We start from the raw sequence: 108,639 nt of genomic DNA, 5'->3' as shown, positions 1-108,639 counted from the left end.
AGTCACCACGGGCTTATCATTCTTTTGCTTTAAAAATTAACACACTCACTCTTTATACCGGTAACTTCCTTCCTAATTAGCAGAAGCCAGCCATTCCCTGGAGAATAGCACAGCCTTCTGCAAAATAAACCTTTGTGGGAGGCTCCTGGAAGCAGAGCACCAGATGAGTAGCTGATAAATCCTAGAGGGAAAAGTGTGCTAACCTGCTTGCAGGGGGGAAAATAACATAGAGTCCCGTGCCACCCTAAGGACTGGCAAGTTTGTGGCACCAGTTTGGAGGGGATCCAAAATTTCAGGGTTTCTGGTTAGTGAAGCTAAATTAGCTGGCGGGAGGAGGAGGTGGGGGATGTTATTGCAAAATGAAGGGTGGAGACCAAACAATGCAAGAGATAAGAGCATCCCATTATAATGCAGAGCCAACTGCAAGCAGGCAAAAAGGGTCAAGTGATTCAGAGAGAGAATTACTCTATGTAGTGCTAGTTACAGGTAGGTAGCCGTGTTAGTCTGCCATAGTCAAAACAAAATAAAATTTTTGTTTTGTCTATGTAGTGCTGTGATTGTGTCATATCTGTATACTGATAGCAGCTCAGCAGCATTTTAAAAAAATGAAATCTGGGGTTCAAAGTGTTGTTTCTAGGTGGGTGGAAGCATGGGAACAGCTAATAGGATCCCTGCTCCTTTGCCATGCCATTAAAACCTGAGTACTATTTCTTTATTTAAATATTTATGTAATTTGGTAACTGCACTCTCATGAAAAGGTAGCATCGTTCAACATCTGTAACTGAAATGTTCCCTTGCCAGTATTTAAGTGTTACCATCTTCAACACCTGGCTTGTGTCCATTTATTATTTTTGCACAGAAACTGTGTGGTTTGGCTGATGTAAATAATTGAATGGCACTGCTGGGGCATTATGGCCTGTGTATATGCATCATAGGTTAGGGCATTTGCTGGTGAATACACCCTTGATGGTATGGCTGAAGATGCGAGGTCCTGCAGTAGTATTACCTGAACAGATATCGGGACAGATTTAGCACCAAGTCCTGCTATATTGCTACTTCCTGGATTTGTATAGCCATTGTTGTTGGTGAGTTGCTGCTTCAGGTTGTGTGTATGGGGGGGGGGGGCGAACTCTCCCTATGTAAGCCACCTCTTCCTATATAAACCAACTTGGACTCTGTGATCAGCATCTGAGGCCCTTGTTTGTGTGCCTCCTCCACAAGAGGTCCAGAGGGTGGCATCACAAATTAGCTGGCAGCAGCAGGAGGGCCTTCTCTGTTGTGGCTCCTTGTTTGTGGAATGCTCTCCCCAGGGAGATGTGCCTGGTGCCTTCATTATACACCTTTAGGAGCCAGGCCAAAACGTTCATCTTCAACCAGGCCTTGGGATGATTCATTTTATTGGGCCTTTTAAATGTGTTTATGGGAGGGGGGGTTATTGTTTTGTTTTGTTGTGTTCTAACTATTGAATTGTGTTTTTATCCTGTATTTTTATCTTGTGAACAGCCCTGAGATCTTCAGCTGTAGGGCAGTATATAAGTCAAACAAACAAACAAACAAACAAACAAAATAAAAAATGGAAAGCCAGGCATTTCCCTGCAAGGCCTGTGAGAAATAGTGAGTATTTTCCTCAATATGCTATTGAATAGGTGGAGATGCTTTTAGCTAGGAGCTGTAGATGATGACTATTTAAACAACAACAACATTTCTTTAATTATCATTTTCATTATTACTGCTGCCTGTCCTTCACCCTAGAGTCCCAGGGTGGGTCACAACAATTTAAAATGCTACATTAAAAATGGGTTAAAAACAACTTACAATTACTGTACAACAGTAGGATGAGTCCTAAAAATACACATCTCGGGTGCCAAAGAAGTGCAAGTTCAACATACAGTATTCCCAAAACTATAGTGGATATGCCAGAAGGAGTGCCACAGTTTAGGGGCTGCGACAGAGAGTCCTCTACTCCCAGGCCGCCGCCACCGCCCAAAGCATCCGAGGGCAGTGGAGCAACCAAGAGGGCCCTCTCAGCTGAATACTGAGGGTGTCTGAAGGGAAGGAAGCGATCTTCCAGATATTTGGGGCCTAAGTGAGTTAGGCCTTTAGACACTAACATGCATAGGCACCATTGGGACCCGCCCCCCCCCCAATGTTTTTTTTTTTAGGTGTTCAGAGGGCATTTGACTTTGCTCCCTGGCTCCTTGTGATGTCACAAACGCGAGTTATCTGGAGAAGATGGAGCGCCTACTAATGTGAGTCCCTTGAATTGGGGCCAGAAACAAACTGTTAGCCAATGCAGCTGTTTTAAGCAGGGTTTGTGTGAGTTATTTCCTAGGAAGTGGGTGGTAGATCAAAATTGTACATCTCCAAACTGGGACGTCTTCTCTGATTGATCTGTTGCTTCTGCAACACATATTGTAACAGGACTCCAGCAGAGGGAGCTAAAGAGGACTTTCTTCCAGGAACTGGAGATTGAAACACAAACTGCCTGGAGTCCACCAGCTCCCAGCCAGCTTGAGCTTCCTGTCGTTTCTTTTAGTGCTACCTATCCGTAGACAAATCAAAACTCAGAGAGGTTTTTCTTGGCTCCAGCTATGCACTTTGGAGCCGCTTCAAAAGTTTCTCCTTCCTAAGTGATTGTATTTTAAAATGTGCAAGTCTAACCTACACAGTTTGTGCAGGATGTGCAGAACCACTGATGTGTGCTTATTTATTATTTCATAGGCTACCACAAAGTTCGCTGCAGCATTTACAGTACTTTCTAGTGTCTGCAACCCTCCGTCCATTTTAGCTTGGGCTAAGGAGAGGTTGTTTACATTGCAACATTATGCTTGACATATTTCACTGTATTTGCAAGTGAGCTACCCACACAATAGAATCATAGAATCATAGAGTTGGAAGAGACCACAAGGGCCATCCAGTCCAACCCCCTGCCAACCAGGAAACACCATCAAAGCATTCCTGACAGATGGCTGTCAAGCCTCTGCTTAAAGACCTCCAAAGAAGGAGACTCCACCACATTCCTTGGTAGCAAATTCCACTGCCGAACAGCTCTCACTGTCAGGAAGTTCTTCCTAATGTTTAGGTGGAATCTTCTTTCTTGTAGTTTGAATCCATTGCCCCGTGTCCACTTCTCTGGAGCAGCAGAAAACAACCTTTCACCCTCCTCTATATGACATCCTTTTATATATTTGAACATGGCTATCATATCATCCCTTAACCTTCTCTTCTCCAGGCTAAACATACCCAGCTCCCTAAGCTGTTCCTCATAAGGCATCGTTTCCAGGCCTTTGACCATTTTGGTTGCCCTCTTCTGGACACGTTCCAGCTTGTCAGTATCCTTCTTGAACTGTGGTGCCCAGAACTGGACACAGTATTCCAGGTGAGGTCTGACCAGAGCAGAATATAGTGGTACTATTACCTCCCTTGATCTAGACACTATACTCCTATTGATTCAGCCCAGAATTGCATTGGCTTTTTTAGCTGCTGCATCACACTGTTGACGTGACCAGAGGTGGATTTAGGGGAGTGTGACTGGCACTGGGTGCAGAGACTTGGGGGTGCCACCGGAGACATCAAAATTATGATTCAGAATGGAGCACAAGAGGGCGTGCCAAATTTTGGCGTCACACAGGGCACCGCTGAAATTTGAGACCCCAAGGTCTGCCACTGACCTGACGAGTGTCAAATTAAGCAGGGGCCAAATACAGTAGTTTTAAATGGGACATTTAGAGCTGATGGCGTAACCACAGGCACGTATAGAGCAGGTTTTCCTCATCGACACATCAGATAGTCAGAACACCATATTGGATCTGGTTGCTGAGATAGTAAGTGCGTGAGTAATCTCAAAGCAAATAAAGACAAAATGTAATAAGTGGTGCAGGAATTAACTGGAATGTTGTCTGTAGCATTTTAACTGAAACAGAAAATTCAAATCAATTAGATGGTGGCCTGATTGGTGGGGTCAATGTGTGTGCATCTCTGTGCGCACACATAAAAGGATACTGGAGCTTAGGATGTCAGTGACTGCCTATTGGCTGGGACTGCCTAGTGGGCCCCATTGGCAGAACTTGGGGTCTCAAATTTCAGCAGAACCGCTGAAATTTGGTGCCCCCTGCCTCTCGCCTTCCATTCAACAACATAGTTACTGTGGCGTCTCCAAGGCTCTGTGCCCAGTGTGACCAAACTGGTTGCACTCCCCAAAACCTGCCTCTGGTGGAGAAGGGAGGAAGAGATGGCAATGCAGCCATATATTTCTCCCCCCCCCCCATAAGTTTGCACAAACTTTCATCATGTGGTAGATGAATTTACCAAGAGTACAGCTAGGAACTGCTTTCCACAATCCATTTCCTAATCAAATTTTGAGTCCTTGTAAGGAGTCATCCACAAATGACTTTGGAACCGAACAATTAAATATATTGTAAGATGTTATTCCAAGTGTTTACTTTCAACTGCTGAGGTGATTCCTGCTCCAAAGAATATCACAAGGAGTGGGATGAAATATTTTGAGTACCCTGTATTAAAATAGGAATGTGTTATTCCCTGCCCCGGCTCTGTTTTCAAGTTTGGTTTCAGATTTAACGTGCTTAAATGGTTGTTTGTTTCATAAAAAACCTCATAACAAGAGTTCACTTCCTGGAAAGCTTGCAAAGAAAGGAAACAAATCTTAAAATACAATATAAAAGCTGCCATCAACTGATTAAAACAAAGCACTTAGTCGTAATACATTTGCTGGACATTTTTTATTTGCTGTAGTCATTTTGATTTAATCAGTATGACGTGTTTTTGCAGCAGATGTCATCAAGCTGGTGCCACCGAAGGGCATATCTAGGCAATGAGTGTAAACTACTTTCACGGTCACGTCTTTCTCATCAAGGAATCCTGGGAGTTGTAGTCCCTGGTAAATGCTGAAAATCTGGGCGCTGCTGTTTAAGTGCTGCATACATGCACATCCTTCTTAAACCAGCTTCTTAAACCAGCCAACCAACCTCCTAACTGTGAGTCTTAAAACCTTTACCTGGTTGAGGCCACGTTGAAACTAGCCAGATGGCACCCTATTTGGGCTTTTGCCTATGTAGGGGTGGCAGGAAGGAAGCCCAGCTGTGAGCAGGAGAGCAATTAATAATTGATGGAGACGCAGGGCATCCTTTCCTGCATCTCTCTGAGGATCAGTGTTTACGTGAGCAAGAGATGATTGGATTAAAACTGGCAGCCTTATTGTGTTAAGTGAGATGACGTTAGCAGCTGCTCAACCAAAAATGAAAAAAAAGAATGAAAATGAAATCAGCTCTTTATGAGAGGGGCAGAACCATGGATCACTGTTCTATCCCCTGTAAAATAATCCTTCAGAAGTGTGCATGCAAACGAAAGCTCATACCAAGAACAAACATAGTTGGTCTCTAAGGTGCTACTGGAAGGATTTTTTTATTTTTTATCTTGCAGACAAGAACTGCTGTAATTGCAGCACCTCCATGAGGGAGGCAGGAGGATTCTAGCCAAGGCAAGAGAGCACAGCTATAGTGCCCCTTTGCTGGAAGTCGTCTGCCGCTCTTTTGTGCTGGTTTATTCGCTTCTACTGCTGTACAGCTGTGCAATTTCTCCCAGCTTTTTTTTAAAAAAGAGTCCAATCCTACGTTTCCCTGTTTGAGGAACTGGCATGGTTACGACCAAGCTACATGACTATGTTTTTTAAATCGCTTTTCAGTTGTAAACCAAACAAATGCTTAACATACAAATGCAACAAAATGTAGCTTGGCAAATTAATGGAGAACAAAGCCAAGACCCTTTAGCAATTGATACATGGAGATACAAGTGAAGAGCAGAACAACGTTACACAAACGGCTTAATCCAAGGAGTCTCTCCATAGTCCCCTGTGGGCTTGGGTGGGTCGCCTTGTTTGATCGTCCCTGTGTTTACAGGAGATGAATGGTTGTCCGAGAGACTAAAAGTAGAATGGATTTATTTGTCTTTCCTTTGGTTAGCCAGGTTTTCTACCAGTGTGACATTCCAAATACATGGCGGCGATGACATTTTGGACAAACCAATAATGCAAGGTCAAGAATGATCCGGGCCAATGTTAATATACTGTCAATGGTTCATAAGCAAAGCCTTAAAAGAATGAAAATACCAACATCCCTTCCATTCCATGCATTCCTTCCTCCTGCCGTTATCTTTATCCTTTGTTGTTGTTCAGTCGTTTCCGACTCTTCATGACCCCATGGACCAGAGCATGCCAGGCACGCCTATCTTTCACTGCCTCCTGGCCAATCTTTATCCTCAGAGAAATGTTATCAGTAGTATTTGGAATGTTATCAGTAGTTTTTGGTATCAAATTTGTGGCAAGGGTGTCTCTTGGGATGGGCACCATTGTTTTGGAGATTTCATACATCACTCTGAATGAATGCTGCAAGTACCAGTTGAATAAATCAATCTGGTAAGAACCTGAGGTTCCAAAGGGGTGTGTCAAAGGTAAAGAAAATGTGACAGTGAAAGTACTTCAAACATGAGCTGGTAACACCCTTGAAAAGGACATTGTGAGCTGATTATTTGATAGCATTAGCTATATTGAGCCTCAGGACAAGGAGGCTTTAGCTAGTATTAGCCTACTATCTTGTATATGTATCACACTAAACAATATTTTACTTTTCCCACATGCAGACCTCAAGAAGGACTCTGTAGTGGCACATGGAGAGAATGATGTTTTGAAATACCTACCGGTATTTTTTTTCTGATGTCTGAAACCAAATCAGAGTGAAAACATTCCTTTCTGACCTCCCTTGCCCAGGAGCCTTATGTTGAGAGAAAATATTTTTTGGGGGCGGAGGTATCTTGTAACTTGCTTTCACTAAGAGAACCACAATACAGGATGCAATGGTTTAAAAAGGCAATCTGTTGAGGGGGTTGGTCTCCTTAAAGCTTTTGCCCCCCTGAGATGCTGTTTTTGAGCTGAAGAGTTCTTTTTTAAAAAAGAACTTTTTATTTGTCTATAGGCACAGCACACACAAGACTTTAGGCGTATGCATGTTATCTGCCTTTAGAATCCTGTATGTCTTTTCAGTAGTATGCATTGAAACAGGAATGCTAAACAGATAAACTGTTTAAAATATTATCTTTTTCTTAATCCACTAGTTTTGTTATTGTAATGAAAGTGAGATTTTGTTAGGGTGCTTAATTGAATTGTAAAGGCTAATGGCTGAATTACTTAAGAAGTTAAGTAGTTAAAAGAAGTTTAAAGCTTTTAATCCTAATAAGCATGCTAAGAAGATGCTGCTCTTTCACCTCAGGTGTGATGCTTTTTAAGGGGGAAAGAGGACAGAAGGTGGCTGGGAAGACCAAGTGAAAGAAAGGTCTCTTTAACCTTCACTTTAACCCTCTGATTCAGCTCAACTTTACCTAAATTCTCAAGGAATGATTTTTTAAATCCTGCAGAAGAAATCAGAAAGGCATGCTAACCACACAGAGAGACTTTTAGATAATAATTAAAGTAATGCAAGGCACATGACCTGCTCTGTAGCATACTAAACTTGCTGGTTAATCAAGCCCTGCTTCTTAACACCATCATAAAATTTGTCATGGAAGTCCAATAAGATGAGGTTAGCATGCTCCTTCATCTCTCTTTATCGCTTCTGACAGATTCATGATATTGTGTTAATGTGTTATGGTTTATTTATATACTGTACCTTAAAACCCCCAAAGCAGCGAAGAACATATCTAATTCAAAAGATATATACAATAAATGTACTACAAATTCATTCAATATAATATTATAATATAATGTCATGTACTGGCTAGACACAAAGGAGTGGTGAGAGGCACCATCTGGGGAACCCCCAAGGAAACCCCCAGTGGAAGAGGGCTCAGAGCCAGGGGATGATGGTGGGATGACAATGAGTGGTCAGAGGAAGAAGAGGGAGCAGATGGGGAGGAGGGAGGAGCAGTCGGAAGTTGAAGAGGCAACAAGGTTTAGTGAGCAGGAAGAGGCTGTGGTAGAGAGATCAGACTCAAGACGCAGGAGAGGAGATTGTAAAGGGTTCCCCATCCCTGCTGATACTGAGCTAGATGGACCAATGGTCTGACTTGGTATAGGACAACTTCCTATGTTCCTATACTATCAGATCCTTGTAAATGAGTCTAGCAAAGCTGTAGAATTACTGATCAACCCCTTTCTACAAAACTGTTGCTGAAAAGCTGCAAAATGGTCTCTGTTACAGCAAGAATACAAATTCTACTTACTGTTGCTATCTTGGTGGCTTTAACCGATTTACTTTTATGTAGTGAAGAAGGAACATTTTTCAAGAAGATTTTCTAATCACATCACCAAATAACAGATTGCCTGCAGGCAAAAATGCCACATTTTCAAACGCCCATGATCTTAACTTCAAGCGGTGACAATTTCTGCAGCAAGTGTGATATTGAATAAACACATCATTTCCTTCTTCTTGATAACTGGCTGTGAATAAACTTTTATTTCAAACCCACATATATTTTAAATTAAACATGAATTAAAAGATAAAAAAATTATTCTGTGAATCGGCTTGAAATCTTGTGATGAAGGGTGGAAGGAGGAGGAGGAGGAGGAGGAGGAGGAGGAGGAGGGGAAGAAGAAGAAGAAGAAGAACAACAACAACAACAACATAAGCTAGGCAAAACTCAGCTGATCACATACAGAATAATCCAAATTGTTTACAGTAAAGGTGTGGAATGATGTATGTTGTAGTAAATAAAACAAGTGAGCAAATACAAAGCCAGCAGAATCTTCAGAGGAAAGGATGGTGGATGTACATTAATACAACTCACCGCCCACAAACATTCTAAGTGCCCGGCCTCCTCCAGATGACACGACAACACGTGTGTGATGTCACATGCCTGTGACATCGCACACTGGGCCCCCTGAATCATGGGGGGCAACCTGGCATCTCTGGCTGGTAGCCTAACTATGCCTCTATCTCTACAAGGATAACGTGGCTACAGTAATATATGCTCTGCTCACCTCAAAATTAGATTATTGCAATGCATGTTATATAGGACTTCCTCAGAAAATGGTTTGGAAGCTTCAATTAGTGCAGAAGGTGGCTGTTGACAGGTTTGAAATGAACAGATAACACCAATTCTGCACCAGTTACACTGGCTGCCTTTGTGCCGATTTTGACCTTTAAAACTTCTTATGGTTCAGGACCCCAATTTCTTCTGGAATGCCTCCCCCAATATGAACCTACCTGGAACCTTAGATGTTCATCTGAGTCCCTTCTTCAGGTCCCCTCCTTTTTGGTTGTTGTTCCCCATCTGTGGCACCTTCATGGGCATATTTTCAGCACCAGATAGCGACTCCCTGCCCCCGGCTTTTGATAAAGACAATATTGTAGGAGTGCCAGCTTGGCCTCATGACTGTGGGAGCCTGGGGTCATGGATGCCATGGAGCATGCATGGCCCTGGCACTGAAATTGGTGGATGCCTGGCACATTCATGTGCTTTGGCACCTATGCAATATTGTCATTATTAGTATGCTGCCAAAGCTTCCTGTGGCTGTTACTTCTTTTTCTGTTTATTTGTAGGAGCAGTGGTTATTGTTTTGGTATTGTTCTACTTATTGGTGCTTTTATCTTGTATTTTTATCTTGTGATTTGCCCTGAGATCTTTGGATGAAGGGCGGTATATAAATTTAATAAATAATATTACTAATAATAACAGTGTTGTAAGTCACTTGGACTCCTTCTGGTAACAAGCAGCTAACAAATCTAATAAATAATCATCATACAGAGACATGTCCTGAACAAGCATGATAACACAGATGTGTGCCTAATGAACAAAAATGTGAGCTTTAAAATTAGTGTCCTCTTACATATGTGCTAATTACTTGTAGACAGATAAAATCAGGAAAGGCGTTTCTTCCTTGTTGTGCCCGGACACTGAGGTCCAGCGCCAAGGGCGTTCTGGCGGTTCCCTTACTGCGAGAAGCCAAGTTACAGGGAACCAGTCAGAGGGCCTTCTCGGTAGTGGCACCTGCCCTGTGGAATGCCCTCCCACCAGATGTCAAAGAGAAAAATGACTACCAGACTTTTAGAAGACATCTGAAGGCAGCCCTGTTTAGGGAAGCTTTTAATGTATGACGGCCTATTGTATTTTAATATTTTGTTGGAAGCCGCCCAGAGTGGCTGGGGAAACCCAGCCAGATGGGCGGGGTATAAATAAATTGTTGTTGTTGTTGTTGTTGTTGTTGTTGTTGTTGTTGTTGTTGTTGTTGTTGTTGTTATTATTATCCCACAGTGTTGTTGTGAATAAGGATGGAAGGAATGTATTTATGCTGCCGTGAGCACCTTGGTGGAAGCGTCACATTTAAATGTAATACATTGCCACTGCTCATATTAAAATCTATCCAAAAGAATATATCACATCACTCCAAAAAGAAAGAAATACATAAGAACAGTATTGAGAGCAGGTAAATTGAAATGAGGGAAGTTATATTACTATCAAAGAGGTTTGATTCTGCTGTGTTGTTATATCATGGAGGTACCAATCCCTATCGCATGGCACTTCACTTTCCAAAGATTACATTATTACCCATCAATGTCTAGCTGATTTTTTTTCTTTCTCTTAGCCACAGTTGAAACAAATTCTAGTTTATTCAAGTTTTAAGACATACTGGAATTTTCAAAATGAAAAGTGTCTTTGAATTGTATATGCTTTCAGAAGTGTATTTCTGCAAATTTTTGTAGGTTTCTAAAAAGAAAAGAAAAAGAACTCTTATACAACCTGTTTACTTGAAGTAAACGCTGGGGTGAGTCTTCATGTGATGAGCAATAATTCCTCTTCAAGATTCTTGGGGGGGAAATGCCATCTGCCCCCAGTGCCAGGTAAGCCTTGGGGACCTTACTCACTTGTAGATTCTTAAGGTGAGAGAAGCACTACAGGTGCCTTTAGGATAAAAATTGTGGCTGCATTGCTCTCCAGAAAATAGGATTCTCCCTAAAGTTTTGTGGCATACACCCACAATTCTTATCAAACAGTTTTCATATAAATTCTGTCAGATTATTTCCACTGCCACAAAGAGCTGCAGCATATGATATCTCCTGCCCTGACCCATATCACACAATTGTACGAAAGTCAACAGGACTAAGGTTGCAGTACTGGACACAGTTACTTGGGAGTAAGTCCCGTTGCGCTCAATGGGGCTTACTTCAAAATAGACAGGTGCACGACTGCACTGTACGTCTCCGTATGTTTCTTTACAAAGTGCCCTTTCACTTAAAGACGCAGACCTCACAGTATGATGTGGCAGTAGCTATGGCAACAACTCTCTGGAACAGCCAATCAGATTAGGCACACCGGAATATGAATATGGGCCATGCGTATAATTTTTTTTATGCACACCCTTTTAAAGAATTTAATTTCTAATGAGTAGTTCAAGTGTGTAATTGAGCATAGGAAGCACTGAAACCTGACGTTCCTGTTTCATATCAAAATGCTTCCGATAAAACACACATGCACACCCCTAGTTACAGGGATGGATGTAGAGAAAAAAGACCATCACTCCCTGCCCTTATTTATTATTTATCTCTTACAGTTAGCTTCCGGCCTCAGGGGCACATCCAGTACAATCTCTACTTTGCCAAAGCTGAGCTGCAGGGAATATGAAAATGTCTCCTAAACTGTAGATCATTCAGAGGCTGGTTTGTACAAATGTAGCATAACAACAATTACTGATATAAACATGATTGCACAGCAGTTTCAGAAGTGCACTGTTCATATCCATGCCTGAAACAATTAGCTGCTCTTCTATTAAACAGAACGCCTTAAACCCCTTCTTCCTCTAAATTCAGATAATTTTTCTGGCACTCGAGGAACATAAAGTATTATGTACCTGAGCATCTTGTGCTATACTAACACAAGGGAATTGGTACCTATATAATTCTATGCTCACTAGTAATTGTGTCTAACGCAAGAGGTTGCGGATTCCGTTTTATTTCTGTTCTGCAGGTCATCACCCCTGAGTCATATATATTGATCTGTGGTATTGCATTTCAGAAGCCCGAAGTCACAAAAGTAATTTGAGGTTGCTGCTTTATTTGCGTAAAACTGATGCTTTTCAAACCTAGAGCAGCGGGAAAGCTACATTGCAGAATCTCAAATGAAGCTGAAATGTGGACAGAAGCATTTCTCACGTTGCTAATTCTTGGCCAAAGGGGGAAATCCATGTGACAGGTTGAAGAAATCCATTATTTTGTCATGTTGAGGAGTAGGACAGGAATTCCTCTTCAAAGTTAAATATGACACGGTGAAAATGCCCCAAAGGAAAAAAAAGTAGCTTTGGAAAATACGATTAAGAATTAAAGTGATACGCTCAGTTTTATACTGCTGTGCCTGGTGGAATTGCTGAGGTTCCAGGCCTAAGCATGAGAGAAGAGAAATGGCTTGGAGGTCTGTTTCCAGGAGCCCCCAACACAGGCAAAGTTGAAGCTAAATGGCAGGTCATGCTTGAGGATTATTTATTATTATTTATTAAATTTGTATACTGCACTGTACCCAGTAGATCTCTGAGGATGTTTATGCAAACTTTCCCCCTTATTTCTATATGCGAGAATATATTGTTAAGATTTGCTGGAGCCAACATGCCTCCCCCACAAGGCAGTTGGAAGGTGGCAACATGAGAATGTGTCCTTTCTGCAGTGCCTCCCTGTTTGTAGAAGGGAGGTTGTCAGCGCCTTCAATATACATCTTTAGGTGCCAGAATCATCCCTGACCATTGGACATGCTGAGTGGGGCTGATGGGAATTGGATTCCAAAATCTGGAGGGCTTAGGGTACACCTACTGTACACTAGGGGTTCTAATGTGGAATTTCTACTGTCTTCTATGTAAAAGGGGAATAGGAATTCACATGATGAAAGACAAGGGAATGTACCTGCTTAAGAGTGAAATGTGGCCTACAATAAATGGGCAGTGCTATATACCCTTTGGATGCACCCTTAGACACATAACTATGGATATATGTTTGCAAGGTCTATAGTTGGGGTTTTTTTGGGGGGGTATGCATGGTATTCCTCACTATGCAATCAAATGCATATACTGTACAAAATGTGCTTTTTTCATTGTGTGCTAAACTGCTTAGTTTTATCTTTGTGTTAGCAGAAGGACACACACACACACACACACACACACGAAAAGCATTTGTATGGGCAGCAGGTAGAATTATGATAAAATGTGCTTGTAATATTTGACTCTGACATGAAAAACGCAACTTGAAGCTCTCCTAAGCAAATGGCTGGAGGGCATAAGGTGAGTGCGATGGGAATTGCAGTGAGGTGACAAGAATCTCACAAGATAGCTGGGAAGATGAATAGCATAAAAGTTGCAAAACTAAACAGAAAGGGTTAAATGCATGCCAAATAGTAGTGTGGCTGCATTATGTAAAAAAAAAAAAAGTGCAATAAACAAAACTATTGTGCAATAACGAAGCATGCAGCAGATGTAACTTCTTTCCTGGCAGTTCTCCCCAACAGTGTTTTCCAGATAACAGCATCTTATTTATTTATTCATGCAACAATACATACATAGCATGCCAGTGGGATTGTTAAACTAAAGTCCAGCAGCAAATTTCTAAGCAAAGAAAATCTGGATTCAGTCCTAGCAGAAAATATAAAAGGCCGCCCTGCGCCCAATCCCAGTTGGTAGCAGATTCTGCCTATCAGTCAGTACTGAAAGCACTCTGTGCATGCCCGGGGTGCTGTCACCTCCATTGTCGTATCTCAGCAAATGGGTTTTCTGGGCTGAACCCCGTTAATAGGGAGAAACTCCACTTGGCACAGGAGTATGTCTGTCAATATACATACACACGTGTGTGCTCTCTCACACACACAGAGAGAGCCCCCGCACCGTCACTCTTGCGCACCCCTTAAAGAGGAGAGACACCCCCTGAAAGGAAACGCAGCCAGCTCCCTCCCGCACCTCCCACACACCTGCCGCGCACACCTTTCCGCCGCGCGGGCCAGGCGGGGCGAGAGCCGCTGGTCAGGTGGCTCCGGCTGCCTGCCTGGCTGACGTGGACGCCAACAGGAACCCGCCCTATATGAGGCGCGGGCGGGCGCGCCGAGTGCGTCGGAGCGAGGAGAGAAGCGCCTGCAAGGGTGGAGGAGGTCGGACGGGGCGGGCGGCGACGAGCCGGCTGCTGCTGCTGCGCGTCCCCTCGACGTTTCCCCTCCTCCTCCTCCTCTCCGCTTGCTCCCTCTTGGCACGCCCCGAAGAGGAAAAAGCGCCCGCGAGAGAGAGCGTCCTGAGGGCGATGGCTGCCGAAATGGACCCCAACAGCGAGCAAGGTAAAGGGAGCGAGAAAGCGAGGGGGGGCGCTTTCTCCTTCGCGGGGGGCAGGGCGGGCATTGTTCGGGCCTCGCTCCGGCCGGCTTTCTTTCCGCCCCCCCCATTCCTGTTCTACCGCCCCCACCACCCTTGCTAGCAGTTTTTGCGCTTTTCGCGTGCGGGCTCCCCTTCTCCGGTGGGGAGGCGCGGCGCCTAACTCCGGGTGGGCGTGGGAGAGAGACGAGCAACCAACTGCTCTTAGCCCTCGCCGTGGGTGCAAAAAAGAAAGTAGGGGGTGTAAAAGTGCACGTTTGCGGGGGGGGAGGGTGGGTGTGTCGGTCGGGTTGGGGTTCCCCCGCCAAGCCGCCCCCCTCGCAGCTCCGCTGGAGGCCTCTTTCTCTCCCCGCGGGTCGGCTCCGCCCTTCGCTCTCCTGTCTCGCCGCACGAGCCCGAAGAGTCTCTCGTGGAAAAGAGGAGCGAAGGAGGCGGCACCTCGCCTCGCGCCACGCAGCCCCTCTGGACCTTTCCGCGGGGGTTGTGGGTGGGTGGGTGCTGTGCGGCCACCCCGTGCTTATCTGGCTCGCTTCCTTCGGAGGCTGCTGCTTCTTCTTCTTCCCCCTCCTCCTGCTTGTTGCATCCGGAGGCGGGAACTGGCTGGCTTGAAGATTTCCATGGCTCCGTGTGAATACAGCTGTCGAGCAGAGTCTCCCTGTCGGTGCAAGATGGGCTAGGATCTCGGGGGTGGCTAGGGGCGTCGTCGTCGTCAGTGTGGCTCTTGGCTATAGAAGCGCGTCTGAAGGGCGCAGGAAGAGGCCAGAAAGGGGGGGGGGGACGACGACCTGTGGCTTTCCATATGTTGTTGGGTCACCAGCACTCTAGCACCCCTTGATGTTGGCCTTGTTGGCTGGGGCTGATGGGAGTTGTGGGGCACCCCAGATGTTGTTGACCTGCCTATCTGGACAGCTTGGTTAGAGTGTGGCCTGATAACACCCAAGGTTGCAGGTTTTATGCCTATAAGGGACAGCTGCATATTACAGTGGTACCTCGGGTTACATACGCTTCAGGTTACAGACTCCGTTAACCCAGAAATAATGCTTCAGGTTAAGAACTTTGCTTCAGGATAAGAACAGAAATCGTGCTCTGGCGGCACAGCAGCAGCAGTAGGAGGCCCCATTAGCTAAAGTGGTGCTTCAGGTTAAGAACAGTTTCAGGTTAAGAACGGACCTCCGGAACGAATTAAGTACATAACCAGAGGTACCACTGTATTGCATTGCAAGGGGTTGGAGTAGATGGTCCTTAGGGTCCCTTCTGTCTCTTATGATTCTATGAAATCCCATGAGCCCCAATGGTCAGGCGTAGTGTAGCCTCATCTGAAGGGCCACAGGCCCACTGCCACTGATCTAGGAACAGAGGTGCGTTCCTTCCAGGAGGCTGCTAGATACTGAAATGTCATCTTGCAAGACTTGTACGGTACCTAACCCTGTGTGGGCTGGAAGGGGGGTCCAGGCTTGAGTTGGGTGGTTTGAAAGGGTCTGAGGCAAATGGTGTGGGGACAAAGCAAAATGTTTAAGAGGAGACACTAGATTCTTTGCCTCTCCCACCTGTCATTTGTCTGCTTAGGCATCTGCAAGCCTCCAACACACCCTTTCTGTTCTGCATCCTACTTTAGGGTGTGTGTATGTGCAAGTGAAAAAGAAAAGCAGAGAGATATTTTAGAGTATGCCCCATTATTCATGTTCGGGTGTTGCATTTATTGCACTTTTACATTTATTGCTGTTTGAGAACAGAAAGCACCACCACCCTGACTTTCCATTTGTCTTTTTGTTCGCTTGTGGTCTGCCTGCTTTTCAGACACCCAAGGCTGAGCTCCTTGGATCTGCTGTAAAATGGTAGCCTAGGGTGTGTGACAGAGGAAGAGACAAAAGCCTGGGAAAGCCTTTTTGAAGTTTTCCACTTGCTTCAGCTGACTTGAGCCAGGTGTCTGTGGGCTGTGCTGAATCATGCAAAATACTCCTAGCACAGCAGGTGCCAAATGCCTCTGTGTGGCCAACAGCAGCCACAGATCTTGTGACTTGACTTGCCCAGGATAAAGCAAGAGATCGCTGATTTCTTAGGGCCTCATTTTGTGTTTGTGCAGGAGAGACAGCCTGCCCCACCAAGTTTTCTGGTTGGTTTCAGGTATTGGGCTCTTCTGAAAGGAAGTAGTAGTCTGTCACTTTATGGCAGGCATTAGAGAGTCCCAGAGAGCAAGAAATTATCACTGCTTCAGAGTGTCTTCAAAGTTCAGCAGGTCCTTGGCACAGGAAACCAAATAATGGCTAACCACCAAGGTCACTCAAATAATATCATGCAGTGAGACTGCAAAACAACTCTAGTTCAAGGTGTTACAGGCCTCTTTCATGCTTTATATAACTTTATATAACACTTGCAATTTCCTTTTAGATTGTCTTACATTTGTGTTTTCTTTTTATTTCATTTTTTTCAAATGTAAGCTGCTTTATTTTTATAGGAGGATTGGTAGAAATGAATAATGCATTAAAATGGATCAGGGTGCAGACCTCCTAATGAAGTTGGTGGCAAAGTGCCCATTTCTTTTTCGTTTTCTTTGAAAATTATTCCGTGTTATGAAGGATTCATTTTATTTTTTTATTTTTCAAGGTCCAGCACATGAAATTTGGTAGTCTCCTTTGGTCGTGTGAAAAAGTTGCACAATGCATTAAAAACAGAATGCATATGTGCTTTAAGGTTATCTTCTCTAGTTTCACACAACCGGCAGCATCCCCTCGGAGGCGGAAAAGTCCAAAGTGCCCATTTCTAAGGAGCAGGATTGTGATACTTGGTATTTCAGTGGGGCTGTTTTATAGCCTGTATGTGAAAGATACTTAATGAGCAAAGTTGAGCAGTTGAACACCAAGGGCCACATTAAAAGCATCTAATAAGCTGGACTGGTGCAGCTGAGTAGGATGTTTATGCTCGATCCACATTAGAATGAACTAGGAGGGTGCATGGCCTGCGTAGCTGCTACAGCAGTTGAACATCACAGATGAAGCTTATGAGGTTATTATAGGTCCAAAATGACAGCTGTTGAAAGTTATTTTGGGTGCTATAGCAAATTCCCAGAATGATGTATTTCAAATGGAACTATAATTTTTTTTCATTTGCAGTTCCTCGTGATAATAGCCAATGTTGCTACGTGTTTAAAATTTAGTAGGTCTTGGAGCTAGAAAGCTAAAGTTGCAAAACCAGTGAGATGAGAAACTGCCTACTTGTCTCCTCCATTGTTTTCTCAGCCATTACCTAACCTTAAGAAAGAAAAGAAGAAAGTCAATGTTGTTGTTGTTTAGTCATTTAGTCGTGTCCGACACTTCGTGACCCCATGGACCAGAGCATGCCAGGCACTCCTGTCTTCCACTGCCTCTTGCAGTTTGGTCAGACTCATGTTGGTAGCTTCGAGAACACTGTCCAACCATCTTGTCCTCTGTCGTCCCCTTCTCCTTGTGCCCTCAATCCTTCCCAACATCAGGGTCTTTTCCAGCGAGTCTTCTCTTCTCATGAGGCGGCCAAAGTACTGGAGCCTCAGCTTCAGGATCTGTCCTTACAGTGAGCACTCAGGGCTGATTTCCTTAAGGAAGTCAATACATGATTATAATCTGCATAAAGCAGGCCTCCCCATTTGTCCTGCCAGACCATTTTGGGCAAGCCGCCTGCCAATACAATGGACCTCACATTTATGATGTCAGATGTAAAGCAAGTAAAAATCTGGCCTTGCTGAAATGGAGTTTGCAGTCACCACTGATCAGCTGATTGTTGGGTTTTACTAGGCCCCTTGCTGGCCAGATCTGATCCTCTGCCTTAGCCTAAAGTGTCATATATGTAAGCTCATAAGCTTTCTACATTGCCTGTTTTAGCTGTGGCGCATGACTAGGCCAAAACCTAAGACGGTTGTGGTCTTTTCCACACATTGTATAGAGATAACAGCTATGTATGATGTGGCCCTGTGTCATTAGACTATTTGGTTGTCCAAGAACAGTGCCATTTGCTTGACCTGCAAATACTTTGAGCTGTAAGGCTGAGCAATTTTTGTGTAGCAAACGTAAAATGTCAGGGAACCGTCAGAGACCAGCGGGGCGGTGCAGGGGCTGTCAAAGGACACAGAGCCCCAGCGCCAAGAGGAGAGCGGGACAGCAGGAGGGAAGCCTGGAGGGGAGAGGCCTGGAGGATGTTCCAGAGCCCAGACACTCACCCAGCCAGACTAGCAAGGAGGGAGCACTGACGTTTCCATCGCCCCAATTGCATCAATAGGAGTATAGCGTCTAGATCAAGGGAAGTAATAGTACCACTATATTCTGCTCTGGTCAGACCTCACCTGGAATACTGTGTCTAGTTCTGGGCACCACAGTTCAAGAAGGATACTGACAAGCTGGAACGTGTCCAGAAGAGGGCAACCAAAATGGTCAAAGGCCTGTAAACAATGCCTTATGAGGAACGGCTTAGGGAGCTGGGTATGTTTAGCCTGGAGAAGAGAAGGTTAAGGGGTGATATGATAGCCATGTTCAAATATATAAAAGGATGTCATATAGAGGAGGGTGAAAGGTTGTTTTCTGCTGCTCCAGAGAAGCGGACACGGAGCAATGGATTCAAACTACAAGAAAGAAGATTCCACTTAAACATTAGGAAGAACCTCCTGACAGTGAGAGCTGTTCGGCAGTGGAATTTGCTACCAAGGAGTGTGTTGGAGTCTCCTTCTTTGGAGGTCTTTAAGCAGAGGCTTGACAGCCATCTGTCAGGAATGCTTTGATGGTGTTTCCTGCTTGGCAGGGGGTTGGACTGGATGGCCCTTGTGGTCTCTTCCAACTCTATGATTCTAATTATGTAGAGGGGTGAAACGCAAGGAGGGGAGGAGGAGACTGGGTACCGAAGTTCTTTTGCTGGGGGCTCTCCAGGAAAGCACCACTTCCAGGATCTGAGAGTGACTGAGGTGGACGTGAACTCTTGAGCTCTGCGCAAATAAAACCTGTAAATAGACGAACCAGAATCCAGCCTCCTTACTCGTGAGAAACCACTACAGAAACCTCACACAAAATCTCGCCAGTGTACTATAGTCCTTTGTACTTCAAAGTGAACATGCTTAGGATTGCTCTGTATTTCTTTTGTCATATGAAATGACCACTATTCGCATAATTTCAAAAGTGGCTGATCTAACAATACATGGAAGTTAACTGTTGTCAAAAGACAGTTCCACATTTAGAGTTTCCCGTTCTTTTACTAAAAGGTCAATAACCGTGGGGAGGTGTAGTTGAGAATTTAGATAGTGACCATGGCACTGGGGAAGGACTGCCAGATGATGTTTACCATTTTCCAGGTGAAAATTGAGCTCCCTTCCCCCCACAGGCTATGTGCTCAGTAAGCAAAGTAGACTGTTCTCCTGCAGATGACTGTTTTCACCCTGTGGGCAAATAGCTCTGAGGGACCACATTTAATTGGGGGAAATGGTATGTAGGAAGAAAGAGTTTAACCCCCTTCCCCAGTGCCAAGAATTCTTCTGCGCTATTGTTAGTGCTTTAAAGCATGCGTGTACACACAGAAAATCCTATTTGTGTATTTCTTGTTTGGCCCTCATGCGTTCAGTCACATCTGAGTTGCCAATATTATGCTTCACTTTTACTAGAAACTCTTGAATTTTCATAACGTGGAATGTGGCTACTAATAGTTCTAATGGTCAGGTCTAAAGTGAGCATTACTGCAGCTGCTTATCTTCAATTTGCATTGCTGTTTCTGCCAGTTCTGGTATCAAGGGTAGGTGATCAAGTGTCAATCCGATCCGTGGATATCAGCAGTGCTCCCTCATCCCTTTGATGCCGTTTTAGTATTTCTGAAGAGTTTATGCCTGCTGAGCTATTTCTGCTGACTTCTGCAGAGCAGCTGAATTGAGTACAGTTTTCTGTCTGTGGCTGGGATTCAGACAGAACTGACGGCAAGGAAAATAACTTGCAAAATGGCCATGTTCAAGTTATTGGGAAGATTGCACTTAGAAGGCACAAATGTTGACCAGTGATGTATGGCAGAAAAGTTTCCATGGAAGAATATAGCAGTGGAAAAGTTTGCACTTCTAGGAGTTTTCCACTACTATATATTTCTGTGGAAAATATTTCATTTTTAAGAAATGCATTTTGTGATAAGCTAGTTAGTACAATGTGTGGCTGGTATTTTGTTGAATCTAAAATTGTTTAAATGTCCTGGGATTCTTTCAAATGAAAGGTGGTTTAGAAGTGAAATAAACAAATGAACTCAAAGTTATAAGTAACTTTACTTCAGATAACTAGCACTAGGAAGCACAAATATTTATGGGCCCCGGTTCTTGAGGAATTAATATGTTAACAGCTCTCAATTCCTCTTTAAATATAAGCAATGCAAGGGAAACAACAAGCTGTTGAATTGTATCTTAAAATATCTACAAGTGTTTCCAATAAAAATGTCTAAATAAATATTTGAATTTCTTTGAATATAATATTTAAACCATACTAAGTGTGCTTCATTTACAGCCCCCCCCTCCAATAGCATGTCAGTTCCCTCTTACTTGCCTTTTCTCTCTACAGTACACTAAAAAGCCTGAAATGTTGTAGTCTTTCCTCATATGGAGGTTCTAGCTCCATAAACACTTGGCTTGCATTTTTGGAACTTTTTCCAGCTCTGCAATAACCTTTCTGAGGTACCATATATTTCTAAAATGACTTTCATTATGATATTGGCAGTTTTATTTTCAATCCCTTTCCCAATGATCCCTGACCCGGAATTTACCTTTTTCACAGCTGCTGCAAGCTAGTTTGCCATGACTCCCAAGAACTGTTCCGGATACTAGCAGTTCAAACCTCATAAATATAAAGTTAGGAGATTTTGTCCAATTGTGCTGACATTTGCTGACATTGGGTCATGTTTGCCATTTTAATGTCAGAGCCCCATTTGAAGAGAGTCTTTGGAGCTTCGTGCAATCCTTTGTTTTAACCGCCCTGAACAATTTGGCATTGGGAAACTTGCCCACTTCACTGATCACCTATAGCTCTAGATAACTTATGGACAAGTTTTAAAAGCTCAGGTTCACTGAACCATTGACCACCTCACCTCTTACATCCCTGCACAGTCAGATGGGTGACATATAAATAATAAATTGTTGTGAGAATTGTCCATTTGAGAGCCAGTGTGGTGTAGTGGTTAACAGCGGTAGACTCGTAATCTGGGGAACCGGGTTCGCGTCTCCGCTCCTCCACATGCAGCTGCTGGGTGACCTTGGGCTAGTCACACTTCTTTGAAGTCTCTCAGCCCCACTCACCTCAGAGTGTTTGTTGTGGGGGAGGAAGGGAAAGGAGAATGTTAGCCGCTTTGGGACTCCTTTGGGTAGTGATAAAGCGGGACATCAAATCCAAACCCTCCTCCTCCTCCTCCTTCTACAATATTATTGCCATTTGGATGGCCACCTGTCATGGCTACTTTAGCTGAGATTCTGCATTGCAGGGGGTTGGACTAGATGACCCTTGGGATCCCTTCCAACTCTACAATTCTATTATTCTATCTCAGGGAATCTGTGACCTTCCAATATGTATTGGGCTTCAGCTCCCATCAGCTTTAGCTGGCATGGCCAATATTCAGCATAATTTCTGCCATGCTTTAGAGACATTCTGGACCTATTCAGCATGCATAAGTAATGACTCTGTGGGTGTACATGGTCATTCCTGGTGCATCCCCTCTGCTGATGAAAATTATGTAAAAGTGACAATTTTATTGTACTCTTGGCAAATGTGCTGAATCAGCTTCAGTTAGAATGAAGTGTTAAACGTTTCAGACAATGTTCCAAAAATATGTTTGAAGTGGGCAGACCAGTATTGGGGGAGGCTTGCCTGCCAGCAAAGCCTCTTCAGTATTTTTGGCATAGTGGAAGATAAGATAAACTTTATGCAGGACAAATGAGTGTTTAGACTCCATTTGACACTTTTAATGGTTTGGAAATACTTTCCCTAACTTTGCCAATATGCATTGAGCAAGTCATCTTTTGTTAGCTTGTGCAACAGCCTGGTCTAAAACTTGCCATTTTGTCTGCATAATTAGGACTTGCTATCCTCTTGCACACCAACACCCACTTGCACTGGTAATGTATTTCCCCTTAATTATGCACCATCATTTGAGGAATAAGGTACCTCCGTCTACAATACCCTGCACAAGAGACAGCAGTCCATGAAAATCAGCAGGAACAAGGAAGAGTAAGGAAAAGGTGTAGATGCAGATCAGTGCATCGGATTGTTGGACCAAAGTCTCCCTACAAATTCACGGTACCAGCCTTTTGACCTGGTACAGTTAATGCAAACTTGGGTTTGTCAAGACTGTTCTTGTGACAGCTTTCTTTAAGCACACTTTTTTTTAAAAGCAGTGTTTACTGACGTAGAAATCAACCTCATGTCTTGTTCTAATGTCTTTGCAAAAACTGAGGACATTGTGGGCTCTTTCACAACTCTTGACAAAAGGCAGCCAATACCAATAATGCTATGTGTAAACTTCCTCTTGTGGGACCTGTTGCTTAATGTCTGACATTAAGTGCAGGTGAAAACCAGGTTTCAACTAAATGGATTGAATTGCAACTACTTGGAGATTTCTGGGTGGTAGGTTGGCGATGGACATCTCCATCGAGCCAGGTGACTCACTCTCAACAAAAGATGCACATCTTGTGCTTCTGCATCGCCCCATGAATCATGGACTGGGCATCTTAGTCCTCCATCATCACATCAAGGAAAGTAAGTGCTGGGCTGAGTACAGGTACATTTTACTGTGTTGCCGCCTTTCCATGGGCTACCCAGATGGAATTCACAGGGCAATTTAAAAACATCTGCCTTGGTCCATCATTAATACCTTTTCCATTTCTCCTTGCCTACTGAAACAAGTGAATTGTTGTAAGATCAAGCAAGGTAGTTGAGATCATAGTTCACAGAATTGTAGCGTTGGAAGGGATCCTGAGGGTCATTTTTAGTCCAATCCCCTGGCGAATAGACATTCTGTTGTGGTGACAGTAACCTAGGTTTCAGATGCCATTTCATGCCTAGCTTATATATCTATGCGTTTCTAACACTGTTTATACAGTATTCTGAAATGAATCGCTTCATAAAAGTACAGTTCAGAGGAAGTTACTAACTTCAGACTCATGACAGCTGGAGAAACAAAACTAGCTTTTAGTAGTTGTGATTAGTATCTTATGACTGTCTTGCTCGATTTCATGCAACAGCCTTAGTGTGGGTAAAAATCTGTTCCGTTTCAAAATATAAATGGGGCAATCTAGAAAACAAGGTTTCTTGTCAGAAGGATATATTTCTAGTGGTCTGGGCCAGAGTGTATCTCTTGGATCGAGAAATGACATAGTTCATGTGGAAGTGCTTTATCTGAAACATGAGTGCATGTGGTTAATTTGTGACACCCTGGTATTTCCATGGTGCAGCGGAGAGCCAGATGGACAGGGTTCGAATCCACACTTGGCCATGGAGCTCACTGAGTGACCTTGGGTCAGTTACTATCTCTCAGCCTTAACCTACCTCCCATGGTGGTTGTAAGTATAAAATGGGCAGTGGGAGAACCTTGAGCTCCTTGGAGAAAAAGGCACTCTGTACATATAATAAATAAACAAAATACCGACAGTTGAATGGACTCTGACATTGTAGTAATTGACAGTCTTATTGAGCTTGGGTTGTTAAAAGCCATACTGAGTCTAGAGAATGAAGAATAACATTAAAGAGCATTATTTCACCTAGAGCAGAAGGTAGCCTCCCTGCCCTCCAAAGAAATCCAGGGCCACATTTTCACAAAGGAATCCATTTGTTTGCTTTGGGAGCAGGGCAAGAGCCACCCCTTTCTGTTTCTCATCTGTCACTAGGGCTGTCAGAAGGCCTTGCTTCCCATTCTGCCCTGCATTCATTGCATGCAGCGATGTTTCCATTCTGCTGCAGTTTGTCTCCCACCAGAAACTCAAGTTGTCTCACTGTCTGTTGTGGCTAAATCATTGTCTTTATGTTATCCCATCTTACTCATTTCTGTGCAAAGAAAACACAAGTATCATTTGCAGACTGGAGGCAGCTGTTGGCTGCTGGGGGAAGTAGAATCCCCCCAAAAAGCTTGTATAAATAATGCTGCATTGAGTTAAAATTCGTTTTGCCATATCCATGTCCTTGTAATCTAGCAAACAAAACTAGTGTGGAAAACAAGGGTCGAATAGACACAAGTCTTAGAAATCTGAGTAGCTTTGTATATATGTTTGTTTTGGTGCACAATTTCCTGTATGCAGTTTTCCATGTAAATATTCATCCAGACACCCCCCCCCCCCCAAAGCATACAGACACAACAGAATGTCAGTAGGGGGAGCTCTCTTACTTTATTTATATGGCTATATGGTATTCTGTGTAAAAATGCAGAATGTGTGGAATGCTTACACTCAAGTGTTTTAAGTTTGTAGAAAATTATGTTTGCGTAATTTCTGTGTAAGTGGATGTTTGCTAAAGACATCTTAATAAATATTGGTGATTGTTTATGTGGTCTTGAATAAACAATAGAAACTTCAATATAGGAAGTCATTTGCTGGGTAAAATTGCGTAAAAAGCTTGCATATTTTAGAGAAAGGCACTAGATTCTTAAGACTAGTTCTAGAATTCCTCTGGTAGAGGTGAGATGGAAAAATTGGCGGCTGTGTGCTTTATTGAGGGGGAAACAGTGAACTTTTGTGATATCTACAGATAAGCCACCTTGCAATTCTGTCTTCCTGAAAAACTAGCTCTCTGGGCAACATGTGGATACTTTTCAGCGTCTGAAATGAAATATCAGCCAAGAAAGCTATGAGGTGTGGTTGTGCAACCTTTGTTTGCAATTTTAAAAAACTCTCTGATAGCCCCACTCCATGGAACTGGCTTTTGCGTTCAGTTGGACAAATATTTGCACAATTGCGCATAACTTGTGCAAGAGTGTGGGTGGAAGTGGCATCTGCACAGCATGCCATGTTTAGGAGATGGTAGAAGATTTCTCTTTGATTATTGACATATGGGGTAATTACATGGTCCGCATGCACACACATTTAACTGCACCCTGGTAGGGCATTTCCTCCCTGATTTTGGCTACCAGTGAGATTGTACATATTGAGTTATCCTTATGTTAACCTTCCACCCCTCAGATAACAGGGCAGTATAAATAACTACCATTGCATACATTTAATGTATGAATAGATAAACATACATTTAATGTATGAATAGATACATTAAAAATAAAACATAGATGACTGAGAGTAAATCACCGAAACAGCTGCAGGCATTCATAAGTTGCACAGGAAAAATCTTCAAAACTTTGAAACATTTCTCACAACCTTCTATCACTATTTGAAAACAGTGTTGGAAAACATATTAAACTAGTAGACCCGGCCACGAGTTGCTGTGGCTCATTTTGTGGAAACAGCCCTGAGACTTCCCCGTCACCTGTTGTTTTTTCCTCTCCTGTTGCCCCCTCCCTGTCCTCTCTCTCTTTAGTTTGTGCGCGGTTTCCCTCTGACGACCCCCCTGCCTCCCTCTCCTCTTTCCTCCTGGGCTGCCTGACCCCCCCCCACTGGAAGGAGACCCCGTTTTCGCTTCCCTCCCCAAAGTTTCTCCATTTGAAATGCTGCCTGCCTCGCGTAAAAATGCTAGCTCCGTCCCCCGCGCACACGACCCCGCTTTCGCCTACCAAACTTGGGTTGGTTCTCCAGAACCAGCAATGGTGTCCAGCATGCTTTCAGCTTTGCTACGTTCCATTACCCGTTTCTGGGCTGTTAGCAGAGCAATTTTAGCTATTTCAGAGTCAATCACGTAGCAGGAAGATGGAGCTGCAGCAATAAATCTCTCAGGAGCCGGCTTCTTTCTTATGTAGACGTTTTATTATTTACAGCACAAACGACCTGGCATGGCTAACTCCCGGCACAGCAGAACAGAAAGAGAAACCGTCCCAAACACTGACTCACAGAAAAACAGCACGTCATGTGATCAGAGCAGTTTTAACCCTGTAAGCTCTGAAATATATCACAGCCTGTGGTCTTTGACATCCACTGGAGGGCGCTTTTTTGCACAAATTCATTAATTTACCTGGGAAAGGTATGATATTTTTGCAATCTAGGTACCTAAGAACCTTCCCATATGGCCAAGGAATGTTGTGTCCAAATTTGAAGGCAATCGGTCAAGCCGTTACGGAGCATTGCGGCTACATCAAACGACCCATCTTGAACGTTTTTTTATATATAGATTGATTTTGATATTAGATCTGTGGACTTTTTTCCTGGTCTTGAAAGGCTCGTTGTAGATGATGATGATGGTGATGATGATTATGATAATGATAATAATAATAATGATTAATATTGTCGATGTACAACCTGTGTACAATGAAATTAGCTGAGCGTCCCCCCCCCAACACTCAATCTCATTGGACTCTGTGTGCTTGTCGCACAACACACCAACCCCAAAAGTCAGTAGCACTATATTATTTTCTGTTCAGCAGCCTAATGGCCCATGGATAGAAACTTTTTTTAGCCTGTTGGTACGACTGATTATACTTCTATATCTCCTGCCCAAGGGTGGAAGATTAAAGAGGTGCTGGCCAGGTTGTGAATCCCTAAGCAGGTTTTCATACTTCGTCTTGTTGGATTCTCCATGGTAGGATATGCTGCAGCCTTCTGCACATCCTTGGAACTGAAGTAGACAGAGATTGCCGTGGCAGTTGTGGAATTCCGAAATTTAGAGGGAAGGATAGGTGATTGTTTATTTGCTGTATTGCTTGTTAGTGCCTCAGCTGTGCCATGACCCAGTGTTGCAAGACTACGATTCTACGCACAGAGGCACAGCATAAGGCTGGGGATGTGGAAAGGGGTTTGGGTGACTGATATTTTTGACTTGGTTGTCAAAATACACCTTTTTTTCCTAAAAGGAGTCCTTGCAAATGATGATGACCATCACAGCTGGAGCTTTATTTATTCCTCAGTTGCTATATTCAAAACTTCTGTGCTGTTGCTTCACTCTAACTATAGGCCTGGTCCAGTTCCATAATAATGTTTCATTTTGGACCTGATGTTAACAGACTCCTCCTGGTTTTTACAGGTTCCTCGGAATGAAATCCGTGGTGAAATAAATGGGTTTTGATTCCATTCCTACGGCTGTAGTTAAGTGCACGAAATAGGAAATGTTCCTTCAAATCTTTAATGAAAGCAAGGAATGCCAAGATCATGTCAATCGTAATCTAGTTTTATTTCTTGACTTGACACACTTAAAACGTTAAAACATCAATTCCTTTTCTCAAATAATACAGTCTCCAAGCTACTTGAAAATGACCATTTCAGAATCAAACTTTATAGCCCTTTGTAGAAGATAATCCTCTACTAGATTAAATCCTCTTAAATATATATATTTTTATCTGAACACTCCTCCCCCCCCATAGTATGGAGTGTCCCAGCTTCCCTGTTTTCTATTCCCATTTCAGCCTCTAAAACAAATTGGAACAGAGACGTCAGAGCTATAAGATGCAGTTTATGTAAGAATGATGCTTCTAGTTTCGTGGCTGGCTGCCAGATGGACACAGAGGCTAGCTTTGTGATGTATAAGCTAAAAGAAGTTTATAATGTTACCTGCTTTTAAAAATAGCAGTCACTTCAAAGGCAGGAATCTGCTTTTAAACACATTAACAGTTCTCGTAGCACAACCTCCACAGTCGCTGGCTGTTCCTGTTCATATACACCTTGACTTGATCCAGGATGTTGACTTATTCTAGTTATCCTTTTGTCCGTCCTGTCTCCCCCACAAGACATAGAGGACTTTTGGAAGAAGGAAGATCTCACATTCCACTGAGTGTGGAGTCACTGTGCTTCTGCTGCTCTCTCAGATGTTTGTATGCTCTAGTGTGGAGAGTATAATCTGAGCAAGCCCCTAGGTATAACTGTCTGGCAACAGCAGAATATCAGGAAAAGCTAGTCTTTTGAGCATTTAGAGGAAGACGATGCAAACCTGCATTTCTAGTGCTGTAAAATGAGCACCCTCCCCTTCTTGCTCTTGAGAAACAGTTGAATTCTGAGCTGAATTGGGCTGCTTTAGAAAGATTCAGGGCTCTTTTGATGGGAAGCAGTTGTCCTCTGAGTTGTCCTGAGGGAGACACTGTTGCCCCAGAAGCCTTTGGCCTGCTTCGCAACTGTCACTGTTTAAAATTGCTGCATTTCTCAAATTTTGCATCTGGGCATGGGCGTTATAGTTTTTGTGACCAATGGGTCTAGCTTTCTGCCAAGAAATACCTTTACCAGGTCTCTGCTTTTTACTACTACTCCCAATTCTTTTGGAAGGGATGTAGGTGTCACCTGAGCATAAAATAAAAACTTCAATCTGTTTTTAAAACTCTCTGCTGGAATTTTGCAGATGATGTACTCGGGACCCTTGATGTTTCCATCTGCATATAAACTGCCCAAAGACTAATCCAGACAAAGCCTGGATTTACTGAGATGAACTTTGGTTTTGAAGATGAAGTGGGTTGTGTATGAGTTGACATTCTCAAGCGCCAAAGTGGGATCCATACTGAAACTTGTACAGTATTTGGTACATGGTAGTTGCTAGTATGCCCTAAAGCAGGAGTGAAGGCTTTCTTTAGTTTGGAATATAATTCTGAAAATGTTGCTACTTGCGATTGCAGACCTCCTTTGCATTAATTTTTCTGCAGATCTTCCCAGGTTATGACAATAATATTGAATGATCATACTGAAAGCTACACTGTAGTACAGGGGTAGGCAACCTAAGGCCCATGGGCCGGATGCAGCCCAATCGCCTTCTCAATCTGGCCCACGGATGGTCCGGGAATCAGCGTGTTTTTACATGGGTAGAATGTGTCCTTTTATTTAAAATGCATCTCTGGGTTATTTGTGGGGCCTGCCTGGTGTTTTTACATGGGTAGAATGTATGCTTTTATTTAAAATGCATCTCTGGGTTATTTGTGGGGCATAGGAATTTGTTCACCCCCCCCCCAAAAAATAGTCCAGCCCACCACATGGTTTAAGGGATGGTGGACCGGCCCATTGCTGAAAAAGGTTGCTGACCCCTGCTGTAGTAGGCTACATTGAGATGTTTCCACACTTGTGGGGTTGCTCTCATTCATCATTTATCTACACACCTGGTGGGAAATTGGGGATACTACCCCCTGATGTTGGGAAAGATTGAGGGCACAAGGAGAAGGGGACGACAGAGGACGAGATGGTTAGAAAGTGTTCTTGAAGCTACCAACATGAGTGACCAGACTGCGGGAGGCAGTGGAAGACAGGTGCGCCTGGCATGCTCTGGTTCATGGGGTCATGAAGAGTCGGACACGACTAAACAACAACAACAACCACAACAAAAGATGGACCAGGAAGTTGTAACTTGCTATATTAAGGAGTGTTCTAACCTGTCCTGTTTTGATATGGAGGTGTGTACAGGGTGAATCTGTACTAAAGCTAGAAGAAGGAAGAAGAAGAAAGAAGACTCTGATGGAATGGTACCAATCGATCAACCTTGCCACATGGACGCACAAGCTGAGTACCTGCTCTCTTTCAGCAGCCCAGTTAACCGTTGACTGTTGCTAATTCAAGCGATGCTTTAGCAACTTAGTAGAAGGAAGACTAGGCTCTTCAGAAGGAAGGAGCATGGCAGTGTGTTTCAATGCCACTCAAGAAGAGGTGCTATGCTGCGTCCCCTAAATTAATCCATTTTAGTAGCATTCTGCTGTAGCCATGTCCTTGGAAGGGGTGTATGAATTTTACCCACATAGCTGTGACAGACTGCCTCTGCAGTGCAATATGTTTTTGTGTCTGTGTGTATCTATTTAGGTGGCTGCTTGCAGGTTTCCCCAGGACTGCTCCTGAGGGATGATTGGAAAGAAACTGTGCCTCAGCAGATAAAATTGCAATCCAATTACTACAACCAGCGTTGAAGACACTTGATAATGCTTGGCTGAGCCTGAACAAGCCAATTTACATTGCAGTGCATTCAGGTTAATTCCATTATAATTGGCTCAAGTGCCTTGGCCACAGGCAATATACTCTGTTGTCTCATCAACACCTCTGTAATAAAATTAAAGCTTCTGGCCCACAGTTAACAAGGAATTGTGTTAAGATTCAACTGCAGTAGGTACTTACAGGCTTGTGAACAAGTGCAATGTAGGGTTGTGCTCCAGAACTTCTCTGCACCTCCTCAACAGACGTATACTGGCTCCAAACTCTCTGGAGAAGGAAAGCACAGTTGAATGCTGAAGGTGGAGCTGAACATGAAGTGCCTTCTGTGTTGCCTTTATATATCCACCCCAGCCTTGAAGGAAGGGTGGTAGTTGCACAAGAGAATAAGCATTTGTAGAGGAATTGTACCTACTGTCAATCCTCCCCAGCTCCTTTATGCTCACTATTTTAGAAAATGATGGGTTGGGAGTACAAATCTTTCAACAAAGCATCCAGAAATGTGGTGCGGTGGTGCCCCTTGTAAGCACCGGGGAAAAAAACCCAAACCCAATTAATGAGCAACATGGTACATCCAATTTGTGTTGTGCATGTGGCATATTAATAAATATTGGCTCTGTTCAATGACCACTGAAGGTGCTATTCTAGATTGAAAGGAACACAAATAACTCATGCTATTTTTTTATTATGTTTCTTAAAAGGTATTAATACTTAGGCATTTTAAGTCAGTCCTATTCGCTCCCTCACTTCTACAAATTGTCCTTTCTCTGTAACTTTATTACTCTTGAAATAAGACTTTTTAGAGGCTTCTGTGGGCTTTAATTGACCTGCGTAACTATCAGGGATCAGTGTGGTAATCCATCTAAAAAGAAACTTGAACTTTTCCATGATGGCACCCAGCGTATGAAATTGTCTCCAGTTTGGAAAATATAGCAAGCACAAACTTTGATGTGCCTGCAGTGCTTATTATAGCTGCATCTGTCCACCTAGGCATTTGCAGGTTACTATTGACCTTGGGGGGTATGTCCTGCGGATTGTGATGTACCTTATATATTAATGTGTTGGTTTACTTGAAAATGTATTGTTGTGAACCACCTCAGTATTGCTGATGAAGGGTGAGATAGAAATACGTTCCATAAAAAAATTAAATCATGGACAGTAATATTTTACAAATAAAGCATGGTGGTTTTCTTTAAGCGTTTGAGTTCTTAAAACCATGCTTCTACAACACAGCACTAGCAAGATGGTGAGTTTGTGTTGAAATGTGGCTCAAGTATAGAGGAGCTCTTGCATAATTCTTACGCTGTGAGCCGTCCTAAGATCTTCAGATGAAGGATGGTATGCACCTCTTTAACAAATAAATAAAATATAAAAAATAAGCCAGCTTTTTGTGCAAGGGCTCTAGTGGGGGGTGGGGAGGCTTGTAGTGCAATTGTAGAGTCTTGCATGCAGAAGGTCCCAGATTTAATCCCCAGCAACCTCAGGTGCGACTGACAGAGACTCTCTACCTGAAACTGGGGAGAGCTGTTACCAGTCAGTGTAGACATTATTGACCTAGATGGACCAATGGTCTGATTTGGTATAAGGCAGCTTCCTATGTTCCCCTCCAAAATAATCGCCACCACTTAAGTTTTAGACCATGCCCTGAAAATTGTGTGTTGCTTCCGTGTCAATTTAGTTCGGCATCCAGTTAGTGCACCTGCTATCTGCTTGCAATTCTATGCCTATATTCATTGCTCATTTTCTCCCCCATTTTCTTAAATGGATCCTTTCTAAGGATGACAGTTAGCTTCTTGTTTCTTCCTTTGTAACCTATTATGCTTGCTGTTGCACTTTTCCTGAACGATGGAGAGCCACATACCCCGTACCACTTCTGAGTTCAGCAGAGCTTGACAAAGGCTACATTTCATGCCAGGACCTTCATCTGAGGTGAAGTCAGGCGGCTGACATATCTCTGCAGTTGATAGTGTAGAATGCACAGCAGCAACGTGATGAAGCTGGAAGTAAGAAAAGGGATTGTTGCAGCCTGACAAAGAGGCACTTCACTCATAGAAACCTGCTGTGTGCAGGCAACAAACAGATTTTTCCCCCCACTAGGAAATTTGACTAGAGCTGTCTACTATATATACAGAGGCAAACAGGGCTGGCAAGCTACACACTGGAGAAGAAAAATCTATTCCATTAATCAGGCATAAAGTCCTACACAGATGGCTTATAGGATAGATTATGGCTGGTAATCCTTTTGTGCCCTAGAAGATTAAGAATATCCTGGTGCAACAGCAGTCAGCTGACGCTTTTTTTAAAAAAAAGTCTGAAAACTCTGGTGTAATCCTGCACAGGACTGAGACTTCCCAGAGCCCATGGCAATTCAGTTTACTGAAAATGCCTCCTTGTGTTGAGTGGATTTTGGCATACTGAAAAGTTGTAGCCTTAACCATCAACTGCACAAACTACTGCAGTTAAGGAGTACCCGAGCCATTGCTTTTTAAGTCGGTATCCTGAACCTCGCAATTATATCAGTTGCATATGATTCTCCAATGGAAACCTGGTACACAGTGTGAGTGCCTAGCATCTTTAAATCGGTGCCTTGGATTTTAACAGGTCAAATGACTTGTGCAAAGAGAAGGAGAGGAGAAGACTGGATGCAGGAACAACATGAATGGCCCCCATGCATGCTGAGATCCCTGTGATGGACTGGCTGGATATGGATTTATATGAGGATTACAAATCTCCTTTTGATTTTGATACTGGAGTTAATAGAAATTATCTCTACCTATCGCCCAGCATGGCTTTTTCCCCTCCTGGATCTCCTGTGTTGAAGGACTCCGGTAACTGTTTTTATATCTACAGCCTTCTTAAGAGAATCCATACTGTAAGAGCAGATCATAGCTCAGTATGCTTTCTGAAAGCTATAGCCTAAGATGTTTGTTGTAATGTGCTCTGTACTGTTCTGCTGGAATGGAAGTGATCATAACAGGGTTCCCAGAAGGGAACAAAAGATAGCATGTTAGATTTAATGAATGAAGAAATAGGGATGCACTCAATAATGTGCAAGCAACTTAAAGCCTGATTTGAATAATAGGTAATTAAATGTTAGTGGAACTTTGCCTCAGAGCAGCCTTAAACACTATCAGGCATAGAGAAAGATTTGAGAGAATGGGGAATGTTGTGTTAGCATCCAGTACCAAAACAAGCTTTCACATGCATCTGATAACAAGGATTTAGCAGAAGCTGTAAGCTTTCTGTGTTTCTCTGGTCCAGGGTCACCCAATGAGCTTCATGGCTGGGTGAGAATTCGAACCCTGGTCTCCCAGGTCCAACACTCTAACCATTAATGATGATGCCACACTGGTTCTTAGAGACATGCACAGCCAGTTAAATGTTCTTCTGGTTCTTGGGCCAGAGCTCACTTGAACTTTGTGCTTGATCTTGGGGGAAAATGTGTGTTTTTCTCAAGTGTTCATAGAATACTGATTTAGGTAACTATAGCCCAGGCTTCCTTACCCTGATGTCCTCCAGATGATATTGGAATCCAACTGCCATCGGTCCCAGCCACTTTTTTCCAAAACATCTGGGAGGGCACTAGGTTGGGGAAGATTTTGTGAGTGGAACCTTTGTGAATTTGAAAGTGCTTACATATATATATTCAACATAACTGCTAGAAACTATTCCAAACAACTTAGAATAAAATTAGTTCCTTCAAATTTGAACATAGTTTGGCATATTTTCACCCTACCACCTTTTATTATGCTCAGAAAAAACGAATAATGCTAAGATTTCAGCAAATCCTTTTGCAAAAATTTAAAAGGGTGTGTGTGTGTGTGTGTGTGTGTGTGTGTGTGTGTAGAAATGAATTTACAAACATGAAATACTTCCTTAGACATCACAAGCTAGGTTTTGACAGACTCGAATTTCTGGTTCTGTCGAGATGGTTTGATGCCTAAGGCACCAAACTTTTAATACTATTTCATGCTTGCAGGCCATAACTAACTTACTAAGTTATTTGGTAAAGCTAGATACTTGCCACTACAACAGTTTTCTTAAAATTGGACCTTGGCTTACTTTTAAAACTGATTACAGCATTTAAATAAGATTGCAACTTAGTTAGATAAAACTGAATTTGGAATCTGCACTTAGACGCGTTCTGCACAACAATCTTCCTGCAGAGTGATTACCCCATAACTACTATACACAGGCTCTTGCTGTGAATATTGGTGCTTTCTACTGTGAGTAGACATGATGGAAATGACCTCTGTGCAGTTTCCTCTATGGCAATGAGATCTATGTAAGAATATATCTGAAATGCTTCTTGGCCTGGTAGGATCCTAAATGGCATTAGTAGCAATGCATGTTTAACTAAGTGGGTAGGATTCCACGTAAGCTTGTTTACTGATGACCAATGTCCTTCCAGTACTTCTAGCAATACTCTTGATTGTGGAAGAAGAAGCAAATCTTTCCCACTCCATTCTCTGTGAAAGGAAGTGACTGGCCCAGGGTTACCCATTGAACTTCATGGCTGGCTTGGGATTTAAGCCCTAGTATTCCCAGATCCCAATCTTAATGCTCCAACTGCAGCACCACGCTGACTCTCTTCTGCTGATGTACTCTGCTGTCATTCTGTGCATCCTGAGACAACTTCCCTGCAGCGTGACTGGGAGGCAGCCAGGAGAGCTGTGCGGCACAAGAACCAAAAAGCATTTTGCCCACCATCCTTCTGGGGAATGCAAGATGGCACATTCCTAGATGGATATCCCCAATAAAATCACAGCACAGCTAAAAATATAACTAGAATAATCTACTTGTATAAAAAATTAAACCAGAATGCACTTAATACAGAGAACTAGAGGCGTTTGACGGAATGTTTTAATGCAGTTGCTTGTGGTCTCATGAAAACTTAAAACACTATTTACCATCCTTTGAGGATAGGCAGCGTCTGTTTTGCATAAATGATTTTTATGTTCCTGTAATGCAGAATAATTCTCAATTGGTTTACTGCCTTCTGCTTAAGACTCTTGATAGTAATCTGAAGAAAGCTTTGCAGGAAATACCGGTACTTCCATTTGCTATTGGAAGAAGAACATTCTTTGGTATGTGGAATGACAAGAATGTATTGGTGTTATTTACTACATCGGTCTTAAGCAACAACCTCTGATTTTATGACTGTTCCAAGGAACCATACTGGGGGCGGTTTTGTCCTCCTTGAGAAGACTGGTAATGCAAAATAGCTTTCCCACCATTACTGAACTTAATGTGCAGCTGCATAGAAGTGTTGGTTGTGCTCTGGGATACATTCTGGGCATTGGGAACAACTTAGGACTTCCAGAACAGGCCAGCATTGAACGGTATACTCTCTACAGTATTTGAGTTGTTTGGCACACAGATTTGCAAGTTTCAGATTTCCAAGCTTCAGGAATCAGATTCATGTAAACCAGCATCTTTGGTTGTCATTTCTGCATTGTCCATATGATCTGTAAAACCCTCACCCAGTTCTGCAGAAGATGAAGATACCATGAGGGCATGAATATGATGTGAAAGGGAAGGTGTGAAATGGGGAAATCTTGGATCTCACACAAGTGGTAAGGATAGAAGGTTTTAAGAGGTTGGATGAGGCCATGCCACTGAAATCTGAGTAGCAGTTAATTCTGATCTTAAAAAAACAAAACCCTAGATTAAGCAGCTCAGTGTTGTAAATGCAGCTTTTGCTTTTGCCTCTATTGAACTCTGTATTCGCTGTCAAATATCGTCTTGTCATGCATCCATTCATTGAAACGCTCCTTACAGCAAGATAATTCAGACAGTCCTCTTATCAGGGGCATGGGAAACCTGTGGCCCTTCAGCACAGCCAAAAGGTTGGGGATGATGCAGTCCAGTGTGTGAGGAGCCGCAAGTTCACCATCCCTGCACCATTGCAGTGGTGGGAAACCTCCACTCTTGCTTTTCACACACACCACCAGCCTTGAGGACGAATGTTTCACAACAAAGCAATCTTAAAGTAGTGATCCCAAATGACAAATCTGAAGGGTTTTTCTTTTCTTTTTTAAAGGTCTGCTGAAAAATGAAGTAATTCCTGAAATTGGAGAAGATGCTGCTGCTTCAGTTAATGTTGCAGAAGCTTTGTCAGAAGAAGAACAGGAAGAACTCAGAAGAGAGCTTGCTAAGGTAAACCTGTTAAATGTGGCCCTCAAAATTGATCTGATTCACATGTGTGAGCCACAGTTGCATTTAATATGGAGTTATGAGGCTGTCTTTCTGATAGTGCTATTGGAAAATAATTTGTAATAAGCAGAGTTCTTAAAATGAACACAGTGAATGGCCTAAGGTCGCGTGGTGCTGTTCTGTAGTTAATTGTGTCTTGATCTCAGTGGAAGGTCCATGTACAGCAGCTCTGTGTTTGCTAGAAGAAAAGTACAATATGTATAACCTTGATTTATGGCTTAAGCTACCTCTGTATGCATGAAAGGTTCAACTGATTTGTGTGCTTCATATATTTTGGGGGTTTTAACAATTGAAAATTCATTAAAGGGAAAACAAAACAGAAAAACATGACTAGGACCTCCAACTGGCTTACACCAACAATACATTTAGATACCAATGCATCCATTTTAATTTACACATATTGATCAGTATATTATTTTGCAAGCAAAAGTAGTTCCTGGTTACCTGTTTGCCAAAGTTGCTTTGATCAGCTCTGCCTCCTTACAGAATTAAAAAAAAGAAATGAAGCAGAAGTTGACATTTGGAATTGCAAAAGCAGAAGGCTTTGGTTTAGAATAAGAACACTTGAAATACATTGCAGATGTAGCACTCACTTTGCTCTGATTGTGCCTTCAAAGCTTTTCATGTTTCTTGCTCTTAGTTCTGTGACAGTGGGACCTGAAACAAAACGTTGTACTGTGGAGCGATGCTGTTCAGGAACTCAACCACTCTTTTCCATTACCCTGCCCCAAACCAACATGGCCACTGAGCATTCTGTCATCACCAAACTGTTTGTGGGGTTCACCATAGCTTAGGGTTTGTTTATTTTTTTGTCTGAGGGGTTTCTGTAGTTCAGTTTAAAAAACCAACAACTCTGATTATCTGTGCAAAGGCACTTGCAGCCTGAACATTGGGAACAGAGGGAGTTATATTGCCTTAAATCCGTTACAAGTTTTAGATTTTTCTGTTTTGGGTTATGCTGTTTTTAATGTGAATGTTAATTTGATTGTAAGTTGCTTTGAGTTGCTTTTGTGGGGGGAAAAGCAACCAATAGCCAAAAGCAACCAATAATTTCATTAATAAGTAGATGTGGAAATTACCCACGCAATTGAATTGGGGCGCTATTAGTTGATTACTGAATCAGAATCAGTTCTTTTGTCTCAAACTGAAACCTATAATTAACATATATTTAAACCTTTAAAGGATGCAAGTGTGATTTGTTCCAAACAAGGAAATGTTGGTAGGAAATGTCAAAACATCTGCTCTAAAATAATTCCTCAGTAGCTTATGGTTCCCTAGTTGATTTTCTTCATGGGCTCTATCTTGTAGGTGGAAGAAGAAATCCAGACTTTGTCACAGGTACTAGCTGCTAAAGAGAAGCATCTAGCAGAAATAAAGAGAAAGCTGGGGATCAGTTCACTGCAGGAGCTGAGGCAGAACCTTTCCAAAGGGTGGCAAGATGTCACAGCAACAAATGCGTATGTTTCTTCACTTAAACTATCTTGCCTGAATGCAAGGGATGGGCTTGAGTTTCCGCATCAGCTGAATTTGGTGGGCTTTCTCAGAGGAAGCCATCTAGCGATGGCAGGTTATATGTTTGTAGCGAGGGTTTTGCAGGACCATTAAGAGGAGGACCATTCTTTCTGAAACGTTAGTTTTCAATACGCCTGGATTCTCTTCGGTGATGGGAGAGCATTCAGACACTTTGCATGAAGCTTGAACTAGGAAAACTCTGTAAATTGGTCCTGAATGTCTTGGCAAGGTTTAGTCAAGGCAGAAGGTAGCTTCTTTCCAGGGTTGGTTAAAATGGTCATGCCATTAAGCATTTGGCTCTTCTGATGTTGTTTAACGACAAACTCTCATCAATCCCTGGCAGTATGACCATTGGTCAGGGTTAAGTTGTAGTTTGGCACATATATTGGAGGCAGTGTTTCTTTGGATGTCTGGGAGATCGTGGGTGTGAGAATGCCATTGCATTTGTTTTCGAACATTGATGTGCTTATTGTGATAACACTTCCAATGTATTTTATGGGAAGCAATTAACGGAATCAAATACATTCTTCATTTCTATACCACAAACACACACACATCTTAACATTACATCAATTTATCATTCTTGTTGTCCACTGTGGGAGCAGAATGCTGGGCTAGACACAGTCGGTCTAGCAGGGCTGCACTTAAGTAACATCTGCAGGACCACAGCTTCCTCTCCCTGATCTTAAGCACGTGTGTTGAATGTGTGGTCAGATGGTTCATTCTTCCTGGTCATCTACAGTTGCTGAAAACACCCTAATGCAACTGTGTGTAAAAGAACCAATATGGCGTTTTGGCACCATCATCTAAGACAAAAGAACCTGGATGTCTTGCAGTTTTCTAGAACTTTTCCTGGTTAAGTTTGATAGGAAGATGAGGAAGAAATTTGTGTTTTCTTAGCACACAAATTGTATCGCGGAGCAAATATTTTGCCATGTATGTTACGAAAGAGATGTGTTATTGGCAAACCTTTTCCATTTTAAACCAAATCAGTTATTCCGCGTGCTCTCCTATAGATGCCTTGTTGTGACTTGTTAGTTATGCCACTTTTACAAAAAAAAAAGAGAGTTCTAAACCCAGTTTCTCTCTTTTTGATAGAGGAAAGGGACGCAGGATACAAAAGCTAACTTTTCAGATAAATTTGATATACCCAAGCTAGTGTTCACTGGAAATGCTAAGGGTTGAAGAAGCTTATATAATCTGCCTTACTAGCAGTGCATGACTTCTTAATTTCAAGTGCACTAGGAGTGAAGTAATACGTATGCCTGTTCCAACACTTGTGGTGCAGGTGTTTGAGAATTGTGATAATAGGTTGACTTTTTTCTTAATTTAGGTATAAGAAGACATCAGAAACACTGTCTCAAGCTGGGCAGAAAGCTTCTGCTGCATTCTCAACAGTTGGCTCTGCAATAACGAAGAAGTTGGAAGATGTGAAGTATGACTTTAATTTTCCCCTCGCCTATAGTAGTATCTGTTTACACTGCATAGGGTTTCAACAGTGCCAAACACAAAATCGCAAACCCTTCCAGGAGTGCAGAGTTTGTGGATTGCAGCTGGGAACTGACAGCTTGATTCTGGTACTAAGCTATTTATTTTGACATGAACAAGCAGGGAACTACCACCTCTGGCCTTGTGCTAATGGCATTCTATTTTTTTTAATGGCTGGGTGGGGACTGTGCCACTTACATGTTACAAGTCTATTGAATGGGCTAGTAGTGATCCACATTGAGTGTGCCTTGATTAGGTTCCTCCTATTCAGTGTACTTCCCAAGATATTTAGGTGCCTGAGACTGCAAATTGCTTTTCCTTCTGGAGTGTTAACAAAGCTAAAGCTGCACTGTGCTTCTCTCTAACGAAACCCCACAATCTGCCATCTGAAGCAGGCCGCCTCTGCCTACCTAATAGTTGGGCTGGTACTGCACTGAAATGATAAGGCTAATCCTGGAGAACTCCTGCATCTAGATGTTCCTTTAATGATGTAATCATGTTGGAGGGTAGGCAGTAGAGAATAAAACATCAGTTGGAATGGGGTTAAACAAGTTGCATGTTCTCTCTTCTTTGGTTACTTGTACACCGGGAAAGAGAGAAGCCATCAAGCTACCGAAAGCAAGCATGTGAGAGCTGCATGAATCCCAGGCATATAGAAATAAATCAAGAATGTTCTGAGTACCTGCATTTTTGTGAAAACTTAACTCCCCTCCTAGAATTGTGGCTTACAAAACTTCTCATCTTTTATTCTGTTTATATGTTTTGTATGGTTGGTGAGGTTTTCTGGGGGTGAGGGATGGAACGTGCTTGTGTTGGGTTGTAACATCTCTAGGTACCCTTAGCAGAGCATGCGTGAACTGTAGCTTTGAATTCTATATCCTGGAAGCTTTTTTTGTGTTAAGATTTAAAATATTTGCATTGTTTCTGAGGTTGAAGGGCCCGAATGTTTTTCTTCATTAAAGCAGGGGTTGTGGGAACTTGTGATGAAACCTCATGGTATAACAGCAGGCACACAGTGACCTGGTTTGTATGTCAGGTTAAGCCAAACTTTGACTGAACATGAATGTTTGAAGGTGTGGACCCTTGAAGAAGAGCTTAGAGTCGCGTTGCTCCTCCCTGGCCCTTTAGTAGCTGCTGCACTGCACTAAGGTTTGGCTTTAGCATGTCACCCGAACCTGGACATATCATTAAACAAGCTATAACCAGCTTGCTTTTGGCTACATCCCATGGCTAATATGCAGGGAGCTTAGCATGGTGTCCCAATCTGGGTTTGTGTTTAAGCTTGGCTTAGTTCTGTGCAGCTCAACAAAAGGACTAGGCTAGGGAGTGGCAAAGTGGCTGCAATTTCCTCTTTGGGATCCTGCACTAAGCCAAGTTTGGGCTCTGCGTTACACTCTGGGAAGCTTTTCGTGTACACGACACAAAAATTTGCATCTTTCTTATTTCAGTTTGTGGGTGCTTGCACCCAGATTTCTTCACTCAGAAGCAAAATCACTAGCATTTAATTGCACAACATTTCATTGGAACTGCTGAATCTCAGAGCTAGATTTCATTGCTGAAAACCAAGCCTTCACTTCTGCTGCTGCTGCTGTTTTCTTCTGGAGTGTACTCAGTTAACATATAAGTGCGCTACTTCAAGCTCACTGCTTTTACTGTGAAAATCCCTGTGTGTTTATACTGGAACTTTCTCTTTATTTTTAAATGTTTGCTTGGTGTCCTACAGAGTGCACGCATTTGCACATTCCTTTAGGTAAGATTGTGAAAAGTTGCTGTAGAGCATGCAAGTAGTCTTTCTGTTGTCTAGTGGGTAGCTCCTGACTGACCATAATACTGGGTAACTTGAAGAGGGCTAAAGTAGTTTTTAGGGTATTCCTTCCCCACCACAAAAAAATAATTAATTGTTTAATAGATTATTAGAAATACTGGGTTGTATCCAATAAAGTCGTCTGCAGAGAAGACCCATTTGCGGAAGGGATGTGGGAGGTAGCACATGGCAACTCTGAAGAGCACTTCAATGTTGTTAGCCATATATAATATGTGAAATTCAGGGGGGGGGGGGGGAGCCCTGTGAAGTTGATTGCAATAGCAATGCAATTAAATAAGGAGTGGAAGAGGTGAAGGGAGCCAGGGAAAGAGCAGAGGGTTTCCATGGTGAATGGAAGGATGCTGTCTGGATACCACATCCATCCATCCATCCATGGACAGGTGCCTTATCTGTTGAGAGCCAAACAGATGGATAGACCTTGAATACAGGTTTCTCAGAGGTCAGGTCTACCCCAGGTTTTGCCACCTCTCAATCACAACATGTTCCAGAAATGTTAGACCTGTTACTTGATAGTTATATATGTTGGTTTGATATTTTTTTTACTATGAGTAATTTCTGCAGGTTCCTATGAACCAAGCTTCCCCTAGATTGAGCACTTAAACATATTGAATAGCCTGTTTCAAGGGAATGTTACCAATGATCAAATAAAAACAGATTGACTTTGTAGTTAGTGTTAAGGAAGAGAGTCTTACCGAGAACAGTCTCGTTGCCCCCTTGCACAAACCACACTGGTGGGTGGGATTCAGCCAATGAGTCCCCTTAGTGGAAGCCCTGTGCAAGGACTTCCACTTGTGCAGTGAAGCTTCTCTCCTCTCCTCCCAAATGACTTTTTTGTGGGGGGGGGGGAGGGTATTGGGAGAATCACCGAAACAGCACACAGGGGGATGGTTCTGTCTGGCAAGCTTGAAATGTTTGCCACAATGGAACGATTTTCTTAGCATGGCGTTGAATTTCTCCCTTTAAGATAATACTCTTCTACTTTATTGGAGCAGAATTTCAGCACAGAAATGAGCAATAGCTTTTCTTATTTATCTAAAACTCAGATATTTTTCCTGCCCCCTCTCTAGTTACTTCTACTATATGACTGAATGTTTCAGACCTGCTGGGGAAAGTAGAAGGGGATAGTAATGTGCACATAACACATTCTTCCAGTGGAACATCTTAAGAGGGAGATTTCTATTGCCTCCACAGTGAGATACCTGGGCACCAAACAAGAATAGAGGCAAGATAATCCTCCTTTGGGTGGCGGCACTGGAAGAATGAAAAGCAAACGATGTGTCTGCTGAACTTCCCTGTACAGGATCACAATAGCCAAAAAACATTTTACCTTTTAATTCTTAGCAGTTTTGACTATTGCTCACTTGCAACACCGGGCACTATATTCTTTTAGAAACATTGGAAGTTTCTTTATACTGAATCATACCAGTTGGTCCATCAAGTTCAGTGTTGTCGACACTGACTGGCAGTGGATTTCAGGCAGGGTTTCTCACATACTTACTTTGAAGGTGCCATGGATTGATGGCGGGACATTCTGCATGCAAAGCAAATGCTCTGCCGCTGAGCTATGGCCCCCGAGTAAGCATTTCGAGGAGGATAGCTTGTCTTTAATGCCTGGTACAAACCCCAGCCCTAAGCAAGTGGAAAGTTTGCTGCATTCTTTCCAGTTCTGTTGTCAATGATTGTGCAGCACTTTTGAGAGAAATTGGATCTGTGGCAATATAGGTCAAGGGGATGCAGGGATAGCAGCAGAACTGAGGCTGCTACCTGACAACCTTGAGGCTGCTTCATCACCAAAGAGCTGGAAAATCAGGAAGAGGAAAACAGAAAAAAGCTTATGTGTGAGAGAAAGTAGCAACCAAGATGAGAGGGCAAGAAAGCGAATGGATGTTAAAAGGTGAAAATGAGAGGATAAGCACTGATGCGCCTGGGGGAATGATGTGGTGAGTGAGAGGTGCATGTATGAACATGCACCTTGACTCACTTTTGTGGTATATGTGGTGGTATGAATGCCAACTTCCTAGTCTGTAGATGGTGGGGTTTCGGTTGTCTATGCCTAGCATTCAGAGGAGCTGTTAGCAGTCTTCACAAGGCTACAAAATAATAATCAAATGTTAAAATATGATCCAGTTACTTAAACTCCAAGCTAGGAGGCAGCCTACAGTGTGAACCATGGTTTGTATCCTGCTAAATCAGCTTTTCTCAACCTTGGGTCCCCAGATGTTTTTGGCCTTCAACTCCCATCATCCCTGACCACTGGTCCTGCTACCTAGGGATGATGGAAGTTGTAGGCCAAAAACATCTGGGGACCCGAGGTTGAGAAAGGCTGCGCTAAATCATACTCTTTGAGTAGACCCATTGAAATCAATTCAGAAGTTACAGTAATCGTGACTTAGTTGGACTCAACCCTATGTGGCTAGCATCAGTTGTGTAGTTGGCAAACTAATTGGTGCTGCCCAAACTGTATATAGAAATAGTTTATATAGGAACATAATTGAAACATTCGGACCAGCTTAAGTGAGAACCATTTTTGCGTTTTCTCAAGATGGAAAGCGTTTCTGTAGAACAACCTGTCCCTTGTTATGAACTGATAACTTTCAATAGCTTTGTTTTAGCTTCCTGTTCATCTGGAATATGTCATAAAACTGGCTTGTTTAACAACCACATCACTAAATCCGGATAGGGTTGGCAGCATCTAACGGCCTATAAAGTAACAGCTCACCATAACAGTGTAGTGACTGCTCCAAGGCATTATCTACTCCTGTGTTGCTGAAGGAACAAGCATTAGTAGTATACTGAAAGCTATTGTGACCCACTGTATAGTTATTGATAGTCCAGATCCAATTCTTCCTTGCACTTTTCCAGGCTGGGTGAACAGATAAAATAATAGGTGCCTGGTGTATCCTGCAGGATGGTTGTGAGGATGAACATAAAGATAATATAAAGAACATGAACATAAAGTGCTAATATAAAACACATTGATATTGACTAACATGCTGAATCATGTTTATATCCCTAGGTTAAGTTTTTAAAATTCTGGGTGTACTTACTCCTGAAGTTTACACTCAGGCCTAATCTGATTAATCTATAATGTTTGGCATTCTTGACTAAATCTGATCAGTTACTTTAAGAACCACCCTGTGGAGTTTGTATACTAACCTAGCATGATGTGCTTATATGTTGCTACTGCTTGCCTCTTAGTGGTGCATGGTGACAAATTTGCATGCCTGTTTTGAGTGCGTTGGATAAATATTCTGATAATGTGTTGCTACATGAAGTGGCAGGGACATGGCACACCTCTCCACATAATCTGACTGATTCTCCTTTCTTTTAACGCTGCCGTGTAGTATACGTTGTCTACAACATTCAATTAGCATGCCTGCTATGAGGTAATGTATGTAATTGCATTAAGTTTTAGTTCCTATTCTAATATAAGCAGGGACAAATAATCTTGATTGCTGCAAATGCATATTTAAAACAGGTAAAGGTGTATTTGACTTGCCGCATATAGAGTGCTAAATACCAGTTGTGGGAACACCATACGGCATTGTATGTGACGCATAGCATTGCGTATGATGTCTGTTGCAGGGGGTGGAGAAACAAACACAAATAAAACAAAAGAAGCTTTAAAGTGTGCTGCGTATGGCTTCTTGGCAAATGGGGGGTTTCATTTCGTGTATTATATATTTAGTGGCAAATGCAAGGTGGGATAGGCTACACTTCAGAGTTCAGCTGATTGGTGCTGGCTGAAAATCAGCTGCACAGAACTTTCTTTGCAACCCAGTTTGAGGTTAAGCTGGTGTGTAAAGGGAAATGTTTAATCTGACAACAGATGATTGAGGTGGGTGGCCCAACTTGTCTGGCAAGTGCCCCTAGGGAGTGTGTGTGTGTCAGAATCTGGTCCACTGACCGGATCTAGTTCCCCCTCCCCTGGCATATAGGAATGGGCTGGAAAATAATTAAATATAAAAAAGGGAATTGTATAGTTGGAATCTTGCAGGCTACTGACTGGCACTATAGCTGCATCTTAAAAGTGCTGTTCTGCTCTTCATGTTTTTCTTTATGTGGTTGGCCATTGCATATACATTTTCTAAGGCCAAACAAGAAATGTAACTCTTGTCTTCTTTCCTAAATAGAAATTCCCCAACATTCAAGTCCTTTGAAGAAAAAGTGGAAAACTTAAAGGTAAATCTCCTATCGACAAATTTCATTCCTAAAATAAATTTTTAAAATTAGCCGAGATTTCTAAGAATACTTGGTCTGTAGGTATTTTGCTTCCTTGGAACAGTGGAGAACATTTAACTACTATGGTGTCTACCAGCAGTACCACACCGTTGGGAACTAAATAAAGCTTTAGTTCTGCATTGTTGGAAGAGAAAACAGAGGGCAAGTTATTGGTTCTTAAGGGGACCAGAATGAAGTGTGCTCAGTAAGAAATCCATTAGCAGGACAGTGTTAGTTTTCCCCTTTCTCTTCCCATATACCAATTAGAAGCACAGTTGAAACTTTCAGGAAGTCAAACTTGCATTGAATTAGGACATTAGCTTAAACAATGCCTTGTATGCACCTACACCCTGAGATTATGCTTAAGGTAGGCTACTAAAATTATAACTGATTTAGATAAATTTTGTACACCTGTAATATCTTTATTATTATGTGCCTTTTAAAAGAAGTCATGACAGCATAGAAAATAAATCTTACTGGGCAGCATTTTTGCTACTGACCTTACCTGATTTTTTTTTAAGTATGTCTGTCCAGGTGTGGCATTTCTGCAACCAGAATTATGGAAATTGACATAACCATATTTCTACCTTATCTATAAGGCACAGAGATGATTGTTTTAACACGTTGCTTGCATGTCAAATTGGGGGTTACATCATTTATCTACCTCTGGTATTTTACTACAAAGTTTCCTCTACTATTGCTGGGGCTAAACTTAATCTGTATGCTAAGATGCTCACATGTACACACTTTATTCAGTTGTATCAACCTGTTTTCCAAAAGCTCAGAACTGAAACTGTTCCCAGTAGAAATACATAATGGATTTTAAATTGCCCCACTAATTACTGCATGAACAAAAATATTCTGTATTCAGGCTTTTGCTTTGGACATTGGGAGAAGGAAGTTTCATAATTGTGGGACAGCTATGGGAAGCACCTGTGTTCCCTTGCTTATCTAAACTTGGATTACACAAAGAGACAGAGAGAAATAATACTTGAGTATATAGCCATAGACCGTTAACCATAATTGCAGTTTAACTTCTAAAGAGTGTAATCTGAAGTCTCTAAATCTTTCTTCAGTATAAGGTTGGGGGAACCAAGCCTCCTGGGGGTGACTTTGGAGAGGTCTTGAACTCTGCTGCCAATGCCAGTGCCACAGAAGCTACTACAAAGCAGACAGAAGAGGAGACTCAATGATTGCCCTGCCTTCCTTGTGCTACCCACTGCCAGATGCTACAAGCAAATGCTGAAGCACAACACCTCTGCTGTAGACTCTTCCAGGGTGTCCTTCTGTTTAGCACTTAGCTTTATAGCTGTTCAATGTAAATCGTTTCTTTAGGTTCAGAGTATTTTTGAAATCGTAAAATACACTCTTGCCTATGTTATCTGTGGGATGGGGAATTTTTATGCATTTTGAGTATTTAAAAAGATTTATTTCTGGTCCAAAGAAATCATAAAGGTTTTACAAAAGGTTTAGAAATGGGAGACTCAACACTGTATATGATGGATGCTGGGACGAATAGCAGTTGCTTCATGCCATGTCTCTTCATACTTAATTCACTGCCAAAACCTTTGAAAACTTCATTGTTGTTTTAAGTGTGTGACTTTAATTGGTTCTGTTGCAAGAGGTTCCACAAGCAGAATAAGTTTGCTTTGATATTGCAATGTTAAGTTATCAGTGTATGTGTTGTGGTCTTGGTAAGAGGACACTGAAAGTAGGGTGATTCCAACAAACATTCACTATTTTTATGGTTTCCCTAAAAAAATAAAAATCCTGATAGTAAACTTCTCTGAACAGTTCAAACTAGCAGAGATGACGCTTTCTCCTGGGCATTAGAAGTTGACTTCCAGAAGTAAAATGAGGCAGGCTATTAACATAAATTATATAGGCTGAAAGCCTACTGCAAATGGAGTGGTTTAGAAGCACCATACTTATAAAAAATAAAATGGTTGCTCCCTTCCGCTTGCTAATTGATGAAAAGGAACATTCAACTAAAAGTCCATGTTGTTTCTGCTGCTTATAGCACTCCCCCCTCTCATCAATCAATAAATTAAGTGTATGGTACCAACAGTGCAGAGCCGGCTATGCATTTACATTTGGGGAAATGCACATTGGAATGTAGGCAATATAGACCCAAGCTCTGAATTGACTGCAGTGGAAGATTGGAATAAGATAAAGTGGGCAATCTCACTGCCTGGAAATACAAAAATGAGCACGGTCAACTCTTTCTATGCTTAAAAATGTTTTCTTAACTAAAACCTGTTGCTGATCTTGTAAAAAGACTTGGCTTCCTAGAAGCTAAATGCACTCCCACATTGTATGTATACTATGTGCCTGCATTAGACAAATTTCTGGCACACTGTAAGGTTATATTTAGGAAAAGTGTTTTGCCACATTAATCACAAAGCTTGAAATGAACTAGAACACATTCTTAAAGGGTGCATTGCAACTTAGGCTTCATCTTTATAGCTGTACCAGAGCTGCCACAAATAATACCTATTAAGCAATTTTGCTGTATTTGACAGCGTTCTGTAGCATTTCAGATTTAGCCTCAATACTTGATTACTTGTTAAAATAAAAGCATTGTCTTCTCAAATGTAAAATGCTACTTTGAGTTGGGTTGTGTCTTTTAAACAAGGTTATCCTTTTTCAAATGGAGGTCTCAATTAGAGCGTCTAAATATGCATTTGAGAGAGCACTTCCTTTCTAGATGGGGTTGGAGGAGGAGCGAGCATTTTGCTCACTGGTGCAACATGGGCACCCAGATATTGTGATGCAATGCAGCAGTACCCCAAGGTGCTTGAGAACTAGGAAAATCGTATTTGTTTTAGGTCATATTCTCAAAAGTCATGTCTGGACATAAGTTTCCATTTGGATCCATTTTCACTTTCAAAGAATGGTCGTATACCAAGTAAGTACTGGAATTCCAGGATTTGATTTGGAGAAAAGTCCAGAGAATTGGGTGTCAAGCTTTGGGTCTTGATTGTTGTTGAGTGTTGTTATACTTACCTCTCTCCCACCCACAAGGCTTACTCTGTCTCAAAAAATATTTATGTCTTACACACTGTTTTAAATATAAGGAACTTAATCATACGCAGGTGACGCTGTGGTCTAAACCACAGAGCCTAGTGCTTGCCGATCAGAAGGTTGGCGGTTTGAATCCCCGTGACGGGGTGAGCTCCCGTTGTTTGGTTCCAGCTCCTGCCAACCTAGCAGTTTGAAAACACGTCACAGTGGGAAGGTCAAAGGCATTTCTGTGCCTTTGGTTTGCCAGAAGCTGCTTAGTCATGCTGGCTACATGACCTGGAAGCTGTCTGCGGACAAACGCCGGCTCCCTCGGCCTATAGAGCAAGATGAGTGTACCACCTCAGAGTCGTCCGTGACTGGACCTAACGGTCTGGGGTACCTTTACCTTTTAATCATACCTAAAATAGGCTAGTCTCACAGTAGCCACAAGGTGGAAGCACTTGAACAAACTATTTTAAATGAAGATATTGATAAACCATTATATTTACAACAGCAAGAGGGCGTTTTGTTTTCTAAACTTTTGAAAAAGTAATGTGTCAGGCAGGTTTATGTCTTGTGCTGAAACCAACCAAGCATCTACTTCTGTTACTTTAATATCCCAATTTTTCGGTAACAGAAGGGTCACAAGTACAATACATAACTATAGTCCTCTGCAGTCTTGCTCTGCTAGTGCCATAGGGTTAGATACCTGTGCTCAAATTCTTGGGAATCAACAATTTCTATTTTCCCTATTTTTGCCTTTAAGTTAGTCCTGTTTAATAAAACAGTATCAGAGCAATGGAAAATAGCAAACATGATACAATTTAAGGTGGTGCGATTCATAATACACTATGGTAACATTCAGTACAGTGCACCAACCTATACCATCTGCTTATATAAAGTATTTGACACTGTTCTTCAAAAGTTGACTTGGAACTTACCTAGATTTCAAATTCATATGGTAAACCCTTGTAATTCATTGTTGTTGGACTACAACTCCCATTACCCCAGACCATTGTCCATGTTGGGTAGGGTTGATGTGAGATGTAGTCCACATGCAGGACCATAGGTTAACCACCCCTGCATTATAGTAACTAACAGATCCATACTTGGGGCCATTTGTGCTGTTACCCACCCTTCCCCTCCTTCCACTTCCTCTGGCACATGCACCCCTCTAGCCTTAGAGAGGAGTGGTGATGTGTCTCAAGTAACACTGGGTTTTGGAGCACAAGGGTATATGCACAACAAATCTAACGAGCTCTGATTTAGTCTTCTCCAAAATGCAGCACAATATTAGAGAACCTGGGGTATATGCTCATGGCAACCTGATCTATAGAGGCTGGTCAAAAGCTGTATACAAAACTGAGCATACCATTGGGCAGATTGAAGCAGGCATATTGTTTGTAAGGAGATTTCTTCTTCGTATGCTACTGCTGGTTTAACAGTGACAAGACTCCACATCTTGCCTGCCTTGCTGTAGCAAAGGCCAATGCCCAAGAGGGTCATAAAAAGGAGCAAGCTGGGTTAGGCCAATGGCCCATCTAGTCCAGCAATTCTTTCTCACAATGGCCAGCCAGGTGCCTATGAGAAGCTTCCAAACAGGACTTGAGTGCAATAGCACTCTCCCCACTTGCTGTTCCCAGCAATTGTTCACCAATCTAGCAGCAACAAAACAAAGTAACTCGGGTGAAGGAGCTATAACCACTGCCAGTAGGGGAATTGGACGAGAGAGAGTGGTGGTGAAATCTCTTGTGCTAGCCCTGATCTCAGCCTCATGTACCTCATAAGCTTGTCATGAGGATAAAGCAGGACAGACTCTGGGATGGTACCTTAAGCTTCTTGAAAAGGTGGAATATACATACTAGTAAGTGGTTTCTATTTAACACTTTGGGGCTAAAGTTTGTAGACTACAGTCATACCTTGGTTCTCGAACGACTTGGTACTCGTCCGTTTTGGCTCCTGAATGCCGCAAACCCGGAAGCAAGTGTTACGGTTTGTGAACGTTCTTTGGAAGCCGAATGTCCGACGCGGCTTCTGATTGAGCGCAGGAAGCTCCTGCAGCCAATCAGAAGCTGCGTCTTGGTTTTCTAACGTTTTTGGAAGTTCCATGTTTGAGAACCAAGGTACTACTGTATTGGTATAATTTTACTGCTATTTTAAGTAGCATTGGAATGATTTTAAGTTGTGGGATATAGGGCATAATAAAATTAAAAAGACAGTAGCTCTGCGTATTCTCCCTTATTTCCATGCCCTGTCATAGGTGAGATCTGCAACAAAATGTTGCAGTGTGGGGATGCTCCTGTGTGGGGCTTCCGGCCCTGTTCCAGGATTCTCCAAACCTCATTTTGCCCTCTTCCTTCCTTCCTTCCTCCCTTGATCAGCATTAGTCTCTACAGTGAGCTATTTTGGGGTTCACCCCCCCAAAAAAGGTTTATTTGGAATTTCTGCTCTGGGTTTTTCAGAACTTGCTCGTGCCTCCCTCGTGTGTGTCTGCATAAGGATCCACAATGTCTAAATGTTCCATTAAGGATCTGGTAGCTACAGCTCCAATAAGTAAATAAGCAAGCTTGCTGTGTCTGGTTTAAGCGCATGCGCGCTTCTCTCTCTCTCCAGTCTGTCGGCGTTCACAAAGCCAAGACGCTTAAGCTCCTTTCCGTCTCGCGAGCGTGGTCGGCCACGTGACGAGATGATTCCAGGCGTGATTTCTCCTCCTTATAAGGGAAGGGGCGGGAATTCAAGCGGGTTGGTTGCTACGGAACTTCATTCGGGCGGAACTGCAGTGAGAAGGCTTGTGCCTCCCTAGGCTACTTCCGGCGAGTGCGCAGATACGTTTCAACCATTCTGCCTCTCAGGGCGGGCTTTGAGAAGGGACCGTTTCCGGCGCAGAAGGAGCTTGGCGGACTGGAAAGCGCGGGGCAGGTGTTTGCCATGGCGGCGGCCGTTATCGTCGCGGCGGCAGCGAGACACCTGAGAGCCTCTTTGTTAGAGACGCGAGTCGTCTGCGGGGCTACAAGAACGACAGTTGGCTGGCGGCGCCAAGATCTTTCTGGGCCAGGAGGCGGCGGAAGCGAGGTGCGGCGCGCGCGGACGTGCATCCCTTCTTACACTCCCCCTGCTTCCTTCTAGCATGGCTTGAGTTTGTTCCGGTGCGGAGGGCGACAAACCCGGCCCTACTAGTGGACGTGTGTCAATGGATGCTTTTTTGTGTGGGAATCTCCCCTCCCCTCCCCTCCTCCTCCCAGTCCCTTCTTTGCCTCTCTTTCCTCTCACATCTACTTCTGAAAGGGACTGCCTGGCTACGTGTGTACATTTACTCGGAAGCAGGTCCCGCAGAGTTATATGGAGTAATTAATTACCCCCAGGTAAAATACACAAGAGAGTTGTAGCCTTAGGTTTCCACATTTGCTTTGTAGGTAAGCTCGTCGAGCGTAGCGGGACTGGTTTCCAAGACGGGAAGATCCGAGTCTGTGCATGTTCACTTGGTAGTAAGCCCCGGTTATTGCCCAATGTGGCTTATTCCCAGCTCAGAGTGTACATGGCTGCAGCCTTGGTAGGTAGTGTAAAATGAGGATGAGCAGATTTCAAGCTCGTAGAATCTACTGAATAGATTTCTACTAGAATGCTGCGATCCACCAACTGGAGTGTTGGATATCTGAGACATATTCTAATTTGGGCATTTAGATTATTCACATGTGAATTCTGTTTTTTTTTTTTGTTCAGGGAACCTCCATGAAAAAAGAGTGCTCTGAGCTTTAGACCTCGTGTCAAATATGTGGAGGGCTGTAAACAAGATCAAAGTGGTCAGGGCTTGGCAGTGCCTCCCCCCAGCCTGATTGTTTACACATGCATAATTTGACTGCTTAACTAGGTCTTGTGAATTAAATAATTCTAAGCCCAGGAATTGGTTTCGAGTATCAAAACAAAATAGAGCTCACAGTTTTTGGGGGGCTCTTGGTTTTTAGTATTCATGATGAAACCAAATTAGTAATCAAGATGAAGCCAATTTTTTTGAATACAAGCTCCTTCATTTGGGTATATTTTCTTTTTCTTTTTATATAAACAGACAACACCATGGGCAGGATATACATTTTTGTATAAACAGACAAAATAAATAAAAGACTGCATAAGTTTTTGCTCTTGAGACTGTAGTCTTCAAGAATCATCACCACTGATGATTAGCGCAAACTAATCACATTTCTGAATAAGTATGCATAGATTTAGCATTGAGTATTTGTTTCTAGCTCTTTTTTCATCAGCTGATATGCAGTATTTAGCTTTTAATTATAAAAGAAAAATTTACAAAGAAAATTTTACACTTAAACTCATAGCCAAGTAGGAACAGAGAAATACCTAGTCTGTGTTTGAGTCTTTTTCTCATAGTCTCTTGTTATTTTCTGTTTAGTTCCTCCCAGAAAATAGCACTTTCTAACAGTTCTCAGTGGCTCAGTTTACACAATCCAGACATGTATTTCATTGGTCAAATACATATTTTTAACTTAGCTTTTAATGGAGTTGTACACAAGACTGAAGGTGGCGCTTGGTCCTGGAAGTCCTTTCCAAGTCACAGCTTGGAATCTTAGGGTATTCAAACAGTTGCAGCCATCCTCAGACGGTGCTCAAAGAAGCATAGCATATGAACCAGGCTATATTTCTGATTGTGACAGCTGGGAAATATGGCTCTGGTCACACAGACTGCTGCTAGCTATACAATCTGGTTTGTTGTTTTGTACTGAAGAACAGTTGGACCCATTTAAATCTGTAGAAAAGTAATTTTGTGAAGCAGCCCCAAATCTTCTCCAAACAGCTTCTTAATATGTATGGGGGTGGGGAATGTAACTTGGGAAGCTTTTCTTTCCAGAGCTACAAACCAGCTATATTTAATCTCCAGAAATCTAAGAATGAGGTGAATATTTCTTGGATAAATACATTAACGAGGTACATAAAATATGAGGCCCCATCTTTACGTTAAGAAGTGACACACAAGAAAAGAAAGGGGGAGAGGTTAGAGGTATGAGATCAGTTATAGGGTAATAGATTGGTTAGAGTAGCATATATTGGCATACTTTTCTTTTCTGGTTTATGTGAGCTACAGATATGTATAAAAACATACTTTTGCAAAACTTCATTTTATGCATGTGTTTATTCTTGCTGTGTTTCTTGCAAATACCCCAATAAAGGGTGCTAATTCTTTTTTAATGGGAAGCTGGGGGCTGGCAGAGGAGGGAGAAAGAACTGCATTTCTATACTAAATGTGCAGGAGGAAGAGGAGGCTGTGTCTTGTAGCAGCCCACTTGATTTCTATGGTGTGAGCTGAGGAAGGATGTTTAAATTGTTAGTTAATTGTTAGCACTCCATCTACCCTCTGCTGGCCCCCTCATATGCAATTCCTCGCCATATTTGGCTATCGGTTATTGCCTAATACGGGTGGCGCTGTGGTCTAAACCACTGAGCCTAGGGCTTGCCGATCAGAAGGTCGGCTGTTCGAATCCCTGCAATGGGGTGAGCGCCCATTGTTCGGTCCCAGCTCCTGCCAACCTAGCAGTTCGAAAGCACGTCAAAGTGCAAGTAGATAAATAGGTACTGCTCCTGCAGGAAGGTAAACGGCGTTTCCGTGCACTGCTCTGGTTTGCCAGAAGCGGCTAAGTCATGCTGGCTGCATGACCCGGAAGCTGTCTGCGGACAAACACCGGGTCCCTCAGCCTATAGAGCGAAATGAGCGCCGCAACCCCATAGTCATCCGCGACTGGACCTAACGGTCAGGGGTACCTTTACCTTTACCTTCAGTTCCTAATATTTATAGTTGCCTTTATTTCTAATTCAAAATGGTGATTTCTTTGTAAGATGATGCACACAAGTGGTATGGTATCTTGGATAAGAATAGTTTGGATTCAAATTTAGCTGACAAATTATTCTAGGTCAATACTTCACTTAGGTTGCGCCTGCTATTTGTTTTCTGTCGGCACGCCTAAAACACCAGACTGCTATTTTTTAAGCAATGCTAACAAGGACTAGGAGTGGTTCTCATGTCTCTTATTGGGTTGGGTTGTATCTATGTCTTGTGTTTTCAGCGTCTAGGTGATACTTTTGGTTTCATGCTTCAGCAAATGTTCAGATTGTCCATTGTATATTGTTCTTCCGAGTCAGAAAGTGTTTGTATTCTCATTACCTTCAGTTCTCACCTTATTAACTTTATTTGCTGTTGGCTTGTGTATACATATAAAATGTACACACACTAATATGTTTATTGACCACCATGTGCCAAATAATGGTACAAAATCTTTTGTCAGATAAACCAAGTAGTTTCTAAGGTGGAAGGAACAGTTTCTGTTGTTGCTGATATGTGCTTGCATAGCTATTCTTTTGGATTTAAAAATTATGTTTACCGAAATGTTGATGACAGTATTTGAGAGAGGTTGTGTACTTGTAAAGCAGAATGGTGCTAATATATGTCTCCACTTGGCTTGACACTTAAAGCTTGTTATTTAATTTGTTTGCACTTTTTTATACAGTATGCTTATTTTCATTCATTCTATCAATATTAAGTAATAAATGAACATTCAAAGTTTGTCTATGTATTTGCTCCAGCCATGCAGATTTAGAGCAGCGTTGGTGAACCTTTGGCCCTCCAAATGTTACACAGCTACAAGTCCCATCATATCTATCTTTTACCCATGCTTGTTGGGGATGATTGGAATTGGAGTGTAACAACATCTGGAGGGCCTAAGGTTAGCTACCCCTGGCTTAAAAGGAAAAACTATGTTGTTATCGTAAAGCCTCCTTTTTCTTTTCTTGGTTATGGACCGGATTCTAGGACTCAGTTGAGGTGGCATCCTAACCTCAGAGACAGTTACTGGTACTTGGCTTTGTGCATTTGCACCACTAGGATAGCTTTCTTAGAGGTGTGATAACTTTCCTGTTTTCTAGTGGCTTTATTAGCTGCTAGGATGATGCAAAATGGGATGGTTCAAGACACTGTCTCTTGTATGCCATTTTTTTTGTTTATTTTTTGGTACCATGAGTGTCATGAACAGTCACTGTGAAAGTAAGGAAAATATGAATATCTAGATGTCACATTTTCATTCACTGTTAAGAAAACATAAGAACGGCCTTGTAGGATCAGGCCAGTTGCTCATGTAGCCTAGCATCCTGTTTTCACAGTGGCCATGGTCATAAGCAGGACCATAACATAAGAGCTCTTCCCTCTCCTGTGATTTCCAACAAACTGGTATTCAGAAACAGTGGAGACAGAGCATAGCCAACATGCCTATTAGTCATTGATATCCTTATCCTTATTCTCCATGCAGTTGTCTAATCAGCATTGAGAGGGGTGGGTTTTGTTTTTTTACAATCAAGCGATGTATAAATTTTATGAAACAAGCAAACAAACAATCCTCTTAAAGCTAAGTTGGTGGCCATCACTGTCTCTTGTGGGATCGAATTCCATATTTTAACCCTGTGTTGTGTGAAGAAGTACTTTATGTGTCCTATACCTTCAAACATTCAGCTTTACTAGATATCAACAAGTTCTTGTGTTCTTAACCATGCTACTTAAAAATGTTCTAAATTGAAACTCTACACCTGGCAACAGAATTCTGAGGGTAGATTTACATAATTAGCTTTTCTGCCATAAGCTGTCCTTTGGCAGTAACTTTATAGCAGCTCCTTGTTTATCTGGCCTTGTGGTAATGCTCAGTTTGATCATATCTCAGCTTAATTGAGCCAAGTGATGAACATTCCTTTTGGTGTGCATACAGGCAGGCCCTTTTGCTCCTCCCTTTGTGGCAAGAACACGTACGGTAAATCAGTTAACTATAGTTTTGCCCTGTTCTGGTCTTTTGAAGTAGCCTATAAGGCTGGGCAGGTGAGCAGTTGCAGAACTGCAGAGAGCTCTGCCTGTGACAGAGGTGGCCTGACCTTCTGAGCTTTTTCCTTCAGTCCTCTTCTAGGGTCCATTCCATTCATGAGAACTGCAGTCCTCAGAGCAGGATGAGGGAATATTTGGCCCTTCAGATGTTGTAGAACTACATCTCTCACCAGCCCCAGCCAGGATGTCCAAGGGTTCTCCACCACTGCCTTAGAGGAACTGTGGGTCATACATAGTGCTGCAGCTCAGCTGGTGCAACAGACTTCAGTGTGCAATGCACCTTTCTTTTGTCCCTTCCAGCCTCCTACATACCCCCAAAACCAGCTCTGGGAGGTTGGGGACCCTCCAAAAGCACACTGGAGGCACTTGGCAGGAGGGAGAAGAGGAAATAGAAGTCCCATTATAGCAGTGGAGCTTTCTGGCACCTAACTATATAGATATAACCCAAAGTGCCTGCCGATGGGTGCTTCTGCACCCTCTGTCCCGTTGGACCTGTGTGGTGGGTTCTTCAGACCCAGGGAAGAAGGTGCCCATGAGGTTTCCATTTCTATCTCCATCAGGCCTAGCTCTGTTAGTTCTGGTCCATGTTGCTCCTGCCCCCCCCCCCAAGTTCTGGATTTAGTGATCCCCTGAACACCAACATCAGGCTCAAGAGTTTGACTACTTAGCTGGTGAATCTGCAGCCTCCAACTCTGCGTCTTGATTGCCACTATGGTTAACAGCTTCAGAACATGCCTGGATACGAAACTGATTGGAAGTTGGTTTGATATTCTGGCTTGCTCCCGAGCTGGTTCAAACAAAATAAGAAGTTAGTTTACTTGCTGACACAGAAGTGAAGGAACTGCATGTGCAGCTGAAAGGCTCATTCATATCAGCCTGTGCTACTTCCTTGATAAGAAGCTTTAGTAGAATCAGTCCCAATCAAGTAAATGTCCTTGGCTGAGGGGTAGCCAATATGGTGCCTTCCAGATGTTATGGGCTACAACTCCCGTCAGCCCCAGCTAGAGTGATCAGTGGTCAGGGATGATAAGAATTAATAGTTCACAACATCTAGAAGGCACCTTGATGGTTATCCCAGCTTATCATTATAGCAAAATTGATAGGTGACATGCTAGTTTTGACAGTACCAATCACTCATTTGGTGTGAGAGTGGAAGTACTCAATCCCAGTCTTTTCTCCACATAGCAGGTTAAGAAAAAAATAGCATCAGTATTTTTTTGACTGCATATAGGTGGATCATTGAATGTAGGCTATTACTGCCTATTGTGGTCTCTAGATTGGGAATCAAATGATCTAAAACAAAAGTATGCTACGTAAATAAAATCCTGAATGGTTGCTTTTCTATACTGTATGTGAAAGAATATTTAGTGTTTCGTTGAATGAGCTGGTACATCAAATCTGTAACTTAAAGAAAAAATATTATTTTTGTTTAGGTTCCTTCCAGGAATGCAGAATCCTTTGCATCCATGTTAAGGCGCTCTCCTTTAATTCAGATGGGACCTTGCAAAGACAAAATTGCCATTGGAGAAATTTTCCACATTACAGAAGATGATCTGTATATAGATTTTGGTGGCAAATTTCATTGTGTATGCAAGCGACCAGAAGTAGATGGCGAGTAAGTAAAACATTCATGATGGAAGTTTAATATGTGTGATAAAAGTTGAATATTCATGTATTTCAGACAAGTTCATCCTCAGATATTGAAACTTCACAATCTCATCATTGGTTTAGACATTGCCTTAAAAGTCTATTTTTTCTTTTCTTTCCAGCTGCTAAGGGGAGTGACCATAAAATATACTTTGCATTTAATGTCATAGACAGGCTTCTACGACAGTATAGGAACCCGTTCACCCCACTGCCCTCATTTTTCTCCTGCTTGTCCTGGCTCCAGAAGAAGGGAAGGAGCTAAAACAGGCAGCTACGACTAAAGTTTGCTTTTAGTACTTTTAAAATCTGCTCATAGTGTTGCTGGCAATGATCTCCTGCTGCTGTCACACGTGCACCTGCATTCTGGCAGAAATTGCATGAGGCATCAGATGGGCATCAGGAGACAGAATGGGTGAAGGAACAGGGTAGAGTAGAAAAACAAGTCTTAACAGAAGAGAGAAAAATGATTTTGGAGAGAGGCCCTTCACACAGATCTCTGTGCTGAGCATGGGAAGTTAGAGTTTGAGATGGTTCTGGGAAGTGAGGTATGGGGAGCAGAAGGGAAATGAGAGCTGACTGAATTGAAATAACTAGACAAATGTGGCCCTGGGTCTCTGGTTTTAGATAATTTTGCCACGAAACAGCTATTTCCCAACACTCTGTCACATTCAGAGAGAAAGAGTTACACTTTGAATTATCATTCCAATGGGTACTGGGTCTATTTCCTGTGCTTTGTCTGCCAGCTGAGCACATGATTTAAGAGTAGGTAACACAGTCCATTTCAGAGGATCTGCAGTAATTGCTACAGTCAACTGGAGTAAAGCAGACTTGACTCCCTACACAACCCCACATTGATGGATGAAAGGATGGGAAACTGGGAGAAGAATTTCTTTTCTTTCTGTCCATCACTGAAGTTGTTGTTGCTATTGGAGGTAGGGAAGGAGAGACTGGGAGTGGTAGGCAGGGTTGGTTTGTGAGGTCAGGAGATGAGAAAATGGGAGGGAGAAGGATTGAAACACTTTCCCCCCATGTCCCCTAACATGCCTGTGAAACTTAATAATTCTTTAGCTAGTTTACAAGTACAGTTAATAACCAGTGACTTAAGTGAAATATTTTAAGTTAAACTTCTGTGCAAAAGGTAAGCAATTTAAAGGAAAACTTCTTGTTTCAAAAATAGAGTCTGTAAACCAGGATTGTAAACTATAACAAAAAGGTTTTGTTGTCACTTGTTCCTGTCCTCACTGGATGGAATTCCTAAGCTTTGTAAAATATGTTAAATAGATGTGCTGATTCACACCCTTGCAAGCTCTTCTCTTTTTAACAATGAATAACCAAAGCTATCTGATTATTAACAGTTTCTTTTTGTGTGTGTTCATTTTTCCTTAACTTCCTCCTCAAAAGAAAAGGTGGTGTGAGTTTCAGTGACTTGAGATGCTTGCTGGCAAATAAAGTATGTCATACTTACGCTTCTAGCCACAAACTACTGAAATCCCAGAAAGAAATCTTTGACAAGATGGTTTTCCTTGTCCTGTTTCTGTATCTGTATCATAGAAGTGTATGTGTTTTTAAGAGAATAGCTGCTATTTTATATTTAAAGAAGTTTAAATTCAAAGAGGGTAGTATTTTAGAGCTGCTGTTACACATTCACCATAGCTCTTAGTCTAAACAATGCATGTGGTGCCAGTATGTCTACTGTCAAGCAATAGACAGCTTTCCTTTTTTTACAGCACACACACATAGTAGCTGTGTGATTGCAGGCTGAATCTATGCATTCTTCCAGCAAATAACTCCCCAACTTTATTTATAGTAGTATATACTTTGGAAATTATAACTCTTTATCTACTGTGGACATCATATTATTCGCTTAGTTGCCTTACAGTGTACTTTTTGTTTTGCCACCCACTTTGTTGTTCTGAAGAAGTTATTTTCAGCCGCAAATTGTGGTGCTGCTTTCTGTGGCTCAGTATTCCACAAAAACACTGTTTCCCAAATTGCTGAGACCATGAATCTGTACCCATTTTTGGAGTACGTCTTTGTTTAGCGCTATAGACAATTAAGCATTAGCTAGCAGAATTTACATCTTGGAGCCAGTGTGCAAGTCATTGCAAACCACGATCCATCAGAATAGTCATTGTACTTGAGGGTCTATTCAGTTTTTTCCAAATGAACTTATGTCCTTTGCTTGCACATGTAGAGGGGTTAACATAAGGATCACCAGAGCCACATGCACTGTTGAACTGAACTAAATGTTAACCAGTTCATGGCAGCTCATTAACTTTGGCGACTCCCTAAAGAAAGTCATTTCAGAAGGACTTTCACGTCCCAGCTAGGGTCAGTGGCTAAGAATATATCTCTTCCCTTGTGCCACCTTTTTCCTATTGCCTCTAGAGGCTGTACAGCCTGGGACAAAGGTGGTGCTTCCATCAGTGGTGAATAGAACTTCCTGGTTTCCTGCCTTTGCCAGGTCGAGGACATCTGAGCAGAAAGATTGGGATAGGGTCACCAGATTTATGTAGCCATTCTTCCCCCTCCCACCACTCTGCTTCACACCTTCTCCCCTATAGAAAATAAAGGGAAAGATAGAGAGTATGGTGGCATGGATAGAAATAAGGAATTTCCTTGTTTACTTTTGGCTCTGGCTGTATGTGCCCTCCAACCAACTCCCCCTGAGGACCCTTAATAACACAGTTTTAATGAAGCAGCATTAAAAATGGGGTCCAGAGAGCCAGTACTAACCAGAGACTCATAATCATAGGCTGCTTATAGGGTCTTTAAGTGCTGGTGGAACACAAAGTGGAAGATTATCAAACCTCTTGGGACAGCAAGTTCCACATATGGGATGCTGCAACAAAGCAACCATTTTTGCATGTTGCCACCAAACATGCCTCAGAAATGGAGAAGGCCTCATGTTTTCTGATTCCACATTTGCTTTTTAAAAACTGGGAGAAATGAGGGGTTCTGAGCTTTGAGGGCAGGTTAGCTGCTTGACTCTCCCTTGCACACCTACTCACCTACCAAGGCACTGCTGCTCAAGTGAAGAGGCCTCCCCTGTCCAATTTTGGGAAGGAGGTAGCAAGGCTCCAGAATCTTGTCAGAGCATCATGTCTCCTTCCCTAAGCTGGGCAAACACTTTCTGGGTTTGGGGAAGGAGGCGCGATGCTCTGATGTGGTCCAAGAGCCTTCCTGCCTCCCCCCCCCCAAAAAGGTGGCGGTACTGCGTACCATTGTGTACTGCCAGAAAAAAGCACTGGCTACGACTCTACTATCAGTGTAGTCTGAACCATTTCTACTCAGAAATAATTCAGTAGGACTAACTCCCAGGTAAGTGGGTTAGGATTGCAACCTTTGTGCACTTTTAACACTCAACGTCCCAGGACACTTGTATACTTTAGAAGTTGCAGTTCTCGGATGTCTAACAAAGCAGTAATGTACCAAGGCACCAGGATTAACGAGAGAGAGAAAACAAAATCGAAAATTCTTTCTAGTAGCACCTTAGAGACCAACTGAGTTAGTTGCTGGTATGAGCTTTCGTGTGCATGCACACTTCTTCAGATGAGAGAGAAAGTCAGACAAAAGTGAATCTCAAGCTCACATCCTAGTGGTAGAAGTTGTTTCAAGTCCCTGCTGCTGGATCTTCAGGGGAAGAGCAGAGGTGCTGTGGGAGTAATTAAGGTGGGAGAGAGTCAACTGGTGACTTTAGGCTTCTCATTTGACCTTGTCATGTGCACTTGGATATTCTGTTGGCTGCAGAAGAGAGTGCAGCGCCATTCTTCCTCCTTCACTTCCTAGGCTCTTTAGCCCCCATTGAGCCAGGAACAGTGGCTGAGGACAAAAGCTGTATACACTGTACAAACAGAGCACCAAAGCAGCAGTACACTGACTCATTCTTCGCTCTGTGTGAGAACTGAGGGGGACTCTATTCACTTCCTTTGTGCTGGTGTCTGTCAACAGCGCTGTTTGAGGCAAGGCCTATTGTGCCGGCCAATGTTTCTTATTGACCCAAGTCTGTGCCTGCAATGTTCCCAGGGTCGAAGTTGCGAGTGAGAGAATGTTTGAAAAGGGGTAATCATAGGGTAAATGCATTTTGCTGCATTGTCATCTGACCTATTAAATCTAAACTGTGGTCTTTGTTAATGCAAACAGGTAATTATGTAGTCACAGCTGCAGCTATTGACATCTGGTTACCGCCCTAAGGGGAAAAAATAGGTGGTTTTCTCTACTGTGTCTAGGTCCTTGAAAGCTTGACTTTAATGATATTAAGTGGAAGTAGAGGATGGATTAGTGAGACTGACAGGTCAACAAGGTAGATACTTTTATACATGTAAGGGGGGAAAGCTGTAATCACTGATATGAACTTCTTCATCCTACCTGTTTCAGCATTTTTCCATTGCTGTACATTTGGCTGTTTTGTATTTCCCGATCTAACTTCTCAGTGACTGTGAGCCAAGTTTGGGGAGTACATTTTGTATCTTGCCTTCCTGCCTCTTTTCATATTCTAATACCATTGTCACTTTCTTTCTCATAACTGACTTACTGCTGTGGCACATATGTATGTTATACCATCCCTCTAGGCTGAGCTGCTAGGAGCTCAATATTTATAGCATTATTATGCGTAAGTTTAAATCCTTAAGTGGTAAGTGTGCTAGGGTGGTAATAGCATTCCTGGCAATAAATTATTTTTATTGCAGCTGCCTTGCTTTCAGCATAAAAAAAGGTTGACATTCATGGTACCAGTTGAAAATCCTCTAATGCAAAAGCCTGTTTCCAGTGTATTCTGGGGAAATTTAAAGGCAGATGTTTTGAAAGTCACGATTCTCCTCGGGGCCTAATAATGTTTGTTGCAAGTTTGGTGATGAACTTGAATTTGGAAAACATGGCTGTAGTGAATGTAAAGTCAGATACAATTCCAGCTCACTTGATCAACTTGACTGATCTCTCAGCTCTTTGCTTTTTAGCTGGCTACTCGAGTTTTGAGTCTAAGCCACCGCCATACACACACACACAAACACACACACAATATATTTATCAGTCCTACATATTGACAAATGGATATATCTACAACATTTAGCATGGATAGGTGGGTGCCATAATAATAAGAGAAAACTAGGAGATTAGAGGGCAGATAACTTTTGAATGTATATTTCTGGTTATTATTTTTGATAATATACAAGTTACTTCCATATTTTCATAAGCTTCTGAGTTTTTCAGCGGGGCTTCTAGGTTAGCCTTATTCAGTTACTGACCCATTTATTTATTAGTATAAAATATTTTAAGTAAACTATTTCTACCTAGTCTTTTCATCCAAAAGAACTTGCAAGGTGGCTAACAAAATAGAATCGCAATAAAACAATTAAATAATAATTTAATTACATAACAGTACATATACACATAGCTGCAACACCAGCAAGCAGTAGATCAGTTATACAGTAGTAAATATAAACTGTAATCAGCTTAACCTATCCCAAAAGCCCCACGGACAAGCCATGTCTTCTCTAGCCTCTAATAGGACTGCAATGAGTCCCCAACCCCAACCCCCTCTTTTCTGTATTGTGAGGCATACTTGCAAATCTTTCCACTATCCTTTTCTTTTTAAAGATACAATAATTAAATAAGTTTATAGACTATAAAAATGCATATTACAATCGGTACATGCCAGCTTCAGCTGTGGGCATTTGCCACCCATACACTGACCATTGTAGCTGCTTCCCCCTTATTGTACGTAGCATGAGACCAGTAGAGTTGAAAAATTGTGTTGTATGCTTTTTTTAATATGTGGGAGAAGTTGGGCAATGCAGTGCTTTGACTTACAATGAGTTTACTTCTATTATTTATTTTATTTTGTAGCCCACACCTTTTCTCCTGAGGGGCTCCCATAGTGGCTTTACACAAAACAATAAAGAGTAAAATTGTGTACAATATAAAAATTAAAATTATAACAGTCAAATCATGTAAAATACAGGGGGGAAGGGGAAATACTTAAGCTGCAGCATCAGCATTATTGAAGAGCCAGGTTTTCAGTGCTAGTTGTAAAAAGCAAGCAGTGACTGGGCCAAAGAGACCTACTCAGGAAGATATTATTTGAGTGTTGGGCAATGGCTGACAAGTCCCAGGTTCTACTGCTCACCCACCTCACTTCTGAATGCAGGGGAATGAGGCTGTTGACAAGAATGCGCAAATTGGCACATGTGGGATGATACACTCAATATGCCAGCAAGTTTGGAAAACTCAGCAGTGGCCAGAGGATTGGAGAAGATCAGTCTACATCCCAATCCCAAAGAAGGGCAGTGCCAAAGAATGCTCCAACTACCGCACAATTGCACTCATTTCACACGCTAGCAAGGTTATGCTTAAAATTCTACAAGGCAGGCTTAAGCAGTATGTGGACCGAGAACTCCCAGAAGTGCAAGCTGGATTTCGAAGGGGCAGAGGAACCAGAGACCAAATTGCAAACATGCGCTGGATTATGGAGAAAGCTAGAGAGTTCCAGAAAAACATCTACTTCTGCTTCATTGACTACGCAAAAGCATTTGACTGTGTCGACCACAGCAAACTATGGCAAGTTCTTAAAGAAATGGGAGTGCCGGATCACCTCATTTGTCTCCTGAGAAATCTCTATGTGGGACAAGAAGCTACAGTTAGAACTGGATATGGAACAACTGATTGGTTCAAAATTGGGAAAGGAGTACGACAAGGCTGTATATTGTCTCCCTGCTTATTTAACTTATATGCAGAATTCATCATGCGAAAGGCTGGACTGAATGAATCCCAAACCGGAATTAAGATTGCCGGAAAAAATATCAACAACCTCAGATATGCTGATGATACTACCTTGATGGCAGAAAGTGAGGAGGAATTAAAGAACCTTTTAATGAGGGTGAAAGAGGAAAGCGCAAGATATGGTCTGAAGCTCAACATAAAAAAAACTAAGATCATGGCCACTGGTCCCATCACCTCCTGGCAAATAGAAGGGGAAGAAATGGAGGCAGTGAGAGATTTCACTTTCTTGGGTTCCATGATCACTGCAGATGGTGACAGCAGTCACGAAATTAGAAGACGCCTGCTTCTTGGGAGAAAAGCAATGAAAAACCTAGACAGCATCTTAAAAAGCAAAGACATCACCTTGCCGACAAAGGTCCGTATAGTTAAAGCTATGGTTTTCCCAGTAGTAATGTATGGAAGTGAGAGCTGGACCATCAAGAAGGCTGATCGCCGAAGAATTGATGCTTTTGAATTATGGTGCTGGAGGAGACTCCTGAGAGTCCCATGGACTGCAAGAAGATCAAACCTATCCATTCTCAAAGAAATCAGCCCTGAATGCTCACTAGAAGGACAGATCCTGAAGTTGAGGCTCCAGTACTTTGGCCACCTCATGAGAAGAGAAGACTCCCTAGAAAAAACCCTGATGTTGGGAAAGATGGAGGGCACAAGGAGAAGGGGACGACAGAGGATGAGATGGTTGGACAGTGTTCTCGAAACTACTAACATGAGTTTGGCCAAACTGCGAGAGGCAGTGAAGGATAGGCGTGCCTGGCGTGCTCTGGTCCATGGGGTCACGAAGAGTCGGACACGACTGAACGACTGAACAACAACAAGGGATGATACAATTCTTCAGGTATTCTGGTGCCAAATGGCTTTAAAAGCCCTTAAAGGCTAATGGCACCTTGAATTGGACCCAGAAACAAATGGCAGTCAATGACGATTGAGATATGTTGCATACAACAAGCCTTAGTTAAAAGTATGACTGCTATATTTTGTACCAGTTGAAGTACTCTGCTTATAGAACAAGGTCTCTTGTCTCCAGATTTGGCTTAGTAAGAATGTTGGTTTGCTTTTTTTTCTTCCTTGCCTCAGAAGGGATAGTGGGGGAGATGGGCAAATGCTATATGCAGCCACTTCACCTATTCTGAATATTTAAAATACTTAATAAGCTACTTTTGAAGGCAAAACCCACACAAGCTAGTGTACAAAGATAAAAAAGCTGAATGTTCAACCATACTTTATAAAACTGTAGTTTTGAATCTTTAGATCAGTCCAGCAGTTCAGTCTCGTGTGTTTACCCGTGGGTAAAAAGGTTTAACAAAATAATATTTTACACAATCTAAGTGATAGTGTTGTTGAATAATGTTTTATTTTTCCTTCTTTTTGTCTGCCTTCCAAGGATTCTACAGGAGCTGAATGACACTAGAGTAGAAGAAACTTCCTACTAGTTTTGGTGCTTATTTTTAAATTGTGTCCCTGGAAAATCCATATAACCTGAAACCCTTAGGCATCCTTGTAATCTTATTAGTATAGTTTGCTCAGTTTTTCCCCCTTCCTTTGTTGTAACTAAGAGAACCCAAAGCCTTGGCATGTTACAGCATGAAACTGTAAACCAATTTTCCTCTGGACGCCATGTCTAAAGAACAACATGTTGTTTAAAAAGCTTCCTTGCAATATTTGTAACTCCCTATAGGCTGAATAAAAGACACATTTTTCTCTGTTTTACAAAGTGTCTTAATTAGGTATTGGCTGAAAGCCATGGCCAGTATAAAATGGGATTTTCCAAAGACAACAGCAGAAACTCATAGTATCAGTTTTTGGCAGGGTCTTGACTGTCTTAGCAACATTCTGTGCTTGTACTTACCTGTTGTGAGAAAGTAGGATGCTGCCCCACCTTGAAGTAAGCCGGTGGACATTTTCCCAATTCAAGTCTAAAAACAATATAAAGGTTTTGGAAAGAACGGTAACTGTCAGTGAACATGGTCATTGCTACGAGCCACTGTACTCGACAAAACTCAGTCACAAGTGGATGGACTAATTAAACCCGTAGAAAAATGTCAGCTTTGTCAGACTGTACCAGATATAGAGAGGTGCCTCTCTTTCAGATCTTCTGCTTTTGCTTCAACTTGGTATTTTTTATTTTGCTTCATTGCTCTGCATCTGAAATCTGAGCCCAGATGAAATGCTTTTCCATATAAGAATACAGCACAAAGAGCAACTATGGATACCATTTATTTCTTATATGAATATGAATAAGAATATATAGGAACAAGCCTTTCTAATCTCATTTTTAAGATACCAGATTACTGTGTCAGATTAATGAGCATTTCTTAAATGCTGGTTGCAGAGTTTCTGATAGCGCGAGTGAGATACCTTGCATTTGCATAGTGCCACAGCCCTGTCTGAAAGAATGCAAGAAACACGCTTGCCTCTTTTGCCTACCGTGTGCTTAATTTCAACGCAGTAGAAATGGCAGCAAGTTTAGTTGCATTTTGTTTTCATTAGATTGTAGGCATGTGAAATACAGAAGGATCTCTAGAGCTCAAACAATGCACCGAGAAGGGTATGGTGGGTGGGTGTGATGGTGGCAGGATGCATAGCACCTCAATCTTGTCCACTGTTCAGAATTTGGGTATTTTATTATTGGCATGCACAGCAAAATAATAAAAGGGCCCAGCGTGGAATCTCCTTGATCCTGAGCTCCTCTCCCAGGCAGCATCTTCTGGCATAGTGCCCAATCCAGGCCTGATCAGACCCAGTCTGTGTTCCAACCACCACTACCTGCTGCTGTGAGTGCCCAGGCTGCAGGGGCAGGCTTGGATTGCTCAGCCCTTTATTTCCTCCTGTTTATATCCTAGGACTCGGCTAGATTGGTAAAGAAAAAGTGATTTATCTGCATTCTATATGCGATATAATATTGTGCCACCAGATGGCCATGTGGAGTCCCGTTTTTCTCTACCTGTTTTCCCTGTTTAAATTTACAATGCTTTTAACTGAAACACTTCTTTGATGCATCTAGATCCAGCCCTATTGTTCCTCTCAGTGGGAGCATGTCGGGGATAATAATACAGTATCACATCCATTTTTTGTCCCACTTTTGTGAGGCCCAAGGTGCAACCTTTTAACAGCAAGCAGAAAAAGAAGGAAACAAAGCAGATAGCAGGCAACAGAGAAGAGATAATGTAAGAACACTTGAGGAGTCAGGGAGTCAAATAATACATCTAACGTTCCATATTGGCATATGAATGTTGTTTTCTTTCAGGTCTGTTTCTTAAAGCTAACTTAGTAGATTAAAAACAAACAAAAAAATAAGGCATCAGTCATGAAATTTGAAAAGAACTTGGGTAGTGGTGAAAGCAATTTCTCTATATCTTCTTCTGAATAAAACAAGACATTCATGGAATTCTTAGATGTTTTGTGTCTTCCGCTCTGCAAAATCATTGTGAAATGTGAAGTCTGTCCAGAATGATATTAAAAAACAACAACAAAAAACAGCTGCTGAATTTGCCCCAACTTCTGCAGCTGTTGCTTGATGTCTGGTACTGTGAGAGCACCTTTCTGGCAGGTTCTCAGGCTCCACTCAGAGGTCAGAACAGGATTAGGACAGGAACCATTTTGCCTATAGTGACAGCTGCACTATTCAGTCAGTGGGGTCTGACATCAGCTTTGGAACGTCAGAAGAATTTACAATTGGTGCACAATCAAAAACGTTTATATCTCTAGCCAGAAGTCAGACATACTGAAAAGATAAATATGAGAATATGGTGCGTTATCTTTTTTTAAAAGCACAACAAATAATCTTTCCTCCGCCCAAACAAAGTAAAATAAAAAATTCCTTCCAGTAGCACCTTAGGGACCAACTAAGTTTGTTCTTGGTATGAGCTTTCGTGTGCATGCACACTTCTTCGCCCATCAGTTGTATGATGACCAGCACTCGGTGAAATCCCCAAACATTTCTGGCTTCTCCCCAGCTGTAACATGTCTAACTGGCTGGAGGAGCATAGAGGAAATACATGTTTCCTCTGGAGCAACAGGGAGTGATGGGAGCGGTGAACCAAGAAATTGGTTCAGGGTGTAGATATTCTTGTTTGGTATAATTCTTTGTTGATAGTTGTAAGCCACCACTGAATGGGATTCCCCCCCCCAACTTTTCCCCAGGCCACGTCCCTCCTCAGCCCTGCTATGAGCCCTCCCCAAGAGCTATTGCCTGGCTAGAATGTGTCCTTGAAATTGGATAGTGCATCTTGCTTGCCGGGATGGAGAAGCGTATGTGTGTTTGTGTAGAAACCTCTTACTTTTGCATGGCTGGAATGTTTCCTACTGTACAAAGGTGAGAGTCGCCACCATAACATAGAATTAAGATTATAATACCACTATAGCACTAACAGTTCAACAATTAATTTTATTTAAGAGAACATAACACTTATCTAAAAGCCAGTTCGTATCCCACAGTGGCCACACACAACTTTTATAACGGTACGCAAAAGGTCAGAAACCCCTTAACAGTTTTTCTGGCAGCTGTTTCCTTAAGAAGGCGACAAGGTAGGTAGGTGACACAGTCTCTCCCCCCACCCTACCCCCCAGTGTTCCACCATCAGCTGTCATATGAAGGCTTGTGGGGAAGAATAGGTTCATTGAATCCTAGAACTGTAGAGTTGGAAGGGGTCCTGAGGGTCAGCTAGTCCAACCCCCTGCAGTGCAGGAATGTCATAAATGAGCTTTCCCAAAGATAAGTAGAATAAACCACATTTTACAGTACTCTATGGTTCAATCATACATATGTCACAGTCCTCTATTTCAGTGGGTCCCATGGGGTTACTCATGAAACTTGAAAATTGTATTCCTCCCTCTACTTTGTAGAAAGAGAATAAAGTTTGCATTTGTTTGCTTAGTCTTTGTTGGATGAAAGCTTCCAATCCGGGTGTTTGATCTGGTCATCAGCTGCCAATATGTGGAAGGCCTCGTCTGTACGAAACTTCCTGTCAAATTCTCAAGTAACATACGGTTTTGAATGAAAAAGAAGAGGGATTAGTGAAAAGCCTAAAAATGCTGTGTGTAACATAAAGCCAGGCTGTCAACAGTAAATGACCAACGCCTTCCCCTAAGCCACTTCAGACTTTGTTACTTCATTCAGCATTTTCTTCAAAATTATGCAGGGAACATTTTCTTTAAAGTGGGGAGTGCAAAGAAAGGCCAGAAGCACAACGGGATATTTAATATGCAGTTGTACTAGTCTTTTCCATGTGATAATACCAGCCATTGTTCAGATCAGGTTCATTACACTTTTGAGCCTCTTGTAGTTTTTAATATAAACTTTCTGGGATAAGGAGTGCTTGAAAAGTAAATAGCAAGGCACGAGAGGATCTTGGTATTGAGCAAAATGCCCTTATGGAAGAGGAAGGCCTATGTTTCATAAAATCTCTAGTACCCGAAACAAGTTGTTCAGCAACAATGTGATGGATGTTTCTTCCATATAGGCAGAGAGACTTTGGAGTCCAGTACATGTTGAAGTTTTCTATTCTTATTTCTTTTGTCCCCGCATTTCACTTCAATGCTCACTTAAAAATGTGTAAATTTCTATTTTCTTATAAACATTGTATCTTTCTGTGGTATGGTTATAATTAAAATGTAGTAGTAGTAGTAGTAGTAAAGTGCTTGGAATTTAAAAATATACCTTTCTGCTGTTTCTTTCACGTTTACTGGAATTGACGGGAGGGTGTGCGTGACTACAGAGAAGGCTCTCTTCCTGGCTCCTTGTAACTTCATTTTTCACAGTGAGGGAACTGCCAGAGGGCCCTTGGAAGTGGACCTCAGTGTCCGGGCTGAACAATGGAGATACTCCTTCAGGTATACAGGGCTGAGGCCGTTTAGGGCTTTAAAGGTCAGCACCAACACTTTAAATTGTGCTCGAAAACATACTGGGAGCCAGTGAAGATACTTTAGGACTGGTGTTATATGGTCCCAGTGGCCACTCCCAGTCATCAGTCTAGTTGCAGCATTCTGGATTAGTTGTAGTTTCTGAGTCATGTTGAACGGTAGCCCCATGTAGAGCGCATTGCAATCATCGAAGCGGGAGATAACCAGGGCATGTACCACTCTGGCGAGACAGTGTGCAGGCTGATAGGGTCTCACCAGAATCCCAGATGGAGCTGGTAGATAGCTGCCCTAGACACAGAGTTAACCTGCACTTCCATGGACACCTGTGAGTCCAAATTGATCCAAAAGTTGCATACCTGGTTTTTTAAGGACACAGCTACCCCATTCAGGACCAGGGAGCCCACCCTGACCCATCTACCCTGTCCCCTACAAACAGTACTTCTGTCTCGTCAGGATTCAACCTCAACCCATTGATTATATAAAGCAAATTTGCCACAAGTTATATCAGAAATAGCTGATATATGTATTAAGCACCACCGGAATTCTTTGTTATGTATTGAGAGGTAAACAAAGAACCAAATAAAAGAGAATGATTAAATATGATATGAGAGCAATTAAAGATAGTAAAATGAACAGCCTTGGAAAAAATGGGCAGTGGAATGGCAAAAGCTGATTTAAAGTTGTAAGCTAAGTATTGAATACTAAATTGTTTTTTTATATCTGAACTGGATTTGGAATTTGTTAGATGGTAATTTTTGAAAATTATTGTTTGGTTCCATGTTGATATGCCCTTGGTATTTGTATATTTTTTATAATAATATTTTAGTAACTTCACAATTAAATGCTATTCAAACTATGATCTTAATAAAAATATATATTTTAAAAGAAAGTAATTCTCATAAACTGCAGTCAATATCTGCTTTCCTGTTTAGGTTTCCAAATCAGGCACCTCCTGTCTCAGAGAGCCAACTGTTAACATTATTTAGATGTCTCAAAGTGTTTAACGAGGGATTGGATGGCCCAGTACATCAGTGGATAGAATCACTTTATATGCACTGCTTTCCCCCTTTTGTCTGAGTGTGAGAAAACTTTCAGAATAATTCTTTACCCCAAGGGTATTTCTAGATTGCTGGTACTGCCAATACTTTCCTCAATCTTTTGTTGAACAGTAAAGCAGCTCTGTTCTTTTTATTGAGAAGTGTGCTAGAATTTCACCTGCCACTTAAATGCAGATAAATGCTTTTGTTTAGAAAAGTTTGTTTGAAAAAGTGGTTGAAAGTGAAATGAATTATCTCTGAGGTGTTTGGTGTGTACACACCCACACCCACACACAGAGGCAACTTGATATTGTGGGAAAGCTTCAAGCACCTTCCGAGATGGCAAATAAAAAGAGAGATACTGAGGTTCAATTAATCTTGCTCACACTCGGGTATATGATTTGTGTAGTGTGTCTTAATGTACTCTGCTGTGAAATGGCTGATAACCCTCACCAGCTGAAGGTGGGCTTTTCTCTTGTTCTTGGCAGTGTGATTCTCACCCTTAGAAATCTAAACAATCTGGAGTGTTCTTAAAGGCTGTCACATGGAAGAGGGAGCATGCTTGTTTTCTCCTGCTCAGGAGGGTAGAACTTGAACCAATGGCTTCAAGTTACAAGAAAGGAAATTCCGACTAAACATTCGGAAAAACTTCCTGACAGTAAGAGCTGCTCAGCAGTGGAACAGACTCCCACGAGAGGTGGTGAACTCTCCTTTCTTGGAGGTTTTTAAACAGAGGTTGGATGGCCATCTGTCATGGATGCTTTAGCTGAGATTCCTGCATTGCAGGGGGTTGGACTAGATGACCCTTGGTGGTCCCTTCCAACTCTATGATTCTATGATCCTGCTTTGAAGAGAGCTCAGCTGTTTGAAAAGGCATGACTTGGTTGTCTTTTTAATTCGTTTTAAAAAATGAATTCATATTACATTTTCAGGTCATGAGGCCTGCTTATTATTTTTTTTTTAAAGAAGGGACAGGATATTGAAATTTAGTCTTCATTGGGCCTGGTTCTCACTGATGTTGTAGACTTGTGTCTAGGCTGCATCACCTAAAAATTACAGATGGGACTTAATAATAGAATTGTACAGCTGGAAGGGACCACGAGGGTCATCTAGCCCAACCCCCTGCAATGCAAGAATCTTTTTGCCCAGTCTGGGGTTCAAACCCACAACCCTGAGATTAAGAGTCATGCTTTACCGGCTGAGCTATCATATTAAACTTTGGGACATTCCATCATGTGACAGGAGCCAGTAGCAACAGGAGGAGTTTGGTAATGTTTCACTTCTATTTTTGCTTAATCACAGTTTATCATGCTGTCCAAATCAACAAACTGCAGTTCATATTGATTATGGTTTGGTTTGTGATAAGCCAGTTCAATAGCCAGGTTTAGCATGATGTCCACTACATAACCTGTAGTATGTGTAGAAAACTTGATGTCATAGAGAAGGCTAGACTTAGAAGGAAGAGTTTTTTTAAAAAATAAATCATTTTTATTAAATTTTCCACTTTGACAATCCAATCAAATCACATTAAATGTTCCAAATTATACATATCAAATAGTCCAAATATTCTGCCGAATTGTACATTTTTGGGGACTTCCCATGCTTCGAGTTTGGAGGGCTCTGATCATCGTCAAACTTCTGCTACATTCCATAATCATTTCCGATGGTTCCTCTAATTCTTTCTGATATTATCCTTCATTCTTTTGCAGCCACTGAGTTGTTCCCACAAGCGAGATAAAACAAACAAAAATATGTTTCTGTGTGGATTTAATGTCTATGATTCTCTTCCATAAGTTTGCAGTATCACCTCAAACGCTGGTATTTCTGTCGAATCAATCCAAAAGTCCTCGCTGCTGGCAGCCGCCATCATCACGCAGTTCCGATAAAATCCAATCTAAGCGTCTGCTCAGTATTTTTCCCAAACCGGTTGCATCAAACATCAAACTTTAGCCTTTCCAGGGGAGATTTACCTAGAAGGAAGAGTTTAAGATCCAGGAGGAAAGTAGAAGATCATTTCATCATGTGAACCAAGTGGGACAGCCCAGATACTGGTTTACTATCTCAGTGAGAAATAGATCTTAATCGCAGTACAGCTCTCTAAATTTTGACTCTTCCATTTCTACAAGCTTTTACTATTATTGAGTTGTTGACTCCCACCAAGTCACAGTGACTTCCACTGCCACAACAGGACTTCCTCTCCCCTCAAACCTGCTCTCTCAGAATAGGAAGGGATGCAGGGGGCAGCATAGTGAGAGGAGAAAGAGAGAGAGAAGGGAAGTCCCATTGCGGGGGTAGTAGTAGTAGTAATTCTACTACTACAACTACTACTACTACTACTATATTTGTACCCTGTCTATCTGACTGGGTTGCCCCAAGGTAAAAGGCCTTGTGTTAATTAATGGATGACTTTGTTAGGTATAACCATTCGTTTATATTTATTTATTTTATTTTATTTATGCGTCAACTTTTTATGAATTTCAAGGAGACTTACAACTACGCAATAAAACATGAAAAGTAGATTTAAAAACAATGCAACTTCTCTCACAGATAAGTTTAAAAACAATGCAAATAAACAACCAGGGCAGAGACCTAGATCTTCCCCCGCCCCCAGCATTGAAAAGCTTGTTGAAATAAGGGTGTTTTTAGTTATTTCTGGAAATGACAAATAGTGGTATCTCAGATTTCAACAGGGATGCTGTTCCACAATACAGGTACAGGTAGGTAGCTATGTTGGTCTACCTGTAACTGGAACTATGGAAGGCACCACATTGAGCCGCATGAGATGGAAGTCCATTGTATCTGAAGAGGTGTGCATGCACACGAAAGCTCATACCAAGAACAAACTTAGTTGGTCTTTAAGGTGCTACTGGAAGGAATTTTTTATTTTGTTTATTTTGTTTGCACAATATAGGGTCAGCTGCACTGAAAAGGCCTGTTCCAAATTGCTATGAAGGGGACTTCTGATATTTTTCGGTTGCTTATTTTTTAAAATGGCATGTAATAATAATAATAATAATAATAATTTATTTATTTATATCCCGCCCATCTGGCTTGGTTTCCATCTGGCTAGGTTGTACATATGTTATGCATATGTTATGCATCTGTACAACACAACTACAGAAGGCCTGTTTATATTTCATTTTAGCATCAACTACTTCCTCCTATTTTAATAGGATACTTTGCTGACTTTCTTTTGGTCAGAAAGGATAAATATAGCACAGTAATTTATTTTGTTTTTCTTAATAAGAGCAGAATTAGTTAAAGCTGTTGTGATTGTTTCACCAATACGTAGGCTTATTTTATTTATGATTTCTAGTTGGTATTTTAAACTTCTTGTGTTTACTGATCAAATCAGTAAATTTAATCTGAATTTATTATATTTTCTCAGAAATGTATACTACTGAAAAAATAAAGGTTCATTATGCTCTTAGTAGTAACTTCATAGATTTGATTTATTTCCCACCGTAGCATGGTGCAGCAAACAACAAACAGTAAAACAATACAATTGAAAATAAAGTAGAAACACATTTAAAAAATCTTCACAACATTATAAAACAGTAACATACCTTCATAGCTAATAATTTCAGCATTGCCAGAAACAGTATGTTTTAAGTCACTAAATGACTCACTGAACAGGAAGGTTTTCCATTCCTCCTGAATGTTAACATGGGAGACAGACACACTTCACCAGGGAAGACATTCTACAAATGGGGATCTGCCACTGAGACCAAGCAACACCTGGTGGCACTACTACCTACAGGGCCTCTCCTGTCAGTCATAGGACCCAAGATGGTTGGTATAAGGAAGGAGGCCTTTAGATACTTTCATTTCATTTAAATGAGGTTATAAGCCTGAAAATGTCAGAGTGAAGTGCAGCACATTTTTAAAAGTGTGGTTTGTTTGAATGCCCAGACCCAGCCATTCAGATTAACCATGGTTTGTTTCCTGGCAACAAATCACAATGTGAGGGCAAGGCTTGTTTTATTTAGATTTGGTGTTTGGTCGAAATGAGGGTTGGCATAGCTGTGGTTAGTTCAGCCATCCAACCTTCCCAAGCTACAGAGCCAATAGCAACTGGAGAACAAATCAAGGTTTGGAGAAACAAACCATGGCTTGTTTGCTCATCTGTGAGACAACCTGGGGTTTGTTGAACAGGCCATGGCTTAGTCATGTGTGAATGCAGCTGATATTAATTTGCAGCCATACTCAGGAAAACAAATGCTTTCCATCACAGAAAAGCATAGGTATGCAGAAAATTTTACACCCAAACATCTGCCTAAACACATAGCATTTTCCTTGGAAGGTGTTAGCTCTGATGGTCCTCCTTACAAAGTAGCAGCAACACAACTATGAACACATCTTGATGTGCAGTACTGAATTGTTTCATGCAGATGATTCCCATAACAGTTTTAGGATGGCGGGAGGGGGGAGTTGTTACCAAGCAGGGGACTTCAATGAACAGAGACTGTGAAGAAGTCTACCTGCCTCCTTAATGCCCCTTTTTGTTGCCCCTTATGTGGAATGATCTCTTTGTTAGGATCTGTGATGGAGCCAGCTGAATCACCACTGCCTGGGACCTCAAGCTGTGCTTGAGAGAAACAAGGCAAAGAGCTAAAACTCTGATCATGGCCTATAGGTGGTGCTATAATAAATAGAATATGCAGTAATCCTAGCACGCTATCCACTTATTTTAGGACACCTTTATGCTTGACTCAAACCAAGTATTCTTTATTACTAACTGTGCCCGTTATTAATTGCATCCATGTAAAAATTAAAGTATTTTACGTTGACTGTATGGTGGTCCTAAAAACCCCAGCTTTTGCACTGACTGCTGTACTTACCCTGATGTACCATTACTACTACTACTAATAAATAAATAAATAAAAATAATTTTTATTTATACCCTGCCCATCAGGCTAGGTTTCCCCAGCCACTCTGGGTGGCTTCCAACAAAATATAAAAAATACAATACAACACAATTAGCCATTATTTACTCACTTACATTCTAGAGTGTACTGCATAATTGTGGTCCATAGCCAAGTTATGTAATACAGCCACATATTCCTCAGTGTTAAGCACACACACTTGAAGGACTTCACAGTGGGAACTTATGAACCTGTGACACCTATTTGATGAGCTGAAAAAACAGATTTGGTATCAGACTTAAGACCCACAGAAGATCTGCTGTACTATAGGTTTATTGGAGAAGTTGATAGAAAACCCCTTGTGGTGGCCAACAGTTCACAAATGAAATTGCTCAGACACATCCTAAATAACATACAGTTTAGCCTGGGCAAATAATGGTTTATTCAAACAGTATGTCTCAGGAATCAATCATTTTTTCAAAAGGGGAACATATGAAAAGAAGTAGGGGGGTTATTTTAGTTGGACATAACAAAAACAAAAAATACAAGGCCCAGATACAGTAAGTTGAAAAAATGAAATACCTTATTGTTATTATTGACATTTTGTGCAGCTTGAATTCAAGATCAGAAGTATTTTTTTAACTACAAAACATAGTTTTGTCCTGTTTGAAAGAAATACTGTCAATACAAGTTACATTTAGGGTATGCATTGCATCCATACTACATATATGCATGATCCTGATTTTGGGGGGCGGCGGCAATCATTTAAGTTAATTAAAATAGACTTAAACGTGGTGCACATGATAGCTTTTCCCCCCTTCTCATTTTAATGTTTTCTCATCTTTAATACCTATTACTATAAATTTCAACTACCATATTATTGTTTGGTGCAAGGTGGTCTTAGAACTAACGATGCTTAAAAATGTGTATTTATTAATTAACTGGGAGTGTTCAGGAACAATGTCTGATTCTGGCTTCATTTATTAACTAACATAATTTTGCCCAGCCCTTCAGTTGAAGAGACCCACCAGGGCACCTAACAGTAATTCTTAAACACACGTAAGAGCTGTTTGACAGTGGAACAGACTTCTACGGAAGGTTGTAGAATTCCCTTCCTTGGAGGCTTTTAAGCAGAGGTTGGATGGCCATCTGTCATGGATGCTTTAGTTGAGATTCCTGCATTGCAAGGGGTTGGACCAGATGACACTCAGGGTGCCTTCCAACTTTTACAGTTCTATAATTCCATGATAAATAACATACCATTAAACACAATACAAAGCTCACAAACCATAAAACAAAGAAGTACTCTTAGTTGAATTCCCCATATCAGAAGAATATGCCTCCATATAAATAATTTTTAAAATGTACAGTTTTGAAGTTTTTTATGCTGCAGCTCATTGTGTGCATATATGTTTGTGAGTCTCTTGTTAAAATCATGATGAATTACAACATTCCCCCCATTATAAGTTTGAAAAACTGATGGCTATCGCCATGATTTTCTGTAGTACAATATATATTATCCTTAGGATTTAATCTCATATTAAGTTTTATTCTGTGATTAAACTGCAACCATTATAACCTGGCATAAATGCTATTCATTGATGAATTCTGCTTAACTTCTACAGCAGTTGCTTATTCTAAAAAGAAATGCAAATCAGTGTTGGTGATAGAAGATAAACTTCATGAAACTCAATTAATTTAGACAATGCAACATGTGTTTGGATAAAAATAATAATATACATTTGAGGATATGGGAAGAGAATGTAGGAGTGCCTCCTAACCAAGCAATCACATGGGCATTGTTTGTGAGGGTTTTTATTTAAAGCTGGGTTTGTATAGTTCTGAGCACACAGATGTTCCTCTTGGCGTTCTTACAGTATTAGCCAGTATAGAAATTTTAGTAGCATAGAATGTGAGTCTCTTTGTTGATGACAAATTACTGCCTGTGGTGGGAAGTGCTGCAGAGATGGGAATGTAGCATAATGTATTGTTTTAGTTTTCTGACTTTCCCCCCACTCCAGCGGAGACTGTACATTTAAATTAGTTTTGTGAGCAGTGGATTGTTTCAGCCAAGCCTGGCTAATAACATACTCCTCCAGCAGACAGTCTTACGAGGTATGCTTCACATAGTTAGCATAGTCATGTGGCTTGCTTCAATTCTAGGTATCAATGCCGCTTCTGTACGTTCAAGATTTTACAACATGAATTACAGGAGTTTTGACCCTAGAGGTGGAATAGAATCTCTTCTTGAAAAATAAAAAAGAGCCACACAATAAACACCTCTCTTTGTAACTGTATAGGTTAACACTTCCCAGAGGCTTGGAGTAAGTATGCACAAAATTAGAAAAGTACAAAAGATCTTGGGGTACACCCAGTAGTACTTGAGTCAACAGCAGTTTACATAACAAATCTTTCTCTGCTCCTCTGAAGTTACCTGTACCCTCTCCAGAAAGTTGGAGGACCTACCAGACAATTGTGGGTTTTGTTTTACAGGGCTGTAGTGGAAGGAGAAACTGGGAGCTTTGTCTGTGTGGTGCAAGATTCCTCCCCCATCGCATGAAGCTCTGCAAGATGCAGCTCACAATGGTCACGAGGTCTTCAGGCCCTTGGGAAAGCTTTTCAGGGGGGTGGGGGTGAGAAGGGCAAGATGGCTTGCATGAGCTGCCTTCTGCACATGCAACATTGGATGTAACCCTGAATCCCAATTTTAAATACAATGTAAGAAAGCTTAAAACCTCAAACTTGGAAACTGCCAACCTGCTGGATTCACCATTGTTGCTGAAAAAGTTGAAATAGAAAGGACTTTACAGTGTTTAGGAGTGAGTGTTTAGATTAGATTTATTTATTGTCATTGTCCGTATATACACAGTATACACAACAACGAAAATCAAACACCCAAAGACCGGATTTACCATACACATTTGCACATATCTCCAACACTCTCATCCTTATTAAAACATAATCTATTAAAACATAACATAATCCAGAGTATAACATAACCTATTAAAAGCATAGCATAACCTAAAAGCCTGTCTCATTCCTTACTACTCACTGTTTACTATTACTTACTACTGACCCTGAGATCATTATTAAGTGCAATCAAAGCTCTTGGATAGAAACTATTCAGAAGGCGTGTGGTTCGAGTTTTCATTATCCTGTATCTTCTGCCCGAAGGCAACAGTTCAAAAAGGTTGTGAGTGTGTGTGTGCGTGCGCGTTTGTGTGGCAGAAATGCATTTTGCTTAATACAGGATTGTGCAGTCTTATGTATTTAGACCATAACAATTTTTGGGTTGTGTGGGTCAAAAATAGCTCTTGATTTGAACCTAGAAGACAAGATAAATAGGGAACCAATGCAAATGTTGGCAGACTATTTATTGTTGTATGCTCCTGGTAGCCCAGCTTCCTGTATCAGGAAAGTAGTCTGTTGTAACCTGAGACTCTGGGAGCACCAACATAGCTCTGAACTTACATGACCAAAGGAAGCTGAGCCATATCATTGGTGGGAGTCCCTATCATCACTATGCTCCCTTGTGTGAGACCTGATTCTGTTGAAATTCAAGTGTGAGAGATGCTTAGGAACAAACCCATTCATTTGCTGAAATTTCAGCTTAACAGCAGCCTTGAACTACACTGCAGAATACAGACTCCTCTTGTCAGTTCTATACCTCAGATAGCATGTCATTCTTTTTCTTTTCAAGGTGCAAACCACTGCAGTAATCATTACGCTCCCTCAGAATGGGACTTTTAAGAACAATCCACGGACTTGGCTAATGGAATAGCTAGTTAAATTAAAAAAGAAAACTGTCCATGAAATTTGAAAACATTCCTAAAACGGCAGCTTGATCTCTTGTTGCCTTACATTCTCATTGTGAAGTTGTGCTTTATTTATTGATCTCAAGGTACTTACAATAAGATATACAATAAAACAACTAAAAATAGGTTTAAAAACAGTATGAATGAACACACAAAGCAACTTGCATTGCTTTTCATCCAACTGAAATATTCTTACATTCAGAGTGGCAACAAATAAAACGTTTCCCATATCGTTATTGTTAAATAGTAATGAGAGGCAAAACATACCCTTGGATTCAGTGAAATATTTTCAAGTTTCACAGATCTTATACTGGGAAGGGTTTGCACATTGTTACATATCTGCTTGCACACACTGGCTGCTGTGGGTAGAATTATGGTCTGACCCATCGTTTTTTAGCATTGTGCAACTTCACCCTCCAGATCCAGAAAATAATATGGGGTACAGAAAGATGTCTTTATGTAAGCTGGCTATTGTGACATTTAAGGGCTCTTGGCATGTGTGCTTGCTTGCTTCTGTCTTTTTGCTATTCAAGCCCTGATGCTTGACAAAAGGCACCTGAAAATTATGTAAACCTTATGGTACTGGAAATATATGGCTGGGAGAGCAGGGAAGAATTATTTTGATGTTATGCATAGATGTGTTGGTACTTCAGACAGTCTGAAGGAAAGAGACAGTTATCTCCTGTCACTGTCCTTTTGAGATGGCTTTTCATCTCAAATTAGGTGATAAATTCTATAATACTGCCTTGAAAGGTGACTGGCATTAACTATTTTTTATGACATAATCACATGCGATACAAGTTTTGCAATGACAGGAGTTAGTTTTCCTGAGTTTCAGTTGTCAAATTCTTCTGCATTTTGCCACAATGAAAAGGTTACAGATTTCATCTTTGATTTGAAAGGAAATGTATATAAGTCCCACAGGGAGGCATATATGCCTTAAAAAAAGAAAAGAAAGGTGATTCCCCACCCCCACCCCCTGGAAAAAAAATCTCTCTAGATGCAACATTCTACAGCACACAAGTTTTTTTCAATGGGCAGCAGCAGCATACAGATTATTGTTGAAAAACTTGTTATTAAAAGAGAGTTTTATGTATTTTTAAAATATATTTATTTTTAATTGATATTAGGCATACAAAGCAATTGTCTTAGGAACATTGATTTTAGTGGATCTACTCTTGACTATGATTTTGTTGGATATCACCCTATGTCAGGAAAACCTCTGGTTCGTGGGCAAAATGTGCATTCCTGATTGTTCCTTCACATCGGGGCTTACATTCAATACTGTTTAAATTTGGTGCTGAGTCTAAGCACTGCTAGGATTGGTTCCACTCAGGAGCTCCTGACTGAAGTCGATCCCTACTGAAAGCTTTTTTAAATATAGCACCAAATGCAGGCTCCTCTGCTTTCTGGTGGGCACAGATTCACCTGATGCCAAATGGTGTCAAGTTAGTGTGGATCTGCCCACATGTCAAAAGTGGCCTGCTGCAGAAGCCATGCAGATTTTTCTTTCATACGGCTTGTTCTTTTATACAGTTAATGTTTTCAACAGTGTGCCTGTTTTATAGCACTTAGATTAGCAAATCTGTAATTCTCTGAATCCCACATGGGCCTTTCTTTTTTAAATGGTATTATTTTATCCACCTTCCAGTACTTTGGGAAGGAGATTGGCTTTGTGTACATTTGAATGAAAATGACGTGTATAATGCAACCCCCCCCCCTTTCTACCATACAAAAAGCTGTTCTTAGAAAATAAGCAATTTTGCAATAATAATTATTTATTCTCAGCTGTCCTAAAAATCAGAATATCTCATCACAGGAAATCCAATTGAAGTGTGTTCTGTTGCATGCCTGGCCATTTATCTGGATTGGGGAGAGAGACCAAAACATCCTGTGATAGCACTCATCTTGACTTGTATATTGAATTTTCCTGGGCCAGTGTGGTACTCTCCAGATGTTGGGAACTTCGTCTCCCATCATCACCAACCATTAGCCATGCGGGATGCAGCTGTTCAACAATATAGCCCACAATATGTAGAGAGCAATATGTAGAAAGCTATACGGTAATAGCCAGGAAGCTCCAGCTATAAAGAAGTAAGGTTTTTTTGTAGCATGAGTCCATACCCAAACATATGATGCGTCTCTTAGCTTCAGTGTGCTTTGCATTCATTGTGTCAAAACCTTAGCACAGAGAATTCCTTCTAAGAAAGCAAAGCAATTTCCAGAGAGAATTGGCACATGCTAAGGAATACCTATGGGGAGAAATGTAAAAAAGTAAAAATAAAAATCTCCAAGTGAAAAGCTTTCAAATCACCCCCTCATGCAGAATTGCAAAATCAGATTTAATTGCTCTCTTTCTATCCTGTTCAGACAAGCAGGCTCCTTTGGGTGCATAGTAAATGAGAGTCTTCAAGGCAAAAACTAATATTTGTTTCGCTCCGGCTATCGCAAAAAAATTAAGTGAGGGAAAGTGCAACTGGAAGTCAGAACTGAACTTTTCACATGCTATACCTTATTTGCCATTTCAATCTTTTAATGATGAGATTTCTCCTTCCTTGTAACCATAGAGGAACTTGGCGGCAGAACCTAGGATAACAATAGAATGTTTCCAGATATAGCTTGCATTGACTGACCAGAATTCAGGGCTCAGCAAACTTTTTCAGCAGGGGGCCAGTCACTCAGACCTTGTGGGGGGCCGGACTATATTTTTTTGGGGGGGAGAATTCCTATGCCCCACAAATAACCCAGAGATGCATTTTAAATAAAAGCACACATCCTACTCATGTAAAAACACCAGGCAGGCCCCACAAATAACACAGAGATGCATTTTAAATAAAAGGACACATGTAAAAACACGCTGATTCCCGGACCATTCACGGGCCAGATTTAGAAGGCGATTGGGCCGGATCTGGACCCCGGGTCTTAGTTTACTTACTCATGCAATATAGTCTTCAGTTATATAGCTCCTTGTTACTGTTATCAGTGCTACAAGGTGACCAGGAAGGAGACAGTGAGGTACTGTAGCAGTCAGGAGAAAGTTGCACACACACAAAAGCCAGACTAAGTTAAATGGAAACTCTTGAAATTGGATATTTTCTCCATAGTTCCCCCCTCTCTCAAACCACCATCAAATCACAGATCTCATGTCTCCATTGACTGAACCCTAAAATTATGGTGCTGGTACTTTCTAGTGCAGTCACAACATAAAAACGTGAATCGAAAGCATGGATCCTTAAGGACCCTCATAATTTTTACAAGGGGTCCTCTCAGATTATAGGCGACAGATGTGTTCTGTGATTTCATGTTTGTTTTATTGTCAAATTATGTAAAAAAAAACATGAGGCTCCATGAGGATCTGTGCCTTGGGTGACAAGCACCACAACACGATAGCTTTTCATTTGAAGCAGCTTATTGAAGATCACAAAGGATATTTTACAGTAAATGAAGGAATTTATTGCCAAATTTAAGATGCCGTATTTGAGGAGATGTAAGTACAAACAGTGCTTAACATTTTTTTCCTTTTCTCACCAGGAAATATCAGAAGGGATCCAAAGTCCGGCTGAGACTTACTGACCTTGAACTTTCATCTAGATTCTTGGGAGCCAAAACAGACACAACTTTACTGGAAGCTGATGCAGTACTCTTGGGACTTGTGGAAAGCAAAGAAAATAGACAAAAATAGCAAATGCTATTCCCCCCCTAAAAAAACCCCACTCTATATTGATTCACTCATGACTACATTTTAGCAAATATAAGTAGTTATTTGATTTGTGCGGCGCTTTCAGTTTTTTTGTGATGGTTTGGCTTGAATTGAATTAAAACTTTGAAACCATTCTTCCACCTCTGTTGCCTAATTGATGCAAGTAAATATAAATTAAAAATAAACCATCTTAGCAAATTTGGTTCTGTAGGATCTATTTCCCTTCTGTTGCCTCCATACTATTAATTGTTTATATTCTCTTTTGTATTCATATTTAATCCAAGAAAGAGGTATATTTCACCGTGTCCGATTATATGACAAACAGCAACACAAATTCATGACAGATGAAATATGAAATTTTCTGATTAAAGTGTGAACCGTTGAATGTCTCAAACTCTGAAGCTTCCAGAGTGACAATCAACTGGCTACATTCTGAAGGCCAATGCACACTGCCACCCCCAAGTACTACTTGACCTCAAACTTGCTGTTTGCACATAGCAGCGGGGGTGCAGGGAGGTCAGCAGGAAACTGGTGCAGAAGCACTTTCCAAATCAGCGGATCTTTCCTTCAGAATGAAAGCTGCCAGTGTAAGCACATTTTATTCACAGTATTTTAAATGTAATGTGTATTTTGGCCTCCAAGATAAGTCAGGAAGAAATTCAGTATATGCCACTTTTAAAAGGAATTATTCAACACTGCCAGTCATTTCAGTGATGTGTGCTAGGTAAGTTCATAAAGCATTTGTGTCTCGTATCTCGAATCGCATTATATCTATCTTTCATAGTATTACAAGTCTTGAAACTAGAAGCGTACCAGAGTATATAAATTATTTCTTCCACCTGTAAGACCAGACCATTTGAAATGTCCTGTGTAGCTACTCTTGGTCTTCTCTTCAGTATTTCTGGTAGGTAAAAGAGTAAACTGGATTTATGTCCAGCCCAGTTATCAAGGGTAATTCCGACTCTAAAATAAGCTATAGCCATAACATATTTCTCACAGCACGTTCTGGGTAATAAGATGCCTTTAAAAATAACATGCTTGGAATGGAGACATGTTTTAGCATATTCTGCATACCAACCAATAATGAGAGGTTGTTTGTCAGATCGGAAATGCTCTAAGCCAAAGACAACTGATCTCTCATAGTGTCATTTATTGGGAGAGGTTGAACATGAATTCCATATGTTACCCTCCGGTTAAAAAACAAAAAGACTTGTGCAGCCATTGAGATGGGCAGTACATTTTTAGGAACCAACAAGTGTCACCAGCAAATATTGGGGGAAGGGAGCAGCAACCAGAAATACTTTTATGTCCCTGCATTCCACAATCCAATATGCATTCCCCCCCCTGAGAACTATGGGATATTATTGGTTATGCAAATTGAGTTATGAAAGTTAACCGATACTGCTCTGGGTTAATCAGTGTAACCACATGTTCAAACAGACTTTGCAACGTACAGCCAGAACTCAGATAGACTACTGTGCCCCGAATGAAGTTGCATAAGACATAATGCCAGTGGCTAAAGGTGTGCTTATTAATTAATTGGAGCAAATTTTCATATGTTGTGGTTAGTGAGGTAGGTCGGTTGAGTACTAGGAGCTAGCATAGACAGACAAAAGTCTCCATGGCTTCAGCATCACCAACACACAAACACACACACACAAATACTCAAACCAATGGCTTCAAGGAGAAAGGAGATTCCGACTAAACATCAGGAAGAACTTTCCAACAGTAAGAACTGTTCGACAGTGGAACGGAATCCTTCTAGAGGTTGTCGACTCTCCTTCCTTGGATGTTTTTAAGCAGAGGTTGCATGGCCATCTGTCATGGATGCTTTAGCTGAGATTCCTGCATTGCATTGGGTTGGACTAAATGACCCCCGGGAATCCCCTCCAATTCTACAATTCTATGATTCTGAGTAGTTGGGGAACAAGGTTTCAGCACAGTATTATCAAAGCCCCACTAAACAGTACAGCTTCCTAGGTGATCTTGGGCCAGCCATTGCCTCTGAGGCTAGCCTACTTCACAAGGGTAGCTCTGAAGATGAAATGGGAGAGGGAGAGAAGCAGAGGCATAGCGGGGGGGGGGGAGGAGGCACTGGGCGCCACATGTCTCTCCTAGGAGTGACGTGGCTTGGGCACCTGCAGGCTCCACGCCACCCCAGGTACCTGAGCGGCTAGCTCCGCTGCTGAAGAGCTGCTTGGAGGAATATTTATTGCAGTAATGAGACCAGTAGAGAAAAGCCTGCTAGTGCCTTGTGTAGCCCCATGAACCCTGGGGTGGGAGGAGTGCTAGGAGATCAAGATCTGTGTGTGTCCCCCAGTTTTGCCAAACAAAGCAAGCTGCCTGGCTTTGGGGCAAAGCAAGCGTGAGCTGTGAAAGAGCAGCGGCTGCCTGGAATCTCTTTTTGCTGTGCTCTTTGCCCCTTGGGCTGCAGCTTCCCTGCACACGCTGGATCACAGGGGAGCTGAAGTTTCATTTACCGACTGAGCAACTTTGAAAAAAAAAAAAAAAGCCCCTGTTCCCAATTAGTGTTGCAAGTTGTCCAGATCAATGGCGGGTTAAACTGAGCTGCCCACTCAAGTGGGGGGCGTAGCGTGCAATAAAAGGAGAGGAAAGAGCTGAGTGCATGTGCGGGGGGTGGGGTGGGGTGGGGGTGGGGAACGCTTGCATCTCTTTCAAGGGACTGGATTCTTTCAAGCGAGCTGGATTCTTGTGTGAAAAACAACTGCCACAATACTTAAGTTGTAACCTTCTCACCCCTGACGGCATGGGAAAGTGTACTTCTCAGCTGTCAGTGAGGAGAGAGGCCGCTGTAGTCATGAGAAATTTTGATAAAAAATGCAGCTTCAAGCTTGCCCTCCTCTTTTGCACATGTCATCGTGCCTATCAAACGGCTTAATTGGAAAATTAGTCGTGCTTTTCATTTAGAGCCCTGAAAGTTCAAGTGCCAATAATTTCTCAGAAGCCTTTTGTTTTTGTTTTTGTTTTATTTACTGAGGACATATTCATTGAGGGACACTGGAGAAAGACCTACTACAACAGAAAAACCAAATGTCCAGCACCTTTGTTCCTGATCCATCCCTTTTTTGTTGCTAACATAATAAAAAATTCATTTTACACACGTGCTTCCTAGGCCCTTTCGTTTTTACTATCATGGTTTAAAATGTAGTGATTTATAGGCTACCCATGATTAAACGAACAAAAAAATTTAAAAGAATGAGTGGAAATAACATATTTTTTGTTACTATTATATTACGGAACAAAAGATTGCTCTTAAAATAGGTGGTATCTTGGAACCCATTTGTAACCACATTTTGATCCATCAGTATTTTTTGCACCTGTGAAAATAAACTTGAAAGTCACAATGGGATTTTTGAGACTCAAAATACATTTTCAAGATATTTCAAAGATGAACACATTAGGTATTTTCCCAGAAAAAAAGTTAATACTTAAAATAACCAGTGACGGACTCACTCCCCACTAAAATCCCACCCAACATTTCCAAACCCTTTACTAAGGCCCCTGGCTTAGCATCACACCTGCTTACTGCACATTACTTCTAGGGCTTCCCTGTATCGAGGATCCACAGCTGTTGCTAGCACATTAAGATGTGTGTGCTGTTCCCTGCCGCTCTCACAGTCCCATTAGGCAAGGGCATGGAGCTTCAAGACTGCAAGGAAAAGAGTTTCCGTTGCCACCATCTTGGGGCCCATCTCCCACATGAACCCAGAAGCCTGAGGATTGCTTTGAATGTTACAAATAACACTGGGAGGTGAAGGGATGTGGGAGTGTGTCTACTGTGCCAGTACCAGCAACGTAACACTAAATTATGTATTCCTATAAAACTGTCCTGAATCCATCTGCGTCCGGAGACATCAGATCTGTGCATTGTAAGACACAAGTCACAACTCTAAAGTGGTAAATTGATGTAAGATAATCGTAATTGGGTAACCGTGTGTTTTTTGTAATCTTTTAAGTTGTCGTCACGTCAGATTTTGGGTACCGCTTACAGATACATTAAGCGGTCAAGAAATTAAATAATCCATCAAAATAAGTATAAGCAGCAATGCGTAAAATTGTGCTATAAAGGCTGCTTCGTTTGACAATTTGCCCGTACTGAAGCATCTGCGATTGGCCTTCAATCAGCTCCTAAGATGATCTGCTCTGACTGGGTTGCATAACAGTAGCACACCTTTCTGGCCATTATGTAGGTGTTGCCACAGCGCATCAAAGATCAAACCAATTGCTGGGGAACGTGAGCAAAAATGTGCCGTTGAGCTCATGTCCTGCTTGTGGGCTTCCCACAGGCAACTGGTTGGCCATTGTGAGAAGAGCATGCTGGACTAGAGCAGGACTCTTAATTGTTATTTTATTTTCCCTCTGCCTCAATGCAGACCCAGTGGATCAGGGAGTATGGTGCATGAGTCCTGTGGGTCAGGTTCCTTGAATGAACCCTTTGCTGAAGAATTACATCAGCCCCAGCCAGCATGGTCATTGGGTGGGGATGATGAGAGTTGTAGTCTAAAAGAGCTGGAGAGCATTTCATTGGGGGGAAAGCTGCCTTACTCTCCTATTTCATTCTCGGCCTCACCAGGGCTTGCACCACTGCCAGCTCAGATTAGGGGACTCTCTGTGTACAGATATGTTTGCACACATCCATGAATTCCCTGCCACCCCACTTGCTCAACAGTTCCAGATAGGCAGCAGCAGCAATGTCTCCCCATATATACATCTTCTCTTAACAAATACAATGAGCAATTTCCTGCAACTATCCCTGCCCAGACAAGTGATGGCGCTCTTGGATGTGATGGTTATTGCAACAGCTTTGTGAGGACTGCCTGAAAAGCAGTATTTAAGTACCTTAATTAAATAAGCAACCAAGATAAGTTAACAACGGTGACCTTATGTTTCATGTTCTATAATTTATTGCTTGCTCAATATTGGTGGGCTTTTTGAAAATGTGAAGCACATTTGAAAATGTTCATTTTTCTTCATGCAAATAACATTAGCAAGGTATTCTGCAGGTTGCAAATACGTTAGCTTTTTTGAAATTTGGATCTTCCCACTACAATATTATCTTCCTCTCCCCCCCCCCCGCTTTGCCCCCTTAGCCAGAAGATGGATATACACAGAGACTTGAACACACATCTGCAAAACCACAATTTTTCACCCAAATTACATGAGCTTGTGGCACAGATGGGGATTGTCTGCACCCCAGATAATATTTAATTTGAGTAGGGTAAGGCTCTGGTGGGCACACCTCAAATTAGCCATGTGGTGAGCGTTTAACCACAGACATACCAATTCCCATCTGAGCAGCTGACAGCCCTGCATAATTTATTGCATGCAAATGGTGAGACCTGCCTTTGACGTGAGAATCAGGATCCAATTGCCACAGGATATTCCCTGTAATTTCTAGTTTGCTGTGACAGGGGTAGTACAGGCAGTACTACCGCGAGCGATTAGGGAGCTGTGGGGAGTGTCTCCTCCACCCTCTTTCCCATCAAATATTTTCTCCCCCTTTTTATTATTATTGAACAAGAAGGGCTGACCAGGAAGCTCCCATATGGCCCATCCTTCAAGGCAGCCTTTATTCACAATGGAAGCTCAATTAGTCTTGTGGTGTCACTTAATTGGGATCAGAGTTTCTAAAAACTAAGGATAGCAGGCAGCTAAGTAGGACACAAGATGTGGTGTAGGATAATGATTGTTTGCTTGCTCTCTATCCTCCCCCCCCTTATTTATTTGTTGATTTATTTGTCCCCTTAAAGAAAACTTCTCTAGGTGAGTGTTTACCTATGCAATGAAAAAACTAATCAAAAACAACCCAGTCTTGGATTCCCCAGTCTAAAGTCAAACATTAGCCACTGGCTCTCTTGGAAGCAATACATTCATGAATGCTCCTGGGAGGTAGGTCAGGTGGCCACCTGGCCAACAGAAGACTCTCCCAGCATCCGTTGCTTGAGGCAACTAGCTCATTCTGCCACCCTTCCAGGCCAGCCCTAGCAATGTACCAGATGCCAGTGTAAAATATTTGTGATCGCACTCATTCACCAATTAACAGCAGGGGGGGGGGGAAGGCGAGGCAGAAAATTTGGTTTAATAGCTTTGTGATGTTTCATAGGAAGCAAATGAAATTGTGTACAAATTATTATGCTGAATTGGACAGGTAGTCTACCCGGGGAATCCAAGTGGGATCTTCCACTGTGGGAACAAAGCATCTATGCAAATTGTGATCTTGCCACCATCTCGCAGGGGGATAAAGATGGAAACACACACTAACATGCACAATAGCCTCACATGGTTAACTTGGTCCATTTATGCCCCAGAAACCTTCCGTTTTAGCCAGCTCCCATTATGCTGTCCAACCATATTTCCATCTTCATTTGGATGATTGTCACGGCCTGCTGGTTGACAATATATGTAGCTTGTGGATTAAGAGAAGGCTGTTAAGATAATACATGTTTCCTCATATTGCAGCTGTTCAGGAGGAGGAGTCATTTGGTGGTATTGGGCAGTGGACTTTTCTGCTTGCTCTTGTGCGCAGAGTGAGGGATGTAGGATATTTGCAAGTCCTACTTGAATTTAACTGCTCCCGTTTCTTGCTTGCATTTGTTTGGGGAGAGTTCAAAGCTCAGTGGTGTACAGCATCTGCCTTGCATGCAGAAGGTCCAAGGTTCAATTCCTGGCATTCTCAGTAGGGCTGGGAGAGATTCTGTCCTGACTAAAACTCTGTAGAGCTGTTCTCAAGTCAGTATAGCCAATGGACCAATGTTCTGATACAATGTAAGGTAGATTTCTATGTCCTTGAGTAGGGTTGCCATACATCCGGAATATCCCAGACATATCCGGAATACTGCACCCGCAAGCAGTGTCTGGGTGAAAATCGGCAAAATGTCCAGGAAAATCTGGATTTTTAGCAGCCAGTGTCATTTTTGCTAATTTCCCTCAGAAATATCTCAAAAAACATCCAATTTCTTTGTGAACAACTTTGGCCCAACAAAGTTTGGCTCAACAACTTTGGTCAAAACTAAAAAAAAAAAAATTGTCCAGATTTTCACTTTTTGAAATATAGTAACCCTATCCTTTAGGCCCCAGTTGTGGGAGTATTTTGGATCCTGATGGTTGTTTCTGGTCCTAAGAAGACAGGTGTTAGCAATATGCACTTTCCACATTGTTGTGATTATTGTGATCCTTGGTAGTCTTTTTCTTTTTTTCTTGCAAGGTGACATTTTATCCGTGTTCTCATTTCTGTGCTGCAAGGTACATAAGGCCAGAGTGATGCAGCCCTGTGCCATACATCTTGATAAGGGACAGCAAGTTTCCTTGGCTAGATCTGATATGCCTCTGGTGTCATACAATGATTTAATTAGCCGTGGAGTCAGACAGAATTGCAACCACCACTACAATACTGGGCAGGGAGTGGGACAAAGAGGAAGGAATGGAGTGGAGACATTTTGGCTTGTTCATTAACTTCAGTGTTAGTGTTTTCATTCAGGCCAACACAATATTGCAGTATTGCAATGGCATGCTCAAGCTTGGAACGGATTGGATTCCTCTGTAGCCTTGTTCCCTCCCTGCAGTGTGTTTAATTATTTTTCGTTTTGCCCCTTATGCTGGCAGTTTTGAGAAGGTAGGATACATTGTCAGAACGGGCAAATCTGTCTATTTATCTCTGTTTCTCATTTTCCCCAATTTCAGGTTTAGTGTTCCACATCATTTGTTGATTTTTTAAAAAGTCATTTTGAAAATTCATCAGCCTTTTACTGCAAACTTGCCCTAATATACATATTTTTGTATGCAGTTTTGTCTAATATACACATTTTTGCAAAACAAAACAAAATAAAAATTCCTTCCAGTAGCACCTTAGAGACCAACTAAGTTTGTTCTTGGTATGAGCTTTCGTGTGCATGCACACTTCTTCAGATACATTTTTGCAAGACACATTTTTGCAAGACACATTCGCCCTAATTATATATATTGCTCTAATATTTATGTCTTCTCTAATACAGTGGTACCTCTGGTTGCAAATGACATCTGTTCCGGAGGCCCGTTCACAACATGAAAAGAGCGCAAACGGAAGCACCGAATCTGTGCATGTGCACGGCACGATTCGGAGCTTATGCACATGCGCGAAGCGCCGAACCCAGAAGTAACCCATTCCGGTACTTCCGGGTTCGGTGCGTTCGTATCCCGTGACGAACGCAACCAGGGGTATGACTGTACAATTCATTTCTGTATGTTCTTCTCACTAATGTGTGCATTACCCTAGTGTGTGCATTTTTGTACACATTACTTGGCTGAAGAACTGCATTGCAAAATTCAGAGAAGTTTTAATTTTGAAGGATGCTAGTGATTGGGTTTCTGTTGTTTAGGAAAGTGAAAATCATACACCAAAACAAATTTTCACCCATCCCCAGTTGTCAGTAGCCTTTCTGCTGGTTCAAATATAGCACTATGCCAGTGTAATCCCCCCCTCACTCTCACACACCTGCAGTGCATGATGCTCTACCATTCTGGCATCCAGATGTTGTTGAACTCCTAACTCCTGCCATCCCAGTGGTTAGGGAGGATGGGAGTTGTAGTCCAACAACATATGGAGGGCCACAAAGTTCCTCATCTCTGTGTTAAAACATGAACTGGTAACACCACTATTAGCATTTGGTCTGCAGTTGAGTTTTCGTAGGTCAAATCCAGTATTTTGAGCTGTGCGCAGAAGGCAATATGAAACCTGTGCAAACAGTAAAGGAGAATGTGATTGAATCTATTTTCCTACTGATTCCTTCCCTTTCCTCCACCCCCAACCCAAATCACACACAGTGCCTCCACTGTTTACTCAGCTTACTTTTTTGAGGGACAAAAGCAACTCCCTCTAATACAGACCAATAAACCTTTGATACCACATTGCATATTATAGAAGTTGTTTAGGGGGGAGACATGTTAGCCCTCTTCTTCATTTCCCCCCTAGGACCTTCCCCCTCCTTACATTGGAATTTTATGAAAGAAAAGGCAAACAAAATTTAGAATTGGTCTTTGTGGGGAGGAAAGGAGTGTCACTTTGATTTACCATTTTGCATAATCTTCAACCACAACTGGTTTTCAGTGCCTTGGTACAGACTGTCCTTGGAGCAAACTTGAGTATGTTATCTGAAAGGGCCTAGATTGGGAGATAAGCATTTAATACCGGCAGATAATCATTGCTGTAGAATACAATGCACAATGTTTGTTTCGCTTCCATTTCCCTGCTGCTCCCTTAAAGATGCCTCGGAATATTTACATGATGCATCTTAATCTTTCATCCTCTGGTTGTTTGTTTAGGCATGCTGATTCCCCTTTCTTCCTTTAACTGATAAAATGTATGCATGTTCCTTGTAATTTTCTTTTCTATTTTTTTTTTTTAAGAAAAGAAGTGTTGAAGCAAACCAAAATCAGATAGCAGGGCAGTTGAGACGCCTGTTCCCACAGTATAGAAGCCAATATGGTACTCCAGATGTTGTTGGAAACAACTCCCATTAACCTAGCTGAAACAGTTAATGGATAGGGATGATGGAAACAGTACAGTGGTGCCTCACTAGACGAAAATAATTCGTTCTGTGAGTATCTTCGTCTAGCGATTTTTTCATCTAGCGAAGCACCAATACAAGTAGCGGTTTTCGCGCGACGAATAATAATAATTTTTTTTCCGTCTTGCGAGGCAGTCCCATAGACTTTTTCGTCTTGCAGGGCAGCCTTCCGCTAGCAAATGCCTTTCGTCTAGCGAGGCATTCGTCTAGCGGGGCACCACTGTAATCCAACAATATCTGAAGAAGTGTGCATGCACACGAAAGCTCATACCAAGAACAAACTTAGTTGGTCTCTAAGGTGCTACTGGAAGAAAATTATTTTTAAATATTTTGTTTTGGAAAGCACCAGATTGTCTACCCTTTTGACGACAACAAGAATGTACAGATGTTAACTAACATGGCATGCAGAAGAAGGACTAGGATATTGCCCATTCAGCATAACATGTGAAGAGTCTAACATTCATATGTAAACAGACTCTTTCATAAATTATGCCAAAGTATGTGTGTGTGAGTGTATTAACTGTATGTATTAATCTGTGTGTATTAACTGTGCACAATTGTAACATTTGCGAAACTCTGTTAACCACCTTTCACTTTTCATGAATAAGAATGTCTTCTAAATCTGCAGCTGACAGCTCTCTATTCTGTAATAGATTTCATTATTAGTAGTATATTCTTCCCAAGTTCTTTCTATTTTGGGGAGTTATGCTTAGGCCAGAGCTTTCCAAACTGTGTGTCATGACACATTAGTTTGTCGGCTGCAGTGCGTAGGTGTGTCGCATAAATGCTCCCCATACTCCTCCCAGGGCTGGAAAGGGGTTAGTTTAACCTCCGGTTTGCTAGTAAAACTGAACTACTGTGTCGCGAAATGATGCATGTCTGAAAAGTGTGTCACCAACATGAAAAGTTTGGAAAGCTCTGACTTAGGTTAATGTTATGTGTGTTTCCTACAAATTACAAAGCTGACCATTGTTTCCACAGTTTATTAATACATTGATATAATTGAAAACTTTAAAAATCGCAAGTTACACAATCATATCATAAAGGGCCATCTTTTGCTGTTATTGTTTTTTCAAGTACCGTAACACAAAATATTTCTGATGCAGAAGATTCAAGCAATGAATGACCCACTGCGATGGAAATGTTAATATCTTTTTCTATTACTAGCCTTTGGACAGTGTAAATCAAGCCTTGTTTTCCTTAGAGTCATAGACCAGTAACTGAGTAAGTGGCAAAGTGCTTGCTGCATCCAACAGAGTAGTGTGGCAATTTATTTACTGTTCAGATGGATACATTCAACATTATAATATTTAAAGGTAAAGGTAAAGGGACCCCTGACCATTAGGTCCAGTCGCGGACGATGCTGGGGTTGCGGTGCTCATTTCGCTTCACTGACCGAGGGAGCCAGCGTACAGCTTCCGGGCCTTGTGGCCACCATGACTAAGCCACTTCTGGCAAACCAGAGCAGCGCACGGAAACACCGTTTACCTTCCTGCTGGAGCAGTACCTATTTATCTACTTGCACTTTGACGTGCTTTTGAACTGCTAGGTTGGCAGGAGCAGGGACCGAGCAATGGGAGCTCATCCCGTCGCGGGGATTCGAATTGCCGACCTTCCGATTGGCAAGCCCTAGGCTCTGTGGTTTAACCCACAGCGCCACAGTAAATTAAGGAACCTTTCGTTATGACAGCAATTACTTTAAGTAACATCATGGGAGGGGGGTTTCTAGGGCTAAGGTGAAACTGTGAAGCTCCCTAGTTTTTCTTTCTATTGGTTTAAGTAATCCTGTTATATTTATAGTACTGACATGTGGTTTTTTTGTATGTTATTAGATTTTTGTTTTGCTATGATAGTATGAAATTGTTCCTATCCTATGTCATTGTTTTGCTGTCACATGAGAGATGGAGCAAGCTTGTTTTCTCCTGCTCTGGAGTAGGACTTGAACCAATGGCTTCAAGTTACAGGAAAGGAGATTCCAACTAAACATCAGAAATAATTTTCTGGCAGTAAGAACTGTTAGACAGTGGAACAGTCTCCCTTGGGAGATTGTGGACTCTCCTTTTTTAAAGAAGAGGTTGGATGGCCATCTGTCATGAATACTTTAGTTGAGATTCCTGCATTGCATGGACTAGATCAGAGGTTGGCAACCTAAAGCCCATGGGCCAGAAGCGGCCCATGAAGGTCACTTAACTGGCCCATAAGCCACCCCCGAACTGAGCCGTCCACTCGGCGTGTCCCCGCACAATGCGCTAAACAGGCGCAGCGCGGTGACTCTCTTCCGCGGCTCCGGAAATCACTTCTGTGCATGCCCAGACGTCAAAAATCGCTTCTGCGCAGGCATGATTTTCGGTGTCTGGACATGCGCAGAAGCAATTTCCAGAGCCGTGGATATGCACAGATGCGATTTCCGGTGTCGTGCTGCGCCAGCCTGGCCCACGGAGGATCTCCATGGGAGTGATATGGCCCATGCCCGGGAAGCCTTGCCGACCTCTGGACTACATGGTCCTCGGGGTCCCTTCCAACTCTACAATTCTATGATTCTATGAAGTTGTTTTTATGGTGTTTGCTTGAAACGCATCTCTGTTTCTTTGTTGTATGCTGCTTTGAGCATGATTTTTATTTTAACGGAAAAGCAGCATACAGAAAATATATATGCATGTATGAATGAATGACATTTGAATAATACGTATAGGCTTAAGCTCTATTGAAATTATTCTGACATGGCTTACTTTAAATTTAAATGGTTTCAATCAGGCTTCAGTACAACTAGCTTTCTCTTGATTGGATGAGACGAGAAGCTATGCCCTACTTTCACACCCATGCAATAGGATGATTGGAAAAGGTACCAAAGTCAATGAGCACCAAATAGTACCAGCGAGTGGAAAGAGCTGGAAGTGATCGTGGGGGGGGGGCACACCTAGATCTCCCTTTCCATTTGGCCCTGCATATGATGTCAGGCTGTGATCAAGTGGGTGTTGTAAAACGGTGCCGCAGGCCAACTTAAATAAAATATTGGGCAGGTCTAGGTAAGCCCCGCCCTGCATAATGTCATGGCACAAACACACAATTCCCATCAACTTTGAGGGGTGGCCCCCTCAAATATTTTATTGGGGGGCTGAAGGGACCTCGGCCCCTAGGAGTTGGCTCCTATGTAGCTGTGCCAGCAGTGGCAATTAAACAATAAAGACCCAGTGGAATATCAACTTTCTGCTCTGTTGCCAGCCTCGGTGACTGAAGAAACTGTTGGAGAGGAAGCCATATCTTCCTTAACATGCACCTTAGGAAAAAATCACAGTGCCCCTATTCCATACACTCAACGCGGGCAGTTTATCACCCCAACAGACCGCACTGCATGGCCTGAGATCCCTTGTAATGTAGCAATGCTTGCTGGGTTTCAGCTCTTTTACTTCACCTCCACAGGCTCTCTGGCATCATCAGGGACTTGCAATGCACTGGGGGTGCACCTCCTGAACCACAGGAAGCTTCACTGGGCATTCCCAAAAATGTTACCGCTGTCCTAAATGACAACTTGGCTTGCTTGTGCCACTGAGTCAGCCCAATACTGTATGGAGATTGTATACCCACTCCCCACCCCCGGCTCTTTCTCTGCCTCCTTCCCTCAAGCTGCACTGATTCAGAAGAAGGGAAGAGCACTAGCAGTTATTCCTTGATAAACTGTGTCAACTGCCTTCTTGGAGTCGTTTTGGCTTTAGTTATTTATGTAGGGTGCTTTCTTAAGGTATATGACGTAGATCTCAGTTGTTCTGGCAACTCATGCAGCCTGTGGCGATGCTTCTTGCTCTGAACTAAGCCAAACAGTGGGGTGGGGGGGGGAGGGAAAGAAAGAGAAAGAGGGGGAGGGAAGAATACCCTTTGATAAATAACCTTTCCATATTAAATGCACATCAATCTGACATAAACAATTAGCTGTCAGGTGCTTGGCTTTGCAAGCAGAGGCCAATTTTCAGATTAGTGCTAATTGCAGGGAGGGCTGACACATCAACTGGGAGAGCCAGTAGCTTGCAGCACTGGTTAAGAGCAGACTTCAATAGCGAGAGCAAGGGAGGGCTGAGGCTGCTTGTCTCCAGATTGCTGGCAGTATGACTGTAGAGTAAAGTAATGGAGCTGGCAGGGTGGAATCAATTACTGGCCAATGAAGATTTTCCCACAGGTCGGGGCTTGGGAAAAAAAGGACGTTCCTGCTGCCTAGACAGCTGGCATGGACTGTCCAGTGGGAAAGGAGCCGGCAGAGAGTGAGAGAGAGAGAGACCTCTGTGATAAAACCAGTGACAGACTATAAATTATGAAAAGGGTACCTGGCAAGAGGATTTAGAGCTCGCTACCTCTCTGTTTTCTCTCCCCCTGCACCCCAGAACCATTCACAGAGTTATTCACCGACTTGAGCTGGGAAATAAAATGTGTCAGTGGACAAACCCTACATTTATCTCTCTCAGTTCTCTTTAATAGGGTACATGTGTGCTCTGCTTTACAGACCCTTTAAAGCAACATTGTCTTTTGCAAGGCTTCCTTGATGTTGCGCTGAGTAATTATGCAGCATGTTGCTCTTTCGCAAAGCCAAAGTTCTTAAAGATCCCCCAACACTTTTATTTTATTTTATTGTTTTAAAAAAAAACCTTTTAAAGCCCTTGAGACATTTTGCCTGCAGCTCAGTTACAAGTATTAAGGACCATTGAAATCAACGGAAGGTATATCCCCCCCCAAAGGCAGAAGGTTGTGGTCTTTGTAATATTCCACACCCCGATTCTGTACTATCCAGAAATTAACACAGTTCTTTTCCACCTACAGTGGTACCTCGTGTTACATACCGTCCCCCTTATGAATGCTGTGGGTTACGTGCTCCGCTAACCCGGAAGTAGATGCCCCTTGTTGTGACCTTTGCCCTGGGATGCGAGCGGAAGTCGCGCTCCGGCGGCGTGGCAGCAGTGGGAGGCGCCATTAGAGAAAGCGCACATCATGTTACAAGTGGTTTCCTGCTACGAACGGACCTCCAGAACGGATTAAGTATGTAACACGAGATACCACTGTACTCCTTTATCCTCACATTAACACTGAGATCAGGCTGATAGACAGTGACTGGCCCCACGTCACCCAGGGAGCTTCATGGTCAAGTGAAGATTCAAAGACTTTCCCTGAGTTCCAGCCCAATGTATGATTTCTGAATGTTTTTGCACTACAACTCCTATCATACTTCTCCATTGGCCATGGTGGCTGTGCCTGATGGAAGTTGTAGTCCAGCAGCACTCTTGAAACTACGGTATATCAGTGACAAGAAAACTACCTGAAATTCATAGTGTTAATTAGTTGTTCTACTTATTACATGAGTCATAGAATTGGAAGGAACCACAAAGGGTCATCTGGTCCAACCCTTGAAATGCAGGAATCTTTTATCCAATGTGGGACTCCAACCCATGACCCTGAGATTAAGAGTCTCGTGCTCTATCAGCTGAGCTATCCCAGCTTTGCACAAGCATGAGAACAAGGGCAATACCTTGGGAAATTATCCCACTATCCTGGGAAATTGGATGCCCACTTGGCATCACCCAAAAAGAGAACAAAAGGAAACACAGTTTTGAATAAAATATTTAGAAATATTAAGTTAAATAGAATTACAGGCTTAAAACTGAACAGCCCTTCAAACAGTACTCTTTGAAATTGAGGACTTTGCTCTGTAAAATAAGACACATGGTCTCTCTAAGACAAAAGATCTTGTTAAAATGGAGTTTTGATGATCACGCCAGCCAGCTATGGCACTGGGAATACGGTACATTTAATTGGCGCATAAAAGCCAAGTGAAAGATAACAAAAGTATTCTCATGCAAATAAAGAGGGTATCACAGTAACAGTCACATCTGAGATTTGGAGGGGGGGAATCCTCAGTATGTTGTAAAATTAATATGATTGTCCTATCTACTTCAGAATTCAGTGGGACTTAATTCTGAGCCTGTGTGCATAGGATGGTGCTGTTATTCACTCCTACCCTCTACTTAAGGCAATGACATGAACATATTGTCATTTTTGAAGACTGGAGTCTGAATTCAGTACAGAAAACAACATTGACAAGTCAAGTAGATCCTGGCCCAGTTTAATTTAGCATAGGGCTGTCGTATTACACATATGAGTATTTAGGAATAGGCAAACACTTGGATGCATGCACACAGAGATGCACGTGGACCAATAAAAATTGCCCTTCATGTATATTAAACAGGGTTCAAGATACACAGTGCACCATTCTTGAGAGCAAAGTGCAGACCGTGCTCATGTGGAGAAGCCATCTGAATAGGGAATGAGAAAATGATGGGCTCAGAAACATCTTCCCATTTGAGGGAAGAATGGTTTCTAAGCACCACCTGTGATTAGAGCACCTGTTCTTCATGCACCTGTGCAATTGTGGTATTAAGTATGCTGGGGCCCTAATGAATGGGGGGTGGTGGTTCTGTTCAGGGATTCACTGGGGAATCTTTGTTTTTTGCTTCAGTTGTGAAATTTTTAAAAATGGTGCTGAAAATAATAATATTTTAGGCAACATTTGTTGAAATCCTGACTGCAAAATAGTTTAACTTTGGCCTCTTTTTTAAAGTAGGAACATGCCTGGCAGTTCTGACAGGCTTGAAGTCTAATGAATTTGTTCACCAAGAGACCAATCTGGCGGCACGTAAACTGCAACCACAGGAGGCCTCCGATTCAATTAAAAGTGTTTCCTCTGGTTTGACTTCTTGTATTGATAGAAACACACACACAGACACACACACCGCTCTGCTGGGATGAGAATTTTCAGAGTCTGCTTTAAAGTTAGGCTAATGGAGCCAAGCAGTGTTTTATGTAAGTGTGTTTACAGGAGGATAGTGACAGAAGGATGCTTATCCTGCTAATATGGAACTGTGATGACAATGCCAGCAATTGGCACAATCAGTGGCTTTGTGAATGCATTTAATTGGCAAATAAAGACCTGCAGAAGTGAAATGAATGTATCATCATGCACAGGGGATTAGGTTCACCCTTGTCCTTCACATGACAGATTAATTTGTGCCCGGGTCTTCTCATTCCCATGACTTCCCACCCATATTTTCAGAATCAACAAAGATGCATCAATTTAATTATGTGATGCTTTACATCTGGGCTGGGAGACCTGTGACTTTCCAGATTTGTTGAACTACAGTTCCCATCCTCCCTGATCGTTGTCCATGCTGGCTACAGTTGATGGAAGTAAAAAGTTGAACACCACTCAGAGCTTTTTAAGTCCTGTGTTAGATGTCCTGTGTTGAAATAGAGAAATAAACGAGAAAGAAATATCTCTCTTGACCATTCTCCCGTTGATATGTCGCAGGGAAATCAAAGAGGTGTGATATAAAACCACCTCTGATTCTAAGCAGATTTGGGCCTGACCAGTTTCTGGATAGAAGATTCCTGGTGAGCCCTATCAGCAGAATGAAAAGAAACCAAGAGCCATGCTTTGGGATATTGCCTCATCATGCCAGAGCATTTGCCAATTGTTGACAATTATTGCTCTCACCCTTCACAATAGAGTGTTTTGGGGGACTCTGGTTAAACAACCTATATCTGTACAGATCATCTTTGAAAAGAGGTGGGGAAGGGTGGAAGAGTTGGGGGGCTGCTTGTCAGCAGCCAAGTCCTCTGCCCCGCTGGCCAGCCCCCTGACCCTCCTGAACTGCCCCAGTGTGCAGCACCCGCCCACGTGGACCATAGTGATGGAGGCGGTGAAGACCCTGGATGAGCGCAATGGGGTCTCTGTCGTGGCCATAAAGCGCTACCCCAGGGTGGACCCCATCCACCTGAAGTACGCCCAAGGCCTGGAAAGGGGCTGCCTCATCCGGCCCCAAAACTCTTCTGCGCTGGGTGCCATGGGGAGATTCAAGCTGGGCACAGAAGAAGCCAAGGGAAAGAAGAGCCAGGAAAAGCATTCCAATTTGGATGGAAAAACAGTGCCCAAACCAAAGAAAGCAGCCAAGAAGCCCAAGGTGAAGATTCCTGTGGAGAAGGAAGGTTCCTGGGAGAAGAAGGAGGCAGCTCCCAGCAAGACTACCAAAGTGAAAGCTAGCAAGCATCAGGCAAACCTCCAGCAAAGCCCAAGGCAAAGAAGTACCCCGAGGGGGAGAAAGCAGCCCAAATCTTCAAGAAACGGAGCTCTTCCAAGGCCTTCCCGGCAAACACACCTGGTGCCCACCCCCTGGGAAACTGTGTTTAAGGAAAGCAAGAGGGGGGCCGAGGCCAAGGCACCTGCAGCAGCCAAGAAAACCAAAGAGGCAAAGGGGGAGAAAGCCAAGGCTGGCCAGGGGTCCAAGCCCCCCACAGCCAAAGGAGGGAGGGAGGGGGAGAATCCAGCCAGCTGGGGCCCCAAGGAGGCCTGAGGGGCCAGATTCCGCAGGGAGGGCAGGATGGGGGCACGTGGCTTGCCAACGTGTCACCCTCCATCTGTCTTGTCCAAGGGAGAGGCGACCCCTTTTGCGGTGGGGTCCCCATTTATGAATGGACTATTTATGAAGCAAAGACCCTGTTTTTAAACACCGTGTCATTTTCCAATAAAGTTCAGAGTGCAGCCTCCCCCCAAAAATCTTTGAAAAGTAGCAACAGAAGCCACTGCACCATATAACAACAACAACAACAACAACAACAACAATTTTATTATTTACCGTATAAAAGCATAATAGCAGCACAGCACAAGTGGGAATATTCAACCATGCTGAAATGGTTGAGCAGTAAACAGTAAACATATTTACACCAATTGGTCTATTGTAAGTGGAAAAGAATAGAAGGAAAAGTATCAGCTGGGCTTCAAAGTGACATAGGGATGTGCCTTATACCAATCAAACCACTGCCTCTACATTGACCAGCAGCAAATCTCCAGGCTTTCAGATGTACACTTGGAAAGTCTAGGAATTGGACCTGGGGCTCTTGCATTCGAAACATATACTCTGCTACTGAGCTATGGACTTTCCCTAAGCAGATATCGGAACTTATATTTGGTGGGAGTTGATATGTGACCTTGTACTTCACAGGGTGACATCAGGAAAGTTGAGAGGGCCTCACATATGTATTTTTGTACATTGTGTAAGAATCCTTCTGTCCTTGTTTCCCTCCTAATAAGATTTGAGCAGCAGCAAGAGCAGCAAGGATACAGACTAGCTTCTGTGCGTCAGGCAAATCTGATCCAGGGAGGGACGGGAGGAGACAACAACAACAACAACAACAGAGTGGCTTAAAAGGACATGTTTTCTCAAGGATATGATTTATTCTAGGATAATGCTTAGGGAACAATAGAAAGTTTGTAGGCAGAGGGAAACAATTCTGAGAATGAGAAATTGTACAACTTAACTGTGGACTTCCTGATCAGCTGCAGAAAGGTACTTTTCTTAAAAGGAGCCACCCTCCATATATAGTTGGGAATTCTTTTCAAAACTATCCCTATTGTTGTTTGGGCTGCCCTTTCTTCATTGACAACAATGGCAAAACTAACATGTACAGGGTCAAAGAGCTCCTGTTAATATTTGCTATATCAGCTGGGGGGGGGGGTCCCCTGATGGTGAATACAATCCATTGAGAATGTTTCCTGAGTAAGTCCTACAGAAATAATGGGAGTGTGTTTTTATGAAGTTGCCATTCACTTTAGTGGGATGTTGCTGGGACAGTTGTTGACTCATACAATTTGGGAAGGAAGAAAACTCTGCAGATAACTTCTTTAAATTGTATTATGTGGTGGACAGATTATTTTAAAGTTAGCATTCCTAAATATGCCTTTTCTGTTCTACTTACTTTTTGTTCACACTTACTTTTTCTTTTTTGCTGCTTCTATATTAATACAGTATAATCTCATACAGAAAAAAGTTTCATTGAATTGAATGGAACTAACTAAAAGTTATCATGGACATGAAGGATTAAACAAAAAAAATGTGCAATGTTAGTAGTCCACATTTTTAAAATCTTAGAAGTTATATTAAAGTATTTACTGTATTGAAAAACACACTGGTTGCAATCCATCTGATGTCAAACCGGTTTTAAGTTCTGTTTATTTCAAGGGAGAGATTGAAGCATGTGCTTAATTCTCATATTGAGATTAATGAAACTTTAAGGTGTTTGCCAATGTGTGGGCAATGAGGTGCAGTGCAAGCATGCTATCTTCTAGTTTTGCATTGTTGGATTAAAAAAAAAGCTTTGCAGTGCCATATTCAATATTTATTTTTGCTCCTCCAATTTTTTTCTTAAGTTTGTTCTGTTCATTTGTGTACCTCCTAGCATTTTACCTGATCTCATTATTTATACGTTGAAGCTTCTTGATGATTCTTCTAATCCCTTAGCTCCATACTCAGTAGCTTTGACAGTGATGAATTTTATTTGCCCCCAAGTGATTGCTTCAAATGCTGAAGCTATAGATTTTAGAATCTTCCCATAAACTAACAAGGTACAGAACCGTGGATACTTCCCTTACCCATGAAAGCAAATGCTTTGTGTTGATGTCTCTGGGAGAACGAGCATAAAGGTATTATGAGGTAGTCTAAGAGATGAAGAAGAGGACAGGTACAGACTAATTTTTGCAGTCATCCCAAATACAGTCCCCTGAATTTCTCCCATACAAGGCAACAAACTGATTTACTGGGAGAAAGGATGAATAGGTCAAAACTGTGAGGTGATCCAAGTGTTCCGAAGTGGGGAAAGCAGGGCAATAGAGAGACCAATTTATTCCTCTTCCTCCTCTTAAGAACATATAAGCCTCAGAGAATCACACCAAAGGCCCATCTAATCCAACGTCTTGCTCTCACAGTAGCTAACCAGATGCCTATGAGAAGCCCATGAGCAGGACCTGAGTCTCCCCACTTCTGATTCCTAGAAATTGGTAGTGGAAGCAGAACATAGCCATTGTGGCTAGTAGTTGGTATTCTTCATCAGTAACTTTGTCCTGCTTATCCCCTTCCAGAATTCCCCCTCACATTCAGAGCCAACCTAAAACATTTTGCTGCTTGAGGGAAAGAACAAGAGCAGCTACACGCTATAAGTTTAAAGTACATCCAATGCACTATGCACATGGCTTCTCCATAGAAACTGGGACCTGTAGTTTCCCCCCTCGTGGAGTGGAACTACAATTTTTAGCGCCCTTAACACACTCCAGGATTCTTTGAAGGAATTTGTTTTTGTTTTGTTTTTTAAATGTGCATTGAATATACTTTAAATTTTTCGTGTGAATCCATCCCAGGATGCCCCCTTCCCCAGAACTCAAAACTGAAGCCAGCCAGATTGGCAGCAGAACAGCAATCTCCACCAAATCTGTGGGTGGCAGGCAAGCTCAGGGTGCAAAGCAGACTTTATATGTTGCACACCTGACTGCCTCCCTTGAGGAAGGCACCTCACTCTGCCTAATGGTAGGGTCAACCCTGACCACACGCTGTGGTCTAAACCACTGAGCCTCTTGGGCTTGCCAATTGGAAGGTTGGTGGTTCGAATCCGCACAACGGGGTGAGCTCCTGTTGCTCTGTCCCAGCTCCTGCCTACCTAGCAGTTCAAAAGCACGTCAGTGCAAGTAAATAGGTATCGCTGTGGCGGGAAGGTAAACGGTGTTTATGTGTGCTCTGGTTTCCGTCACAGTGTTCTGTTGTGCCAGAAGTGGTTTAGTCATGCTGGCAACATGACCCAGAAATCTGTCTGTGGACAAACACTGGCTCCCTCGGCCTGAAAGCAAAATGAGCGCCGCAACCCCATAGTCACCTTTGACTAGACATAACCATCCAGGGGTCCTTTTACCTACACACCAGAGAATACCAAAATCCCAGTGTTATCAAGAGGCAAGAGACTGGCATTCACTTGTTTCAATGGAGCCTGAGCAGGAAACTTCCTGTGCCCTTTGTGTTTTGGGAAGCTCCACTATCATCTTGTGATGTTTCCAAAAAAGAAAGCAACAAGAACTCAACAAGTATGTCCTGAGAGAGCAGCTGGAGAGAGAGAGAGAGAGAGAGAGAGAGAGAGAGAGAGAGAGAGAGAGAGAGAGAGAGAGAGAATGCTGTTGCTCTGTGATGTATACATCTTGGCCAAAGGAACCTTTCTCTTGGTTTTGACAATTTCCCCATTTGGCTGCCTTGGCTTTGTATTCAGGATGCTGCAGCTGGGGCTTTATCCACCTGTGCCTGCAAAAGAGGAGTCCCAGCCCAGCTGCTGTCTTCATGCAACAGAATATTCAACATGAGTCATCCTGTGCAGAGTGTGGGACCACCATATGTCCCTCACCCCATGCTACACATAACTAAGTTGTGTTGTTATCTTCGGCCAAGCTGAGGGGATCATTTAGAAAGCTCCTGTTCCTAGTGTTCCACAATCTTGTTCCACAACCACTAATCAAAAGTTTGGTGCACTTGATCACTGCAAACCAGATGTGGGAGGTGATTCAGGCCACAGGAATCTCCCTCAGTTCAAAAACTGAGAGGAATAGGCTGTGCAATCTATATGACTGGATTCCTCACTGCAAGGGTGTTTCAATATTAAAAAGGGGTGTAATGCAAGAATCTTGCTGGTTCAGTCCAAGGATTCGTCAAGTCTAGCCCTGCATCCTCCTGCCTTCCACAGCAGCTGACCAGAGGCACCTCCAGATTGTCGGTATTTTGTGGGAAGGTTTCAAGCACATGCAGGGAAATTTAGGTGTGCACAATTAAAAGGTCTTCGTTGGTGTCTGTGTGCAAGTTATTGCCAAAGATAAATAGTTTCTCTTTGGAGCACAAACATCTTCTGCTGAAATGAAGCGTCAGTAGCTTGTTGTTGTTCAGTCGTTGTTCAGTCGTGTCAGACTCTTCGTGACCCCATGGACCAGAGCATGCCAGGCACGCCTATCTTTCACTGCCTCCCGCAGTTTGGCCAAACTCATGCTAGTCGCTTCAAGAACACTGTCCAACCATCTCATCCTCTGTCGTCCCCTTCTCCTTGTGCCCTCCATCTTTCCCAACATCAGGGTCTTTTCTAGGGAGTCTTCTCTTCTCATGAGGTGGCCAAAGCACTGGAGCCTCAACTTCGGGATCAGTCCTTCCAGTGAGCACTCAGGACTGATTTCTTTAAGGATGGATAAGTTTGATCTTTTTGTAGTCCATGGGAATCTCAAGAGTCTCCTCCAGCACCATAATTCAAAAGCATCAATTCTTCGGTGATCAGTCTTCTTTATGGTCCAGCTCTCACTTCCATACATCACTACTGGGAAAACCATAGCTTTAACTATATGGACCTTTGTCGGCAAGGTGATGTCTCTGCTTTTTAAGATGCTGTCTAGGTTTGTCATTGCTTTCCTCCCAAGAAGCAGGCATCTTTTAATTTCGTGACTGCTGTCACCATCTGCAGTGATCATGGAGCCCAAGAAAGTAAAATCTCTCACTGCCTCCATTTCTTCCCCTTCTATTTGCCAGGAGGTGATGGGGCCAGTGGCCATGATCTTAGTTTTTTTATGTTGAGCTTCAGGCCAAAGTAGATGTTTTTCTGGAACTCTAGCTTTCTCGATAATCCAGCGCATGTTCGCAATTTGGTCTCTGGTTCCTCTGCCCCTTCAAAATCCAGCTTGCACTTCTGGGAGTTCTCGGTCCACATACTGCTTAAGCCTGCCTTGTAGAATTTTTAAGCATAACCTTGCTAGCCCACAATAGCTAGCGAACAATATTAGTAACAATATCAGTAGCTAGCTAACAATATTAGGAGCTGCAACGACACACACACACATATATATTACATTTTTTTCTCTTTTCTTCTTAAATAATTTTTAGAATTCCTTCGTTAGCCAAGCAGGGTGAAACCACACCCTCTGCTTATAGGAGTAGTCACTTTGAAGTCACTTCAAAGAGGATGTGCATGTAACGGCTGCAGGTTCTTTCAGTGCTGCATGACCATTGACATTTTCATTGTTTAATGCTTTAAAACATTATGACTTATGACCGAATAAAAGAGGCTGGGTTTTCTTTTTTGCATTGTTGACACTGATCCTCTAGCTTAGCAAAGGCACTTGAGCAGTATTTTGTGGATCAGCTTATCTGCCCAGGGGCATCTGTTGCATTTCCCAACACCATTATTGGCGGAAATAAAAGCTATTCACGTAATCCCCAAACAACTTCATTCCTCTATGGCCCTTCAAAAGACCACAATCTCTTAAATAGTGATTGAGGACTTGGGAGACATTTCACCAAGATACTGCTACCCTTTCTAAGTTTCCCAGGAGGAAAAAAGCAAATCTTCAAGGCTGTCTAATGAAGCTTAACGAACACTACATATTATTTGAAAGATGATGGTTCTATTGGGGTTTTAATATTTCACAGAGACTTTAAGTAAAAAGTCCTGGCGCTTTATTTCCAAGCTGAAGAAAAATTGTCATCTATCATGGGTGATCCTTAATTCTTTCTTCATAGTAAATGTGAGATTGCTCTTTAAGGTTAAGCTAAACTAGATGCTTACAGTACAATTCTATATGTCTACTCAGAATAAGTCCCACAAAGTTCAATGGAGCATACTTCCAGGCAAATGGGGATTACAGGACTGCAACGTTAGGGTTCATGTGCAGAACTGGAATTTGCTGGAGGAGGATGGATAGTTTTCTTTAAAAAAAAAAAAGATGAAGAAATTTCCCTCGATTTCAATGTTGTTGTTTTCAGTGGTGCTGTCCAGCAATTAAACTTGGCCTAATACTATTGCATTCTTACTTATAAATATATATATACTGTTATTTACAGCGATTTACAACAATGTTTCTGGCATTCTAACCATCAGTAGATTTCAGCACCAAAAAAAGCAAGAAAAACTTCGGGGGGGGGGGAGAGTCGCTTAGAGCTTTCTCTACCAATGGGAAAACTGGTTAAGGAAATTAGAAAAAACCCTGTATCTAAGGTTTCATCTGCACACGCAGAAGCATGGGTGTAGCCAGGGGGGGCAGGAAGGGGCAGCTGTCCCTTCAAAATCAATAAAAATCAATAAAAATGCATAGC

The 108,639-nt window shown here is 42.1% G+C and overlaps 3 protein-coding genes across 5 annotated transcripts; all 3 read left to right on the top strand.

Annotated features, from left to right (window-relative positions):
• Positions 1–13,935: 13,935 nt before the first annotated feature.
• On the top strand, positions 13,936–48,151 carry TPD52 (tumor protein D52). 3 transcript variants are annotated; one of them, XM_033155471.1, is made up of 8 exons: positions 13,936–14,304; positions 36,322–36,437; positions 37,803–37,951; positions 39,340–39,441; positions 41,218–41,244; positions 44,664–44,705; positions 45,453–45,501; positions 46,617–48,151. In XM_033155471.1, the coding sequence occupies exons 1-8, from the start codon at positions 14,058–14,060 to the stop codon at positions 46,731–46,733; spliced, it is 849 nt and encodes a 282-aa protein (XP_033011362.1). In that variant the 5' UTR covers positions 13,936–14,057; the 3' UTR covers positions 46,734–48,151. The 3 variants fall into 3 exon arrangements, with proteins under 3 accessions (XP_033011362.1, XP_033011364.1, XP_033011365.1); XM_033155473.1 differs by lacking the exon at positions 41,218–41,244; XM_033155474.1 differs by lacking the exons at positions 41,218–41,244; positions 44,664–44,705 and having other exon boundaries at positions 46,617–48,145.
• A 3,249-nt stretch (positions 48,152–51,400) lies between these two features.
• Positions 51,401–84,107, top strand: MRPS28 (mitochondrial ribosomal protein S28). Its single transcript, XM_033155475.1, has 3 exons — positions 51,401–51,615; positions 57,841–58,022; positions 83,939–84,107. Exons 1-3 carry the CDS (start codon positions 51,472–51,474, stop codon positions 84,087–84,089), a joined length of 477 nt encoding a protein of 158 aa, XP_033011366.1. The 5' UTR covers positions 51,401–51,471; the 3' UTR covers positions 84,090–84,107.
• Positions 84,108–101,397: 17,290 nt separating this feature from the next.
• Positions 101,398–102,057, top strand: LOC117050428 (protein B4-like). The gene has a single exon (XM_033156094.1). The coding sequence runs from the start codon at positions 101,398–101,400 to the stop codon at positions 102,055–102,057; it is 660 nt and encodes a 219-aa protein (XP_033011985.1).
• Positions 102,058–108,639: the final 6,582 nt, after the last annotated feature.

Source organism: Lacerta agilis, chromosome 7 (assembly GCF_009819535.1).
Source record: "Lacerta agilis isolate rLacAgi1 chromosome 7, rLacAgi1.pri, whole genome shotgun sequence".
NCBI lineage: Eukaryota > Metazoa > Chordata > Lepidosauria > Squamata > Lacertidae > Lacerta > Lacerta agilis.
This window is presented reverse-complemented; position numbering and strand designations above follow the sequence as displayed.

Bases quoted from the DNA above. Each gene is read 5' to 3' on its own strand.
- LOC117050428 (XM_033156094.1), top strand. From the start codon at position 101,398: ATGGAGGCGGTGAAGACCCTGGATGAGCGCAATGGGGTCTCTGTCGTG.
- TPD52 (XM_033155471.1), top strand. From the start codon at position 14,058: ATGAGGCGCGGGCGGGCGCGCCGAGTGCGTCGGAGCGAGGAGAGAAGC. The intron at 41,245-44,663 runs GTAAGATTGTGA...GCTGCCGTGTAG, and splicing joins GCATTTGCACATTCCTTTAG to TATACGTTGTCTACAACATT. The intron at 45,502-46,616 runs GTAAATCTCCTA...ATCTTTCTTCAG, and splicing joins AAAAAGTGGAAAACTTAAAG to TATAAGGTTGGGGGAACCAA.
- MRPS28 (XM_033155475.1), top strand. From the start codon at position 51,472: ATGGCGGCGGCCGTTATCGTCGCGGCGGCAGCGAGACACCTGAGAGCC. The intron at 51,616-57,840 runs GTGCGGCGCGCG...ATTTTTGTTTAG, and splicing joins CAGGAGGCGGCGGAAGCGAG to GTTCCTTCCAGGAATGCAGA. The intron at 58,023-83,938 runs GTAAGTAAAACA...TTTTCTCACCAG, and splicing joins CGACCAGAAGTAGATGGCGA to GAAATATCAGAAGGGATCCA.